General features: G+C 36.8%; 2 protein-coding genes across 2 annotated transcripts; one reads left to right on the top strand and one right to left on the bottom strand.

The window, feature by feature from the left end:
- Nucleotides 1-10,020: 10,020 nt before the first annotated feature.
- LOC121422068 (UHRF1-binding protein 1-like) lies at nt 10,021-71,099 on the top strand. Its single transcript, XM_041616877.1, is given in 22 exon segments — nt 10,021-10,136; nt 18,649-18,811; nt 36,752-36,790; nt 39,179-39,255; nt 40,557-40,665; nt 47,946-48,149; nt 49,215-49,409; nt 50,493-50,673; nt 52,411-52,428; nt 54,040-54,126; nt 54,770-55,339; nt 55,597-55,703; nt 56,407-56,493; nt 57,054-58,605; nt 59,069-59,149; nt 60,186-60,437; nt 63,202-63,321; nt 67,151-67,311; nt 68,636-68,764; nt 69,208-69,316; nt 69,801-69,919; nt 69,921-71,099. Coding segments are annotated over 22 exon segments (4,608 nt in total). The 5' UTR covers nt 10,021-10,092; the 3' UTR covers nt 70,125-71,099.
- A 15,859-nt stretch (nt 71,100-86,958) lies between these two features.
- LOC121421991 (trichohyalin-like) lies at nt 86,959-112,163 on the bottom strand. The gene is made up of 6 exons (XM_041616793.1): nt 112,045-112,163; nt 97,467-99,335; nt 96,298-96,576; nt 95,248-95,394; nt 89,686-90,382; nt 86,959-88,352 (listed from the first exon to the last, which is right to left on the bottom strand). The coding sequence occupies exons 2-6, from the start codon at nt 99,237-99,239 to the stop codon at nt 88,255-88,257; spliced, it is 2,994 nt and encodes a 997-aa protein (XP_041472727.1). The 5' UTR covers nt 99,240-99,335; nt 112,045-112,163; the 3' UTR covers nt 86,959-88,254.
- Nucleotides 112,164-113,740: the final 1,577 nt, after the last annotated feature.

A 113,740-nucleotide genomic window follows, 5' to 3' on the forward strand; every position in this document is an offset into this window, starting at 1 on the left:
CCAGGATCTGATGACCGGGGTAATGATAATTTCAATGTAAAGCGCTTAGAAACAAAGTGTAATAAGCGCTATGTATTAAAACAGGGACAATCCTCATTTTCAGACTTACGGTTGTCGAGTTAGGCGTCATAAGAGAGCCTTGCATGTAAACTTTAACGTTGACCTAAAAATGACCTTTGACCTTACCACGTGACCTCCGACTGCAGCATAAGATGCAGGTCCCCCAAGTCCATCTACCAGCCAAGTTTGGTTGAAAAGCGACTTACGGTTGTAAAGTTATGTGTCATTACAGGTTTGTGACGGACGGATGCCGGACGGACGACATTTGGATCCCTAATACCCCTTTCATAAACCAAATTATGCAGCTAATAGCAGCATAATTTGGTCATAAAATAGGAGGACCAGAGTTATCCGCATTGTTTTGATGCTGCAATTATCCGCATAATAGCAGCATTTTGACTTTCAGAACGCATTTCGAAAGTAATGCGGATAATTGTCATGGAGCGGTCTCAAGGTCACCCTTTCCAACGTCCACGCAACCGCATCGGAGGGGGTGTGTGCGGTTGCTATGACGATTATCCTCCTTTTTCAGGACAGGCGCTCGTAAAAATGGTGCAGATTATTTTCGAAGTTTATGAACGCAATTGTTATTGAATTATCCACATTACTCTTAGGTGGCTAATTGGAGGATAGGTTTATGAAAGGGGTATAAGTCTCGCCTTCACCTCTAGTAGGCGAGTTATCCGCATTGTTTTGATGCTGCAATTATCCGCATAATAGCAGCATTTTGACTTTCAGAACGCATTTCGAAAGTAATGCGGATAATTGTCATGGAGCGGTCTCAAGGTCACCCTTTCCAACGTCCACGCAACCGCATCGGAGGGGGTGTGTGCGGTTGCTATGACGATTATCCTCCTTTTTCAGGACAGGCGCTCGTAAAAATGGTGCAGATTATTTTCGAAGTTTATGAACGCAATTGTTATTGAATTATCCACATTACTCTTAGGTGGCTAATTGGAGGATAGGTTTATGAAAGGGGTATAAGTCTCGCCTTCACCTCCAGTAGGCGAGACAAAACGTTAAACAAAAATATTGAACAATTTGAAGAAAAAAAAACATTTCAAATTCTGCCACATATTTTACTTGGCAGCTTACTGTAACTGTTAAAAGGTGAAAATAAACAGAGCAATTAAAAATAGGCAAATATATTATATTAACATTTATATATTTCATTTTATGGAAGACAACTTAGAACCACTCCTAGTACCAATGAGGTCCAAACATTAACATGTATGGACCTCATAGGCGACATTACCCAAAAATATGGGTTAGACAATGCTGTTCTGATTTCCAACCCAAGACTTTGGTAAATGTACGCCTTAATACAAATTGGAGTTAAGTGATATGACTTTCATTTGGTGGGGAGACATTAAAAGTATTAATTAAGTAGTTCAAATTAAAATAGATTATCATTAAACTTACATTTCAGGCCCTTTTTGTTGATTTTCGGTGAGCGTTCCACACAGCTGCGACGAGTGATCAACTCCGAAGTGAAACGCGAACTGGTCAGCTGATCGGTCAGGTGATCGGTAGATTATCTTTTTGTCAGACGTTCATAATTTATGTAAAGCGTATCAATCTTCAGTATCTTTGATTCCAAAGTATCAGTATTGCAGATAAATGTCATTATTGATTGGAATCAGTGGCGGATCGGGGGGGTGGGGGTGGGGGTGAACATTTCTGGCGGATCGGGGGTGAGCATTTCTTCCCGATCCCCCTATTGAGATTTGTAGTAAATATTTTGGAATTAAATACGTTGTTCATACTAGTTATGCGACCCCTCCCTTATGATGATCACAGCATTATTTGTAATGGGGATATTTCGTTCATAATTATTCTTGTCTCTTCTTTCTCTTTTTTAGCGTTTTTTTGCTTGTTAAAACCTTTTTTCCTTTTTTTTTTGGGGGGGGGCTCGCCAAATTTTACGTGGGTCAAAATTACCTTCATTTTTTTAGTGACAATCTTTTTTTCATTTGTCCAGTTCTACGCGAGACAAAATTACCTTCGATCATTATTATAGTTAAAAACTTTTTTTTATTTTTTATTTATTTATTTTTTTTTTTTTTATATCACGCGAACGTTTTTCAGCTTTTACTTTTTTATTCGACTTATAATCAAATATTAAATGGGGCTTACCACAGTTTTTTTAAAGTCAATTCATAAGAATATTCCTCCTCGGGATTTGAGCTTTCTTTCATGAAATATCAATTTTTTTCATGATTACCAAAAATACTTAAAATTTTTTATCGGTGTATGCCTATAAAGCTTTAGCTCATGCGTTGCGCCTGCCATATTTTAATGCTGATCAACTTTATGCTTTTAATGAATTCCTAAAAACAATAAATTCTCAGATCATCAATTTTGTCGCAATCGAATAATTCGATTGCGTCTCTCTATCAGTTTTGAATATTCATAAAAAATATCAGCTCGTGCTTTTTGCTCATAATATTTTGATTAGTAAATTCTTCTCTTATATAATCGAGTCGGATAGATAGATAGATAACTAGAGAGAGAGAGTTGGGGGGGGGGTCCCTCAGCTACTTGTCCTCGCTTATTTGTTATTATTTGTTATTATGCTCATGTTGTGAGAGCTTTGTGTTTTCACATTTTTTTCTTTTTCAACCTTTTTATTGTCTCGGAGCTTCCCTCTATTTCTTTACACTATATAATGTAGTCCTTTTTACCTCATTGTTTCAATCATTGGCGGCGGAAGCCCCAAATTTTAGGAGGGGACAACCTAAAAAATTTTGACAAGCAAAAAAAAAAGGCTCTCAACCCAAACATTTTAGGGGGGACGTAGGAAAATAAATTGACAAGCAAAAAAAAAAAAAAAAGGTCAACAACAAATTTAGGGGGGAACGTCCCCGCTTCCGCCGCCTATGGTTTCAATTCTTTTTTGTTCTCATTTCAATGAAAACATCATTATTAAACTGACGTAGAAGACTTTATTACGAAATTTTGACATTGTTTTGTTTCATTTGTTTGGCTTTCTTTTTTTCTTCTCCTCATCTTCTTTTTCTTCTTACTTTTTCCCTTCCTTATTTTCTCTTCAGTATTTCATTCAGGTATCCGCCAATTTATACAACACCAAGCATATAGAGGCGGATAATCAGTGAGGGAGCATGACGGTGTGCCGCTCTAAAAAAAAGGAGGAATATTGGAAGAAAAAAAAAAGAAGGGATGGGGAAAAAATAAAGAAAAAAAAAAGATGATGATGGCAATGACGATGATGAAAATTATCTTGGTGATGATGATGGTTGTGGTGACGGTTGTGGTGATGATGATGGTGATGCTAATGATAGTGGTGATGATGATGATGACGAGATGTAATTTTGTTATTTTGTCTTTGAAAAAATTAAGTAGTGCAAAGTTGAATTCATTTAAAGTTTATTATGAAAATAGCAGAAAAAAAATTGGTATGCGTTCGAGGAAAATCCATCCCCCACCAATCTTTTTCAAAGGTAAGATTTTTTTTTTGCCCGGGGGGGGGCCACTTCCATTCACGAGTGGATACCATGCGCGACCATGGGGTCTCGAAAAGCACCCTAAACACGTAATTTCCATATTCTGAAAATGCACCCCTTAACAAGTATTGGCGTGTGAAACCCTACCCTTAACAAGTATTGGAAACAAAACGATACTCTTGGCAAATATTCCCTGAAATGAACCCCTAAACAAGTACAGGAATGTTTTATTGTTACGGGTCCTTCGGTCGTCGGCTTTACCTTATTTGGTTTAGTACGACCCCACCTTCTACACCTCGCGCAAATCGGACTCTAAACACGAAGTGTTGGAGCAAAAAGGACATCCTTTATAAAACATTTTGATTTTGTTTTATCATCCCCGCAAATTAGACCCTAAACAGGACGGTTTTCCTAGCGAATTAATAGATACCCTTTTTTCGTTATTTTTGTGTTTTTGACACCCTTATCACGTTACGTAGGTAACGTGCCCTATCGTGAAAAGGACATCCTTTTTATGTTTTTTTTTGGTCGCGCATGGTATCCACTCGTCAATGTAAGTGGCCCCCCCCCCCCCGGGTTTTTTGTGACGGCGTAGGCCTTTGCAAGCAGCTATTATTATGGTAAAAAAGTAAATGAAATGTCAAGAAATACATGATGATTTTTATGGTACATTTTAGTAGGCCTATATCAATTCATACTTGTTATCAAAAAGAAAAAAGTGGGTCGTTACGGACCATTAAAAATGGGAAATTTGGGCATTTTATATTTAGGATAGAGCAACTGCTCGTTATAGACGTCACAATAAATCAAGCATTCTAAATTCTATCAACTCCATTTTTTGTCAAATAACACCTTCATCGATATTTTGAAATGATTTTTCTCATATTTTCATCATCTTTTTATCAGGGTGAAATTCCCCTTTAATTTACAAAACAGATTCGCAAACAATATCAAGAGTAGTGGGAGGCAAGGGTGGAAATCTAAGGTAGGGGACCAGGGGCTGGAAAACAGGCAAAAAAAAAAAAAAAACTAACAAAAAAAAAAAAAGGAAGGTTTATCACCCCCAAAAGAAGGTCATCTCGTCCAAAATACATGTTTTACTTCGATTTAAATGATGTAGGCCTATTTCTTTCCATCATATATAAAAGAACAAAAATAGTAGGGGGACATTTGATAATGTGCCCCTACTATTTTGGGTTAGGGGGAAGTGTCCCCCTGGGATTTGCGCCCATGTGGGTGGGGGGTGTTGCACCTCCTTTCGGAATCATTATGGAACAGTGTGAATAGTCGCTGTGATTTCGATCTCATACCTATAAAAAATATAGAACAGAAGAACGCCTTGACCACAGGCCAAAATGCCTAACAATTTTTCCGCGGCATTAGCGACTCTCGTAAGGGGCGCTCCATTTATAAATAAAGTTGCATGTGTAGCTGTCTATGGCAACAGAATCTATCGCAGAATTGAAGCCAGAAGCGTGGGAATTTTCAAGAAAATTCAAGAAAAGAACCGGTGAGTACCGATTTAACAGTACTAATCTAATTAGTTACATGTATTGAATTATAAGAATATTCAATTTTTCGTGAAACAAAGCTTAGTTCTAAGCTAGGGCGGCCCAAATGCGCGTGAGTGGAGTCCCAGGGCCCGTTTCTCAACACCGTCATAAGTCTAACTTCTTGACTAAATCGGAGATAGTGAGCTACTTGTCCGCTAACCGTTTCACGAAGCCCTCTTTACCAAGATCGGGTACAACAACTTCACTAAATATTTATGACATCTCCGAACCTGTCACAACTTCTTTCTTAATGACGTAGTGGCATCATGTGGGTAGACTATGACATGCAAAAGTGCCTAGAAATGAGAAAATTATAATCTTACGTAATCAATCAAAGATGTTGAAATTACATCAAAAAACAAGTTGGATAATGCATTCTATGATCATTGTAATACAAAGAATCTACAAAAACTGTTGGTAATACTCCACACAACCATTCATTTTGAAATAGTAAAATTATTTATTTGATAAAGATTCTACACGTCAGGCCATCCATAAACGGACTCGTATTTGTTGTTTTCAGACCCCTATTAACATTTTGATAAATTCTATCTCTAATTTATGCATAGAATTTGTCAAATAGTAAGTTTCAGTATCTAAGATTTAAAAGAAAATTGTTAAACTATATTTTGATGATGTTTGGAATCGTAAAATACCGTATAATTATCATCATTTTACAACGAAAACCGTTATGGTTTTACTTTCGTAAACTATTGAAACTGGATATCCCGGGGGTCCCCATCTCAACGTCCACATGTGATTTTTTAGTCACGAGATCAATTATTCATAATTCCATTTTCTCAGCAATTGAATGCTCAAGTCTTCATGGTCTAAGTATGTATGGTGTATAATATACCTGTGCTATTATTCTTAAAAGATGAAATTCCCATTTCATCACAATATTTGCAATTTTGTTATAATTTTTCTTTTTGAAAATTATGCTATTTTGTGACTAAGGCTACGTCTCGTCTGCTCTTTTTACCGATAATATCGATATCAAGGTATTTTACTTTTTAGTTAGGAAGCCTTTCGAGAAACGGGTTTAGTAAGATTGGAACTAACTCCGTGGTTGGTGGATAAAGATATGACTAACTTGTCCAGGTGTTGAGAAACGGGCCCCCAGTTTCTTAACACGGGTAAGTATTGCGTTGTCGCCTAGAGTGTTTAGAACAAAAAATTATTGGAGAAAATGTTAACGTGTCGAATTGTGGGCAGGTTACTGTATTTGCAAACAGCTTTTCGAATGGATGGGACTGTGACAAAAAAAAACAGAGCGTAATTATCCCAAATTAAGGCGAAAAACATTATTCATAAATCACTTTCACATTAAAAAGACTATGCTTTATCCAAAATACCAAATACGTTCTTTTGAGAGAGGATTCAAATCCGATTTACCGTTAGAAATGCTGATATTATCTGAATTGGCGTCCGCGGCCACAGGGCACAGGCACAGCTTCTTCTTCCACACATAGTTCTACGGTGTCACCAAGAGGTTCAAAACTATAAAGAAAAAATTAGAGTGACAATTAATATGACGAGGAAGGTATCATATAAAGTTTTATTTGATATATAGGCAGATCAATGGAGATAAGGATCAAACACATTTGCCAGTACAAAAATCCAATCCTCCAAAGAAGAAAAAAAGTCAAATCAATATTTATTTTCCTCGGCTGTCAATGTTGGGAACATAATAGAAATCAAATTTCGCACTACATTTTAATACTATACAGTGCGTATCAAAAAAACGGGACAGTTTTGAAAAGTCTATAAAAAATGTGTTTCAAATTATTATATCTATATTTTGATGTTAATAGATGCTCTAAGATCTTATCTTTGATATGCCATTTAAAACAATAAATTTTGTTCATGCTTGAGCGAACACGGGACGTTTTTGTCGGGGGTTCAAAAAGAGGCTTGCGCCAGAATGGCAGAAATGAGAAATTTGATGATTAGACTTTTGGCTAATCAGCAGATTTCCTCTAAATCTTTTCATTATCTTTGCCATAATTTTCGAATTATGCTGTCAAATTTCATTTACAAATTTATTTATTTACCTTAATTATATTGTTTTTCAATTAAACTTCTTTTACCCTTGAATTTTCCTTCATAAGTAAGAAAAGAATAGACTTTTGTCAACCCAAGTAAAAAGATTTCCATTAATTGGGAAAATTTGTAATTATTCAAATCCTTTTATTATGTGAAACAGAATATGTTATGGTACCTTTAATAATTATTTGGTGAAACAAATTATGCTATGGTACCTAGAAAAGACATGAATCCTATTTTCAAGGGGTTACGGTATTGAATCCTTCACCAAGTTTAATTATGTGCTTGACAGGACAAACAGGAAAGGATTCATGTCTTTCAATGGCAATGGTGCATTGAGTCAATTTTGAAGGAGCAAGATATGGCAGATCGGGTAAAATGTATTAAAAAGTTGCGAAGCGAGCAAGCAAAAATTTTCACTTTTTTATTAAAATATCCAATCTTGTGATTTTGACATAATATTCATAAAATGATATCATACTTCACTTTCTATGTTTTCTGTTATTTGCCTTTCCCATTTTTTCCTTGGTAATATTTTTTTATTTGGGGGGGGGGTGGAGCACCCCGAGCCCCCACCCTCAGTATGCCACTGTTCAAAGGCACCATAACCTTTGTAGCACATAATGAAAGGATTTGAAAAAAAATCACGCTCTCCCATACTTTGGTTTATAAAAAAATGTTCTTGCCTAAAGAAGGAATATTCAAAGCTAAAAGAGAACAGATTAAAAAGGAACAACAGAACTATTTCAAGCAAATAAGTAGATTTGGAAATGAATTTTGACCGCATAATTCGAAAATTATGGCAAAGATAATGAAAAGGTTAAGAGGAAGTCTGCTGATTAGCAAGAAGTCCGACCACCATATTTATCATTTTATGCCATTTTGGCGCAAGCCTCCTTTTTTAACCCAGACAAAAACATTCCGTGTTCGCTCAAGCATGAACGAATTTAAATTATTTTAATGGCATTTGAAGAATAAGACTCCAGAGCACGTATTGACACCAAAATATAGAGATCATAATATGAAACAAAAATTTTATAGACTTTTCAAATCTGTCCCGTTTTTTTATACGCACTGTATAGCAGTTTGAAGCCATGAAAATGAAAAAAAGTTCAGTTTTTAAATGATTTAGTCCTTGCATGTGTGAACAAGTTTGTGGGAATACAAGACCATTATTATAATATCGGGTACGTACAACGTACGTACCCCCAGATCGAATCAACAATCCTACCAGCCTCCCGCCAAAGGCCCTACCTAAAATAAAATTTGCAAGAAACAAGAAATGATAATTTAGTGTTATTTTACACCCGAGTTAAGTTTAAGGTGACTTTACTTGAACTCGGACACTCGGTGGCATCAGTGTGATTTTCCGCACCTTAACATCAATATGAGAAGCCTAACTGATCCCTATACCTCCATCAAAGCAAATGTAAATGTGGATCTATATATTGGCATTCCTCTAGATTTTATTTTAATCTAGGCCTATATATGTACTCGGTTGTATGTTTTATCTCTTTTTTTATTTGCGTATATTGTTGTTGTTTGTATATATCCAATTAAGGAACTGCCAGTGCTGCTTGCAGGGCAGGCGCCATGAGCGTGTGTGTGCTAGCTCTCATATCACAATTAATTAAAAACCTTTTTTCTGATTTAGTGCCCCGATACGCGCCTCCAAAGTTTTGGGTCGATGCCCGTAATAAGATAATTAAATATGAAAAAATTAAGATAAGATAATGTTAATTTGCGCCCCTGTTTTATTTAAGATTCAAGCTTTTAATCAACATGGTGCCCTGTTGAGTTTGAAATACCCCCATGCATGCCTACATATTAATTTGGTGCCCCAATTTCATCAACAATTTGGCGCAGCGCGGCTCTCCCCTTGATTCTAATTACTATTTTTTTTTCCTTTCTTCTTCTCATTTATCATCCCTTTTCTCTCTTTTTTTTCTCGTATTTTTATTTTGTCTTTCATTTTCTTCTCTCGCTCGCCTTCATCTACCTTTTCCCTATTAGCCCCTTCCGCCTTCGATCTCTCTCTGATCACACATTTTTTTCTTCCTTCCCCCCCCCCCACCTCTCTCTCACCCGGTTTACTGTTGCTCCCTTTCGCCGAGTCCCCGCAGGGCATGCGCCCCCCCCCCGAGTAGGGCATTCTTCACATTAAAAAGAAGATCTTCATTTTTTTCTGTAATAATAGCAACTGCTGTGAAAATCACAAGTCTGCCTTCACACAACACTTGTCTGTTGCCCCTTGTGCACTTGTGGAAGGAAAAAGAACATCTTATTATAACTTATTGTCTTTATATCACCCAACGAATCAATAATAATGACAAAAAGGGTCCATAACAATACCCCGGGAATCTTCACAATTTATAATTTTCATTTATACAAAGTTCTCTTTTCATGAATTTATAATTTGTAATTTTTGCCCCTTTTGCAATGATTGTGCCTCCTCATTTTTGGGGAAGACTCTTCTCGATGCAATTTGATTTTGAACAAATTTTTTTCTTTGCACTTTGATTTTGAACAAAATATAATTTTAGAGACCGAAAATGAAATCTGGTGTAGCGCCATCTACGCCAGCAATTCTGAATTAATGTTAGACGTTGCGGTTCGAAATAAATAATAACTGCTTTATTATATCAAATATATCAAGGTGATCTTTACTCCTTGTAGAATAATTTAAGCTTTCAATTTAATTTAATAGATTATAAAATTATGTGTATTAATTAAATTAATTGTATGATCATCTTTTTAAACAATATGATTAAATATTTTAAAAATAGTCCTGGTATAACGCCTAGGTAATATCGATCGTGTGACGCCCGCGATCGAAAGGGCTATCGATCATGAAGGATAACAAATTTCGTTTCGTGGACAGCAAAACGAAAATGTCATCACAATTTGCCATCCTAGCTAGAAGTTTAACACCTTTCTTCTATTTTTAGCGGTAGAATACAGAGAGAATCATGACGTCGATTATTAAGAATCAGATCATCAAACACTTGTCGAAGTAAGTAAAAGAAAATCTCTTTAACATTATTTTGCGCTTGCCTTTCAAATCCGATTCCGAGTTGCTGTTGTCGATGTCGATGATGTGGTCAAGTTGATTGTGGGTTCTGTTGCATGTTGTTATGAATCTGACTGTATCTCTGTGTCTGTGAGCTGTGTGAGTTTTTGATTGAGTTGACTGTCTTGACTGTAAATACTACAGTCGTAACGTTAGAGTAGCTGAGCTGTGCTGTATGGGGTCAGTCAGTGACAGTGTGACTGTGTGAGTGACGATTGTGATCCCGTTACGTAGACCCAGGCCAGGGGCCCGTTTCTCAACACCTGGACAAGTTAGTCATATCTTTATCCACAAACCACGGAGTTAGTTCCAATCTTACTAAACCTGTTTCACGAAAGGCTTCCTAACTAAAATACCTTGATATCGATACTATCGGTAAAAAGAGCAGACGAGACGTAGCCTTAGTCACAAAATAGCATAATTTTCAAAAAGAAAAATTATGACAAAATTGCAAATTTTGTGATGAATTGGGAATTAAATCTTTTATAAATAATAGCACAGGTAAATTATGCATCATACATACTTAGACCATGAAGACTAGGGCATTCAATTGCTGAAAAATGGAATTATGAATAATTTATTTCATGACTAAAAAATCACATGTGGACGTTGAGATGGGTACCCCCGGGATATCCAATCTTAATAGTTTACGAAAGTAAAACCATAACGGTTTTATTTGTAAAATTATGATAATTATACAATGTTTTACGATTCCAAACATCATCAAAATATAGTTTAACATTTTTTTTTATAAATCTTTGATACCGAAACTTACGATTTGACAAATTATATGCATAAATTAGAGATTAGAATTTATCCAAATGTCAGTTGGGTCTGAAAACGACAAATACAACTCCAGTTATGGATGGCCTGGCGTGGTAGAATTTCTATCGATTAAAATATTTTACTATTTCAAAATGAATGGTTTTGTGGCGTTTTACCAACAGTTTTCATAGTCACTTTGTATTACAATGATCATTGAATGCATTATCCCACTTGTTTTGGGATGTAATTTCAACCTCTATGATTGATTACGTAAGATTATAATTTTCAGATTTCTCGGCACTTTTGCATGTCATAGTCTACCCACGTGATGCCACTACGTCATTAGGAAAGAAGTTATGACAGGTACGGAGGTGTCATAAATATTTAGTGAGGTTGTTGTACCCGATCTTGGTAAAGAGGGCTTCGTGAAACGGTTAGCGGACAAGTAGCTCACTATCTCCGATTTAGTCAAGAAGTTAGACTTATGACGGTGTTGAGAAACAGGCCCCTGTTTTTCAACCGTGACAGTCAGATGGGGGGTCGGGTGTCCAGACACTTTAATTTTTGTATTTGTGAAGCCTTCTTTTTTGCCTTTGGATTACCCTAAAAATATGGATGTAGGCCTAATCATGTTCTATTTTGTTCTCTATATATCTCCTAATGTTTTGTACTAGGCCTAATAATTGATGAAACTTTGCTTGTAAATTTTTCCAAATTTATGACTTTCTCAAATTGATCATCCAGACACACAACAACTGGCTATACCCAGGGCAGTAGGCTAGGCCTATTAATTAGTTCCCAGGAGGACCCTGTATTATCCATGACTGTGCTGTGCCTGTGGTCAGTTCGTTATTCCCAGGGAGCTACGGCCCGTGTAATACAGGCAGACATAGGGTCTATAGGATGGGGGATCGGGTGACCGGACACTTAATATTTTTGAAGCCTTCTATTTTGTCTTTGGATTACACTAAAAATATGGATTCAATAGGCCTAGTTGAAATCACTTCTATTTTGTTCTCTATAATATTTCCTAACATTTTTTACTAAACATGAAACTTCACTTGTTAATTCTTTGAAATGACTTTCTAAAATCGATCGTCCGGACACACAACCTATCCAGACACACAACCTATCCGGACACACAACAACTGGGTGATACAATACAAAGGACTCTGGTGGAGACTTTGGTATGAACGTATATACAGGTTTATTATACAGGCCAGCTAGGCAGGTCAATCAACAGGCATGGTATCCATGTTGCGGGAGGTGTATGGAGTGCTTAGATATCCATACTGATATCGTAACATCCCCCTTCTTCTGATAAGATTGAGAATTTCAAATTTCAAGGATATTGTTTTCAAACAATACTTTTGGTAGTCTGCAAATTTTGGTAATTTGGCTTAGTTATGATTTATCATATAATAATATAGAAATTGTTTGGTTTGTGAGAATAATATCAATTTGTGATAAACTGTATGCATCTTCAATTTTACATAACTTCAATCTTGTGCAAAACTGAAAATAATTTGGATAACCGGATTGATCCTGAAATCAATATTTCCAAACAATAAGTTTTGGTTATAGTGTCTTTTTAATAATTTCGTGAACACTATCTTGACATACCAAAAATAATGTACAATGTTTATACATGCATATAATAAACTTAAAACTACACTAATGTCTTCAGTGTTGTCTTCTTTCTTCTCTTTCTCTTCTTTGTTTGAGAGTTTAGAGTGTTCATAATGTTCAATCTTCAAACATGAATCTCTCTGGTTTGCGAATAGTGCGTCCAGACCTCGTGGTTTGTGAGTGTGTCTGTTGAGATTGATTAGAGTTGGACATTGGTGTTCGTTGGACGTTGTCTTCCTCTGGTTGAGTTTCTGTGGAATGGTTTTCTTCGTCGAACCTCACACGCTTCGGAGTTGGGTTGGTGGATGGAATTTCCCTCAAGTGAGATCTATTTCTCCTCAAGATTCCTCCGTTCGGCGTTGAAACTTCATAGGATCGAGGTTCTTCACAGATTTTGGATACTTTGGCTGGTATCCAAGTGTTGTCTCTTGGATGCAGAACTCTCACAGGCTGTCCTACATGCAGTGGTGGCAGATCAGAACTTGCATGTCGATCATGCACTTCCTTCATTTTGTCTTGCCTATTCAAGAGAAACTCGGTAGCAGAATCTCTCGAAAGATAGTGACTTGGCAATGTGGTTCGGATGGGTCTTCCAAACAACATCTCTGCTGGTGATCTCAAGTTATTGTCAACCGGTGTTGCTCGCAGGTGCATCATGGCTAGTTGGCTGTCTTGGCTAGTTTGAGAACACTTTGTCAACAGATTCTTGATTGTACGAACCATTCTCTCAGCTAATCCGTTGGATCTTGGATAGTGCGGTGAAGAAGTGATGTGCTTGATATTCCACTTCTTGCACATGTCTTGGAATGGTTTCCCGACAAATTGTGGACCGTTGTCGGACACAATCTCTTCTGGTGGACCGAACAGACTGAAGATTCCCGTCATCTGTCTTGCTATAGCTGCACTGGATGTGTCGGTTAGCTTAGCAATGATCGGATACTTGGAATAGTAATCAGTAACGAGAAGATACTCTTGTCTATTGAGCATGAACAAGTCGGTTCCCAGTCTGGTCCATGGTGCTGGTGGTACATCATGGGGATGCAGTGGCTCTTTCTGCTGTCTTACTTGGTGTTTCTGGCATGTTTCACACTGCTTTATCAACTGATCAATGTCCTTGTTGATGTTTGGCCAGAACACTGTCTCACGAGCAAGTCGCCTCGTGCTTTCGATTCCCATGTGTCCTAGATGAAGCTGTCTAAGGATGTCATTCCTTAGTGTCTTCGGTATGATGACTTGACTTCCCTTGAAGAGTACTCCGTGTGATACTCCAATTTCATCTCTGTAAGACCAAAATTGACGAAGGGATGTCGGCAATTCTTGGATGGTCTCAGGCCATCCCTGAGTGACTATTTGCCATAGTGATCTGAGAACAGGATCATTAGCTGTTTCTCTCTGAAGCTCTGTTCTCTTGTGTTGTCCGAAGTATATCAAGTCAATCTGGTGCGAATCTTCGGCTTCAGAGCAGATGGATTCCACTCTGACATCTAGCGGAACATCGCGTGCTTCCTTGGGATTAGGAAGTCGGCTCAAGGTATCGGAAAGAATCATGTCTTTTCCTGGTCTATACTTGACTTGACATCGGTATCCTTGGACTTTGATAAGCAATCTCTGTAGACGTGGTGGTGCACTTCTAAGAGGTTTCTTCCATATCATTTCCAATGGTCTGTGATCTGTTATGACGGTGAATTCCTTCCCGAACAGATATGTATGGAAGCGGTTGATACCAAACACTAGGGCTAAGGTTTCCCTCTCTATGTTGGAATAGTTGGACTGTGCAGTGGAAAGACTTTTGGATGCAAATGCAACTGGTTTGCCTTGCTGGAGCAGGCATGCTCCTAGCCCTTTCATCGATGCATCTACCTCAAGAGTTGTCTCTTTCTTTGGGTCATAGAATTGTAGACATGCACCTGATAATACTGCACTTTTCAGGCTGTTCAAGGAATGTTCATGATCATCGTCCCAGATGAATGGTACTTCCTTGTGTAGAAGTTCTCGAAGTGGCGCTGACTTCTCTGAGAAGTTAGGAATGTATGCTGCTAGGTATGTGAATAATCCTAAGCATCTCTGAACATCTTCTTTGTCCTTGGGTGATGGCATTGATGTGATAGCTTCTACCTTGCTCGGATCTGGGTAGATACCTGATCTAGTGTACTTGGAACCGAAGAAGTTGATGGCTTCCTTCTTGATAGTACATTTGGAGCTGTTGAACACTAAGCCTTCTTGCTTTGCCGTCTCCATGAGTAAGTAGAGATTCCTATCGTGTTCCTCCTCCGTTCTTCCTACGATCGCTATGTCATCTGCGATGCATATGCAGCCTGGCACATTTTGGACAATCCTATCCATATGCTGCTGGAAGATATCCTGACTAGTACATAACCCAAATGGTAGTCTTTGGAAGCAGTACCTTCCAAATGGTGTACGGAATGTGGTGAGATCCTGGCACTCCTCTGCTAGGTGAACCGACCAGTAACCAGCCTTCGCGTCTAACTTAGAGAAGTACTGAGCTCCTGCGAAGACAGGTTGGACCTCTTCCAAGGTTGGTACCTTGTGCGGGCATCTCTTCAAGGCATCATTTAACCTCCTGGGGTCAAGACAAATCCTGATGGATCCATCTTTCTTCACAACAGTGGTCATGGAGCTGCACCAATCGGTGTGGTACTCGATTTTTCTGATGACTCCTTGCTGCTCCATTTTGTCCAGTTCTGCCTTGATTTTGTCTTTCAAGTGTATGCTGCACTTGCGGGGTGCGTCTATGGTAGGTTTAGCATCATCCTTGACATGAAGCATTGCCTTCCCTTGGAAACTACCAATAGCATCAAACTGATTTGGATATGCTTGTTTGAGATCCCTTACACTTGTGATAGGTGTTTGTTTAGGTTTAGGATTGGTTGTAGGTGTTTTGTTGTCCATTGAGTGAATTGTGATAATTCCAAGGTCAGTGCAACCTAACAACCCTAGGATCGCTGGACCCTTGACATCTGCTACATAGAATGTATGTGTTGACCATTTTGTACTCTTGTATCTACACTTTATGTCTAGTGTACCCTTACATGGAATTTGTGTCTCTCCGTAAGCTATAAGTTTTATTGTTGTTTGTTTCACTACTGATTCCCACTTTGGACCGTATATTGCTTTGGCGGTACGTACTGTGATAGTGTTAGCACTTGCCCCCGAGTCCACTTTTAGGTAAAGCTTATGTTGACCTACTCTTTGTGGGCATATTATGTCAATGTTAGCAAATGCTACAGTACCTTCTGGATTTACAACTGTGTGTGGTCCATTAGTGTGTATGGTGTCAAATTGTGCTACGTTGAATGGACTATCTGTAGATTGATAATGATCATGATCTGTGGTAGTATCATGTGTTATGTCCATTTCGCTTATTGGTTTACTCTTTCGACTTTTCGACTTTGATCGTGTTTTGTTTTGTTTTGGTTTACGATCATCAGATACCGTGTCGGATCTTCGGTCATCTGATCTACGATTCTGTTTACGACTACGATCATTTTTCGATTTACGACAGAATTTGGCCCAATGGCCCTTGGTGCCACAGGCACGGCACTCATCGTCATATGCAGGGCACTGACGAGGTTTGTGGAAACGTCCGCAGTTACCACATGCTTTTCGTCCCTGGTTACGCTTGAACGAATCGATATTCTGTTTAGGGTCTAGTGTCTCAAGACATTGTCGGCTCGCAGCAACTGCCTCGTATTTACGACCTTCTGCCAAAATTTGTTCGACCTTGTAACCTTTCGGTTGATCTAGCAATGACTTTTGGAATTCGAGACTTGGAGTTGACGCAATCACTAGCTCCATGATTCGCTCATTTAACTCAGCTTCCTCGAAATCGCAATTTTTGGCTTTGTCCCTACACCTGGTAACGAATTCATCGATCGTTTCATCTGGTTTCTGCCTGTACCGCATTAGCTCTAAGCGGTGTATGCGAAAATTGATATTGACCTTTAACTGTGCCTCTAATAGTCTCCATAGCTCTTGCGGTTTTTCTTTATCGGTCTCTGATAGCCCCGATGCATTGATTCGACGCAAGCCTTCATTGCCTACAGCAATCTTGATTTTTATAGCTACTTTTCTCTGATCAGTTATGTCTTGGTCTGCTAGAATCAGCTCCATTCTTTGTCTGAAAAGCTGGAACTCTTCTGGTAGGTCTGTTGCCTCCCAGTTCATTTCTGGATATTTTCCACTACTCATTGTGTATGTTCGCTGTACGTATTAGGTATTTAAATGAATGAGTGTAGATATTAATGTCTGATTATATCCACGTGTGAACGCTCCTTACAGTCACAGGTCGACTGGTGATGATACCTGTAACGCACTCACAGCCCTGTGTGAATGTCATTAGGTGTTTCATGCAGTGAAAATGCTGGTCACTCCCACTCACTTCTCACACTCCAGATTTACAATTAATATTAGGAAAATATTAATTCATTGTTCACACTCTAGTCCAGAAAATTAAGTAATTTAGGTTTTATCAACTTTTAGTGTATGTTGATCTTATGATGCAGACCTCTGTGCCAGTGATTGAACACAGTTATAACTTATTCAGGCTATATTTGATTGTTTACAGTTACCGTTAGCATCTCGCTCCTTCTCACAACACTGTGATTTGCTGTGACAGTGCATTGGGTATGCACAGTACGGTACGGTACAGGAGCGAGGCGATAGCCGGGGCTAGCGGGCGAGCGGCTCGCGGGCGCCCGTTGGGTTAGTAGGTTATGAAGCATGCGAATTTCGGTAAAAAGACATGCAGTTTACTTCCCAACAATACAGTATCTGGTTACTTGATCCCTGTCATTTCAAAGGCGATCACTGGTTTCAGCTGCCACCATGATCCAATACAAAGGACTCTGGTGGAGACTTTGGTATGAACGTATATACAGGTTTATTATACAGGCCAGCTAGGCAGGTCAATCAACAGGCATGGTATCCATGTTGCGGGAGGTGTATGGAGTGCTTAGATATCCATACTGATATCGTAACACACCCCATCACAGATGATGTGTGTATACCATATTACTATCCGAAATGGGGTCTCAATATAAGGGAATTCGGTGAAAATGTCACTTTAAGAATTTGTATCTGTCTGTGCATCCATGACCATGCATAAAACAAGTGTAAAGCCTTCATAAAGGAGGAAAAATCCTATAGAAACCTATACCATGTCCATGAGAAAACAATCTCGATATTTTATTGTCATACAAACCAATTGCACAAACACAATTGCTTGGCCAGTCACTAGCCAGACAATTGAAACCATGTGTTGTGTTGCTTGACCTTTGACACAGGGCATGCATATTTACATAATCTTTATTTTTTTGTGGAGGGGGTAAAAATACATTTATATTTAACTTCTGAAAGGGAATAAAGAAGGCATTGGGAATACTTTTATTTTTTTTGAAAATAAAGTCATTTATAAAATGTGATGTTCATCCTGATGATATGTAAGTTAAATAGGTTTTAGATCTTAATGAAAGATATAAGATCAGAGAATGTTATTGGTGAAGGTTTGATGAAAATCAATCATATTATAAACAGAGCTCTATGAGTAATACGAATTAAAGTATCTCAAGTTTGGATTTTGTAACATTACAAACGAGCACCTCCTACTTACAATGTACATGTATGTACATTCCCAAAATGCAATTTTCTCAAAATAGTGAAAGTGATTTTATTCACAAGACTTCCTCTTGTAAATAAAATCACTTTCACCATTTTGAGAAAATGGCATTGCAGTGAATTTATTGATCATCAGACAAATAATTTCAAAGCAACTTCTATGTGAATAGATATTTGTACATGTATTCATCATATTCCATTGAAAAATAGAATTTATTGAATAGAGGCCAAGACCTATATTACATGGCAAGCTTCTTGTAAATGACATCACAACTTTAAGACTTTGAAATATTCATCAAATCTTCTCCAATTATTTTCTCTAAATTTTAACCAACTTATCTTCAGGGTGAACTTCCCCTTTAATCCAGGGTTATAACATTCCCCTATTTGCTTAAAATTAATAAAAACAACAAACTTTTCTTTATAGATTCGTCAAGAACCTTTCGTCAGACAAGATTGGTCTGAGCACGCTTAAAGGGGAAGGTCAGCTAACCAACCTAGAATTAGATGAACAGGTTTTAATGGATGTTCTGGAACTACCATCATGGATTGTCATTTCGAAAGTCACATGCAATAGACTCTCCATAAAGGTTAGTTCATTTTTATTTATAATTGACTTTAAAGCTGAAGAGAAAGTCATGAAATATGCTTGTATCTGAAATATTGCTTCATGATTTATTTCCTTTTTTTAATGTTTACTTTACACGCTATTATAAAGAGGTTTCATCCAAGTTCCAGCTATATCGAGGCTTGAATGAATTCATAGCTACACAATGGCCATGTGGGTTATTGATCCATGAGAAGCCTTGGATTTTTTTTGCCCTTGTTTATTTTCCCCGTTTGTATTTTAGAAATGAGCCCTGTCATAGAGAAAATCGGCCTTGCCTGCAACTGAAAAAATGAAAGAATGTTATCAGCCTGTTAGTCTTTCTTAAAAAGGAGAATACTCCTATGAATTTGTTCCAAATATAGTTCCTTGGGAATTTGATATATATGTTATGATATAATAAAAGGTACTTTGCTGTACTAAATTTGATGTACACTAAATCAAAGCAGTGACAGTTGCATTGTTTCCCAAAACAATTGCGCAACAGTATTCTGTCTTGAGGTCAGCGAGTTTATATGAGGTGCTTTCATACCTTCCGAATGAAAAAAAAAATCAAATTTTAAGGAGAACTTGTTATTTTATGCTTTCACATAACAGTTCCTGAACCAGATACATTGTAAATGAAAGTGAGCCTCCAGCATGATTCATATTTTCCTTGTATTAAATTATTAGATTTCTTTATAACTGCTTTGACATTGCAAATGTTCCCATAATTTTGAAGAAATCCAGGCTGCTATTTAAAGAAAAATTCCAGTAGTTGCAGTAAACACTGATTTCATGAGAAAGTCTGTAAAACAAGGCTTAATTGTCAGTATATCATCAAGGATCTAGATCTGGTACGGTTACATAAACTGAACTTTATGAAATCTTGAAATCTTCGCTGAAAAATGTTCAGACTGAAGATCCCCAACACAGACAAGCGCACGTGGGACAGTGTATAATTATTGCTCTGAATGTCGGGCCTGATGCTCTACCCGAATCCTGTGCTTATTTGCTGATTTCTCAGCAATTACACAATTTCTTCAAGAATCCTTTGGCACATGCGTTTCATTTTAATATACAACAGACACTTTTGTGGTCATTTCATTGGAATCTGTACGAACTCATTTTGATATCGTTACCAAAACTAGCATTTACCTTTAAAGTTCTTGTGGATTTGAAAATCACATACCGGTACATGTACAGGTACATACATGTATATGCTGACATTCGGGGTATTACTTGTAATAACTTACCTATTTATAAAGTAAGATATTTTTTTGAATCAGGCAGGTGTGAAGGCTCCTAAATATTATTTTCCCTATCTTGTTGGTTCGTGGTATACATATAGTAACATGCAATATAAAATGTGTTTTCACTTTCTTCTGCCCTTGTCTATTTGACACTGTGCCATCTGCCAAAGCAATCGCTTCCCTTTGAACTATTGAGAATTTGAGACTGATACCAGGGATAGTTTCTGTTCCAAGAATATTTAGAACTGATTTCCTGTGTACATGTTTACTTGTAGGTTTATTTTAAATTCATCTAATGCCAATTCGTCCAATTGCCAACTCGTCTACTACCATTTGGTCTATCACCAGTTCGTCTACTCAACACATGATCTAATTTCATTTGGTCTATTAATGCCATTCCATCTAATAACCAGTTCAGTTGGTCCAATAGCCATTTAGTCCTTATATACCATTTGGTCTAATTAAACTACATGTATTTAAGTGTTTAATTGTGTAAAATGAATGAAAAGAAAATGGGTATTAGACCACCCGGGACCTGTTGCTGTTGCATAACTTTTGCCATAAAAAAATTAATGTGTAGTTTTCATAAACATAATTTGGTTTGCCAGAGTTTTTTTATGGCAAAAGTTTTATGCAACGGGCCCTTGGTTATTACACAAAACGGTAATTAGACGAAGTGATGATTGGACCAAATGGTTGTAATAGACAAAATGTTGATGGACTTAATATAAACTATTAGGCCAAGTAAAAAAAGAAAGTAGTTGATCGTCCGGGTTTTTTGAGAGTGGTGATGAGGGAGGTCCTTACTATTTGCTATCTTACTATTTCTTTTAAAAACAAGGAGGCATTTTCTCGGCCCGTTTTTGACATTAGTGATGAGGGAGGTCCTTACTATTTACTTTTTTTTGCTATTTTTTATTCAAATGGTTGTCAGGCCATGTCAGGCTCGAAATATGTGATCAATGCATGCTCAATATTAATAATAAATGAGTAGAAATGTATATATATATATATATATATATATATATATATATATATATATATATATAAAATACATATATGGGCAAGTCCAAGAATTCGCGCGCGTTACGTATGGGACATTTCAGAGGCTTTAATGACCTGAAAAATAGTGTTAAATGACGTTGATTAGATTGAATACCCTCATGATGGTAGACATCTAGGAGAAGAATAATCATGCAAAAAATTGTGACATATGACCTTGATCTTGACCTTTTAGAGCGAAAAGATGCCCCGTTACGTATGGGACGCAGAGAAAAGACAATTTTTAATACATTAGTTTCAAGTTGAGAATTCTCTGAAAGTATTTCACTTGACAACTTGAAACTTAGTGTGATAGAAGTCTCAATACTATAGTACATTTATGGCAAGTTTCATGTCATAAGCCAATTCCCTCTAATTACAGACTCTAATTAAACAAATTAATGACATGTTACGTATGGGACAGTTACGTATGGGACATTTTGTCCCCATAGAGAACGTACACAATTTTCCCCATAATTCAAAAATTGAAATAATTTAAAATATGGAAATAACAAAAGAGTTTCTTTCTTTTTAAATGTTCTACTGAGACATATTTGATATCACTGAAGGGGAAATTAGCCATTTCAACCTTTTTACTCCTTGTTTTTCATGGTTTTATGAATTTCTTATGTATTTCTATTGTTTTTATTTTTTCATATTTTTCCATTTTCACATTTTTTGGGGCTTCATTTGTATTCATTAATCAGTATTCATAACAAATCAGTGTTTAAAAACTAAAGAAAAGGTAAATATTCAGTTTTTAGAGCACTCTTCAAATTTGTTTTTCTCCATTCACTTTGTACACAAATCTCCCCATTGACATTGTGTGTAAATGTCCCATACGTAACATGTTGTCCCATACATGTACGTAACAATTTTTTAATTAACTTTTAATTAAAAAGTAAACTCCATTTTTGAAACTTTTTGTGGTATAACATTTTCATACTTAATAAATTAGAACTTCCCAGAGATGCAACAATACAAGTATTGTATTATGAGAAATAACTTAAAAAGACATCCTCAAAATGTTACGTATGGGACATTCCATCCTTGGACAAGACCTAATTTGCATAATTAATTAGATGACACCACTTTTTTCTGCCAAAAGTAATAAGATGTAAGGGGGTCCATGTCCCACCTATGACTGAATCTCAGAAGTTTTGTTTTCATTTTCTATGAGTTTTTATAATTGTCCCATACGTAACGCCCATTTTACTGATTATGCAAATTAGGTGCCCCAAATTAGCATAAATATGCATATTATGAAATTTTTCTTAATGAAATTTTAAAATTCCACATTTGGGCTTTCTTACCCCACCAAAGATAACTTCTTAAATTAAAGATTAAATTTTGCCTTCCAGGGTGACCTTTTCTTGGACTTGCCCCTATGTACATGTATATGCATAAATATATATACATACAATTGATTGGAAATCTATGGAAAATGTATTATGCAATAAAAATCTATCGATGTATTTATACTGATGTATACCGGTACTGTATTGTAAAACAAAACGTTCATGTCAAGTGAATGATTTAAACCTTATTCTATATTAATATTTATATTAATTATATATATATTGTAAAGGTAAAAAATGCATGGGGGTGGGGTCATTTTTATTACCATGGAGCCATGTTTAGTTTTCCAGAGCCAATCTCTTTTTTAGCTCTGGGCATGGTTTCGCATCACAGTTTTCCAGCTGCTTGTATATTTATAACATCTTGTTTAATACTGTTCAATTTTTATTCATTTTTTAATTGATATCAAATGTTAAATGATGATTGAATTAATTGTTAATTGTTCACATAATGTTTATTATTTCATGTTTGTAACTGTGTTAGATATATTTACTAACTATAATTTTTACAATTTTCCATCAAATTGAATAGCTCAAGGAAGAATAAGGTTGATCAAATTTGAACAGAAATGGCACTTCTAAGAATCCCATTAATGATTTTCAATCTTCATAAAGAATAACCCACTTGAAATTATTTTTTTTGAATATTCAGTGCACTGCCTGCTGACGTTAGAAAACTAAATTGATTTCACAAATTCACATGTTGCGCCAGCACAGTCAATAACATTAATTATCACCCGTATCAGACATCTGAGCTGGTCAAGATACAAAACCGTATTGCCCTACATTTTCTCAATATCGTGAAGGGTAGGTATATTGTTTGTATTTTCCTCGGTCTCAATGCGCGTATTTACTTTGCATGCAGAGACGAAGCAAAATATACCGTTGTATTTTCCCTGGTCTCACATCCGGGCATTTGTGGATGCGTATAAAGAGATACGCTTCATAAGGATCCGCCCACCAACAATATACGTCATAATAAAGACAACGCTGAATCCGAGCGCTTGCAAGTACGTCATAATGGTTAAGAGCAGAGCCTAGACCGATATTAACATGACACAATAGAACTCTATTTTTAAAAGAAATATCCCCATTATCATGATTTTTGCTCTAGATATCTGATTTGGATGATAATAAAAATATTGACTGGCTCTTCTTTCAGGAACATCAAATATATTGCCCTTAAATGACCCATATTGCCCTAGTCTAAAGACTCGGGCCAATGTGATTCATTTGCTGGCAATACATTTGATGTTCCCCTCAAGGCCAGTCAATATTATATAATTATCCCAGCACACAAGTCATGCATTACCCAACAGAGTCACAACATGCACAGTCAATCACCGTTACACACATCGAAGTACAGGTGCTATCACTCACCAAAAAACCTGCCGAAATACAAATTTACATGTACGTCATTAAAATTGATTTTTCTGCGCCATATTTCCAAAGCAGGCGACAGATTAGTTCAGATTCAGGAAGCGGGGTCCCCGAAAATGCACTAAAAATGAAGAAATCCGTGATCTTCCCCGAGTTTGCAAACTTTATTTTCTTGCTAATTTATGATGGTATCTTCAAAATTCCAATAGAAAACCAAATCAGAATTTTTTTCTTTCCTGCAGTTACGGCGATATCGGACTTTGCAATTGTTTTTGAAGTTGCGAGAGAGATCCCAAACCACATGAGAGCAAATCGCTCGCCAATTTTGTGATTTTTTTCGCTATTCAGCAGCCATAAAAATAGTAAATATCAAGAAAATTGATGCTGCAATGAAAAAGGGAACATCAAAAAAGGAACATCCCGATTTTTTTTTTTTTTAGCCAATTTTTGAAAATAGTAAATATCAAAAATTTCCATGCGGCGGCCAAAATAGATGCGCGCGAGGACGATCAACTACTTTCTTTTTTTACTTGGCCTTAAATAATTGTACTGTACATGTGTAGAGTAGACCATGTGATGAGTGGATGAGTTGGCAGTGGACGAATTGGCAATTTATGGACATACACTGGTTGGTCTTGATTTTAGCAGTTCTTACAGTACGTAGTCAACTGTTCAGGAGCAATGGAATCGCCTCGAGATTACTTTTCATCTTAATGCAAAATTTCAACATACAACGATTATGACTTCCATATACATAGTACTGTAGTGTATTTAATTTCACAAGCATACCAATATTATGTTGAACCTTGAGCTTATACGTTTGCATTGCAGATTGTACAGTTAGGCCTACATTGCCGACCAATATTGTTTGTTAACAGAAGATAAGATCAGAATTGTTTTTATTACACATACTTGTATTGCCCTATTAAAGGGGAATGAAACGTTTGGAACAAATAGGCTTGTGTAGAAACAGAAAAATCAAAGAAAGAATAAAGAAAGTTTGAGAAAAATCGGACAAATAGTGAGAAAGTTATGAGCATTTGAATATTGCAATCACTAATGTTATGGAGATCCTCACATTGGCAATGCGACAAGGATGTGTGATGTCACTGATGAACAACTTTCCCTTTGGTGGACTATAAAATACCCTCAAAATGTCTCTTTTTGCTTTTTGTTATGATGATAAACTCTTTATCCATGATGTATTCTTAAAAAATATGTATTACATGCCCTCATGTAGACAGAACACATGATTTATGGATAGATGTGATAAAAGAGGCAATTCTAGTGAAATATATACTAAAGTAATGGGGAGAGTTGTTCACAAGTGACATCACACATCTTTGTCGCATTGCCAATTCGCTATCTCCATAGCATTAGTGATCGCAATATTCAAATGCTCATAACTTTCTCATTATTTGTCTGATTTTTCTCAAACTTTCGTTGATCTGTTTCTTTGATTTTTCTGTTTTCACACAAGCGATCTTGTTCCAAAGGTTTCATTCTCCTTTAAACCTTAGGTCTTGGGTGCGTGTTAAGGATTGTCACAAGTTATAGATTCATGGAGATGAATCACCAAATACCCCTTTCATAGTGAGAGCCGAAGTGGAGTTAGTCCGGAGTCCAGGAGGAGTTACTCCACTTTGGAGGGCAATATGAAAATTCTGAGATTAGTTCGATCCGGATTCAAAGCGGAGTACTCAACCCACTTCGAGAAGAGGCTTACAAACGGAGTTACTTCGCACCGGAAATGCGGTATGCGCTTATCGCTGTGATCTCGCGCATAACTTCCTGTCGATCGACCCGCTGCACACATCGCTATCTAGCGCAGCTGCATTTGCAAAACAAATTTCGGCGCGAATCGCTCGTTGGGGAATTCGGCCACACGTATGGCGCGAACTCGCTTGGAAACCATGGCAACGACTGCGGATACACCGCGGCGGTGCTTGCCAATAAGAAAGGGGTTTAAAGTCGGTCCGCAGTACAAGCAGATCAACTCAACCCGGAGTTACTCCGGAGTACTTCGCCTTCACTATGAAAGGGGTATAAGAGGGACTGTACTCAGAACATAGTAATACTGCAGGAGGGTACTACATGTACTTTAAATGACTTTTATTTAATCAATGACACCTAGATTTGATTGGTTGTTTGATATCGTTCATTCAGCCCATTTTGCAATGTCATCAACCGTGCAATTCTGGATCCATTCAATGTGCAACTTTGCATCCATATGATTTTGTCCATTGCACGCTCGCACCGAGACTGCAGCTGCAGGCACCAGCAGTGCTCATGACGTAACAATCAACAGACCATACTCGCACTGCATGAGCATGTTTTGCATCGAAAACTATAAATTTCATATGAAAAAATATCAATTTTTAGGTGTCATAAACCTAATAATGAGTGTTTTTCATTCATGCAATGGACAGAATACTTCATTCGGTGAAAGATAAAATAATGATCCATTCAACTCGGCTGTGCCTCGTTATTAAAATGGATCATTTCATCTTTCACCTCAAGAAGTATTCTGTCCATTGCACTCATAAACATTCATTATTTGTATGCTGATTCTCCCTCATTTTGAGACATGTCACTGATATAACTTCTTTTGTCAGGTATTCTGTACATTTAGCCTAGGTTAATCAACTGTACATTTATGTAAGTTGCATTTCTTGTCAAAAGCAGAAGAATGCTCATCACTCTTTGTCATCATGATGCAATTTATTTTTCTACTTAAAATTTTTCAATGATGAATACAAACATACATGTAGGCATCAAAATACTTTCTAAAAGTAGTTTGCCTGTAACCGGTTCGGGAAACTCCATTGGAAGATGGCTTTGCTAGCGTTCCCATTTGATCAGCTGAAAGTGGTTTACAAGCCCACTTCACATGAAGTCTTGTTGCTATGGGAACGCTCTCAGTGGAGATGACATGTTTCACTCAAAATGTGCAAAGATCGCTTCCCGAAGAATGGTTGTGTCCTCACTTGTACTAAAACCAGTTTAATAATGATATGAATATTTGTAATGCACCGGTATCCATCACAAAAAGATGCTCATGGTGCAATAAAGAAAAGAAAAGGAAAAGAAGGAAGGTAGAAAACCTACTAAAAAGAGAGGGGAAAATAACAATTACCTAAAAGTTTGTGTGAATAACCAGTTTAACAAAGCGAAGCGATCTTGAAAACTACATTGCGAGGTGGTTTGTAAGATCGCTTTCAAGACCACTTTGACCGTTCTCATTACATGTACACTAGTTTCCACTAAACTAGTTTTAAGCCGGTATTATGAGAACGGGGTCATACACATCAACATACAGTACATGTACTGTATGCTAACAAGAAAAAAAGTGAAAGGGAGGGAATGCCAACTAAAAGTATTAACAGAGCTCTAGCTTACATGTACAGTATGCGTATTGGCCTACAATGTATGTACCAGTACCTAAAAAGTAATAGTCCATAATGATGTTTAGTTGTTCGCTATAATGATTTCATTCAATTTGATTGAAAATAAATTGATAGTAAAGTGAATACACTTCTGCAGAATTCCTTTTAAAAAGGTCAACATCTTACCAGCATTTCGTATTGGATCTTGGTCCTTTTTTTGAATAAAGATTTCTTGAACTCTGTTAAAAGCTGATTGACAATTTTAATATACATGTACATGTAAGCATATTATCTTTAATGGGGAGAAAAATCATTGCTTGAAGTTGAAGATGGCCTGCACACACAGGAGTGGAGCAGAGTTTGATGGGATTCAATAATCTAATGTAAATAATAACTTGCTACAGGTGCATTGTACACAGTCCTAAAAACGGAATGATAATGCCATCATTGTTTGCTAAGCACACAAATATTTCAGGACACTTATCATAATTTTTCTCTTTATTGTGCTTGCACATGGGTACTTCTTGACTTTTAAAATTTAGATTGCTTGTAGTACATAGTCACTACCAGGGTGCTACATACATAAGCACTTGCCCGATTGCCCGGGGCAAGTAAAAGTTATAGTCGGGCGAGTGTTTTTAAGTAAAGACCAAAACTACTTGCCCAAATTGGGCAAGCAAGATTCACATGGGAGAAAGCAAAATTCTCACAGATGACCAAAATTAGGGTCGATATGATATGATATTGACCCTAAGTTTGGTCATGGCAGGCAAGATAAAATAACTTTGGAAAAAGAAATGCAATAACAAAGTAGATCAGTTCATGTCAAAAGAGAAAAATGTCAATGGTTTATAAAACCGCACAACTTTCTTTTGGATCTAGGTAAAACTTTTTTTCAATGATATTTTTGGGGGCAAGTGTATTCCAACTATTTGAAAATTTACTTGCCCAACTGGGCAAGTGCTTCTGAAAAGTTATTTCCACATTTTATTGTGCTGTAATGTAGCAAAATCTTGCTGGCGAGCCCATGAAGTTGCCCTGGAAATAGTTTGATTGAAATAACATTTTCCCCAGATCAGGGGCCCTGTTTTATACATGATTATAAATGTACAATTAAGCATAAAGTTTCAAAATTCATTGATTATTTACAATTCATGGCAAGTTTACATTCATTGTCATCATGACATTGGCCAAGGAAAAGAATTGGAGAAGAATCAGGAAGGGTATTAATGTTTGGAAGGAGAGGGGAATTGAAGAAAGAAAGAATTTAGTAAAAAGGAAAAAAAATGGGGAATAATTTTGCTTCTCAAATTTGATAAGCAGTTTAGACTGAGGAAATATTTTTTTGTTTTTGTCTCACCTGCATAGCAGAGTGAGACTATAGGCGCCGCTTTCTGACGGCGGCGGCGTCAACATCAAATCTTAACCTGAGGTTAAGTTTTTGAAATGACATAACTTAGAAAGTATATGGACCTAGCTCATGAAACTTGGCCATAAGGTTAATCAAGTATTAATGAACATCCTATTTTAGTTTCATGTCACATGACCAAGGTCAAAGGTCATTTAGGGTCAATGAACTTAGACCATGTTGGGGGAATCAACATCAAAATCTTAACCTGAGGTTAAGTTTCTGAAATGTCATCATAACTTAGGAAATATATGGACCTAGGTCATAGTAGTTTTCAAAGTCAGCACTGCTGCTATGTTGAATCGCGTGATACAGGTGAGACGGCCAGAGGCATTCCACTTGTTAAACTATCTGTGCAGTCATCTATGTCAAAACCTTAGAAAGGAGAAAATTTTGTGTGGTATTTTCAATAAGGGGGGAAAATCAATTTGCAACATTGAAATCAGGAAAATTATTCCCTGGAAAATCAAAGAAATTGTTAGATAAAAATAGGGATGCAAGAAATTTATTTTTATGAGAGAAGGAATAACATTACAAGACGACTAAGAGGAGTATTTAAGGAAAGTATTTCTAAAATAGATGAAAATACTTCAAAATGCCCTACTTATGTATGTCTGAAGCTAAAAGATGAAATCAACAGATCAGAAATTGATGGAACAACTACCTAATTGAGGAGTGCTTGGTGATGTGCATGTGTAGTAGTAGGAAAGAAATGAATGATTAATCAGAGCAAATGATAGTGAATGATTGCTTGGAGGCATCACTGCCCTTGTGAGCTAGAGTTAAAATTTTCAGACAAATAAGTGAGTCAATCCACGTCATATTTCTCATACCACCCACCCTCTATCATGCGCAGACACTCTTGTGCAATAGTTACTCATTGATCTGCATTTAGGTTTAATAGCCATGGTTCTCCACAGATGAGTATAAATATTGCACCAGTGCCCATGCATCATAGCCTACAATACGTAAACAGTGCATGTACATGTACCACAACTGTAATAATAGTGACTCATATTATTTTCAGAAAATATTAATTTTTCACTGAGCATCTCAGATTATGTGGTCAACCCCAATTAAAAAAAAAGCACCAGTGAATATGCATGTGTGTACTGTATAGTGCTTTGGTATACATGTACATGTACATGTATGAATTTTATTTTTCGGTAAATATTAATTTTTCACTGAGCATGTCAAATTATGTCCCCGGGGGGGCCACTCACATTGACGAGTGGATACCATGCGCGACCAAAAAAACACGTAAAAAGGATGTCTTTTTCACGACAGGGCACGTTACGTACGTAACGTGAAAAGGGTGTCAAAAACACAATAATAATGAAAAAAGGGTATCTAATTCGCTAGGAAGATTACGTGTTTAGGGTCGAATTTGCGGGGATGATAAAACAAAATTAAAATGTTTTATAAAGGATGTCCTTTTTGCCCCAACACTTCGTGTTAAGAGTCCGATTTGCGCGAGGTGTAGAAGGTGGGGTCGTACTAAACCAAATAAGGTAAATTAAGCCGACGACCGAAGGACCCGTAACAATAAAACATTCCTGTACTTGTTTAGGGGTTCATTTCAGGGAATATTTTCCAAGAGTATCGTTTTGTTTCCAATACTTGTTAAGGGTAGGGTTTCACACGGCAATACTTGTTAAGGGGTGCATTTTCAGAATATGGAAATTACGTGTTTAGGGTGCTTTTCGAGACCCCATGGTCGCGCATGGTATCCACTCGTGAATGGAAGTGGCCCCCCCCCCCCGGGATTATGCCATTGAATTCAGAAAATTAGTGACTACATTGTACATAGGCCTGTTTGTGTACATGTACATACATGTGTTTGCACTGAAGGCCTATCTTTCCATCAATTGATAACACTCTAGCAGAATATGTCAGTCTATTAGAATTTCAATGTTTAAATAGTGCTGGTCATTATTTTCTTTGTACGATAGTATAGATCTGTACTGTATGCTGATTGCTGCAGACTTGTTTTTCAAATGTGATAATAACTTTGCTCTAAACAGGATTCGATATTCATGTACTTGTAAATCCAATTTAATGCAATAAACCAGTGGAAAACATGTTGACAAATCCGATGTGTGTCAGAGATTTATGGAGTGGGTGGAATATTAGGAAATGGAATATATTCAAGCAAGAAGACTAGTTTATGGCATCAGTTATTGTAATAATGAAATAAGATTGTAAAAAAATAAAAATAACCTACTTTCATAAGTTGTGAAGTTGTTGGGATGACTATCAATTTCAATGTGATACGCTACTATCCCATATTAATGATATAGGATTTGTATAGCGCATGTATCCACCTTGCTACAATGTAGGTGCTCAAGGCGCTCCTTAATGTATATTACCCCGGTTAAGCTAATCTACCAATTCTGGTGCACACAGCTTTTTGAGGAATTACTTCCTGCCGGTACCCATATTTACATGTACACGCACCTCACCTGGGTCGAGTGCAGCACAGTGTGGATAAATTTCGTGCTGAAGGAAAACACGCCATGGCTAGGATTCGAGCCCACGACCCTCTGTTTAAAAGGTGAGAGTCAGAACCACTAGACCATGATGCACCCGTCGCATAGAGGTACTGTACACTGTACAGATATTTCTCATTAGTTCAAAAAAATCTTCAGTTCTTCAAATTGGCAACAATCATATTTTTACTTGAAAAGTGGATAACACAAGTCGAAATTAGAAAAAAAGAATTGATTCACTGCAATGTTGATGATCCACAGCATTTATATTGAGCCATATTTCTGTTTAAAACATCATTCAATGTTCCCATTTTCCTTTTTGAATAGCGATTTGGTTGTTTTTTAATCTTGTATAAAATTTGCCTTCTAAAAAGTCATTTGGTTCTTCTTTCTTGTTGCCAATTACCATTCTAAAATGTGATTTGGTTGTTTTTCCGTCTTGTTGCCAATTTGCCTTTTTAAACAGTAACGGTTGTTTTCATCTTGCCAATTTAGAGTGTGTACATAATTTGAACATGACATTCAAGTAAAAAAGTTTCAGTACCAGATACGTTTTTATTTTTCTTTATTTTCCATTTAATTGTAGCATTTTCGATAATGAAAAACTGAAAAATTGTATTCAGCATTACATTAGATGCTGGATAGTTGATACTTTAAATATTTTTTTCCATTTCAATATTCATGCACAGTTTATACATGTAAATATTGACCAGCAGCTGCAGCTAAAGGGGTCAGTTTACATTGTGTACATATGTACCATGCTCCTGCTAATATTCGTACTTTCAAATATATTATTATCAATATTAAACTGAATTGTTGTATTTGCTGACTGAACCAGTGACATTTCAAAATTCAATATCTGTGGATATTTCTCCCCTGGGACCTGGGTATTTTCTAATTTTATATTCCAAGAAGTGAGTGGAAAAGTTAATTTCAGTAGTGTGCAACCATTGCTGTTCTCATTGAATTTGAGCATGGGATGGAAATAATGATGAAGCTGAGAATATGTGAGAAATATGAATCAAAGAGGCTCAGTCTCATTTGGGATCGTTTTGATTTCATTTCTGACGAGAAACATTTCGGAATAATGGCAGTTTTGCTTGTTGAACTTTCCTTGCTCTCTTGTTAAAAAATAATGTGTAGAACTACATTTCTTCAGGAACAATGTGGTGCATTTTTGTTTTTGTTCAGCAAGAATAGTTCTGTGCCTGCACCCCTCACAAAAAGATCTGAAAGATAATCAAAATTGTGAAAATTGTGATTTTTAAAGTTTTGGCGACATCATGGACAGTTTCTTTATTGAAAATGAACTAAAGAAATATAAAAAGGGGAGAGGGAACTCCCCCCAAAAAATCATCATTGGGATAAAATTGTCTTTATAATACAGAATTCTGCTCTTCATATTTCAAGATGGCATTTGACAATATTAAGCTTGAACAAGCAGGCATTAAATATCCAGTTTAATATCTCATTATCAGACCACTTGCTATCCCTTGTGAAAGCTATTCATCGATAATTCATTCCTGTTAAGAATATTTTTATCGCTGGTCGAAAGGTCTGATTAGTCTCTAGGAAGAGACCCTGGAACAGAATCATGTCATTCAACTCCATAGCTTGCCTCTTTAATGAAGCCTAACTGGCTCTGTTAGAGCCTGCAGATGTTCTGCTATTACATGTACATTTTCCAATGTCTGTATACCAAGACTACATGGGCAGGATGAACCTGTACCTACCTGTAGCCTTTTGATTCAGACCCTGTATTGATATGAATCGACTCTCTAGAATCTAGGGTTTATGCATGCAAACTATACCATGCCAGTGATTATGAACATGATATCTTAATGCGCCTGTATGTGTATACTTGCGCTAGGTCCCAAGTAGAGCTGCATTTCCCGGGAGGGTTGTGAACGTGTGTCGCCAAGACTAAACCGAACGGTGTCAGAAACGATGCGGTCCTATTTTGTGAGCTCTCTCTCTCTCTCTTGCTCTGTGTTTAGTTAGAGGGCTTGTCTGGAGAATAGTGAAAAACAACAGGGGTCCTGTAACACAAAGGTTAGCGATTGATCGTGCGCTTGAATTTCACGATTGATTGTACATTTTAGTCAATAGAATCATTCGTAGAACACTGTTCTACGATCATTGCTAAGCTTTGTGTTACAGGCCCCAGGATGTTTATTTTTTCATAATGGTGTGATTGAAGAGGTTTATAGAGAGAGTATTAGAGAGAAGGAGAGAGGAAGAGAGATATTAAGGGACAGAGAGTCACAGACAAACTGAGAGAAGGAAGAATGCCAAGGAAGAAGTAGGGATTCTTGGGAATTCATTCAATAAAAGATATCTTGCATTACATTATTACATGTACATGCCCCCCCCCCAAAAAAAAAAACCTTTCCACTTCCAGTGATTTTCACTAGTTACATTTAAAAAAATACTGAAATGCATCTGTGATTGGCTGAATGCAAACTTGTAAGACATTTCATGAAATGCCCCCTGATATCTACTGAAGATGGTAACATACTGGTAGTGGATCTGGGGATTTTTAATGATGTTTAACAGCTTTCCCCTCAGCCAATCAAGTAATTATTTTTGTAGCCTGTATTAATACCGGTGAAAATGAAAATCACTCAAAAATCTGAAAAACTCCCTCTTGTGTTTCTAAAAGGAAACAAAACCTGAAAATATACATGTACATGTATCCCTATCAAGGCAGGATGTTGATTTGTTCAGATTTTTTTTTTAATTTATAGATTACTATCAACTGCCAACTTCTTAAAGGGTTTTAATTCAGGTTGTGGTTTAATTTAAGTTGAAAGACGTCAATTTCATATATACATGTCATGTTTATAATGAAGCGCACATACATGTACATGTACATGTATAAGGCGCTATCTTATACACAGTAATGCGAGTCCTCTTTATACCATGATTTTAGCAATGCGATGGTGTCTCTTTACACTAAAATAAGAAGGAAAAAAATGCCTGGTCACAATACTACAAAATTTAATGGTCTTGTTCTTGAAGAACATTTTATTAAATTGACCTTTATTTTTTCACCATTTCAAATTGACAACAGCCAAGTACAAGAAGATGTATTGTATCTGTAAACCAATAGTGACATTGGACACTATACAGTATACAATGTAATGTGGGTGCTCTAGTTATTTAAAGCTTATTATGACAGTCGTACCTGTAAGCACAGTGTATTGTTTTCATATCGCTTGAACTTTAGACAGGAATGCCAAGATTGCACTTCAAATCATAACACAATCTCTCTACATCGATCCAGGCTTGAGTTCATGAATGTTCACAAGTATACATGCATATGTACTACTAGTACTAGTATTGCGCAACTACAGTTTGCTCTCTGTTTTAGATCTGAAATCTGGGATTTTATCCTTGTTATGATTATGTAGCAAGTAGCAATTAGCAATTATCTTCGCACATTTGTGTACATTTCTGTGAAAGAGTTGTGAATTAGAAAATATTTTACCTTGTGCATGTACATGTAGATTAATATGGTAAACCACTTGAGACATACATAATATGCTGTACTAGTTAAAAATAAGTACCAATAATTTCAATGTTCTGAGAAAATGTGATTTTTCCAGCCTTGTCCTAAATCAGATACATGTAATTTATGGTATTCATTGTACTATACATGTACATGTATGTGTACTGTGTAGTAATGGAAGTGTGTGTGAGTTGATTGGATTTTGAGAAATCCCTATTATTGGAGTCAAGTGGGAAGATGCAATGTTTGGAATACATGTACATGCAGTGTTCATTGGGAAAATATGACATAAAGAGGCTCACAATAATTTTTTTTACGTACATATTAATAATCAGGAAATTATTTTTTCTGGTATCGCATTTTTTTAAAGACCGCTACTGTGCTACTTAAAAAAAAAATCATTTGCGTTACTGATTTTCACATGTACATACAGTACAATGTACATGTACATGTAGGACTGTACAATGCTTTAATAGTTGAGACAGAGCTTTTCTCACACGACCCAAAATTTGGTAAGCGAAATTATTTGAGCAAGTTTACATATTTCATTTTCTATGAATTTACATGTGGGGTTAAATATTTCAGTACACAGTAATTATGTTCATCAATCTCCTTTTTTTCCAGTTCTTTAAAACTACACATTTATGCCAAAAAGAAAATAAATTCAAATATCCATATCATATTATGCTCTGTGTAGAATTTCTCATCTAGCATGTATGCATGGGCTTGCCAGACAGTGTTGTAAAGCAATCCGATCATTTTTCGTTATCGTCAAGGATAACTCCAAAGCTTATTAGCATGCTTGATAGCTCGGGCAGACGTCTTCAGCTGATCCAATATAGTTTACACTCTAACCTGCAGGTCTAGAGATGGAATTTTATTTTTAGACCAGCTACATGTACATGTATCTACCTTTTGTTTTGTGGTCCAATAGTTGAAAAGCTCCATTAATTTCCTAGTGAAAATGATAAATTCGCGTCCATATAAATAACGCGCCACGCCAACAGTTTTTGTACAAGTAAGTTCACTATCTATACAATACTAAAATCATTTTCTTTCAATATGCTGGCAGTACTGGCTTCGCAAAGAAACAATACTTTAAAAAGTCTGGGGATTCCAGCCATTCACACCAAGCAGGACTTTTTCATCATATCATAAAAAAATACTATAAATATCATGAATTTCATAAGAACCTCTTTAATCACACAAAAAATGATTATAACATTCAACATTTAGGTAAACATTATCACCATTTACAGAATTGATTACCAGACCGACTTGAACAATTCCTTAAATTCCTTTTTTTTTGTATACAGGCATAATGTGAAGCTGGAACATGTCTACATGTTTAGGCGACCTTCAAATAAAGGTCATGTACATGTTTTACCTATTGGTGTGAATTTTCAACAGACCGAATTTGGGAAGTTTAATTTGAAGGTGTTTATGATCTGTAAAGTGCACATGTGCTTCATCTGACAAGGACACACCCCTCTCTTCTGGCCCCCTCCCCCAGCTTTATAATTGCATCACACCTTTTACATGTACAAGTATAGTATAAACTTAATATCAGGACCATAAACATCTGTTACAGATAATGTAAAGTTACTGAAAATTTTAATTCAAAGCAATTGATTTTTAAGGTTTACCAACCTCTACAATTTTTTTATTACTTGCCACTGCCTTTATCAGGCAAGTTATAGTTTTGTGTGCACCTGAGACAGAATGGTCGATTTATTTTTTTTTGCTATTGCAACTTTTATATGAAAAGGCCATGGTATTTTGCAATTTCCAGACCCTTCAACTTGCTGTGTGGCTAACATCAGATTCTCATACAAATAACAATGATAGAGGCTTTTTGGGTATTAAAGGTAGTCTTTTCAGGAACCATTTTTGTATTTCCAGAAGCAAATTTGATCTATACTAGATGCTTTTTTTTTTTTTATTGATACTTTCTTTGTCAAGAAAAATTGAATACTTAACGACAGAAAAGTGTAAAACTTTCAATTCCTTATAATGCTATTACATTTTGATATCAGTACATACTGTAGTTTTGACTTTGGGTCATTTGTATTTGTAAGAAAGTTATTAACTATCTTTGTTTTCTTTTTTCCCCTTTAGATTCCGTGGACAAAGCTAAAGACACATCCAATATGTTTGGTAGGTACCTGTAGCCTACAACACAATAATTAAATTTGAAATATCTGTTCCCATCTTTCTTTGGGGGTGTTTCTTGAAGCAAATAATGGTTTTCACTGACTAATTTGTTCTGAACCAATCAGATGCAAGTATTTCAGTGGCTTATAACAGATAGCAGTGAAAATTACTTGAAAACTACAGTGTATTTGTTTCATGAAATGTCCCCCTGTTTTGCTGAAGAGAGGGTACATGTATTGTGATGTGAAACATGTTGGGCCTACAATGTATGTCAACATGTAAATGACTACCTTGTCTGAAGATAATTGAATAGAAACATTGCCATCATGTGCTGCTGGCCTTGTAAAGTTCTTGTTATGAGTATTAAATTATGACATAAATTTGCTGTTAAGCACATGTTTAGTACCTTCATCTCTTAATTGGATTAGTTTTTAATTTCTTACCATCTCAAGATAATGGCTTAACATGATTCCCATGCGTACATTCATTGTTTTTCTCTCCATGTTATTCTTACATGATGCAATCTTGAGGCATAGAGACCAACAGTTGCTGAAAATTGTTCAATAATTGGAGAGCATCCATATTAATTTGCACAAATGTGTGATGCGTTTAATACTAGATACAGAGCTGAGAACTAGTACGAGTTTTCATTAATTCCTACTATTTTTAAAAAGAAAATGAGAACAATTTTGATGGTTTCATGCAAAATTTATTTCTAAACTTTCAGTTTTATGTGTTGTCTTATTGTAGTTTAATACCAAAATACTGATTTTCAGCTGTAGAAATACTGAAATGTTCTTGTTCATATTGCTTGTTTGGAAAAAAAATAGCTTTTTGAAATGTGGTATAGATTTGATTCCTGTGTGAAGAAATACAGGAGGAAACGTTAAGGTCACCGCACACCTTACAACTGTTCGCAGTCCTATTTTGGAACAAATCACATTTTGCTCATTTTTTGAAAATGTGAATGGAATATACATGTATCATTTTATTTGAGGTTAAAATCAATTGAAAGAATACTAATATAACCATTTTGAAAGGTTGCAAGCTTTTATTTTGAAGTAAAGGCCAAATTAGTATCAAATCGTAGCCAATCTTACGACTGATATGACGTCATTACGACTTTAAATTCGCTTTTATTTTGAGAAGGATGACAGCATAGTCACAAATTTGAAATAGGTATTCATACCATGATTTAGAACATTACACAGTAAGATATTCCAAGTCTCAATATTAGCATCAATTTCTACTACATTTTATTATGAAATCGGGTCGCAGACCAATCGTAAGGTGTGTGGTCGCCTTTAGTTACTGCACAATGTATCATTCTTCTCATCTAAATGCAAATTGAATGTGGGCAGTTTTGGGTAGTTCAAGTTGTTTATGCTCTGATGTAATTCATTCCATCTCCGGAGGGTATCTCATTGTGCCTTGAAATGGAATGATTGTTCAGAGAAAACGTTTGAGGTGATTGTACATGTAGGTTAAAAAGTCTAAGACAGAGGAGGAGAGATGGAGGGGGGAGCTGAGCTAAGGCGGGACAGGGAGAAGGGGGATGGGAAACGAGGGATATTGGTAGTGGGAGTCAGCCCTGGTGGAAATAAAAAGAATAGGTGGTTTCAAACTGCCTCGATCATAAGAATCCCTGTTAAATTATGAGAACTTTTTTAGGCTAAAAAATACCCATTAATTATTCCTGCATTCACACCGCCCCGAAACATACCCTTCGGGATAGGTTCCTGAAGTTACGAGCATGTGCAGTATGGTCTGATAAGCAGGCAAGGCGCGATATTCAAAATACTAGCCCAGCAGCCACCCAAGGCGCCCGCGCCCAACGACACGCTGTGCTAAAAGTTCCCGTAAATTGCTTTCACATTGCCAAAATACCTGCGACCTTGGAAAAATCCCCGCGAAAGTTCTCGTAATTTCACCAAGTACCTAACTAGACTATTTAGCAAGTATTTTCTTTCGGGGAAATAATGCGTAGTTTGCTTTCACATTGCCAAAATAACTGGTATTTTCTGATTGGGGTAAATTTCCCGATCAGAGAATACCTGGAACTGACGAACTTTGAGGCAGTCTGAAACGACCTTATGAGAAACTTGATTACTGCACTTTTTCAAGCAGGGGGATTTATTTCCAAGTTGAGTATAAATTGTTACGTAGTTTCTCATGAATTTCAACTTCGATAGTGTCAAAGTAAAAAGTATTAAAAAGTTCACTGAAATTAAAAATATGTGTCATATTCACAGCAGAAATAATGTTCATATGTGCAGTTCAGGAGAGAGAAATTTGATAAAAAGAAAAGATAGTGGTTTGTCCAACTTCCATTATTAAGTATAATAATTCTGGGCCAAGTATTCCTTATTGTCTTTTTATTTTTGTTCCCAGTACTTGGACCAGGTGGAGCTAGAAATGGAGACATGTCGAGATCTCAGGAAAACAGAGAATAAACAGTCTTTGCAGTCGTAAGTGCCTATCATATTAGAGTGTCAAGCCATTTTAACCCAAGTGATGTTGTTGTTAACCAACCTGGTGGGTGTTTCATAAAGCTATTCGTAAAGTTACGAACGACTTTATGCACGACTGGAACATGTTCTTAGGTCATAACTCAATTACATAGGGATATCACATAGCACAAGAAAGGATCACCAGTCGGTCGTAAAGTCATTCGTATCTTACGAACAGCTTTATGAAACACCCCCCAACAACAACATAACAACCAACTTGATATAAAACAACAACATCACTATTAAAGAAAGTGATCTTTTTTGGTGTTAGTTTTTTTGCAAGAAATAGCTTATTTAAACTTGATATTTGCAGCTGAATAGAATTCAATTAGGCTGTATGTTTATTTCATAGTGTAGTAGGTTTCACGGTACACCATGTATCTTTCTTAGGCAAGTGTTGGTCCTGAAAAGTGTGTTCTTGTCGTCCTCAGGAGAATGAGCAAAGTTTGTAAAAGCAGGCCTTATATACTCTGTCGAAGTTCCGTCTGCACAATCTGCATGTTTATTTCATGTTTTTCATTAGAGAATGTGGCAGGTTGATTTGATGTTATTCTACAGCTTGATGGTAATGTGCTTGAATTTGATAATCAACCCACTTTATCCATGGATGATTTTCATTTGTAAACAATTCAGGGTAAAGGGATTTTGCTAATGAATTTATCCTGACCACAGAACAGTTCAAAATATCTAATTAAAAGGGGGCAGAAACTTGGTTGCTCATGGCGAATCCCTCCCCCTTAAATTCCCTGAGTCCCGGAAAATGAGTCTCTGAAATTCCTATAGGGTCCAACATCTTCCAGATATCTTTGTCTTGTAAATAATCACACTGTATTATTCAGTGTTAGATTCAATGTGACAATAAAATTCATCTAAAATTTTAGTTGAAATTAGAAAAAAATCTGTGTGTAGTTACTATACGAATCACACTTTGGATCATGAAACTGTTGAGGATACTGAATTGATTTGAATTAACTTGTATTATGTGGAGCGTTGTGGCCCAGTGGATTAGTCTTCGGACTTTGAAACAGGGTCGTGGGTTCAAATCCCAGCCATGGCGTAATTTCCTTCAGCAAGAAACTGATCCACAATGTGCTGCACTCAACCCAGGTGAGGTAAATGGGTACCGGTAGTAAGTAGCTGTGTGCGCTATGAACGCCTAGCTTAGCCGGGTAATATAGGAGTTTCTTGAGCACCTACATGTAACAAGGTGGATATGTGCGCTATATAAATACCCTATATTATTATTTTATTCTCTTTAGAGCACCAAGCAAGTACGGATTCCCGGAGAGAGTTGTAGATGGAATGTATGTTCATGTTAACTCAATCATTGGGAAGTTCAAATCGGACACATTCCATGCAGATATACAGGTGGGTTCTATATTTGTAAAAAGCAGTGTAATGGTGATGATGACGTTGTTGATTGTGATGATGATATTGCTAATCATGGTGTACTGATGGTGATTGTGTGTTTAATGGTAAATGTGTCAACGATAATGATGATGGTGATGAAAAGGTGATGATTTTAGTGATGTTGGCGATGGTGCTGATGGTGGTGATGATGGTGGTTGTGATGGTGATGATAGTAATGGTGATGATGATGTTGGTGATGATGATGATGATGGTGGTGGTGATGATGATAGTAGTGATGGTGATGATGATTTGTTATGTTGGTGGTGGTGATGATGATTGATGATAATAATTTATTATTGATGGTGATGTTGGTGATGGTGATGATGATGGTGATGGTGGTGGTGATGATGATAGTAGTGATGGTGATGTTCATGGTGAGGATTTGATATGTTGGTGGTGGTGACGATGATTGATGATAATAATTTATTATTGATGATGATGATGATGATGGTGATGGTGATGATGATTGATGATGATGGTGGTGGTGGTGATGATGAAGATGATGATGATGATGATTGATGATAATAATTTATTATTGATGATGATGATGGTGATGATGATGATTGATGATGATGATGGTGATGATAGTGATCTTGCCAATGCTGCTTCTGATGATGATGGTAACGTATACCTGAAAGGTCATAATGAAACATAGCAAGAAATCTTCCCTTCTTTGATCACCTCTTCTCTTAACTCCTGCACACCATCTCGTCACCCTTCTTGCAACCATGATTATCCATCACACCGTAGGTGACATGTTTATGAAGGTGATAGCAGCTACTTAAGGTGTTTTTCCTTTTCTCACGCACTCTCGCATCTCCACCCAAGACTTCATCATGTAATTTCATACCCTCTCCCATTGATTGTAATGAGATGTGTTCATACTGGAAACCGTACTTCTCTAATTTTCCAGAATACAGTACAATGAAAAAGGTAGTAGTGTACAAGCTACCCCGTTTGCATTCATGGTCATTCTTGACCTCCATGATATCAAAGGGCAAATGTGCATCATAACAAAGGGATAAGTACCATTTAACAGTCCTTTATGATATTTATGGATTTAGTTTGTGCAATTTAGTTTAATACAGGGTGGAATACCATTATTAAGCAGCTGGACACTTGCGCAGTTGCTATAATCAGGAAAGAAAAAAAAAACTATTATGAACTTGGTTCTAGACACGCAAAATGTATTAAAGGTATGCTTTTGTTTCCGTAAAACATGTGCGTGTTCCCTATACAATGCATTTTTATCCACTCTCACTGGCCCAACCTGTCTGAAAAGCGTGTTGGACTTTGTACCATTCTACTCTCGAAGCAAGTGCAAGCACTCCGTTTTTATGGGCAAAATCATTCCAAGCATCCTCATGTAGATTGAAATGACATTAGTCACATGCCATCAGGCAAATCAGCTTACAGTAGACTCATTAGACTGTATTGAAATCGTTTGTTTTGTTGAAAAAAAAACTCCCAGATACTCAGACAATATGTTGTGCATTTTGTATTTTTGATTGAAGAGGGCTTGATTTATTGCAACTACATGTAACTGTCACACATCTCTTAATACATGGATGTGACATTGCACTCATTGAGTTGCAATCAAATGTAAACAATGTGATTTTCAACCTGGGAAAAAATAACATGGGGAATCGGGGCAATTTTGTATCATAAATACTGTACTCGTGAGATCTCTGAAAAATTAAGAAAAAGGAGATACTAAAAATTCACAATCACTGCAATGTTAAAACATATATCAGATGTTGCCTATTTTATAGGCGGTAGGTTGTGAAATTTTGCCCCTTAAAATGTGAATTAATTTTTTGGCCCGCTTCAACCAGTAATGAGCATTTATTTAGGACGTAAATGCAAACTTTTTGCAATGTGCCCCTGATTTTCTTGAGAATCTTTTGCCACTCTGAACTTCACTTCAACTCGTGTGAATGACCCCATTGTCTCCAGCATATACCGTTTCACGCAATTCCATCCCCTTCTCATCGATTCTGGTCTGCTGTGTCCACACTTTAGCCTTTGAAATGAGCCACAACCTTTGTGACAATGTCACCCCAGCAAATGCAAGGGGTAGCTTTTCACAATATCAATATAAATGTGCATGTCAGCACTCCAGTTCACCTACACAATACAACTCAAAGAAATTTGTTTATTCTGAAACGAGAATGAAGGGGGAGGGGGAGAAAATAACAAAAAAAGAGGAAATTTCTTTTGACAACTGCATACATGTTCAATACATGCATATTGCAAGGGTTTTCCTGACTCAGGCTACAATGTACATACCATGTACAGTAGCAGAATTGTCCGCTTATTAAATGTTAGAAATATACAAAAAAGAGGGGGGTGGGGGGGGGGGGGGGGGGGTGAGCAAGAATAAAAAAACAGAACTTTCTTTGAAAGCTGCATACATGTATATTTCAAGGTTTTTCCTGACTTGGACTGTGTAGCTTAAATGTCTGCTCATCATATGTTAAAAATATACATAGCAAGGAGAGTGAAACATTAAATGAGCTTGCTATTGATTTTATGCAGAATGTATTAGATAGTCTGTCAACACAGACCCTTTATGGGAATAGTATACCTACCAAGTTATAGGGGGGGGGGGGGGGGTACATACATTATTAATTGCTTGGCACATGCCTAACCAAAAAGTGCATTTTCTAAGTACTGTACAGTGGTCACATTCCTCTGATGTATTTTGATTTAGTGTCATGAAATGCGAACAATTGAAAATAATCGTTTATAAAAAATATTAAAAGTTTAAATACAATGTACAAATGATCAAGGAAAAGATTTCTGGAATTTATGAGATATTGATATTAGAGATACCTTCCATGTATCAGTCTTGATTATACATGTACAATTACATCTGGTTTAATATTAGAAATTTAGTGCATGTTATTTTTGTTAAGGATTTAACACAATTCACTTGATAGCAAACTCCTTTTCAGTTTCTTTGTGATAATCTTTTTGTAATATATAAACTGACTAATTATTTTTTGCAGCTATGTCACATACAAGAAGTAATGTTGATTATTGGAATCCCTATTATATGTAGTCGTTGTCTTTTGAGATACAGGAGAGTTTACTCATGTTTAGTTTGCTTATAAACATTGTAGGGCTATTTAGGTTTTGACAGAAAACATGAAAGTGTCGTAAAAACTAGACTAAGCAATTGATGTCAAACACATTACATGTTGAGAAATTGCAATGTATTGACAATACACTAGACATCCCTGGGAGCCTGATAATGCATTATGTGAGTCCAATGCATTGTTTCTCAGTTTCTATCCTTTGTGCTGTATGGAGAATGAAAAGATCAAATTTAAGATTTGACCTCGAAAATATATTCATACAGAGCTCTACTTCTCATGAATCATGACTCTTCACACATCTTCTTTTTCTTACATTTTTTAGTGCTCTTTAATACTTTCTCAGATTCTCCTCATTTTACATGTACATGTACATCTTCCTTATACCTGTTGCTTGCTGGGCTCAGGTACTCCCCGTCCAAAGCCTATGGGATAAAGCATTTTAATATTAAATGGGTTAAAATGTATATTCTGGAGCACTTTGTCCACTTTACCCAAGACTCACATTTTCTATGAGTCATTTGAATGCAATCTTTATTGGAATTTTGATTAAAATAAACCCTGATATTTTCCTTTTAATATCATCATTTACATTATTTGTCATCATCATCATGATCATCATCATTATCATCATCTGTGATCTCCATCACCATCACCACCACCACACCATCATCATCATCACCATCATCATCACCATCATCATCATCATCATCACCATCATCATCACCATCATCATCATCATCATCAACATCACCATCACTACTGTCATCATCACCACGACCATCATAATTCTTCTTGTCCTTTTTTCTGTCTTTTCTTCCTTCCTTTTTTTCTCCTTTTACTATCTTTCTCATCTTCTATTCATCATCACCATCATCATCATCATCATCATCATCATCATCTTCATCATCATCATCATCACCACCACCACCACCATCACCACCACCACCACTATCATTAGCATCATCATCATCAACATCATCATCATAATCATCATCATCATGATCATGAGCATCATCATCATTTTCATGTTCTTATTTCTCTTTTCTTCCTTTTTTTCTCCTTTTACTATCTTTCTCATCTTCTATTCTTCCATTTACTTTTCAGCTTTCCAATTGATGGTCCTTTCCCTCTTTTGCCTGATATTTGTCCAGTCTTTTCCACCATCTTTTTATTTATTCTTATGTCTCACTCTCTCCTCGTTACTGTCTTACGTTATCAGCCAATGTTACATACATGGATAGGTGTCCCTCTCCCCTTCAGTATTCACTCTTCCAGCCAATAATATACATGTACATGTATGTCAGGCAAGCAATAAACATACAATGCATGTCACATTATCTGGCATTATCAGAACAGACAGTGACACCGCCATCTTGTATGAGCTGCCCTTGAAAGTATATTGAAGTGGAAAGCTGAAACGCACCAACCAGGTGCCAGTCATTGGAACATGATAACACTTTAGATGTCATAGACTTCTTCATTTTGTATTAAAGGCTTGTTCAGATTTGACGGATTATTAATGTTTTATGATATCAAACACCAGGGCCCACTTGCTTGTATGAGAATTTAGTTTAGGTAATCGATCAATAGATTATTCCAAAGCTTCGGAGTATCGATGCTATTGACATGAACTGTTTCTAGCTGCTTTTTTTTTAGATTTCGTGGTCTGCTTTCAAAACCATCTAAACTCCTCAATTTTTTTTTGGACTTTGATCGATAATCCCTCCTCGGTTTCAGTAAATATCAATGAATATAGCATACAATGATACCCTACATGATATGATTATGGTTCACATGGAGGTGCAGTGCCTTGAAATGTGGGCCAAGGTCAAAATTCAAAAGTTGCAAAATGACACATTATTGAAAGTCACTGTTCTTTTCTCAGTGGTGATGAGTGAGTTTCTCAGTGGTTTCTTTTGTTTTCATGCACCTTAACATCAACTTGAACATGGAATCAAACACACGTCTGCACAAGCAAACACATAATAAACAAACAAACAAACATGCATGGGTGTTTCAAACCACGACTCAAACCATGTTATCTCACAGAACCATCACCGCAAAAGAAGGGGCTTGATTTGAATAGATTTTCATCTCTTTTTGCAAAGACAATTTAAGAATCATGTTCTGTAATGACCCTTCATGACTATTTCTGCTCGTTTTGCAGCTTTTCAATTCAGACCTCATCCAACACTTTTGAATCTTGCTGTTTTCGTGATGGCATGGTATCATTTAAAGAAAATTAAATGATCTTTTAAATGATGTAAAATATGCATTGTGTAAAATTGGGAGTTAGGAGAAATTAATGGCCAAACACAGATTTCTGCAACAGTGGATAACTGCAGACCTGCCAACCAGTACGTTTTTGCCCTATTTAGTATGTTTTTGCTACCAAAATATGGCAGTTTTCTTTTAAAAAAAAAGTAAATTTATTGAGAAAAAATTATCTCTATACAGTGCGTATCAAAATAAAGTTTACACTTTGAAAAAATCCTGTAAAATTATACATTTGTAATATCCTGAAGATTTTTCCACTTTTTAACATTGGTACAGATCCATTTAAGCAAATGACGATATAAATATCGAAAAATATTTCCGCTTGAGTGAGCACCGCTTACTTTTGAAAAGTTAGTGAAAAATGATTTGCGCAGAACTTTGAAATAGCTATGCGAATAAAACTAAACCATTATCATGAAGAACACGTAGAATTTAGCAAGTAAAATTGATTTGAAGATATCTTTGACCTCTTTTAACTTGTTTCCTTGCCCAATACACTTCGAAGAGTGCATTACGCCTCGCCCCACTCCCCCACACACCAAGGCCATCAAGACGATATTTGATTTACACTGAGCTGTTATTTACATAAAATGAATTAGGATTGATTTTCAATTTGTTAATCATTGTTAAGCTTGGGAAAAGTGTGGAGAAACAAGTATTAAATAAAAAATTAAATGTCAACCCACTTAAAATAATAAAAACTTAGTGAAAAAGTGCTGGAGATGTCTGACGTAAACTTGTGTTCAGATTCAGTTATGTCCTCAGATCCAGCTGGCACAAAAAGGGTAAAAGTTGTGCTTACTAAGTGTTGAAATTTCAATTTGGGTGGCAAATTTGTTTTAAAATGCTTGAATGTATCTGTTTTATCTTAATTGACTAAAAGTGCAAGGGAAATGTAGGGAAAATGTATCGCAGGGTAAGTTTGATTTCGCCCTTTCCCCTTGACACTGCGTGAAAACGAGCATTTCTGCGCAAACAGATTTCTGCGAGCTTTACAAAAATGGACAGTGCTCACTCAAGTGTAACATTCTGTCAAAACCTTTACTTTCATTGGATAGATGAGAACCAAACCAAAGATTATATGTGAAAAAATTACTCACATAATGTTTATTTTTTAATTCCCAGAGCTTTTTCAAAGTGTAAACTTTTTTTTGATACGCACTGTATGTCTCTATTTCATAAAACTTACACAAATATGGTTATTAGATCAATGTAATTTCAGGTAACTTGTTTTTTTTTCTTCCCAATCATTTACGTTAAAACCAGGGTGAGATATATACATGTTTAAATGCTTTTTTTTTCATCTGCAAGAGCAGTGCGCATTTCAGCTTGCATGCAGCTTGAGCGCCACTTTTATTATGAAATACACTTTTTTGGGAAAAATACATCTTTTTTTATCACAGAATACAGTTTTTCATTCCCAGAGGTTGGCAGGTCTGGATAAGCTTTCGTATTGCTGTAAATGGGGTTCTCACTTGACAATGAGGAGAAAAATAGAATATTCCCTATTTCATATAAGAAAATACAAAAGAAATAGTGAGTCCATGATGTCATCAGTCTCCTCATTTGCATATTCACCATGCGGGATGTGCATATAACTGTTTTGTGAAATTAAGCAAAACTTTAAGATGTCATTTAAACTTGACTATTTTACATCCGATTTTGATGAAATTTTCAGTGTTATGCTTGTCAAATTTTTCTCTTTTTATTCAAATCAACTTTTTGTTGGGATGGACTTGTCCTTTAGGGAGTGGTGGCATCGAAAGCAGGTCTAATCACCTTTCGAGGGTTTATTCCTAAATACATGTACATGAGAAACAATTGGCAAATTTTTTGTATTCTGATTATTTTCTGTTGTAGATTGCCCAGCTTGTTGTCCAGAGTACAACCCCAGACTGGAAGTCAGCAGACCTGAGATACTCCAGGATTAAAGACATGAATCGAGGACAGGTTCTTACCTTCAAGGCAGTGGAATGGTCCACGTTTAGACTGACAGTAGATGCGATAGAGAGAGGGTCGGGCTCTCCCACTACGCCAATTAGGTTGATCACAAATCAAGGAAAGGTAATTGAACAAAAGCATATATTCATAACTTGAAGTTTTTACCTTTAAGGCAGTGGAATGGTCCACGTTTAGACTGACAGTAGATGCGATAGAGAGAGGTCGGGCTCTCCCACTGCGCCAATTAGTTTAATCACAAATCAAGGAAAGGTAATAGAGAAAACATTTTTACCTTCAAAACAGTGGAATGATTCACGTTAAACTGACCAAAGATGCAATATTCAGAGGTTGGGCTCTCCCTTTATGCTAATACATGTAGCTTAAGCAAAAAGTAAGGAAAAGCCTTAGAAAAAAATTGCTTTCAAAGCAGTGGAGTGGTTCACTTTTAGACTGACATTAGAATGGAGATTAAACAAAACCAATAACAAAAAAGTATTACACAGCAGATACTACATTAGGAACATCCATCCTGTAACTAATAAATCTGTTTATGATGATAATAATATGCAACATTTAAATGTTTGTAAGCACTGCATACTATCACTCCAGCTTTAGCACAACTATCCTTATCAGGTGCTCAAGCATTGAATGAAAAATTTCCTCCCAGGTACCCATTTAATCTACACCTGGGTATGGAAAGGAGAATGTAGATAAACGTCTATAAATCATCTTTCCTCAGATCTGCATCACAATCAAGGAATGAGTCCTAGATTGCTCTCTAGTGACGTCCAGACTGCAAGTGCTTCTGGAAGACATCCTCTAGGTACTCACTGACTCCCATCATGTTTTATATGCACAGTCTTAATCCTGTCATACAGAAGACCAGAAAGAAGACTTATAATTCCTATGACCTTTGTAACCATTGTAATCCCAGCCATGGCGTAATTTTCCTTCAGCATGAAATTTATCCACATCGTGCTGCACTCGACCCAGGTGAGGTGAGTGGGTACCCGGCAGGATTAATTCCTTGAACGCATGAGCGCTGAAAGGCAGCTCGAGCTAAAGCCGGGGTAATGATAATGATAACAACGCACCTCGGAATAGAATATTTCTAGATAGATGGCGCTATATACATGCCTATTATTATTATGATTATTATTGACCTGTCTATAATCTTTCACTCCTCAGATCTGCATCACGATCAAGAAACGACTCAACGACTGTTCCCTGGTGACATCCAGACTACAAGTGCTTCTGGACGATATCCTCTGGGTTCTCACCGACTCCCAGATCAAGGCCGTCATGCTTCACATGCGCAGTCTCAACCCTGTTATTCAGAAGGCTGCAGCTCAGAGTAAAGTTCATGCCGAGGCAGCAGGAGAGGTATGTGTAGTCCCATCCACTTATTTTCATGTCCTCCGCAAAGAACGCCAGTCGCACCTTTACAAATTGTTTGTCCATTTTCACTTAAGTTGTTTTGACACATGCAGGAATTCACTTTGGGACTGCTTGTAGTCCGCTATTCTTTTGTCTATACTGAAATGAAAAGAGTAGAAGGTAGAAGATAATAGGATACCTGCTGCTGTTTCTTTGGCTTTTGTGAAGTTAGCTAATGATATCTTGCAGGATTTTGATTGAACATAAACTTGGATGTCAACAGTCACTTTCTAAGGGTGCTTCCATGTCTAGTCTATCGGAGGTGACTAAAAGCCGTTGTTCCCATATGAGGAAGAGCCATATGATTTACCATTAAAAAACCTACTTCTCTGTTCCAAAGAATAGGTATTTTTTTTCTCGTGAAGTAATTGACTATAATTAAATGATTCTCTGTTTACTTTATTATTCAATCCATAGATTAGGGTAAATATACCGATATTATTATTATGATTTAAAATTGCCCAAGTCAACACCGATTCCAATACAAAGTTTAAAACTACCTCTGTGAGTGTGACTTGAATGTATGCCCTTCATTGCTAAAAGTATCCTTGGCGAGAGCTGGTGTCTATGTCTATGACATGGGGTTGTTTCACAAAGATTTAAGTCTGTCTTTAGTGTCGCACTTCAATTTCAGTTGCTTGCGGTATACACGTACTTATGTATCACCGAACTGGTCAGATCATGTGCATTGGGTAATCAGACTATGGGGGTGTTGCAAGAAATATTTGCGATCAATCGCAAATATTCTGTTGCAATTTTACAATTGATTAATCACTTGTCACTGTAGCAAATTAGATTACACTCCTTGTTTCATGGAGCAGATTAGCAATCAATCGCAAATTTACAATTATTTGCATGGCATATGCTTGATTTCAAGAACGAAAACAGACTTGCAATTGATCACAAGTTTCTTGCAATGCCCCATATGTGTTTAATAACGTGTTCGTTGGTGTTTAAGCATGACTCTAAGTTACACTTTGTGGAACACCCTCCCCTTCATCTTCATTCCTGACTTGGTGTCTTATCCAGGCTGTGAGCAACCAACACCCCACGGAGGATCCCACCAACAGACCTCAGAATGTCAAAACCTCCAAGGAACTTCAACTGCTCCAGTTCTTTGAGCGCTACGACGTCCCAGAGACATCCTATCACTTCTTCACCAAGAGGGTCGACCTCCACCTCTGTGACGAAATGAATCGACCCGAGATAGGTATGTCTGTGTGAAGTATTGGAACAGTCCATTCACTAGAACGGGGTTTAGGAAGACGCCCAAAGATTTCAACTATCTTTGATAAAATATTTGTTCCTTATGCTCATGGAAGTGCGTGAATAATAAGGAATAAAATTTGACAGACAAAAGGAAAATAAGGGCTTGAATTTTCTGCTTTGCTGCAGTTGAAAAACGAAAAGCTTGATGTCCCCACTAACCAAACTTGCAAATTAATGTGGCCTTCTTTTTTTTCCAATAATTTTGCAACAAATACAGCCCTTTCCCCAATTCACTCGCTGCTGCAATAACATTGTTATGATTTATTTCATTAATTAATGTTTGGTGACATGGTCCATAAACAAGTTTAGCATAGATCTAGCACTTTGAAAGTGCTTTATAGACACAAAGATCCTCCCCTTTTTTTGTTCCTGATGGGACTATGAGGAGTATAGACCTTTATGACATAATATCATAGCGCCCTCCCTCAGACGATATAGGAATATGTGTAGACAGAGTTGTCAGAGATGCGCCAGCTGCAGATCAGCATTGCATGCAAGGCAAAGCCTTTGCCGTGAAGATGGCGGCGTAACGTCAATTTAATAAGATCTATACCAAAGAAGTGGAAGAAAAAGAAAGGACTACATGTAATGTGAGGGAATGAAAACCATTTGTTTATGGTGTAGTTTCTGCAAAAAAAGTCTAGAGTTATTTTTAATGGTTAACATGAGTCTTACTTTAAACTTTTAATATCATGCCAAAAATTTAGAAAATTGTGTGATTAGGAATGAGGCTGTTTCTAATTTGCTTTTACCTTTGATTTCAGTATTTAATCTTGTGGAAACTGTGTAACTAAAATTTCAAACATGTTGCTTTTGAATTTTTTTTATGGATCACCCTGTAATGATTGTTGTTTCAAGAAGTTATTCTTTGCAAGTTATTTTTTTGATTTCACAATATGTTATTGTGGCTGTATAGGTGGTTGGTATCAAATTGCTATCTAACATGCATCAATAGTGTTACAGTGAAAACTAAGTATGAAGAGATCATAGTCCCATCTTGTACAAAGGCTCATTTGGACCGGGCAGAACAAATTCTGGAACATCTTTAATTTTTTATATGGAAATATGTATAGCAAAAGAAAATTTTTAATTACTGTCATTGCTACAGCTGTACATGTTTAAAAAAAAAGAGAACAATATGAATGAATAAAACATGAAAATACACACTGTATTTATGCCAAAAGGCGGTGCTGCACCAGCCCAATTTTGCTCAATCTCGAGATTTTAGCCCGATCGACCCTCTTCACGACCCCATCTCCACCAGCCCAAGAAGAGCAATACGTGCTCTAGCGAGGCATCGATGCATCATGGTGTGACGCTATGAATAAATAATCCCGAGTGTGTTTGCACCTGTTAACTAGCGGGGTAATTTGTAAATAGCTTGGGGTTGCAATATTAGATCAGGATCATTTCCAGATCAGAAATAGCTGCTTATTTGAAAACTCGGGCTGGTGCAGACGGCTCTAAAATATTGGCTCGTACAATTCCCAAACTTGCTACACTTATTTTTTTTTCTGGGTAGCTCTGATGGTCTCCATATCATACTGAATTTTCACTAGTTGGTATTCATCAGTTCATTTCGTTTGGGTTTGGTGCTGGTATACATTTCTTTGTGCCACGACTTTTAAGTCCTTTTGTTTCTCATTTTGTTTTCACCATTCATTTCAACTTCATTCAGACAAGAATGCGGCAAAAGGTATTAAATCACTGCTAATATGATGCATTGTGTTGGCTGATTGTTTTTGTTCTATTTGAGTTGGTTTTGTATCCCTCTTCTTTTACTAATATAGAAATAATCTCCCACTTTCATTGTCCATTTTGAAAGTAATCACAGAAATCAATACCCTCCAAGAAACTAATTTTTGGTACACTTTATGTCAAAATATTTCCAGTTAAAGACTAGCATGGTGTGCATGAATAATAATGTCAATTTCTTTGGGGATTTTTTTAAACGTGCATCTACATGTATGTACCGATTGCGTATCTCCCTAAAGGTGCTAGATTTCAATATGAAAAGGCATTTGTCAAGAATGACTTTTGACTGAATAAATAGGAATTAGAAAGTGGATAATAAAGAACTAGAACTGAATTTAAAAAAAAATCCCAAATGAAGACACGTTCCATAGTCTGTTTTTATACTTTATGAAAGAGGAGAATACTAGAATTTCAATCCTAAATGTTTTGGTTTTATGAAACTCATTCACCATTAGGTGGAAACTTCTTGGCCCGAATTCATAAAGGTGATTTTGGACACCCATGGTTGAATCCTTGGTTTATGCAGATTTCCTATATAAATTTCGCTTAATTTAGCGCGTATCTGGCGCGTGTATAAAATCCAATGCTGATGCACTCTTGTCACAGTGCGCTAATTTGACGCCTGTTACCATGGTTAGATACGCTATTTTATTCATGAGTCCACTGTTTTGAATCAATGAGTCCACACTTTAAACAGTGGACTCATGAATAAAATAGCATACTTAACCATGGTAACAGGTGTCGATTTGGCGCACTGTGAGAAAAGCGCGCATCAGAATTGGACATTTTTTATACACGTGCCCAAGACGCGCTAAATTAAGCGTAATTCATACAGGAAATCTGCCTAAACAATGGATTCAACCGTGGGTTTTTAAAACCACCTTTGTGACTTTGGATCATTTTGTTTGGTTTTGTGTTTATTGTGCAAGTGATCATTGCTGTATGTGAACCGACCCTATGCATTCTGTAATATTTAATTGACAGTAAAGTTTTATGTGAACATACCCTCTTGCTTGAATTAAGAATATGCATTATGGATAAAATAACTGCATGCGAACTTGGTTTTAAGCAAGGATAGCATCAAAAATGGCACTAAACAAAAATAAAAAAGAGACATTGAGCACATGTACATTTAAATTGCTTGTTGCAAAACAATGTTTGCATGTTTATATCATTAACCATTCATAGTGCTCCTTCCAGAAAATGCACTGCACATCTGATCACAATCACTTCATGATTATAATTGTTTGCACAAATATGCATTTCTTTGTTTTTGCACTTTAGTCTTCTTAAAACATGTATTGTACAGTATACTGTTCTGGTAAATACTAATATGACTTGAGAAGTACTAGTATTAGAGAATAGATAAGATATATTCTACTTTAGTAAGGTATAGTTTTATTGGAAGATTGATAAAGAAAAATGATTAAATCTTTCGCTTTCTCTGCACCTGTGAATCTTGCAAGCAATGGAATTCGTCAATATTTACTATTTACTCAGTATTTCTTTTTTTTAGCTGAATAACTCTTTTATTTGTTTCATATCAATTTAGAATCATTCAAAAGGAGAATAGAGGGAGGAGCAATGCAGATCTCATTTTCTGGTGTTTCATTTGACTACTATCCCTACCATATAGCAAGTAAGTATAAAAAATATGTCACTTGATTATTTTGGATTTAGAATGCCTTCAGCTTTATCCGTGTTTTCATGATCATTATAGTTGTCATCATTATTTTAATCACCATCATCATCATTACCTTCGTCTTCATTATGATCTTCTTTTTTGTCATCCTTCTGTTCATCTTCATCATCATCATCATTGCAATTATCACCATCACTATCACCATCATTATCATCATCATCATCATCATGATCATTACCTCCACCACCATCATCGTAATCATCACTATCATCATCATCATAATCATCACTATCATCATCATCATCACCACCACCACCATCATCATCATCATCATCATCATCTTCATCATTATCATCATCATCATCATCATCATCACCATCATCATCATCATCACTATCCTGATCGTCATCATTATCATCATCATTATCACCATCGTCATCAATATATTCATCATCATCAACATCCTATTCATCATTGCTATACTGTATAAGTGTTTATAAGAACTGTCACAGTATATTTATTTTTCCAAGGATTGTGTTTGTATCCCAGAAGTGAATATCATCTCTTGTGTATTTGCCCCTTTTTCTGCTGCATCAATAGAAATTGTATTATTCCTCTATCATTCTTAATTGCCACGCAGGTAGTTCTCGGACACACTGGCAGTACTTTGATGATGCAATGAGTCTCTCAGATAAATGGATACACACCATCCTAGCCCACTTCAAGCAACAGTACGCCATGGCCCGCAACGAACTTAAGAAAAGAACTGCCCCGCCCACTCATCCGGCCACGCCCCCACCCCATGTACACACAAAACAGACCACGCCCCCTGCTCGCCCTGCCACACCCCCAAACAGGACTCAATCGCAAGTTGGCAGGGAGCGAGCCTCGAGCGCCAGCCACGGCCGTCCGCCGGGGCGCCCTGGGGGCACAGCCGCCCCACCCCAAGGTCATCCCCGATCGGGTGCTGTGTCTGGTCAGTCAATGCGGACATCGGTCAAGCTCATGTCCAGCTGCCTGGTGTTCCGAATACGAGCGTTGCAGCTGAGCAACGTGGCCACGTCGGACCGGGGTGCGAACAACGAGGAAAACCTGCGCAATAATCTTTTCTTGATGTCAGACAAGAAGACATTCCACTTGCCTCCTGAGATACCGTCCATACATGTAGAATACATGTCTTTCTACTTCCCTAATGAACTTGACTTCCCAGGTTAGTTTGACCTTTGCCCTCACTAATTCCTACATGTACAAATTACCAAGTTCACCGCAACAGAAAGTTGATTTTGATAAGTAGAGAGAAATCAAACAAGCATGACCCTAAGAATTTCACCAAAATTTAATGAACATAAGAAAGTTTTGATGTTTTAAACTTTTGCTTTCCTGTGTAGTAGGCACTAAAGAAACCAGTAATGTCACATATGATTTGTAAAAAAATTATGATATATGCTCTTTGTTTTATTTCATCAGTGCCAGCTCCTGTGATCTATGCTCAGATTAACCCTATGCAGCTCAGACTGGACAATACTACTATGCTATGGCTCAACCAGTTTGCTTTCAATGTTATGCAGACATTAGTAAGTAATATCTTATCCAGATATTAATATAAAAATAATGGCTGCTCATGAGAAGGATGATAAATTATCATTCAAGGATCCCGTCTTACAAAGAGTTACGATTGACCCAATCAATCACAACTGTACGGAAATCCATCCATACCATATTTTTTTCTACAAGAAATTCTTAATCTCATTTAGTAAACAAAGAGAATCACACTGAATCTTCAAGAGAACTATGAATATGCATCATATCTAGAAAATATGTTGAACAAACCCGTATTTTATATGTTGAAGTTGCTGGCCTTCCATAGTTTGATTGATTCAATCAATGGCAACTCTTTGTAAGATTGGGGGCCCTGAGGTGCTTTTCATGCCGGCCCCTCCTATCACTCCGAGCCTTTTCCGAAGGGTGGTAGAAGGGCGAGGTATGAGAAGCGCCAAGAAGGTGATCATTTCCATTGTCATCCGAATACAGAGCAGTCATTTGTTTTATATACCTCATCCAGAACTGCCAACCAATAGGATTTTATTTTTTGTGTGAGATTTTTGCATGAGAATAGGACAGGATTTATCTCAATTTTAACTAGGAGATGGACTAAGGTTCTTTTATTCATATACGCCATTGATCAAGGATATATACTTGCAACACCCCATAACATTAATGAATGTTATGATTGTTTCTCATTGTCTAAACACTTTACACTCCTTTTACCTCCAACAGCCTGAAATAGAGGAAATAGCTCCAGCCTCCCAGATTAGCACAGGACAGGACCACATTGATATCAGAATAGATGCTCTTATGCAGAAGGTAGACCACTTTCTGTTTTTTTTTAATAGAGTTGAATCTAGAATGTTTTAGAAACGACAGAAATTAAACTTTTATGTTCAACTGAATTTGTGGCATCGAATTCTATTATTTTGAAACTTGGTGAATGCGTAAGATTGTGAATATCCTTTAAAGTTTCATATCGCATCAAGTAATTTGTATTTCAATCTGTAGTTTAATATTTGCATGTGGGCTTAGGATCTTTTAGATTATCTAAATTTCATGAAACAATTTGTCAGTGACTTTGGCTGACTATTATTTCAAGGCAACTTGTCACGTCTCTCTGGAGGAATCCCGCTATGAAGGTATTACACATCTTTTCATTGCAGCTCCTGTGCAGCCCTAATACCTTGGTCACATTTGCTCTACAGCGGCCATACGGCGAGTCGAAAACAGCCGTTTTCACATTTTATGTACGAGCTACATAGGGGTGCTTTGTATAAAATGAATAAAACGGCCGTTTTCGACTCACTTTACGGCCGCCGTAGAGTAAATGTGACCATGGTATAACTTACGAACTGTTCTTGTCTTTTGGTATTCAGGTACTGGTTCCTGTCCCTGACCCTGTGGCCAACCAACCTGACAGGCCCAAGATCCTCCAGGTCCAAGTCTCACAAGTAACGGCAACCAACTGCCGGGTTGGGACTAACTCCTCCAGACCGGACCTGTCCAAAGTCCTGCAAAAGTTCCAGGGAGTCCAACTCTTTCATTCTTCGTCGTTCCCAGGAAAAAAGACGGATCTGGAGACCTTGCCAGCGCAGTTCTGGAAGCACGCTTATGAACCCAACTTCCTCCTGCCTCCAGAGATGCAGGAGGATAGGAAGGATGGTTCTGTTCACAAGAATGGGACACCGCCTCAGCTAAGGGACGGGTTAGAACACCCCAAACAGCTTCAGGATGTGAAGATGACGACGTATACCTTCAGACCGAATGCAGCTGATGATGTCTGGGGCATCAAGGTTGATCAGATCTGGGCGGACTTTGTTGGAGTGCCCAGCTCCCCGGACAGGCCAGTACCATTCATCCAGCCTCTGCCGCTCAGCCTATGGATGTGCTCAGCCAATAGCAATACAGCATTACAATCACATGACCATATATCTGGGAGTAGCCCATCTCTTGCCAATATGCACATGGTTGTAGACACGCCCTCGTTTGTGGACATCACCATCAACCACTATCAGCTTCTGTTCCTTCTTAGACTCCAGCAATCCTTGCAAGTCCTCTCCTCAAACATGGAACTTGACCAAAACCTTTTCGCCAAAGATGAACCTCAGGAGGCGATGCCCGCCGTCGCCAGTCGTGTGATCTCCGTAGTCTTCCCCAGTATCCATTTAACCCTGCTCGGACCCCCATCGTCGGGTACCGACAAACAGGAGGATGAGACAACGTCGGTCAGTGATGTAACCAAGGATGATGGGAAGGTAGAGGAAAGTAGTCAGGAAGCAGAAGCCGATGGTGGTGGTAGCGTAGAAGAATTGACAAATATTCAGAAGACAGAACTGTCAGATTTAGATCAGAGTAGCTCTGAGGTTGTTACAGACTCATCGTCGCCTATGTCGGACTTGGTTGATCTTGAAAGTGACGTTAAGAATGGTATATGCAATAGTGTTGTGAATGGAAATGGTGTTCATGTTATGGATCGTAGTGACATAAAGGCATTGAACCTTGGACCACCTGGTGCAGTGGTTATCACTGATGCAACACCCAATGGCAATGGTCACACGTCCTTTCTCAATAGCAATGAACCGGTAACGATCAATGTGACTTCACATCCTTTGGGCAATCCTCAAGGACAAGCACCTAGGAAGAACAACTCCGCCTCAGACCTGACCCAATCAGGGAGCGTATCCTCAGAGACAAGCGGTGGCTCTTTGTCCAACTTCTCCGGAGGCATCCCCAAGAGCAACAGCCAGAACTCCATCACCATGCAGATGAATGCGCTCATGTCGGCCAGCTCTATGGCATCATTGGACGAGCAAGGAATGGACTTTGAGACAATATCAGTGAGCAGTGATTCCAGTGAAGGGTTCACGATGGTTCCTCAAGGCTCGAGACCCGGAAGCACTGCGGATATCGAGTCAGAGAGTGGTTTAGGTGAGAGACCAGTATCACTAAGGGCATTAGTTAGGATTAAGCACATGAGGTACCTTTGGAACAGTTCCAGTAAGGGCATTTGGGCTATTTCAAAGGTGACAAGTGTGTATAATTATTCTAATGCCTGAACAAAATGATGTGTATTATATTTTTATAAGGTAGTGATGTGGATCCTTGTCATTTGATAAACCATCCTCATCTCAAAACCATGATAGGTCAATACTTGTCATAAGTACAAGTCATCAGCAATTTTTTTCTTTGAACTTGAATGACTGGTCATGTTATACATTTCAACCAATCATTTGATTAGGATCCAATTCACCATTATATGATCCCAACTATCAACCACCTGTTTGACTGATGCATATATACTGATAACTTTTTTGCAGATTTGTTCGCAGGAGAATAGCGAGTACCTATTATCTATGTCTCCAGCTTGTTTCATTTCTCATTGTTGTTCCAGGGAGCGAGTTTTCGCAGTCCTTGACAACCCAAGATGGACATCAGAGCAGCGTTCTTACCTCATCGCCTAACCCTTTACCAGGTGTGTATTATCTGGGCCCTTTTGCATCATAGTTGCTCTTATAGTAACTTATCATATCGCAATGGTAACTACCATGGTAACAATGTCAGAAGCCACTCAAAATCAAGGATTCCATGGTGGTTGCTGTTGTTGTATCTGCACCCATTTTGTCTGCTTTCCGTTTGGTCTCGTCCCACGTGGTGTAATCTTACTTTGTCTGAAAGCCATCATCTACTAACCATTTTAATGGTCTAATTGCCATTTAGCCGATTTACCATATGGCTCTCTCCATGCCCTCTAATATCTGCTTGGTCTAAAACCATTTAATCTGGATGGTTAGACGAACTGTTTATGAAGCAAAATGTCATTTGACAAATGATGGATAATAAGTAGACAGTGGAAAATACACCAAATAGGCATTAGAGTAAGCGGGTATTAGTCCAAGTGTAGAGTAGACCAAACAGCAATTAGACCAAATTGATAGTAGAAATTGTGTTTAGTCCATGTGGTATTAGACTATCTGGGAAGTGGACCAACTACTTGTAGACCAAGTGAATAGAAGCCTTAGAAATCATGTTCTTGACTGTTCCAACCTTGGATCAACCTCTACTGGTACAGTTGCAATGCAAACAGCCTTTTGAAAAAGATATTTTTAATCATTCTTCCAAGGTTCAATGACCAACTGTTAATGGTAGCACTGATGATCAAGACACTGCTTAGGACAAACCCAAGGTGGATGTGTCCATAACCTTTGTAAGGTCTCCTTGATGAGTGTTTACCTTTTCGAAACGTTGACATTGAAGGTTTCAACAGCCTATTGACGAAATATGGAATGCAAACAGTCTTAAAAATCATTATCTTGATCATCCCACCTAGGATCAACGTCCATTGTTGACAGTAGCATCGAAGATCTAGTCCCCGTTGAGGAGAAACCCAAGGTGGACGACTTTGCTGGATGCATCCATACGCTACGTCAGGTCTCAGTCATGACCTTTGACCTTTGTTTATATTTTGATACAAGGATTTAAAAAATCATTTTCTTGATCATCCCACCTAGGATCAACGTCCACTGTTGACAGTAGCACTGATGATCTAGTCCCCACCGAGGAGAAACCCAAGGTGGATGACTTTGCTGGATGCATCCATAAGCTACGTCAGGTCTCAGTCATGACCTTTGACCTTCACGGGGTCAGTGCAGTGGTTCAGATGTGCCACAAGGACATGGCGGTTAGGGCAACCGTCTTGGATATCGACAAGGAGGAAAAGGGCAACGAGAGCTTCACTAAATACATGAATAGATTAGACTCAGGTATGGTAGCTATAACGTTCTTTATGATGCATGCTTATATACAGTGATTTCATTTAGGGTGCCAACCTGTTTATAAAGACCATTTGTCCATAGCAGCAACATTTTTTCCTTGAAAATTTGAAGGTCTCAATTCCAAAGGTCCAACATCAACTTTCAATGGAATTTGAGGTATTCATTATTTAGGTGTATAAACCAGGGAGAAAAAATGATAATTATTTTTCTCTGGGGCTATTCTTTAAGATCACCAATGCAATGTTGCTACATCGTATTAGTTTACTTTGGACACTGGGGATTTTAGGGACTCTTTAATATATCCAGGGATTTTTAGGGGTTCTTGGGGGGTATATTCGCCCCATGCCTTGTGTAATTTTTGTTTCCCTAGTGTAAACGTTTGAACAAAAGTTTTTCCCTAATGTTATAGAGAGAGGAACCAATGCTTAAGTTATATCAATTGCCATAAATGCATTTACAATTCCAATGAAAATGAATTCAGTGTTTATATACAAGTGGCCTTTGTGGATAGGTTCTTATGCATGTAAATCACATTCCAAAGGGGAATACTTCTGTCCTGTGACAAAAGGTAGCAACTCTTTTGATTTTTTTAATGTTTTATTTTTATAAAACTGACCCTTTTTCTGGATTCAGGATATTTTCTGTATGTTCTACTTGATGGTAAAGGAATTGGAATCACATCGCCCCAAATTTCTGAAATTTAGATGTTTCAAAAGCAAGTAATTCTTTATATTTCCACACAAAACAAATTACAATGATCTGTTTTCCTCATTTACTAAGAAACTCATTGCACAGAGTTGCTTCCTTTGGCATAGGATGCCAGAATATTGCTCAAGGGAAGCAAAACTTACAGTCTTTTTTAGGTGGTTGTGCCATGCAGTTCTTACGAATGTGTTTGATAATTGGATTTAAACTGTTATTATCATTGTTTTTGTCATTATACTTGTCATATTTGAATTTTCCTTTCTTTTGTGTTTTCTGTTATCATCTTCCATTTTAAATGTGTGTCTGTCTCGTAGCTGTAACATCTAGTTTTACGAAAATTCACTTTTAGATTAATGTTTACGTATTGGTAAACATTGGCACTGGGGGGCTACTTTGGCCTGACTGCTATTAAAGAAACAAAAGTGCTTACTAAAGCAATCAGTGAACTGACAGTTGGAGGTCCTTTTTGAAGGACCTGGGAGCATTTCATGAAAGAAATTGTTGGACATTTAATCCTACATGTCTTTTTTTATCTGACATTTTCCATAGTAACAGTGCTTCTCGGTCGATCAAAACCCAGGAAGTTGTCAGATATATGAACTTTTTGGACAAAAAATGTTGATGAAATGCTCTCCAGGTAATGAGGAATAATGCCTTACTAAAGCGTACAAGTGGTGAAAGTGGTTGCGCTAGTAGATACCAAGGGGCAATTCCATAAAATGATCAACCTTTTTGTACGTCCGACCCCCATTTTTCTCAAGCCTTACCTCACTTCATAAACTGACCAAGTCATGGTCCCTTGAGAACAGTACAGACTGTCAAAAGAACCAGAAATCAGAGACAGAAAATTTCATGAATGCTACACATACTGTAGGAGGTCAGATGTATGGAATTGCCCAAAGATTACGTACATAGGAAGTAGTGATTATGTATTTTATGGCTGCAAGTTTATCCCGCCCCCCCCCAAAAAAAAAAAAAAAAGAAGGGATAAATAAAAATAAATGAATGAAAATAAATGAATGAGTGAATGAATGAATGAATAAATAAAACAAATTTAATGAATGAGAAAAATATGAAAAAATGTATTCTAATAATAATGATAACATCTTGGGGTTCTCTGATGTATATCATATGTAGTAAAAGCAAGTGTCAATACATTTATAAATACCCAGATATTGTTCATTTCCTTCTCAATATTGCAAATCATCTTTTTGACCATCAGTTCTGTAATCTCAGACTATCATCTCTGTAATATATTCCATATGACGTTGTTGTTTTCATGTTTCACATTGTTGTTGATATTTTGCCCACACCCCAATGCCGGATGTATTTAATACTGAGGTTTTATCGTATCTGCATAATTATACAAATGAAGTTGGCTAGATATTAATCTTTTTTTCAGGTTTCAGGATTACTATAGGTTTCATGAGGTGCAATTTTAAATCATTGTGACCTTGTTCATTCACATCTGGTACTGGCCGCACAAAAATGTTAACAGAGGACCTGTTACAACTGGTAATGTTGTGGCATTGCCTAACCTCTTATTACATCTTGGATAAAAATGTTTTTACAATGTATATTACAATCCAAAAGATGTGACAGGTCCTACTGTTTGTACTCTGTTAGTGCTAATTACGTTTTTTTTTTAAGTATTGGCCTTCAACACTTCATTAATAATGAAAACAATAAAATCTAAAGCATAATTATACACATAATTACACACATTGTTTTTAAGTGCTAGAAGCATTAACAAAATATAACTTAGTGCTGTAATCACATAATTATGTTTTCCTTCATGTAATTGCTTTTTTCTTCCAAGATGGCGGGGGGGGGGGGAGACATGTCAAAATCATCACTTCCTGCTTCTACTTTTGAAATACATGAAACATTTACAGTCTGGTGAAGGATCATCAGTCTTCCATAACTAAATATCTTGCCAAAAGTCTTTGCACCCCTAATATATATATTGTGAACCCTGTATTGTATGTTATGTATTGTGTTCACATCGTTCTTTCACCCTTTCATTTCTGCCCCTACATTTTCAAAGTCCACGCCACCCTGACTGCATGCATAACACAAGCATGCGTAGAAGAAAAACTAATGTACTTTACGTGCACGCGGGATGCTGTACGTTTTCTCTACAATTTGCCTGCTAGTACCGATAACGGTAAGCGTTCTTTAGCTACACCGTCTTTAACGCCCTTTCTTATCACCCTTTTTAAATGTCATTTCTTTAACACCTTCTTTTACAAAATGTACTAGCATTTCTCAACACTTTCTTCACTTTCTCCTAAAAATTCTTATTCCTCGTACAGCACATAATACTTTTTATTTAGTGCCAAGATTATTTGAGCATTTCAACCTTTAAGGAACACCGGTGATCTTTTTACACCCAATCAAGTAATATTTTCTTCTTTCTTTTTCTATATATGGGTTCTTTTTTGCATCGTTTAAAGGGGAAGTTCACCTTGAAAAAAACTTTGTTGTAAAAATACCAGAAAAAATAATAAAAAATATTGGTGAAGGTTTGAGGAAAATCCGTTAAAGAGTAAGAAAGTTATTGGAGTTCAAAGTTTTGGATTTGTGACGTCATAAACGAGCAGCTGCCCCATTTGTTATGTAATATAAAATGCATGAATTTCAAATTTTGTATGGTTCCTGATGATTTAATTTTTGTTTTCTATTCATGATCGGGTGTGAAATGATTTGTCTATTGATATACAAAAGGTACAGTGAAAACCATTATCAGTTTTCTGAGAAAATGACATTTCATTGATTTTTAACCATTCACTATGTAGGAATGCTGCTCGCATATGACGTCACAAATCAAATCATTGAAATTCTAATAACTTTTTAATTATTTGATGAATTTATCTCAAACCTTCGGCAATATTTTTTATTATTTTTTCTGCTATTTTTACGATAAACTTTTTGTCAGGGTGAACTTCCCCTTTAACAACATTGTATAAAAGCCTTAGGTTCATCCATGCATTCCACCCTTGGTTTGCTCAGTTTGCTTTTAGCGTCATCTTAAAAAACCCCACACATTTCTTTATCTCTCTCACACACAGCATTTCTATGCCTTTATTTTACCTGGGTAGCGTTTTATGAAATGACTTGTTCAAATGTTATCCTTTCGAGTCTGTTTTTAATCTGACTCCCGTGCTACTCAGCCAATCAAGACCAAGGAAAGATGTCAGATCTTGGGCCTGTTACAGAACGAGTTGCGTTTAAAACCTAAGTCAAAATATCAAGCACAAGTCCCGAATACGGGTGCTTCATCGGCTGAAAATCAAGTTGCGCAAGATTTTTTGAGTTGCGTTTAATCTCAACTCTCCCTGCAACGGGCCACTTGTCAATGTTCACATGTTGATAAAACACTCCCAGACCGTGTATCATTCTAGCAACATCTAGATAGACTCATAGGCCCATATTCTGAACTCAGGTTTAATGTTGTGGTTTAAGTATGGATAGCCAATTGTTACATAAATCACTGACAGCAGAGATATCATATTTCAGCTATTTGGCTTTCAAATCATTCATAATTATCTAGGAAGTATAAATAGATAATTGTCTTCACCATCGATGAATCAGGAAAGAGCACAGTAAACATAAGAAACATGAAAATTTTGACACTTTTGGCTTCCCATAATTTTAGCACATACCGGTAGTTAGACCATGGTCTAAGTTAAACCTGACTTCAGAATACGGGCCATAAATTCTGCATATTGTTGGGGGAAAGGGTCTCCACCTACTGACAACTTGGCATGGAAGTCACTAATGCTTAGAGGTGGTGATGGTAGATGTCCCCTCTCTCCTTCATGTATGGGTCATTTTTCATCAAACTAATCATTTATGCTAGAGAGCTATGACTCATCAAGGTGTGTTTCGCAAAGGGTAAAGCCTGGCCTTAAGTCATGCTTAGGTACCAACACATATATTCAACACATCGATTAATGATAAAAAATGCTGTGCAGAGCACTTTCAATGAGCACGATCTGAAGTTCTGAACAATCCTTGATGTGTTTCACTCGACTGGGAATTGAAGTGTGAATTTTAATCACACTTAATCTTTGTGAAACAGCCTTAAGATTTCAGTCCATAAGAAATCACAAGCATGGCAGGGAGGCATTTGATGAAAGATAATTTTCAGTGAATTTCACTTACTAATTTTGCTTTCAACCAATCAGATGCATGGATTAATGGTAGCTTATAACATCTGTCGCGGAAATAGCTGCCAAAGCTTTTCATGAAACACTCACTCGCCGATTTTAGCTTATTGAACCTGAGGGGTGTTTCACAAAAATTTAAGTATGACTTAGGTCGCACTTAAATGTCGACGCGTACAAGATATGCAACGCGCAATCTTATTGATCAATACGCAGTAGTGCGCGTCCTCTTGGCATGATCTGACCAATGCTGTCATGCCTTTTTTATACTGCGCGCAACTAGGCATTTAAGTGCGACTCTAAGTCATACTTAAATCTTTGTGAAACACCCCCCTGGTCTTATAATGGGACTTGCATTTGATCAAAATGTTTCTTCCAACAGGCCACCTACATCATCTAAGATCTTTCATTGCTGGTGCTCTTTTTTTAATAGATAAAACATATCATTTGTAAAGTTAGGGTGCTTATACATTTTACATAGTGGTATTCATAAAGACATGATTTGCCTGTATTACATGTAATGTCAGTTAAAGAGGCTCCTCTTGATTTTTCACTTCAGTATTTTTTCTGGAGGCGGTTGGCTTTGTAGGCTATAAAAATAAAAATGACAAATTTTCTTCAAATTTTTCAAGCTTTGTACATTTGATTTTTTTTGCATGAATTGGATGGTAATGACAAGCTAATCTGTTTAAATTTGAATGTTTTTAGCTCTATTCTTGTCATGTTTTTATTTCCACACTTTATCTGGTGCATGTGCGGGATCATTCATTTGAAATGAAATTTCCTTTAACTTTGTTAAGATGTATGTTTCGGTGCTCATTAGGTTTTGTTTATTTGTTGTTTTCCCCCTCCAGCTACACTGTATAAATGTCATTTGCCCTTTAAAAAATATTCATTTGGAGAGCATTTCATGAAAAGTGTTGTCAGTGATTTTTCACACAATGGATGTTACAAGCTACTGCAAATCCTTGCATCTGATTGGTTAAGAGCAAATTAGTCAGTGAAAGTCACCGATGAAACGTTTCATGAAATGCTTCCCATATCCTCTAATACTGATCGGTTTGTTTCTTGAAATTTGCATGTGTTATAGGTGGAGGAAGAACCAATAACTTTTAATCTCTACATTATTTTTGTCTTTAATGTAAAGTGGAAACAAGAAAGAAGAGAGAGTGAGAGATAGGTAGTCAAACAGATATAGACAGAGTGAAAGAGAAAAATGTTTTGTTCTTTTCAAAAGCTTTTACAGTATCATACTATGTAGAAAGAAAGTAGCTTAATGAAAATGTTGAAAGAGGACAATCTTATGATAAAAAAAAGAACACATGTTTCTCTTCTTCTTTGGTGACTTTTTGTGGAATATGTATACATAAAAATGGAAATGAACAATAATAATATGCAACATGCTATTGCACATAATGCAATGTTTCTAAGCACTGCATGCAAATATTATCCCCAACTTTCTCATGGCTACCTAGTCCAGATTGAACCTTGTTGTTTGGAAGTGCCCTTTCCCAAAGCTAACATAGAGGGCACATGACTCCCAATCTCTCATCAGCGTCAATCCACTGATCTTGTTGGGAGGGAATATTAGTGGATTGGCGCTGATTAGAGGTTGGGAGTCATGTGCCCTCTATGTAAGCTTTGGGAAAAGGCACTTCCAAACAACAAGGTCCAATCTGGACTAATGGCTACCCTGATTGGGTTGCTCAAGCATTCAAGGAATTCATTCCTTCCTTCTTACCAAACACCCAATTTACTACACCTGGGTGGAGAGTGGCCGATGTAGATCAAATGCCTTTCACGTTTAAAATGTTATTGTTCTTTTAGGTGACTATCAGCGAGAGAGTGTAAAGCAGAGGAAAGGAAAGGAAGAAGAGGAAGAAAAGACGGCGGTAAAACCAGCCAAGGCATTGATGCGGTTTACTTCCGGGCCTTTGGCAGAGAAGCTGTGTGAGAAAGCAGGAGAGAGGGGTTACCTGCAACTACAGGTAAAATATCAAACTGTGAGGTGACTTGTCAGAAGTTGCACCTTGTCCAGGGAAATAATTACCCAGGGACTGGAGTTGATTTAGCCCCCAAAATACCAAAAAAAAAAGATTTTTGAGTATTTTGGGGGCTAAATTAACTAAAATGGAACCCTTGAGATCCCCATTCAGTGCAATATTAAATCCTATCCATTGTTGCAGTTTTAGGCAATAAGTTGTGAAAAGTAGCCCCCAAAATTTAAAAAAAAAACATTTTTTTTTGCCTGGGCCCCTTTGCATAAAAGTTACTCTTATGGTAACTTTGCCATCCAATGGTAACTACCATGGTAACAGTGATCAACAGCCAATCAGAATCAAGGATTCTATGCAAGTTGCCATTCCTTGGCAAAGTTACCATAACTTCTATGCACCGGGACCCAGGTCTTGCCGCGTCTTGTCAAGAGCCGAGTCTTTCCCGCGGTAATCCTCCAAGCAGCATTTCATTACCAATTGTCGTATTTCATCATAGAACGATGGGAAATACAGAAAATCCACCGTGAAAAGACTCATAGTACCTTTACAGAGCTGCCAAGTAGTACGGATTTTCTGTATTTAGTACTGAAAAATGAGAAGAATACTGATGGTTTCATGAATCAGAAATCAGAATACTGATTTCTCACGTTTCAGTTTTATATGTTTTCCTATGGTATTTCTTTGAAAATACTGATTTCCTTGCCACAATACTGATTTTCAGCTTTCAAAATACTGAAATGTTCTTGTTCAGGTTGGCAGCTCTGCCTTTATAGCAGGATTTCCAGTTCAAATACACGCTGCAGACTTCTAACAAGGTAGTACCTAAATTTGCAAACAGGAGAGCAAAATAGTTGGTAGTTTTCACCAACTATTTGTTATAAGCTACCGGTATCCTTGCATCTGATTGGCTCAGAGAAAAAGTGCCCCATGTAACACAAGAACCAAACCGATTGATTTCTTTATTTGATTGTACTTAATTATCAGTGCACTTTAACATGATGATGATGATGGTAATGATGATTACAACGATGAAGATGATTATGGTGATGATGATGATTATGATGAGGATGATGAGGACGATGATGCTGACAATGATGACGGCAATGATGATGATAATGATCTAATGATAAATGGCAACATAATTGTAGCAATGAAGTTAGTAACATAATATAATATTTCATTTAATACTGATGTATTGTAACATTTTAAAAAAATCTTCATCATCATCATCCTCAACATAATACCCATGTGCTAAAACTCAAATACTTTTCATTAAGGTGAATCGTCATATACATTTTTTTTTACTAATTTGCAGTTGAGTGATGTAGATCTGAATTTCCTCAAGTCATCGCTGACCAACCTGAGCTCCCTGGTCCAAGATGAGCTGGACTCTCAGCCCATGCCACTGGACATCACAGTATTCAACACAGCTGTTACATTACAGGTTAGTTCACTCTGCTTGCTTACCCCGCCTTTAGGCCAGCGGCACCATGACATTCTGATCAAACAAATTGGTTGGTTCACCCCTCCTGACATTTGTCTGATCAGAAAATTCTAGGACCAATCCTCTAGATACAGCTGGCTGTATGTCTTCTGTAGATTTGCTTTTTAGAACTCCACACACAAATTGGTGAATGGATCGCTAACACCTTGTCTTACAAAGAGATGCTATAGATTTAAATCTAAATTTCACATTTGTACAGTTGAGAGATGAATTTTACAACTATCACATTTTGAGTTTTGAATCTATTGCAACTCTTTTGGCTCTGGAGTAAGATTGAAACTCATTCTTTTGTTTGAAAGTTTATATTTGTATGGATTTGTACCAAAATTGTTTGCAGAAAGTCACTTTTGATAAAAGAAAGATTTTCATGATTATTTTTTCAGGACGATTCACCTCTGGTCTACCCTGATACTGTTTCAAGCCCTCCTCTTCAACTGAGAATACCATCAGTCAGAGTACATCGGTCTCCAGATGGCGCTTTCCATGTCAAAGGTAACAATTTCATTGTTCACGACCAAAGTGTGTCTGCATATTCAACACAGTAAGACACCTTTTGTCCCAAGACATGTTCATATATATATTTCTTCCTGGATATGTGATTTTCATGTTAAGATCATAATCATAGGGTTGTTAGTCAAGGTGGGCAGCTCTTGCTACAAGGAAAATTATAAAAATCAACTATGATTTCATTCTGACTCGCCTTGTAATCAGAGGGTCGTGTGTTCGAATCCCACCATGGCCTAGCGCCCTTTAGCAAAGCGTCAATCCACACTTTGCCACTCTCACCCAGGTGCTAATTGGGTATCGGTAAGAAACAACCGTCATTGTGGTTGGTTTAGCAAGTTTGCGCCTAACAGGCTGCTTGGAATGCTATGAATCCAGTGACTGGGTAATAATTGTTAAGAGCTTTGAACAGTCGTAGATTGATATTAAGCGCTTTATAAATGCCAATGAATTATTATTCTCTTTCTATCAGGTATCCATCCCCAAGGCATCAGCTTGAAAGCAACAGAAGACAACGGCCCCACGCCACCAACCACACACCAAGACATAGACACCAACACACCCACACCGTCACAAGACACAGCTGCCATGGCAGACGCTCAACGACGAGAACACCATCCTCCGCAGCCAGATGGCTCATATGAAGGATGCCCTTGCAGTGCTTGAGAGGGAGAGGACGTCGTTGCTGTCAACGCTCGAGCACTTGCAGGAAGAACTGTTGACGGCGGATAGGGAGAGGGATAAACTGAAGGAACATGTGGTGGAGCTTAGTCGGAGAGTCAACCTGGGAAGATGAGAATCCCAGCGGTATTCTTGAGTTCTGGTGAGGTATCTGTGTGTTGATGTGGATCGAGGTGTTCACCAGGGATGCTTTCTACCGTCTACGCACTTCACTATTGGGAGCTGCTGTAGGGAGGGCGGCAGGTTTGAGAATGGTGAGAAAATGGCATCACTTTCCATCAAGTCTTCACTAGGCACTTGTTACAACTGTCCATCCAACGTATAAGTCCGAAACCCCCTGACTGATTCGACGATTCCTGGTCCAAGACCGAGTGAAATTTATATGTTGTGTGTTTGCTATGGAAAAGATAGTTATCGGCAGCATAATCTAGGACCCTGTCGTACAAAGAGTTGTGAATGATATGATCAACCACGACTATGGATGGCCAGCAACGTCACCATCTAAAATGCAAATTTGTTTACAACATTTTCTAGATATGATATACATTCATTCATTCATCGTTCTCTCAAAGATTTGGTGTGTGATTCTCTTTGTTAACTAAGGAGATTGTGCGAATTTCTGGTAGGAAAAATCATAGTATGGAAATTGATTGGATCATTCGTAACTTTTTGTAAGACAGGCCTCGGTGGGTGGGCATAGCCATGTTGTTTCTTTAGAACAAATTGACAGCGCCCACTGTTTGACCGTATGTATTTGAAAGAAATGATTTGCCATGATTTTGGATGGAATTACTTCACCAGAAATCAAGATTACCTATGTGTACTTTGCTATCGATAACCAAAGCAATAAAAACTATGGTAGGGGTGATGAGATAAATTATCATGTACTTTTAGAACAAAATCAAAGATTTTGAGAGATAAATACTATTTATTTAGGCCCTTACAAGTGGGTTTCAAAGCATCTGTTAAGAATGTTTCATCATTAACAGGAATGATGAATAAGCTTTTAGCGCAATAAAGTACTTATTCATATGATCAGTATGTGTATTAAAGTAGAATGAAACGCTGGGAACATTCATAGCTTGTGTGAAAACGGACAAATGAATGAAATTTTGAGAAAAATTGAACAAATAATAAAGTTATGAGCATTACCATTGATGTGAACATCCTCCCATTGGCAAGGGGATGAACATGTGTGATTATTACACTCGTACAACTTCCAAATTGCTTTTCTACATATTTCACTGATATCGTCCAATATACAGTGTATCAAACAATTATTTGTACACCTTTCAAATTGTTACTTCAAAGCAAATTAAATAAAAAGTACTGAAAATTAGACCCAAAAAAGTGACTGCATTGTAGAATATACATGTACCTTTTGAACCTAAGTGAATTTTCCCATAATTATTTCATAATTATACCTTTTTTCATAAAAATATTAATTTTCACCCCCAAACAATTATTTGTACACTTTCCATTTAGAGCCCATTTTCCCTGTTTACAGATCTTAAATTCTAATAAAAGAATGGTTTATCATACAAAGGGGATTAATCTGCCTATTGTTAGAGAGCAGGAATGTCTCCTGGGGTTCCTCGCACATCAAAAGGTCGAAAACTCTTGTATTTTACCATTCAACCCTGGTTAATCCTTATTGATACAGAAACATGCCTGAAATAGCAACATCTTTTGAAGTTATTGTGTACAACTGATTTTCTTTTCCATGGCAGTCCTTTCTATTCCCTCCTGTAGTATCTGTGACCATTTACTACAGTCATTATAAGGGTCAGTTGTAGTTTTTGAACATGGCTAAGACCTGTGAAGTACCAAGAGCCTTGAGGGAAAGGGTTGTGAAATTCCACAAAGATGGAGTTTCTGTACGTAAGATAGCAAGAAGACTTGATATGAAGCATACAACAGTGCAGTATATCATCCAAAAATTCAAGAAGACAGGTAGTGTTGAAAATAAGAAGGGAAGAGGAAGAAAGAGAGCGACATCTTCAAGGACGGACAGGTACATCAAAGAGGTTGTGATGAGAGACCGGAAGTTGTCTGCCAAGCAACTTGTCAAGCAGGTGGAAGCAAGTACAGGCACCAAGGTTTCCACCCAAACAATCAGGAACAGACTGAAAGAACGTGGACTGCATGGCAGGATTCCTCGTAAGAAGCCATTCATCAGTCAGAAGAACAAGATGAAACGCCTGAACTTCGCCAGGGAGCATATTGACAAGCCTGCTAGATTCTGGAAAACGGTGCTTTGGTCTGACGAGTCCAAGTTTAATATGTTCGGTTCAGATGGTCGTCAGCGAGTTTGGCGTACTTCGAAGGAGGCATACAGCCCTAAGTGCTTGAAACCAACTGTCAAGCATGGAGGTGGAAACGTGTTGGTGTGGGGTTGTATGGCTTCTGCTGGCGTAGGCAACCTCTACTTCATTGAGGGAATCATGAATGCTGACCTGTATAAGAGCATCCTTTCACAACAGATGATGCCATCTGCTGCCAAACTGCTTGGACGCCATTTTATTTTCCAACATGATAATGATCCTAAGCACACGGCGAAAGTTGTGACAGCATTTCTGGCCAAGAAGGTATCTGTGCTCAAATGGCCAGCGCAGAGTCCGGATTTGAATCCAATAGAGCATCTCTGGGATGAAATGGAGAGAAATCGCCCATCGACTCCCCCCAGCAACAAAGAAGACCTGAAAGCCACGCTTCAGCAAGCATGGAGCAGCCTGGATCCTGCCGTATGTGAGAAACTGGTTGATAGTATGCCCAGGAGACTGCGTGCCGTTATTGACGCCAAAGGAGGACCCACTAAGTACTAGAAAGAGACTTTAAGTAGAAAAGAACTCAAAGTGTACAAATAATTGTTTTTCCTTAAAAAAATCACATTTTGGGGAAAAATTCTAAAAGTAATAAGAATTGTATGTTTTTACTTTGCTTTGAACAAAGAGGATACATCATTTGTCAAATGTTATCAGTTAATAAATTTATGTTTTCAGTGAAAACTATTTTATCCTTGTTTGAATCGTTGTTTTATGGGTGTACAAATAATTGTTTGATACACTGTACATGTATCTATCTATTTAAACCAAGTTTTGGTAAATTGCCGATTTGTCTATTGCCAACTCATCCACTCATCACATGGTTTAACTTCATTTATGCCATTCCGTCCATCAACATTAAGTCTAACAACCATTTGGTCCAATCATCACTTCGTCTTAATTCTCTTTCATTTTACAAAATTAACACTTAGTCAAATTAGCCCAAATGGTATATAAACTAAATGGCTATTGGACCAACTGGTCATTAGATGAAATAGTGAGTGGACAAAATAGCTATTAGACCGTGTGGATAGTGGAGGAACTGATGGTAGACCAAATGATAAGAGACAAGTTGGTAATTGGACCAGTTGGCATTAGACCAATTGACCATTTTTTCATGGGACGACATGCAATAGTGGTGTCATAAGATTCATCAGCGACAGGGTCTTTGTACTATTATATTTATTAGAACCTGAAAATTTGATGTATTTGGGGTATATTATCAGTGTATGAAGGGGAGAGTTGTAGATGTTGGACATCACAAATCTTGGCTGCATTGCCAAAGGAAGGATCTCCATAGCATATTTTGTGATTTCGACTTTCGAATGCTCGTAACTTTCTTCTGTTTTTGCCATGCCAATTTCACTCAAACTGTCATTGATCGTATTCTATGATCTTTCTGTTTTCATACAAGCCAACTTGTTCCAAGGGTTTTATTCTCCTTTAAAGTTAAATATATATGTGTTGTTATAATTTATGAAGAAATTTCAGTTGAGTGTGCAGACTTGATGGTCACATACATGGCAGTGCTTTGACTCAATTGATGAAGTCAATCTGCATTGGCCAAAACACAAGCTGTAGAAACTAGACAATGGAAGTCTTGTGCTCGATGTACTGCAGCTATGTAGCTGCAAAATTAATGTGATTTTTGTAGTCGTTTTCTTTTTGTTTTGCACAATAACACTGATTTGAAGATAATTACATGGAAGTCCTTTTTGCCAGTTCCATGACATTTTCTCCGGCGACAAATGCTCTGCTGTAAATTCCACACACTAGTAGAATGTCCAACTTCAACCCAGGATTGAACACTCTACCCTATCATAAACCTATCCCTGTTTTTATAACATACATGTATAAACCTGATTGGAACCCTAATCCTAGTATATATATATATATATATATATATATATCTATACACAAAAATTTAAAGCCCAGAGTGATTGTCGCAGGAGGAAATGTTGTGTCACCCTATTTACCACCTTACCAAGAAGAAAGTGCCCCTTTCATTAAGGAATCCAATGGGTGGCACAACATTTTCTCTTGCGACATTTGCTCTAATCATGATATCTCAGAGGGCACAAGCAGGGTTTTAGTTAGGATTGGAGTTTTTCGTTCAGAATGTACGATCCAATAAATGTTGTGTTATTGGACAGAACATAATAGCTGTGGTCAATTTTTGTTTGTTTGGCGGTATTACTATGTGTTGCTTTCAGGTGCGATTTTATGTTTACGAAAATACTTGGCCTTATTTTGTTACTTTGCATACAGCTGCAGTTCAAAAGCAATAACTTTTGAAGAAAGCTCTTTCATTTGCCATAAAAAATCAAGCATAGATTCATTTTTTTAATTAGATTAGATCGAAATATTTCTTTTTTTGCTCAACCTTTTGAAATATTCCACATTACTTAACATATTTATATCCTTTTCATCAATTGTTATCAGCTACATTGTTTTTTTTTAAATCATAATTCGAAAGGGACTTCCCAATACATTAGGGAATAATATTCAAATGTTTGAGTTATTTGATTGGAAATAAAATACCCCTTTGTCCACTTTTGAAATATTCATCCTACAGAGATTGAAAATTTCATTTTAAAGTATAATATAACAAAAGGTAAATTGAAATTCAAGCCTCCAAAAATGCAATATATCACATTAAATGTGTCACACGAATCTTACATGTAGTAATATGTTACTTGAAATATTTTGGGGGACATTTCAGTTGTAACCACTCATAACTTCTGTCGCAAGATAGGGCATTGCCATTGCATTTTTACAGCTTCATAGCAAGAACAATAAAAGTATCAAATTATTTAAATATTTTTTGCCATATTTATTATGAATTAATTTCCCAGGTCTGAGTAACAGGCAATCAAAAAAAAAATCAGAAGTCTCTCTGAATCAGAATGATATCACATTATGTGTTTTGAGAAATATAAGAGAGGCATTGTTGCCAATTTGTTATTGAGATCCACTATATTTTGATACTTGTGTTTTTGCCAATTTGAGGAATATTCAGTTTGATTTTATATTGCACCTTATCACATCATGTACGAAATATATGTATATCTGCTCATGAAATTATTGATAATATATGTTTATTTTCAATTATGGAAGTTCTTACGAAAAAAAAATCATTTTGGGGATTGGTTTGAATCTCTTTTTTTTTAAATCAAGTATTTACTTTGAGAATCTAAGCACTGCCACTTAAATTACTTGAAATTTGTTTCACAACCTTTTTTTTTTTTGGGGGGGGGCAATCCTTATCTTTACTCAGTTTTACTATCTGTTTTTTTTCTCTGCATTTAAAAAAAACACATACATGTATATGAAGAATATAATTTTTTGTTTGCTTGTTTTGTGCTTTTGAGTACGTACATGTGAATATTTGTATCCCAATAAAGAGGAGATGTTTCAATGATATCTGGTGATTTGGTAAAGGACATATACACAATATTATGAAACGGTCTCTAGCTAAAAACGAGTGCACAATCTTCATTGTGTATGTATGGATTGCATGTTTGCATGTACATGTACGACTTAATGTTAAATGTATATTAACTTCTTTTTGATAGAATGTTTGTGTACTTCTTTATTTTGTTGTGTTGTTGCAAGAACACCCTTAGGACCACACGTACGTGCATTGCGTGCATGCAGAAACGCCCTTAGTAGCGCACATGAGGGCCTTTCTGCACCGATGAGGTGCAAGGAAGTGTGGTGCGAAGGGCGTTCCTGCACCGACTCAACGATTTATTTGTTTGTTTTTAATTCATGAGCACAACTATATGTCAGACAAAAATTATTTTGTATTTTCTTAAATGACTTTGTGTGATGTACATGTAAGAAAGTATGATTATTTGAGCTTTTGCTATGATGTATCTCAAAGGTATGATTTTGAGTGTCAAATCCAATATTAAAGGTAAATGCTAGTTTTGGTAATGATATCAAAATGAGTTCATACAGAATCCAATGAAATGACCACCAAAGTGTCTGGTTGTATTTATAAATCAAACGCATGTGCCGAAGGATTCTTTAAGAAATTGTGTAATTGCTGAGAAATCAGCAAATAAGCACAGGATTCGGGTATAGCGTCGAGCCCGACGCTCTAAGCAATAATTATACATTGTCCCACGTGCGCTTTTCTGTGTTGGGGATCTTCGGTGTGAACATTTTTCTGCGTAGATTTCAAGATTCACAAAGTTCAGTTAATGTAACTGTACCAGGGGAGCGTTTCATGAAAGGACTTGTCAGACGTTTTATCTGACAAGTCCCATTTTATCCGACAGTTACCATAGTAATAATACCTCTCAGCCAATCAACATCAGAGAAAGATGTCAGATCTGACAACTTGTCTGATGAAAATGTTGATGAAACACTCCCCAGATCTACATGTAGATCCTCGATGATATACTGACAATTAAGCCTTGTTTTACAGACTTTCTCGTGAAATCAGTGTTTATATACTGCAACTACTGGCATTTCTCTTTAATATTTTGCAGGATGCTATTGATTATACTTCTGTCAAGCCATCCCACATGTGTTGATATGTTTAATTTTGCTGCTCTTGCAATGTAACAATGAATAGTTATGCCAGTAAATGTGTAATAAGATTATAACAAATATATTCAATATATTGTAAAATCTAGGGTTGTAATCCTTGGTTCAAAATTTGAAAGTGCAATAGAATTGTCAAAGCAACTCCCATCTAGAAATATTATAACAATATGAGTTTATATCAGTATTTCATGCTTTATTATCAAATCAAATGTGTTTATGTTATCTCCTGTGTACAAATGGGGACAAATAGATATATTAAGTATGATGTACAATCATAAATGACTACTGTGATTTGATTTTTTATTATGATTTGAATGGAATTGAATGTATTACATGGTTTGTATCAACTGTGCAAGAAGAAATATAATTACATGGTAAAGTCTGAAGCTTTATTCAGCATTTTTCTGCAAAACTGAGATGGATTTGGGCTCTTGTTTGGGGCTACATTAGCCATTGCAATTTGTTTATGTTTGTTTATATGTTCTTTTAATGGGTATACTGCAGTACAGCGAGAGCTGTATATTCTTCTATATCGAAATTTAATTGATGAATTGTTTTCAAAGTATCTGTTGGTTTATTTTTGTACTGGACGTTTGTTTTAGTTGGTCTATTTCCTCCTAGCTACAATTAAATTACACGTTTGTGGGGGCGTCGTGGTCGAGTGGTTACCATATATCACAAATTCAGTGTACATGTAGTCGTTTGATAATTTTCTGTGGTAAACATTTGATATTCTATATCCGACTCCTAAATCAGGCTGCAAAGACAGCAAATGTAGGAATATTCTTTTGTGCTTTATTACTGAAGGTTTTTGTATTTTTGTGCCAAAAGGATTCCAGTCTTCCCATGGCATTTTTGCAACTTTATCTTATCCATCCATGAATGAACCCTATGGTCCGTATTCTGAAGTCGGGTTTAACTTAAACCCAGGTTTAAAGTTGTGGTTTAAGTATGGAAAGCCAATTGATGCATTAAATCACTAACGGTAGAGGTATCATATTTCAGCTCAATTTGGCTCTTAATCATTCATAACTGTCTAGGAAGTATAAATAGATGATTGTCTTCACCTTCGATGAATCAGGAAAGAGCACAGCAAACATAAGAAACATACAACTTAATAAAAATTTTGACACTTTTGGCTTCCCATAATTTTAGCACAGAGTTAGTCCGTGGTCTAAGTTAAATCTGACTTCAGAATACGGGCCTATATTTACAATAAACCCCTTTTCCCTTATTTTAGGTTGTTGTTTTTTCTCAACAATATTTTCATGATATTTTCAATCTTTGTGTGAGGGGGGGGGGCAGATGATGATGATTATAATAGATATATGTGGCAGATCAGTGGAAACTAAGTGTTTGTAAAAAAGAAAGAAAAAAAAGAGACTTCCTAATGTCAAAATATGGAAATGAGTATTGTTAACAATTTCAGGAACATATGCATATCGACCTCGGTGTTATGAAACCCAGTTTTCTCTGTGGAATTTGGGAAGTTTGGAAGTTTGGATAAGTGAATTGGTAAACCTTTGTGAAAAGCGTCAACATGGACCATTGATATTTAATTTCAATTACCAGGAATATACACTATCAAAAACCTGTCTATAATGCTGTCACCTTAAATGTACGATGAATGAAGTCTAGAAAAGTAGTTGTATTTATGAGCAGGTATTCTTTGTGGATAGATTCTTTTAATGTCCCTGGGGAGAGTTTCATGAAAGGACTTGTCGGATTAAACGTCCGACAAGTCCTGTTTTATCTGACAGTTACCATGGTAACAGTGCTTCTCAGCCATTCAAAATCAATTAAAGTTGTCAGAGCTGATAACTCACGAAACCTCACAAAACCCTGAAATTGGGGTCCAAGGACCTGACTACATGGGTAAAATACGGGGTCTTGGGAACTACATTTACACCGGACGGTGTGAAAACCAGGGTCTACGGAACAGGATCGCGGTACTGTAGGTGCGGTGCACTTGCGGTGCATGGAGCTGCTAACGGAGGGACTAGTGAAGCCGTGCGTGCAGCTCTCGCATGCCGTGATAGCGCTTGACAATTTTGGCAGGGCTAGGGAACCGAGATGTTTCGCAACGGGGGGTCTTGCAAGCGGTTGGGGTGGCTTCTGAATGGAACTTTTGTCATTCAGAGTATCTAGAGAACTGAAAATTATGTCTGAAAAAGGGGTCATGAAGGTGGCATGTCCTTGTACCACCAATAAATGTGAGTGCCCCCCCCCCCCCCGAGGTGATCCTCATATGGAGCGTTGTGGCCCAGATGAACGCCTTGTGCACCTTCATGTAACTGACTATTGACTACTAGTATTTACGATTGTAGCTATGTACATGTAATAAAATTTTTGGAGTAGTTATATCGATTCCCTGAAATATTTTGTTTGTAACTTACATAACCCAATTATTTTTTTAAAAATAAACTTTTGTATATGATGTTCAGAGTAATTATTCCAAGTACTAGAAAATTAGCACACATTCTGAGCAGGGTAAATACTGTGGATCATTTTTGTCAGATATTACAAGTTAATTTCAAATTTGATGATAAGGAACTACCCATGAGAAAGCATTATATGTATCACAGGTTTTAATGAAACCTTATTAGAGAATTTGTAGACTTGGCCATCATTGCAGTCTTTGAAATATTATTTGTGTATTTCTTAGCGATTTTCATGGACTCTTCCATTTCAGTATTTCATTTCAGCATTTGAAAATGTGAATTTGATTATTTTCAGCTTAGGTCTTTTTTTGTTGGACTCTCTAGTTTTTACCATCTCCACAAATGATCACTTTTTAGACATCACATCCTTCTCTATTCATATGCACATTTTTCTTTTATCAAATAATTTTTCCCTGTGAATGTCTCTTTTTTGCTTTTTCACAATGAATTTTACCCTGTGCTAAAATGGTGATCATAAAAAAAATGTTAATTCGTTTTTGTGATTTAAGCCCAGTGTAATGAATACACGTATTACTTTGCTTAACAAAACCCAACTGCTCGATGGAAGTCGTGCGCAAAAGAATGATTTCATCTGTGAAAATAGAGATTATTCATGTAATGATTCCAGACAAATCTTTGTTTCATTAAAAGTTATTGGGATGATGATTGGTTGTTATAGCTTATATGGCGCGTATCATCCAGTAGTGAATATTTGCGCCACATCCAATATACAAGGGGCTGGTAGTCTCTCAACCAGGCTTTATTATACTCTTTTTATAACCTGTCATCTGATTTTGTGACGAGCTTGTGTCCAATCTTGGTATGATTGTATTACTACTATACTCTTCATTATGTTCAGTACTGTGTATGACCATGTGAAATTGGATGTACAGTAGAAGAGAGAGATGATGGAAATTATTAAATTTATGTACCAAAATGAGCCAAAATGTGTTACTCGTTTCTTTCTCGCCGGTGTCTGTCTCTCCATTTATGTGCTGTTTTATCCCTTTTCTCTCTTTTACTGTACCTTTCTCTCTCTTTTCACTACCTACATCTCCCCTTTGTCACTTCATGTTATCTTTCTACATGTATATATCCACCACTCTCTTCCGACATTCTGTGTTGCGCTAGTCTGCAGGCGCAGACTCATATTTGACACTTTAACCAGTACCAGGTATAGAGTGAAGACTAGACTTCAAACTGTCTGTGTTAAAGCCAGCCACATTACATAGTGAATCTAGTCTCGCTCATTCAGACTCTGTATTATGCACTATTTGAATTGCAAAAGTAAGGGTCTGTGCCTGCAGACTAGTGTTGCTCTCTCACTTGATCTCTCTCTCTCTTTATGGCACTTTCCTCTTAATATCCCCAAACTTCCCTTTCCCTCTTTCTGTCTCTCTCACACACACGCACACACATTCTTGCTAAATTTCTGTCCAAGTCTCTCTCTCTTTATATTTTATCCATCCGTCTTTGATCTGTCGCTCTCTCGCGTTCTTCATTCTCTCTTCTTTTCTCTTCATTCGACTATACATTTGTCCTCTTCCTTACATCCAAGATTGCTGTTTTGTTTAATCTCTCTCCCTCTCTCTGATTTCTTGAGCCTCTCCATGCTTTTATCGTCCAGTACCGGCCACACAACATTGCGCTAACAGAGGCTCCTGTTACAACAGTATAGTTGCTGTGATGCCCACGTCAGAACAACACATGTATATTTCGCACCACGTTTGATATCAAATGTGTGACTAGGCCTTCTGTTAGCTCTAACAATGTTTCTGTGCGGACGAGTCAGACCTCTACCAACCCATAACCGCAAATGAAAACTCCAAATTCATTACCATTATAAATCTAATATAAACTGAGCAAAGATATATATTTCATAATACTTCTTGTGTAATATAAACAATATGAGTATGCGATGAATACAAAATATAAATGCAGTATATAAACTATAAATGCAACATAAAATTGAGGCTTATACACACATCCCACAGAATCTATAGAGTTTCTGTAAAATGACGTACAATATGAGAAGTACACATGATATCTGATCAAAGAATAAACTTGCCCTTTCTTTCACACATTACAGTCACACCTATGAAACCGACTACAAACAATCCAATGATATCCCAGTCAAAATAACATAATAGCTTTTGAGTAGTATGGGGTCTGTTTCACGAGTGTGACAGTAACATAGGATTTTCAAATAGAGTACTAGTAGATCAGAGTACAACGAACTACTAATCTGTAAAAAGCCTTCATTAAGCCAAATATTGTAACTAAACAAAATGCAACATCTATGCTCAAACATAATTCATAAGAAAATTGAAACCAAATATGACCTTTGCGTGTTTGAAATAAAGTACATCAGAGTCCAACGAACTACATGTACTGTGTGAAAAGCCTTGATTAAGCATAATTTAACTAAACAAAAATAGAAGTCTATGCTTGCACATAATCTTTAAGAAAGATGAAAAGAAATATTATCTTTGCATGTTTCAAATAAAGTAAACCAGAATTCAATGAACTACTGATGTGTGAAAAGCCTTATGCCATGGTCACATTTGTTCTACGGCGGCCGTACGGCGAGTCGAAAACAGCCGTTTTAACATTTTTTGTCCAACTACATATAGGTGGTTTGAATCAAAATTGATAAAACGGCTGTTTTCGACTCGCCGTACGGCCGCCGTAGAACAAATGTGACCATGGTATTAATTAAGCAAATAACTGAACAAAAATAAATCTGCTTGTACATTCTTTATAATAGAGAAGAAAATATAACATTTGTGTGTTGGGGTCTGTTGCAGAATGAGTTGCGTTTAAACGCAAGTCAAAAGATCAATTGCAAGTCCCGAATGCGCGCTGTTGATTGGTTGAAAATCAAGTTGCGTGCGATTTTTAGAGTTGCGATTGATTGCAACTCTTTCTGCAACGGGCCCCTGCTGCTCGGTAACATGAAATACAGTCTAATCAAATTCAAATGCATTACTTCATGCACTGTCCCTGTCACCATAAAACAATATTCATAAGGTGAATTTCTGCTTCTAAGTTTGTGACAAAACTGTATGAATTAACACTTGGTAATACCCCGGTCACATTTGCTCTACGGCAGCTGTAAGGCGAGTCGATAACAGCCGTTTTATTCATCTTAATTCAAACCACCTATAAGCAGCTTTTACAAAAAATGTTATAACGGCAGTTTTCGACTCGCTGTACGGCCGCCGTAGATCAAATGTGACCCAGGTATAAATCTTTGTACAAGTACAGGTCTATGTACCATTTGGAAGTAGACAAAAATATTTGGTCTGTTGCATAAGGGGATGTTGCAAGAAACTCATTACAATCAATTGCACATATCATTTGCGATTGATTGCTTTAAACTAAGAAAATCAATTGATTTTAACTACAGTGAATACAATGTCTGTTGCAGGCCTGTTAGCAATTAATTGTAAGATTAATGACAAGAGTCACTGATATTTTGATTTAAAAAATGGTTTGCAATTGATAGCAAGTTAGTTGCAAAGCCCCCTTATTAAACTGTACTGTGATGTAAAGCAAGGTGAATTTGAATTCAGTCCGAAAGTGACCTGAGAGTTATGGTAGCTTTAATATAACAAATGGGGAATACACAACTTCCCCAGAACATGATACATGTACCTCTACAGCTTGTAACCAATTACTGAATTTGCACAGATGAATAATGAAGACAGAATATTTGAATATGGGAAGAAGAGAATAAATCTTTTAAAGCACAAAAAGTAATAGCAAAAATTCATCAAAATCTGAATAAGATCGCCTATCCATCATCGCATTTAAGTAAACATGCATCCAAAATAGTTTGGAACGAAAATCTAACGACACATATCCAATACATTGTTGCAAATCTAAATCAATACAAACATATGACAGGATACAGCACTAAGTGAATACGACGACAAGTACTGAACGGCATTTCGAGCTTACTAATTTTACAAATACAAGACACAAAGTACAGTACACATAATAGAATACAGGTTCAGACAAATCCTAGTCAAGTTAACAATAAAATTCTTCACAATATAGAGCTTTGTAACAGAGACAAATCCTTCCTGATTGAGAATATTGAAAATATTAGCAAGCATCAACAGATAATAAATGGAATTGAGAATGACAACATTTTTTCATGGGTAATTCACAATAAAATATTGAACTGCCTGTCCCTAAAGAGTGATGATATGCGATATTAATCATGTTGAAATGTCAAGTTTGGGCGATACTTTTCAGGACCAAAATACAGTGGTGCCAGAAAGCTAGTGAACCCTCCAGGCAATGGACTCCTTCATGCTGTGTGTTGAATGGAGATATCAACACTACAATGATCAGTATTCCCAGAGAAACAAACTTTATTGAATATAATATTTCATCACCTGACTTCACAATTAAGTACCTAAAAGATGGCAGAACCCGAACACTTGAAATATGTTCATTTTCCGGAGAGGTTCACCAGGTTTTTAGCACCACTGTGCATGTATGTCCATTAAAGAATACATGGTGTACCGTGAAACCACTACACTCATCTTCTTCGCCATGGAGACCTTCAGAAGCTACCAACAATGAGACCGAGTGTAGCGGTTTCACAGAACACCATTCCTCCTGAAGACAAGAACACGCTAGTCGACATGTCCATTTTGAGAGGACCAATCAGGCCAAAGAATACATGTTGTACCGTGAATTCACTACACTCTTCCTTCTTCGCCACGGAAACCGTAAGAAAATACAACAATGAGATGGTTGGATCAAGATTTCTGAATACAGCTGGAAGACACAGTGAAATATATTCAGGTGGTCAGAACATAGAAAAGGCAAATAGGCCCCTGTATCAATAAAGAATGCAATTTGAATCAATCCCAAATATGGAAAGCAAGCCATGCCATAAGCCCATAATGTAGAGGATACATGTATATACATGTACCAGTGCCGGCTGCACAGAAACGTTGTTAGTCTAACAGTTTGCTAACAGTAAGCCCAGTCACATCTTTGGGATTGTGAAGTCAAAACATTTATTTCAATGTGTAAGTCATGCATTGTTGAATCATAAAGCATCGATGGCACATTACTGGATGCAACATGGCCTCTGTTAGCCTATATAGTGCTAACAACGTTTCTGTGCGGTCAGTACTGGTCGGTACAGATCACTATGCCTCTACAGTGATAAGAAACATACTTATGTGTGCAACAAGGCAGGTATTCCATTCAAAACTTGGATCCTAGCCAAAAAATATTTACCAAGTAATGGGCTTGGCTTGTACTTTGTATTCAGTTCAATACAAGGTAAAAGACTTAGCCAAATTCAACAATCGAATACCGAAATTGGCTGAGTATTCCATCAGAGTAAAATTCTAAGTTGAATACTTTTTTTTTACTGAAGTATTGCACCAAATATCGGTCCAGGACTTCAATCAAGTTAAATGCTTTTTTTTTAAATGAAGTGCCACAATTTGCTTTTCACCCAAGCCTCCAAGATAAGATTATGTCACAGCTGGCTTTCCATAGTTGAGAATAATTTGAATTTGCAACACTTTGATGAGGGGGGCCCTGGAATACTCAAGTGTTGGACGCAAGCGAGTTTGTATAAAAGATTTGTGCAAAAATGGAAACAAGTGTGTAATTAAAGCTTCAATTCAAATATAATAATCATTATGTGCCTACATGTACATGCATTCTACAAGTGTAAAGCAATGTGTATCTTCTTGTCAAAAACAACATAGTAATATTCAGGGTTTTTTTCTTAAATGAAATAAGTATGTTGTGTCAAACTCTTATTCCTAAGAAATTCTGTCTCTTAGTAAAGTATATGTATTTACTAAACAAAACGAGTTGCATTAAAACAAAAGCCTTCTTTTAAGGTATAAAGATTCTCTCTACATATAACTATGGTATATACACTTTATCATAGGGTATCTGAGCAAACAAAAAAGATTTGATCTTACTTTACAAGCACACCATATGGTAAAGTAAATTGGTCCATCATTTGAAATAAGTGTAGTTGTGTACACGTACGTGTGCCTCTTAGAAGTGATCCTTTCCACAATGAAACAAATTATTGAATAGTCATAAGACTGAATTAATATTCTAAAGTATGTCATACATATAGATACTTGAATAATAGTAATATGTGTAACCCTTTTTTTACTCTATATTAAATACCACATACAATTGTAACAAGACCAAATGGCCACTAGTGCCTGGAGTTGATTTGATAAGGCTTCTGGGGCCCCGTCTCACAAAGAGTTACGATTGATCCATTCAATCGGAACTCCATGGAAATCCATCAGTGTCATAATTTTTTTCTATAGGAAATTTGCACAATGTCCTTTGTAAACAAAGAGTAACACAGTGAATTGTCAAGATAACAATGAATGCATGAATATACATCAAAGTTAGAACATATTTAGAACCATGAATAATAGATGTTGACGTTGCTGGCCGTCCATAGTTGCGATTGATTGGATCAATTGTAACATTTGTAAGATGGGGCCCTGATGCTTGTTAAACCCAATAACCAATTCTTATCTGATTTTGTTCACTGGATGATTTCAAGTTCAGTGTTGACCTTTTGGTGTTGGTGTTAGGTCAATTTTTAAATGATTATAACACTGAACATATAATGAAGATGACAGTTTACATTGGGTGATTTCAAGTTCAGTGTTGACCTTTTGGTGTTGGTGTTAGGTCAATTTTTACACAATTATAACACCAAACATAAAATGAGGATGGTCCCGAAAAGTCACTCACTAGTTGTAGAGATGTCAATAATGTGATCTGGATCAGTTTTACAAGCTCTGAATAGGTTTTGGAGCTAGGGAAAGCAACCAAAATTTCAACACTAACACCAACACCAAGGCCAACACCGAACTTGAAATCACCCAATCTGTTTTGTATTTAATTCTTTTTATGAGGATCACTTCCAGAAGACCATTTCTTCCGAGAGCCTTCAACTTAATATGTACACTGTATTAAACATATGCATTGTGCATGTACATATATCTTAAATCTTTATGTGGACATCTGCTAATGAAATTAAATATTATCATTATTGTTATAAATTGAAAAGAGACTAATTTTGCCAACTTAAAAGCATAACATATTATTATTATTATGAATTAAAAGAAGCATTAATTTGCCAACTTCATCTTAGCACAATGAATTCATTTTGAAAAATCTAATAGTTACTTACTGAACATATGTTTGTTTTCCTTAACCCTAACTAGGCTGGGCTTTTTTGGCTCTTCTGTGGCGGGGGGGGGGGGGGTTGATTGAACCCCCCCCGGCCTGTTTAGGGTTAACAGCAAAATAACAACACAATAGTCACCCATGAACCAATATCTAATGATAATTCTGAAAACTATGAAATTTATAAGTCTTGGGGCCCGTAACACAAAGGTTAGCAATTATTTGCTAAATCAAGGGGCCTATCAAGATCATTGTTGCATGCGCATTTCGCTCTGTAGAATGACTAGGAACCAATCAGAATTGTTCATTCAAATTAGCGATTAATCGCTAACCTTTGTGTTATGCACCCCTCGGCAATTCCATGAAATATTCAACCCTTTTGAATACAAGTCCAACCCCCCTTTTTCACTCTTACATCACTTCATAAAGTGCCCAAGTCAACAGAAAACAGAAAAATTAATTTCACGAAAGACCCACACATCGGGGTTCATTGGACATAATTATGTTATGGAATTGACCAATGGCATATTTACACAATATGTATGACGCATTTAAAGAGATGAACATCCAATAAATCTATTAAAAAAAAAAAAAAATCTATAAGTAATAAAGTCAACTAACCACACTCCTGTAGCATTTGTTAAACACTTTTGAGAAAAGAAAAGAAAAATTGGCAAGATTAAACTTGATCCTCTGAGTTCTATTATATCAAGACAAACATGCCGGGAGCCTTTCATAAACATCTTGCCATTGATATCTGTTATAAGCTACTAAAATACTTACATCTGATTGGCTGAGAGCGATTTTGTCAGTGAAAATTACTTTTAAGCCACTTAATGAAACATTGTCTAATAAGAAACCCAACACTTACAATCTGACCCATAGCAATGCAAAACTTCCTTCTGGGTCAAAGTTCAAACCTTTGTCAGCATTTGGTGTGTCATAAGGTCGCCTGCTGAAACTTATTGGTCCCTTTAAAAACCTATACGAATTGCAGAATTCATATCAGCGAACAGATGAATATTATTTTCATTTCATGCTACAGGTAGTTCCCTGGCATTAAGGTTTGTTTTTTACAAATATATAAGGAAACCAAACTTAAAACATAATTAATTCTTCAAATCTAACCCATGGCCCACATTTTCAATATGAATGATCTATCTACTCAAAGACTATAAGGAGGGGTGGGGTAGTGTTCAGAATAGTACAAATTTATGACGTAACCTTTGACACAAGGATCCATTCCATCACAACAGAGGAGCCAGATGGACCATTCCACTCATACTACAGGGGTGTTTAAACAAGGATGCCCTCAGCATTGTCAGGACTTGGAAATGTTAAAGAGCTGGAAACTATACAGCAGCCAGATCATTCTATTCTTTACAGCAGAGGTGTTTAAACAAGATTGTTTGAAGAGATCTATGGGACTTTCAGCATCTTACATGAAAGATTGGATCATTCCATTCTCAGTGCAGGGGTGTTTAAAAAAAAGATGCACTCATGGTTGTCTAAGCAGGTGGATCATCCCATTCTTACGGCAGGGATGTTTAAACAAACACGCCTTTCGGGTTATCTGAGCTTGGAGCTTGTTTGAAGATATCTCTGGGACTGCTAGATGGAACATTCCATTTTGAAAAGCAGGGATGTTTAAACAAATACGCCTTGAGAGTTGCCTAAGCAGGTGGATCATCCCATTATTACGCAGGGGTGTTTAAACGAAGACGCCTTCCGGGTTATCCGAGCTTGGAGCTTGTTTGAAGAGATCTCTGGGACTTCTTAGCATCTTCCGGGGAGGAGCGTTTCCTGGTGCTGTGAGGAAAAAAGATTCAAGAACAAAAAAAAAAGAAAATTAAATAAATTCCTTTACCACTCAATCTCTCATTGTCTACAATTTGCATAGTTTCCAGCCCCATGGCAGCCTAATAATACTATCAACAATATCCAAGGTGCACAAGTGAAGGGGGGAGGAAACAAAATTACATAGGAACACAGAATTAACTTGTATTATTGATAAAAAAATTATAAAGGTAAGTTTTTAATTTAATCAATGTCACGGCAGACTGGCTATCACGATCTCATGTGGAAAGGAACTCCATAGCAAGGCCCTGCATTAACGAAAGCCCTCCCTAATTCCCCAGATTTGTTTTACATTTAGGAAGTGAGAGAAGAACATAGTCACAAGAGAAGCGCGAGTGTTGACGAGTAATGTTATATTCGAGGGGTAACGCGATGAACCGAGCGATATACCTGTACCAGCAAAAGGATTTCAAATATGAGATATTCACTCATTGTATATACATGTATATGACTTTCATACCTCTATTATATTGGACATTCACCCCAAAAAAACTTCACAATTCATAATATAACACAAAACATCACCCCCACACCCATAAAAATAATAATATATCTAGACAACAGCAAAAGACTTGCTTCTCACTACATCAAGTTTCATGACTAGGGCAGTGGTCTGGTGGCCAGGGGCAACCAAAAATGAGAGTAGGGCCACCAAAATTCTGCAAAAGCCCACACTTGGTGGTCCAGTTGGGCTACCAAAGTTCTAATAAATTTTAATGTTTTATATTGTTTTAGGGCCACCAAATTTGCTTTGCGGGCCACCAAGAAAGTGAAATTGATAATTTCGGTGAACCATTCGGGCCACCAAGAAAATAAAGTTAGTTTGGATCCTTGATTAGGGACTCCCCAACCAAAGTAGTTTTAGTTTATAATGAGTGTGTTCATATGAATATTGACATCAACAAATGAGCTAGCAGGTTTAATATAGCCAATGCTTTGCTGAACATCAAGCACAGATGCAATGCATACATGTAGCCATTCATCCATGTTAATGCCTCACATAATGTCATGGAAAAGGATTACCGGTATTCGATAGAGGGCACAAGCGGAAAGAAGGTTAAGATTTTATTAATGACTCTGAACATGTATTTTAGGAACAGATCTTCAACAATTTTATACTACAAGTAGGTAGGCATTTTAATGAGAATTTCACTTCTTAATTTCTGTAATTATTTAATTTATTACCATGCCACACAAACCAAAGTGCCTTGCGATGAAATCATGTACAATTATGTACTCCTAAAGCTACAGGCTGCTAGAACAGTAATACATGTAAGAAACTTACTTGGATTGTTGATCAGTTCTCCTTGTTTGGGCAGCAGAGCTGGTTTCTTCTTCTCTCCATCTTTCTGCTGATCCTCTTTCTCCTTCTGAATATCCTTCTCTTCCGCTACCTTGTTCTCCTCTTCCTTCCTCTTATCCTCCTTCTCCGCTCGCTTTCTCTCTTCTTCCGCCCTCTTCATTTCTTCCTTCTTTCGCTCTTCCTCCATTCTTTTCTCCTCTTCCAACTTCCTCCTCTCTTCTTCTGTCTTCCTTTGTTGTTCTTCCACCTGCCGTCTCTCCTCTTCAACTCTTATCCTTTCTTCCTCTGCTTGTTTTCTCTCTTCTTCCGCTCTTCTGCTCTCTTCTTCCGCTTTCTTCCTCTCTTCTACGGCTCTCCTTCTCTCCGCTGCCGCTCTCCTCCTCTCTTCTTCGACTCTTTTCCTCTCTGCCTCTTCTTTCCTCCTTTCTTCCTCTAGCTCTTTATACCTCTCTTCTTCTTCGACTCTCTTCCTTTCTTCCTCTTCTTCCTCCTGCCTCCGTCGCTCTTCTTCCTCGATCTCCCTGTCCGCCTTCTCCACGTCTCCCTCCAACTTCTTGATCTCTTTCTCCTTCTTCTCCAGGAGCCGCTCCACCTCTTGGATCTCCTTGTTGACCCCTCGAAGGCTCTCTGCGTATTCTTCCAGCTCCTTGTCAAAGACTGTCAGCTGGACCTGGATTGCCTGAAAGAAATGATGAAAACAGAACATTTTCAATTTCCATTTGGTTGGTATAATCAACAAAGAATTTTTGAAGTGATGAATTTCTAAATGTTAAATTATTGGTGGATCAAATGCCAGTAGAATAATGAGCCAAAACTTTTGAGGGGCCAGATATAGCACATTTATTAAAAGCAATATTTCTAAACATCTGCAAGTGAGAACAATTTGACTGTTTTCATTACAAAAGTCTACTAATTTTGTGATAGATTTTGATATAATATTCAGGAAAAATATAATAATAAAAATATTTTACCCCTTTTCCTTTTATTCTTTTCATTTCTTGATAATCAATTTTTCAATTATTTTTTTTATTATTATTCATTTTGTTTATTTTTTTATTTATTTATTATTATTATTATTATTTTATTTATTTATTTATTTATTTTTTTTGGGGGGAGGAACCATTGCCCCCAAGCCCATCATCTCTACACCAGAGCCAAATGCCATACTGTAGATGTGCCTATATCTTAGTAGCTTATAACAAAGGAAGTTGTACATTTGTTATCCACAGCAAGTAACATGAACTTCAACACTTGAAATTCATATACACTTTTATGTGTACATTAATACTTTTCTTCTTCACATGTTTACATACATTCGTAAAAACACACACATGTTCAATAATATTTGCAATATCAACAACATCATGCAGTTTTAGTCTAACATCCACTTCCTCTATAAATGTACATGTACACTGTATCGACTAGTCAAAATGAAATACCTCTCTCACACAAAAGAGAACCACTATTTCCTCTTACCTTTCTCCTCAAAGAATTCAAAAGATCTGATCTTAGAAAGGAATTGTTGCAGACTTTCATACAGTACAATCCAAAAGCCCCTTGAAATAATAATTGTTTTAATCCCTGTAGAGATTAATCCCTCAAGAACACCAATAGAGGTGAAATTTTACACTTTGTGTATGAAATACAGGAATCACAAGGGAATAGTGATATTATGATTGATGGTTTCTCGTAAAATTGACCTTTATCTTCACCTTTTACACTTTCTTCAAATTTTCTTCTTAATATGTTTTCTTTCCCCACACTTGTTTTCCCCTCTTTTTATTATTACTTTTACCTGCACATTTTTTTTGTCTTCCTTTGTTTTCCTCTGTCCGGTATTTTTCTGATTTACCACCTCTTTCTACTTATAATATAACTTTGGAAGAGCTTTATGCAGCGGCATACCTGACACAACTTGTAAGATGGGGCAAGTAACTTGGCACCCAATTATTTTGCACCCCCCCCCAATAAAAAAAGCACATCCCCCAAAAATATCCCATTTGGAAGCACATATACTTTTAAATCCAAACTTTTTTGAAAAGCAAAATTTATCTTAAACAAAAATCATAACCACCACATTTGGGGACTCATCCTTTTATTTCAGTACATTCAAATTATGTTGGAAAATCATTGCCCCCCCCCCAGCACACTGTGACATTATCACACACAACTCAGAATATTCCTGATTAAAGGAAATACGGCTTTTGAGGGTTTCATGAATCTGTTGCTATAAAGTTAAGAGTGAATTTTTGAAAGACTGGTGACCTTTTTTAACGAGCTAAATCAACACCAATGAAATTTTGATGTACATCAAGTATAAAGCAAAAAAGGGTCACAAGTTGCAAATATAGTCAATTGCAACTAATTAACAGCTTTATGAAATGTAAAGCTACATGTAAGCTACTGTCCGTGTATTGTCTCATTTCCTTCTTAACTTGGAGACCCGTTTCACAATGCTGTAGAATAATGTTACACATGACTTTATAAACAATTGAAATATGACTTGGCTTCACCATTTTTATTGGCTGAAATTGATTCATGACGATTTTGATTTATTTTTCTATGATCTAATAAATGAAAATTGTAGGCCTACAGCACAAAGTTGAACGCCTCTGGCAGTCTCACCTGCACTACACAGTTCCTGTAATACTTTGTTAAAAAATGCTAAAATTCAAGATGAAATCAATTTCCAGTCGCTAACAAAGTCATTTGTTACTTTACAAGTTGAGATTTATGAAAAAGGGTAAAATCGTCCCCCAAAAAGAAAAAAGTCTTCTACTACAAATAAACGATTTCGTGTTCGAAAAAAAGAAAAAAAAAGTCCTCAACAGGATATAAAGGACATTTCACAGCAGAAAAAAAAAAAAAAAGGTCTTCAACTTCTCGTCAAGGGGGGGGGGCAGGGATAGGTCCCTTGCATGGGTTGTGACTTGTCAGGGGGCGAGTGCCCTGGTGTATGATGTTTCTTGATAAAACAAAAATTATTTATTGTCCCTGGGACCCTGTTTTCTTGAGTTTTCCTTGCCAAGGCAACCTTTCCACAGGAGGATTCTCATAAAACTATGATTTATCTCTCATAAATTTGGTCATAAACAAGCATTTAATATCAAACATGATTTGAAAACAGTAGGCCAAGTAGAGGGCTACCTGTAGAGTTATTATCAACAAGGGGGAGAGAAAACAATTTGGAGAAGGTTTATGATTCAAGTTTTATTGCCAAAGATTGATAGGGGAGATCGGGGTTAGTTGGATTGTAGGGTAAGTTGAAACATTGTAATTTTCTTTAACGCCTGTAAAATAAATTAATAAATTGAGGGCAGCATTGCATAAATTTATTTTACAATTAAAAACATTGTAATTTTCTTTAATGATGTAAAATAAATTAATAAATTGAGGGCAGTATTGCATAAATTTATTTCACAGTTGAAACATTGTAATTTGCTTTAATGCCTGTAAAATAAATAAATAAATTGAGGGCAGTATTGCATAATTTTATTTTACAGGCGTTAAAGAAAACTTACCCCGTGTTCCAACTAACTCCGATCTCCCCTACTTATATTCATGCATACTGGACTATTACCACCCCTCAACTACAGTGTACAGTGCCCTTCAGATGCTTGCCTTGGTCCTAGATGTACAATGATGCATGCACTTCGAAACACTTTGTATGTGAGAAGTCAATATAATTTGGTAAGATGCAAATGAAAATATTCATTAAAAAATGCAGTTAGAAATAGATGAATTTATTCAGAGACCCATGATACTCATCCCCTATAAAACACACCCAAAGGCCCAATGTAACAAAAAATACCCCCTTCTCCTATCAATTTTTCCTATTATTAAAACTGTTATACTGTAGTATACCCAGTTGTTGTGTGTCCGGACGATTAATTTTAGAAAGTCATTTGGAAAATTTTACAATTAAAGTTTCAGAAATTTTCAGTACAAAATGTTAGAAAATAAAACAGAGAACTATTGAATTCTTATCTTTAGTGTAATCCAAAGACAAAACGAAGACTTCAAAAATATAAAGTGTCTGGAAACCCGACCCCCATCCTTTTCTATGTCTGTCTCACTCAAAGAGAAAGAGAGAAAAAGCGAGGGGAGTGGAAGGAAGAAAAATTGAAGGGGGGGGGGGGGGGGGGGGTAGACAGACATGAGCAATGGAAACCATGATCATTTCAATAGCAGAGACAAGGGGGTGGGAGGGAAGGGGGAGGGCAAGTCAGGCATGTCAAAACTACAATCATTACAATACCAGATATAGAGGGGGGGGGGGGGGGGGGGAAGGTGAAGTCAAGTAAAGTTAAATTGAAAAGAACACAAAATAGTTAACCATGAACCTAATGACCCAAAGCATTGAAACATATACCAATGAACTTTTTACCCTCTTCTGAAATCACACACTTGTGTCTCTAAAGCTTGAAGGTCAAAGGTCACATCACAAAAGTTCAGCTGACCTTGAAAGCTACGGCGCTTGACATAAAACAACAGAATGACAGATAGGTGTAGATGTCATAAACTCTCCCCGTCAAAGACCCCTTTCTCACTAAGCAAAAGTCACCAGGGTAAACTCTCCAGTCTGAAAGATCTTGCTAATACCTTTCACATTGAGTAAGAGCTAACGGGGCACAATCTGGGGCCCATTTCATAAAGAATTACAACAGTTGTAACTTGTCATTATGACAACTACCATGGTAACCTTCATTTTGATTGGCTGCTGAGCCCTGTTGCCATGGTAAATGCCATAATGGCAAAGTTGCAACTGTTGTAACTCATTATGAAACCGGCCCAAGGTCAAGGTCTATTACTAAGGTAAATGTTGAAACAATTGAATTTAATTTTTCAGTGCTTACAACTTGAATGAAACAGTCCTGAAGATCACCAGTAGCATTTAAAGAGAAATGCCAGCAGTTGCATTAAACACCGTTTTTATGAAAGTCTGTAAAACCAGGCTTAATTGTCGAGGATCTAGATCTAGTACAGTTGTACATGAACTGAACTTTGTGAAATCTTGAAATCTACGCTGAAAAATGTTCACACTGAAGATCACCAACACAGATAAGTGCACGTGGGACAGTGTATTATTATTGCTTTGAATGTCTGCCCGACGCTTGACCCGAATCCTGTTCTTATTTGCTAATTTCTCAGCAATTACACAATTTCTTCCAGAATCCTTTGGCACGATTTTATTTATACAAACAGAAACTTTGGTGGTCATTTCATTGGATTCTGTACGAACTCATATTTATATTGTTACCACAACTGGCATTTACCTATAAAGTTGTGTATAAACATAAAAGTACATACAGCACAAATATGCAATGATATGTTTCTAAGCGCTGCATATTATTAACCAAACCTAAAAGCAAAACTGCCTTTACTGGCATTTCAAGGAAGAAGAAGAAAAAACTCCATTGCCAAAGGATGCCGAGGTGGGAATTGAACCCTGAACCTTGTGGTCTATGGACCCGAGACATATCCACAAGACCAAGCCACCTCTATGATTGAGAGACGGATGGAATGAAAGATCAAGGTACTCACAAGAAGGTCTTTCTTTGCTTGCTCGTCCCCTTCCTTTTGTATCTTCTCCTCTTCATTCCGCATCCTCTCGTCGATCCTCCGGATCTCCACCTGCTTTTCCTCCGTCTGTCTCTGGCATTCTTCTACCTTCGCTTTCAGTGCTTTCACCTACAAAAAACACAATCATGAAACATTGGCTTGATATTGAAGCAAGAGAAGATAGAAAACTCATGCATTACTAGGGGAGTCCTAGGCTGTTCTTTCACCAGTCGCTTGAGCCCCACATTCTGAAGCCAAGCTTAACTTTAATAGGCCACTCTGGCCTGTATTCTGAAGTCGGGTTTTACTTAAACTCAGGTTTAAAGTTGTGGTTCAAGTATGGATAGCCAATTGTTACATAAATCACTAGCAGAAGAGATATCACATTTCAGCTCATTTGGCTCCCAAATCAGTCATAATTGTCCAGCAAGTATAAATAGATGATTGACTTCAGCATCGATGAATCAGGAAAGAGCACAGTAAACATAAGAAAAATAAATGTACAACTTAATAAAAATTTTGACACATTTGGCTTCCCATGATTTTAGAAGAGAGTTAGTCTGTGGTCTAAGTTAAACCTGACTTCAGAATACGGGCCTCTGTGTTAAAATTATTGTAAGCCCAAAATTTCAAAATTACATTTACATGGCTTCCGTTACTCATTATCTTTCTTTCTTCATTGCAAGGCAATTTTCTTTTTCTTTTCTTTTATAATTTATTCTTCAATCTATTCATTGATCATCATGATCATGATCATCACCATCATCATCACGATCATCATCATCATAAACATCGTTGTCATCATCATCATCATCATCCTCCTCCTCCTCATCATCATCATCATTACCATCATCTTCATAATTCATTATCATTGTTGTATTTTTTTCTTCTTATTGTTTATTATTATTATTATAATGGGGTGGGGGGCCATTTCTAATATTTTTTATACAACACACACAACTGAAAATTTAAGAGCAATTCAAAGTCAGAGTTCAATCCCCAAGTTAAAGAGTCTAAAGACATTATTCTCACCTCCTTATTGAGTCTGTCACACAGCTGTAGCTCAATCTCCAGCTCGTTCTCCCAGAATTCCATCTCCTTGAGGGCGCTCTTGTTCTTCTTAATGGCTTGCTCGAACTCGATGATCTTATCCTCGATTTGGTCCAGCTCGGGGTCCATCTCAAACATCTGGAGGGATAGGATAGCATCCTCGATGCTGGTGAGTTGTGATTTTTGCGTCTCGATCCGCTCCTGCTGAACGCTGACGATCTGGTTCAGCTCGTTGATTTTTTCCTTCTCCTTCTGTCGTTTCTGAGAGAAAAGAAATGAGTAGATAAAGTTTAAACATCATAGGCTTGTATTCTGAATTCAAGTTTAATCAACTCTGAATTGGGGTGCATTTCATTGTTTCATTTTTGTATATGTGGCATATGGCTGTGTAAAGGCCACTGCACACCTTACGACTGTTCACGATCCGATTTTGGAACGAATAGCATTTTGCTCATTTCCTGAAAATGTGAATGGAACATATCATCTTATTTGAGGTTAAAATTAATTGAAAGAATACTAATATAACCATTTTGAAACATTGCAAGTCTTATTTTGGAGCAAAGGTCAAATTAGTTTCAAATCGTAGTCAATCGTACAACTGCTATGATGTCATTACGACGAGATATTAAATTTGCTTTTATTCTAAGAAGGATGATAGCATAGTCACAGATTTGAACAGAGGTATTCGTACGATGATTTCGAACATTACGCAGTAAGATATTCCAAGTCTCAATATTAGCATCAAATTCTACTACGTTTTATTCCAAAATTGAGTCGCAGACCAATCGTAAGGTGTGCGGTCGCCTTAAGAAAATTTTAATGAGCAAAATATAAAGCAAGGCATTTCTAAAATTGTCAGGGATTTTCCAAGCAATGAAACTACACTGTTCTATATATGTGCTTACCTGTGTTGGTGATCTTCAGTGAAATTGTTTTTCGGCTGAGATTTCAGGATTTCACAGAGTTCGATTAAACTCTGTCCTGGTTTTTACAGACTTCCTCATGAAATCAGTGAAAAACTAACTACATGTATTTTAAATCTCTAACCAAATTTCAGTACAGAAAGAGTTTGGTTAACATTTTTACTTCAGCCTTTATATCAAAATTGCTTTTTAATAGAACATGAAAAGAGGGATCACTTTTGTTCTTACTTGATCTTCATCCTTTTTCCTGGCAGCTTCTTTCTGTCTTCTGGCCTCCAGGATTTTGACCTTCTCCATCTCGATCCGCTCCCTCCTTGCCTTTTCTTTCTTCTCCGCCTCCTCTGCCCGCAGCTTCTCTAATTCCTTCTGTCTCTCGATCTCCTTCTGTCGCTCCTCCTCCGTCCTCTTTGCAATTTCTGCCAGCTTCGCTTTCTCAAGCTCCAATTCCTTAAGCTTTTCGCCCTCTCTCTGCTTAACTTCCTCTTCAATTCTCTTTTTCTCCTTTGCTATCTCTTCCTGCTTCTGCTGTTCCTTTTCTCGCTCTTCCTTTCGTCGCTGTTGTTCGTTCTGTCGCTCCCTCTCAGCTATCCTGACTTTCTCCCATTCCATTTCCTGGAGCCTCAATTTATCTCTTTTGAGTTCTTCATCTTTTTGCCTCTGAAGGGCTTTTTGATGTTCAATTTCTTTTTTCCGCAATTCCTCCTCGATCAGCTTCTTCTCTCTTGCGATTTCCCTCTGCTTCTGTATTTCAATCTGACGTGCCACTTCCATCTCCGCTATCCGCTCTTCTTCCCTTTCTTCTGCCTCTCTCTGGACCCTTTCAATTTCCAGTTGCCGTTCCTCTTCCTTCTCCGCTTCTCGAAGCTGGTCCTCCTCTCGTTGCTTTTCAAGAATCTTTCTCTTGATCTCCTCCCTCTTCTTCTGTTCTTCGAATTCCTTGGCTTCCCTCTGTAACCTATCCCTCTCTGCTTGCCATTCCCGCTCTCGCTGCACGGCCGCTATCCTTTCCGCTTCCTTTTTCAATTCAGTCTCTATCCTTCTCTCCTCTTCTTTCTTACGTGCCAATTCCTTCTTCTTTGCCTCTTCTTTCAATCTCGCTATCTCTTCCTCCTTAATCCTCTGCTCTTCCCTCTGCTTCTCCTGCAATCTCTCCAGTTCATTCTTCTTCTCGTCTTCCTTCTGCCGTTCCTTCTCTCGCACCATCTCTTCCAACTCTCGAATTTTACGTTCCTTTTCTTCCTGTTCTTTCAGGTACTGCTGCCTCTGCTGTTCAAGTTCTTTTTGTTTCTCTTGTTCTTTCAAAAGTTCAATTTTCTTTATCTTTGCCGCCTCTTCCGCCTCTCTAGCCTGTGCTTCCTCCTTCCATCTCTCCCTCTTCCTCTGTTGTTCCTTCTCGATCGCTAACGCATGCTGTCGTTCCATCTCTCTCCTTTGGTCTATAAATCTCTCCCTTTCAATCTCCTTGATTTTCTCAACGGCCTGATCTCTCTGAAAGTCTTTTGTTCTCTCCATCTTCTGGATCCGACGTTCTTCCTCCTCCTTCATCAGCTGAGTATGTCTCTCTAGCTCAAGTCTCTGCAGCGCACCCTGCTTCCCGCTGCCGTACATTGATGCCTGATACGCGGCCGCTCTCAAATCCTCATCCTCACCATCCACTCCGAAATCCGCTAAGAAGCGATCATCGGGACTCGAAAGGTTCAGGCTCGTCACGGAAGACGGCCTGCTGCTGTGTGGTGTCCGACTATACGGTGTTGTTCCCTTCCGCCTGAGGAAGTAGCGGACATTCTTCGACATGGGACCCCATTTCTCTAAGGCACGGTATGGACTCTCCTGGGGGTGCAGGATACGCTCCATCTTTGGTGATTTCTCCATCAGGTTGAAGCGTCCGACCTGACCCGTTGACTGGGCCAGAGCAACGACGACTTCCTGGCAGGTCGTGAGTTCGGTGATCCCGCACACCACCCGCGGGACCCCGTCCACCCATACTTTCAACTCCACCATGGCTGGTAGACGTCTAGCTATGATGTCATTGTGATGTCATCGTGATGTCATCTGAGCAGGTCCATTGTGATGAGCAGCTTCCCTGCAAGACAGCGTCTGAAAGATAAAAACAAAGAAACATTTAATAAAATTATTAAAACAGTTGAAAGAGAAAATTTTGCAATACTTGTATGCAGAATGTCTAGAATTTTAATGTACATGTATAATCATAGCAAATTTACATGTACTGTGCATTCCCGAAGTTTCTAAACAATAGTGGGATAAAATACAGAATCTCTATATGCATTGAAACAGAGGCATACATATGTACAGCACTCTTTGAAACCTGAAAATGCTATATACCCTTCCATGTTTGCGAAACATTAGATCTGTATAAAAAGACAAAAGTACATGTAAACATACTTTTTGCAAAATACAGTACATGTATTGTAAATGCATACCCCAAAAGAATAAGGAGTCATTAGACGGCACTGGAATTTTAAAGACTGGGCTGCAAAGACTACCGGTAATCGTAGAGTAAAATGCCGGGTAGAACACATCTAGAGAGATGTGCTCAGTGGCCAACTGTTCTTGGGGGTAAACACAATTTCACGAAGGTGAAATTGATTGAGCACCAACAATAGCAACAGCGACAGCTGCTGCTGCTTATTCTCTAATATTTCATACATGAATGATTTAATATCATATATCATCTGAAATCTGTTGTAGCACTTCCAAAGGAGTTCCAAAGAACGTTGTTTGCATTGGGCCCTATCATATACACGTATGTAATGAAATTTACAAGATAATAAATGAGAACCAAGAAAAAAACATCCATAAACAAATAATAACCAAGAAAAAACTTCCATGCAGGGCAAATTCCTGACATGCCTGTTATAGCACACTTTGTACACACAGCCACAAAAATTGTTTCCGTTTTAAACTTGAAAGCTTGATTCAATTTCTATGCAGTACATTTTTGTACAGTGTAGATAAGAATTTAAAGAAGTTATAACACTGCAGAAGGTTCATTCTGTAGGCCGCCTACATACAGTACATTTCATGTAAACACAAATTGTGTACAGTATGATACATGTATACACATGGTGTCTATAGGAAATTATAAAAGTATTACTGTAAATTACACTTACATAATATAAGACGAATGCAGCACAAGCAAGTATTTTCCCCAAAAATATATCCAGGAATTGTAAGAAATGACTGAAACAAGTTCTGAAACGGTATCACATTTCAGCTATATGTACATGTACATGTCAAGCACGTACTCTAGCTACTGACTATTGAATTATTTAGTACATGTAGTAGACTCTAGTACTACTAAATACCAGACATTCGCTTTTAGAGAGTACACGCTGGCTATTAAAAGCAACAAACCACGACACGCCCCCAGGCTATTTCGTGAGAGCAAAAGAACAATAAAGAGTTTACTCTCAAACATTCCATTCATTCATTAGACGTCTCAATGGGCTATCTACTTGAATGGATCAAAAGGACGAGTGTCAAACGTAAATATATCTAGGACAATTTAGCCTCATCTCAAGCAAGGATTATACAACATTATTATCTTTTTTTTATCACTTTGCAGTCTGATCATTAATAAAAAAAAGAAGAAAAACCTGCTCACTGAACTCGCATGAGACTATTAGCTAATCATGTGTACATTTACAATGTACACACTTTCCATAGTCCCCACTCCAGTATGTTTAGAGTAGGCCTAAATATACATGTATTTGGGCCGAGTTTTTACCTGACTTTTTGTTTCTGACCTTGTAAAAAAAAATTCGTATCTTTAATCCCCAATCCTTTATACATGTAAATCATATTGGGGGAAAAAGAGTTCAAAATGTTTTATTTTTAACTTACATTGGGTGCTAAAATGAATTGCTAATTGCTAGTTCTTTTTTAAGAACATCTATGTGTCTTCCTATTCCTGAACAAAACTGGCCAAAACCCTACAATGATAGAATCCATTTTGAGTTGAAATCCAGAACAGAACGATAGAAATTCCAAACTGAAATCCATTATCAATTATCAGGATCTAAAGAGAAGAATTACAAGGGTCAGGGACCTATAACATCACAGCCTAATCCAAAATGAATTAGAGATTAAATTGGGATTAAAAAAAGGTGATAGAGAGATTAAATCATTACATTACAAAGGAACATGCAGCATGAAATCTGAAATAATAGGCCTTGAAGATAGCCTAGTAAAGCACTCTCAAAATCTGATTAAGTCCTCACTAGAAAGTCCCTGGCCCTGCTGAGACAGATAATCTGGACCTGGTCTATTGTTGATGTAGTTCTTGTAAAAGAAGTACTTTCTAAAGCCCCCCTCCAGATCCTCAAATAGAGATTGTAAACAGTGCTAATAATGCATGCAATCTTAACATGTCAACTCTGCTTGTCCCAGTCCTGATAAATCCCTGCTAGTTTTTCTGGTCTAAAAATAGCTTTATAGACTTGGAAGAACACGTATGGAAGACGGGGGAGGGGGGATTTTTTTCTGTGTGCAAAATAACCCCCTAAACAAGTTTTTCACGGGCTTTATTTACACATTTTGGCCCATAAACAAGTTGTCGCCAGGATATGACCCCAGGAAAAAGCTAGGGGGGAAAAATACCCAAAACACGTTTGGCAAAAAAGCTTTTGATGAAAAAACATACCTAAAATATGTTTGACCCTGCGATTGACCATTGATCAGTCTTTCAAAACTACATGTACACCCTTTTTTGAAAATCTATGTTTTTGATACCCTTAACAAGTGCACACGCACCCTGCATCAAAAACTGTAAAAAAAAAAAAGCACCCCTAAAACGTTTTTTGGTCACGCGTGTGTACAGCAATATATTTGACTGCCCCACCCCCACCCCCCGGATGGAAGATAAATGATTACTAGTGATGAAACTCGTACCTGTACAGTGAAAATCTCAATTTTATATCTATAATTTTTTGCTTATTATCATAGTTCATTATTTCTGCATTCCTATAGGCCTACTTAAATTTATAAATAGGCCTACTTGATGAAAAGACCCAACCCCGGTGGAAAAAATATATATTCTGTATTAACTTGGGGCAAATACCACTATATTCGTCCTGAACCAACCCAATCAGATGCCACCATTTCAACATTCAAAACAAGAATCAGCAATGCAGACTCTGCCTATGAAATAATGCCAACTGTAAGTGTCAAAAGTTCAGCATATTATTGGAAAGAGAAAGGGAATATTGTTGCCAATTTGAATAAATAGTGATCCATTTGTTACCCTTTAAATATTCTGTTGCATTGCCATTATAGTACATGAACTGTACACACCAACTGTAAGTGTCAAAAGTTCAGCATATTATTGGAAAAAGAAAAGGAATATTGTTGCCAATTTGAATAAATAGTGATCCATTTGTTACCCTTTAAATATTCTGTTGTATTGCCATACTAGTACATGAACTGTACACACCAACTGTAAGTGCCAAAAGTTCAGCATACATGTATCAATAATGAAAAAGAAAAGAATACTGTTGCCTATCCATTTTTCCCCCACAAATAAATCAGTCATATGACCCAAACGATTGAATTCCTAACCCAAATTTCACCCCAGGAGTATCTGTGCCACCCACATGAAAGTAATAAAGATGTCTGATGGTCATTTATAAATTATGTCTATCATTCCAGCACACCTGTGTGACCTTCAACCTGAAGCCGTTCTGCTTCAAGTATTTCCTACTAGTAGATGGATCCTAAACAAAAAAATCACCCACAAAGGGAAGAATGAAAGAGACAGAGCCACTGAAAGAAAGAGATATACCAAATAATACTGTACGTACATCAATTGTTATTGTAAGTTCATGCAAAGTCAATATCAAAGAAAAACACAAACAAACCTATATGTGTGTACAGTATCCTTCACCTAATATCATAATTGTAAAGTCAAAGATACATGTATTTCTAATCATTTGGTTGAATTAAAATTTTCAATTGTAGGCCTACATTTACATACAGTGTATGCATAGCATTCATTTAGCATCTACGGGAGACCGGGGTTAGTTGGAACATGGGGTAAGTTGAAACATTGTAATTTTCTTTAACGCCTGTAAAGTAAATTTATGCAATACTGCCCTGAATTTATTGCTGTTAATAATACAACAGTTGTAGTATCAATAACAATAAATTGAGGGCAGTATTGCATAAATTTACTTTAGAGGCATAATCAGGCATTAAAGAAAATTACAATGTTTCAACTTACCCCATGTTCCAACTAACCCCGGTCTCCCCTACAGTGTACTTTAGAGTTGGAAAATTACAGGAGTTGAGACAACTATTGTTGTTTTTGTAAAAGATGGCCTAAGAAAATTGTGACTTTTTTGTGAGAAACAAAATGTGACAATTTTTATTTGCAATTTGAATGCACGAAATGGTATCCAGGAAATTATAAATCATCATCGACAATTCAACATCAATATCATCATCAGCAGCAGCAGCAGCACCACCACAACCATCATCATTGTCATCATCACCATCATCACCACCACCAGCACCATCACGATCATCACCACTAGTCCACTACCACCATCATCATCATCATCACCACTACCACCACCATCATCATTGCCATCATCACCATCATCATTACAATTAACCTACATTATCAGTGGATGACCCCCCTTCTCTCCCTGTTATACAAATTCAAATTAAAAAGTTTATGATATGTACATGTAAAAACCCAACTTGAAGGATCATCATCAAAACGAAGATACAATCATGTATTCCCATTATTTCCAGACTGTCAGTAACATACATCTACAATTATATCAACAAAATATCACAGAACATTCATAACCAGTGCAGATTTCCTCAACAACTTCTGATACTTCTGAAAAGCACTGTTCATTGCAGTTCGACTCGCTATGTACATTCATTACAGCAATACACAATTGTACTAATAATACTATTACAGGAATAAATTCTTCTTCCTGGTTACAAAATTATTCAAATACCAAGCCATTGAATATAACTGCTACAGTCTGACAAATATTTGCTAAGCTACAGGAAAGTCAACAGAAATCAGATTATCTGAAGAGAATCTGTCAATTTTGAACTGGACGCGGAAATGAGCCGCACCTCACATTTAGGGGTATAGAAATACATGCCAATCTCAGTCATTATATCAAGACCTATAATCTTGAAGGATTAAATCTGATGAACTCGATATCTCTGACAACACTGGCATTAACTTCAACAACTGCTAATTAGGCATTTGTACATGTACATGTATGTTGGCATTAAAGCCTCTCTATTATTTCAAGAGAAATATTATAATTGCAGAAATTTACAATACTCAGGACTACATAAAAAGTATATCAAACAGAATTTCAACCTAAAAAAAATGAAAAAAATTTCTCTCCTACAATGTAATATTCTTTTATAATATAACACGGTATGAAAAATTGTTTCTAACAAAACTGTATTAGCTTGCCTGAAGCTTACATCAGGAATCAACAAGCTACAATGTACAAATTGAACTCCCAGTACAATCATAATTTATAGTGATAATCAACCCATTGTCTTCTGGATGGTCAGTATTAATTGTCTATGAGAATGTCAGAATTCAGAAATCAACAGGTTTGAGTGATACAACTGGTTCTACTTGCTACAGTACAAAATCATCATCCACACAATTTGCACGATAAAAACAACTCTTAAATGTTCATCATCGCGGTGAATTCAATAGGGTAGACAAGTTCGGTTGTCCCGCGAAGCGGTTGAAACTTGTCGAGTGAGAAAAATGTTATGTTATCAAAAAGATAGAGAATTCATCTATTCACTGAAAATCTACCATCGTATAGAATTGTGCTGGTCCTCTCTGCGTGACGTCCTTTATTTACTATTTATTCTCTGCTAATTCATGGTCCCCAGCATTTAATGAAAACATTTCCATTCTCTTCTGGGGTTTTCCCACGAGAATAAAGCTTTGAAATTCACAACCGTTAAAAAGTTATGGTATTTCAAAGCTGCAATGAAATCAAATGTGTTGTCACACCATCTTCAAAAGATGCATCAAAATACAACATCAGGGTCCCAATACAAAGAGTTGCGATTTATCTGATCAACTTCAACTATAATGGATAACCATCAATGTCATTTTTTTCTAAACAGGAAATTTGCGCTATAAAGTTGTAAACAAAGAGAAGCACTCTGAATTGTCAATGTACATGTATATGTATGAGTAGGCCTACATCATCACTAGAATTTTTTTTAACAAACATGCTTGTAGGCCTATATGTTGATGTTGCTGGCTTTCCATAGTTGTCGATTGGATCAAATATAACTCAAGATTAGGCCCAGGGCAATTCGAAAAGGGTAAAGGCCATTTTTTTTAAAAGGATCGACACTTGAAGGGAAGGCATTGCTCACCTCAGGGGGCATACAAGGCCATTAGAACAGGGCACAATACTAAAATCCACCTTTCACTGGGGCACATTGGGGCCAAACAAACCAGCCGAGTTATTCAAACATTGATGACTGTGAACAGTGTGAACACAGGGTATAGTCCTACCAGTGTACCCAAAGATACCAGCCGAGTTATTATTCAAAGAAAACATTGATCATGGATGTAAGTAACAGTATGAACACTGCATGTCCCTTTTAGGAGAAACCAGTCGGGTTAATACACAGTGTGAACACAGCATAACAGTGCAAACACAATGTACATGTAGTAGGCCTACCCAAAGAGATCAGCTGAGTTTATTCAATTGATAATAAAGATTACTGTGTTCTTGCAAGAACATATGCCATGGAGATGCAATGTAGTTTATGTGTATGTATGTACAAGATTCCATAAACCAGACACAGAGACATACAGTTGAGGCCGAAAGTTTACATACACCCATGGAATTCAGTGAAATTCGTTCACTTGCCAAACATCGTTAAATTTACTATATCTTCAGAAATATAAATACTACCATTAAGAACTTGGTATCAAATGAAAGAGCATATTAAGCTCTTCCACATGATTGGAATACCGTTGAGATCAAAGTATATTTCAGGTGGAATTTTCTTTGAAGAAAAAAGGTAATATTAATGCCATTGTATTCTATTGTTAGTTTTTAATATTTTCAAACATCGTTTCATAAAATTATATAAATGTCAAATCTATGATTTATATTACATTTTCTATCATGATATGTCACCACTGAACAAAAATGTGTAATCTGAAATGTTTGTTTTGAGAAGTAACTAGCACAAATATGAAATGTTTTTGTCAAGTTTTTATTTTTAATTCGTCTAAAATATGAAGATTTTTGGGGAAAAATTTTCACCTAAATATTTTTCAGCTCCTGGTGACAAAGCAATGCGATGAAGGGGCATGACATACTCATTAATTTCATATCAAATTTGTCATGATAGCACAAATATTTTATAAGATACAGTAAATTCTATGACGTTTGACAAATGTCAGCTTTTCTTTGAATTTCCTGGGTGTATGTAAACTTCTGGCCTCAACTGTACATGTACATCAAAGATTGTACATCGTACAAATAAACAAGGGAAGAATAGCAAACGGTTTATCATCCAAGTATGTATATGGTCATGGGCTCATGGCCATGTGAGATACAGTGCACAAGTGTTTATCCGCATGTCCATACAATGTCAAAAGATAGTTTCCTGTACAATGAAAAGTTGGGCTTAATTATTAAAAAGCAGAATAGAAAAAAACTGTTTTGGTGAAGGTTTGATTAAAATCCATCTTAGAAATTTAAGAATGATTTTTTTTTAGTTTTTAATTTGTGATGTCATATTTATACTGTATGCAAGCAGCTCCCCCATAATACACTGTAATGTACTATTAACATATTTCTCTGTAAATTCTTTTTTTTTTTAATCTAAAACTGTTCAATTGAAACATTTTTTTTAAAAAAAAGATAAAAGAGATATAAATGTGACTGGTGTTATATCCCCCCAAACAAAATAATATTACATCATTTTAATTCTTTTGAGAAAATTGCATTAAATTTATATCACATGCCATATGAAGGAGATGATCATTTGTAATGTCACAAAATAAAAACTTAAAAATCAAAACTTTTTTTTTAAATCATAACTTCGTTATTTTATGAAAGATTTTCACAAACGTTCACCAATATTTCATTCTAATTTTTCTCAACTTATTTTGAGAGCGAACTTCCCCTTTTTTCCAAACTTGAACTAAATTTAATTGTCAAAAATTCATTAGAAGATAGACCACGAGACAGGGATGCATCAAGTATTTCAGAATGGCCGAAGTCCCAGAAAGCCGGTGAGAAAAAATTGTTTAATAGAAGAACAAAACAAAAACTTATCACTTAAAGAATCTCTTACTTTTTATCTCCAAACATTACACCACAGGCATACCCCATGCTTGACTGGATACAAAATATGTTCAATGCAAATATTTTTAAAGCCATTTGTTTATGAAATCCAAACTGATTCCACGCCCACGGGTGAATCATTATATAAAGAGTTTAAGTGCAATTTCACACAAGTCGGGGCACATATCTTTGTGAAAATCAGCATTTGATGAGGATGGAAATTTGAGGGCGCGCAAGCTGGATTCACTGCACCAGTTGTTTTGTTCATGTACATGTACAAGTAGACTACACATGTATGTTAATAAAATTAAACAATTTTTAATTAATTACGGCTGCACTAGGAGACAGTGAACCTACATGTACATGGACCATATTCTCAAGTGGTTTTATTTTACACGTACCATGGTAGGATGGGGGTCGGGTGTCCGGACAATTTACGTTTTTGAAGCCTTCTTTTTTGTCTTTGTCTAAAAATTCGAATTCAATAGTTGTCATCTTCTATTTTGTTCTCTACAATATTTACTAACATTTTGTACCAAACATTAATGAAACTTCGCTTGTAAATTTTTCCAAATGGCTTTCTAAAACTGATCGTCCGGACACACAACAACTGGGTATACAAAATTTGTACCATGGTAAAATAAACTACAAAAGCCATGAACTTTGAAAATGTGTGCAATAATTGTTTTATGAGTTTCATTGCATACACTATGAAGTTTAATGAAAAATGCACACTTTGGGCACAGGGTACCTAATTAAAGCACAATAATATGCTAGATATAAATTCAGCAGAAACCATGGTGAAATATATACAGGCCTATAAAAATTGAGGTTACATTAATTCCAAATCTTACAATCATAATACTGTAAGGCGAGATGACCGATTTGAACACATGTACGTCATCGGCACAGAATGTCAATGTCAGATCGGTAGAAGGCCAATCATAATCAGACTAAAAAGCATTCCCATGGGAGCGAAAAGTATTTGAGTGGTAGTAACCCCAATGACCTCGTCTAACTCTACAGGGTACATTCCATTACAAGTTTGAGTCTACTGTTTCTATCCATTCCAGATGATTGGCTTCATTTATTAAAGGGGTGGTCTGGGCTGAAAATATTTATATCTTTAATACATTGAGTAGAATTCACTGAGCAAAATCTCGAAAATTTCATCAAAATCGGATAACAAATAATGAAGTTTCAGTTTAGCAATATCTTGTGAAAACGGTCGTCATGAACATTCATTAGGTGGGCTGATGATATCAAAACATCCCCACTTTCCGTTTTCTTATGCTATTATACATAAAATCAGATTTTTTTCCTTATTTCATACTTGTGTGAATAAAATGTCTCCCTTATAATGAAATAAGTTGCAGCAATAAATATCTAATGCACTATATCAGTTGTCAATCCAGTTTTTATAGTTCTTGGAGGAAAAAAATTTTAATTAACATCATCAGCCCACCTAATGAATATTCATGACGACTGTTTTAGAGTATTTGGACCAAGAATGGACTGATATTTCATCTTTTTAAAGTAACTGATTGACCAGATTAAAGATTTTCAGAAAATAGGGACTTTCTAAAACATTTCATATTCTTTGGAATGTGAATTTTACCAGTATATTAACAGTTGAGTGGAGGTTGTTTGTCTACTGTTTCAACATTCCCGTTCAACACTTTCCAATCGGAGAAGCTGCGTTTGCAATGACATTGTAATCGATCATGATCATACATGTACATGTAGCTACATGAAATAATCATTAAAAAAAATACTCTTATCTTGTGTAATTCTGTTTCTGTCCTGATTCTCTCAATATCAATATTTTTTTCTTTTGATTTTTTTTATTTCATTTTAAAAATGAAAGTAGAAATGACTCTTATTTTTGTTTAAAGACTGAAATAAAAAAAAGTTATGCAACAATTTTCATAACTATTCTTTTTAGAAACAAAATTTATTACAAATATATGACAGATCTTTCTTGAGATTTTATGTTCGAGGGTTGGCGATAATTTAATTTGGCATTTATTGCCGAACCCCGAACTGAACCAAAGTTTGGAAAAAAAATTGCTGAACCCTGCCGAACCGAACCCGAACATGCCGCCTGACTTGCAGCACTAACAAAAACACAAGTTTGCGAACCATGTGGGATGTTTTTAATGATCAGTCTCATTTTGTTTATACAGTCATAAATTCATAACTGTACAAAAAAAGTAAGTAAAACCTTCATTTTTTTCTTCTGATTTACCATCTAAAGATCTAGAGCTTTTAAATGAATAAATGTCAAATGATCATAATATATATCAAAGTTTGTGCTTTGTTTTCATTATAACATTGTGTGCTATTCCATCTAAATGATTATGCTTGAAAGTTGAAATGGGAAAAACTTTTCACAAGTTTGCCATCTTGTAATGCTTAGCCAGACATATGAAAACTGATACAACAAACAACACTACACACATGACAGATCGATAGTGAAGAAAGCTGGAGTCAAACAGCTAAACAACTTAAGTCACAGACACTGACAACCATGCAAACAAATTGTCATCATAGATTCATGCATGCTCGCCGCCTCGTTATCTCAACTCAAGCTCAGTCTCCTTGATCCTCAGATAAGATTCTCAAATAAATTCTTGCATGTTTTACCGAAAAATTACGGTACGGACAATTTTTAGTTTTACAATTAACAAACCCACTCTCCCCCCTCTCAAAGTCACTGTATGTAAATTATATGTTTATTCAGACATGAAACTAAAGTAAACAATTTTGCATTTCTCCCCAACATTAACCCTGCAAGTGCCAGGCAGGCAGGGACAGTTCGCTCGGCGAGGTCAATGAACGGGAGCCTGGGGCTGATTGCACGAAAGGGTCTTTGCAAGAATCATCTCTCATGTCGCCCATTTATTATGATGTGCAATGTGAAATGCATTTTAAATAAATTACCTGCAAACATATTTATTACGGTAATCCGTTATTGTAAACAAAATATTTGTGTATGAAATGTGATATATTCATGATTGAAATTGTATACAAATTGATGTAAATGCTAGCTAACAAATTTTATTTGTGTATCATACATTTCAGAAATATCCCGCATACAGCGCATCTAAAAAGATGGGGCCCGTTTCTCAACACCGTCATAAGTCTAACTTCTTGACTAAATCGGAGATAGTGAGCTACTTGTCCGCTAACCGTTTCACGAAGCCCTCTTTACCAAGATCGGGTACAACAACCTCACTAAATATTTATGACATCTCCGAACCTGTCACAACTTCTTTCTTAATGACGTAGTGGCATCACGTGGGTAGACTATGACATGCAAAAGTGCCTAGAAATTAGAAAATTATAATCTTACGTAATCAATCAAAGATGTTGAAATTACATCAAAAAACAAGTTGGATAATGCATTCTATGATCATTGTAATACAAAGAATCTACAAAAACTGTTGGTAATACTCCACACAACCATTCATTTTGAAATAGTAAAATAATTTATTTGATAAAGATTCTACCACGTCAGGCCATCCATAAATGGACTCGTATTTGTTGTTTTCAGACCCCTATTAACATTTTGATAAATTCTATCTCTAATTTATGCATAGAATTTGTCAAATAGTAAGTTTCAGTATCTAAGATTTAAAAGAAAATTGTTAAACTATATTTTGATGATGTTTGGAATCGTAAAATACCGTATAATTATCATCATTTTACAACGAAAACCGTTATGGTTTTACTTTCGTAAACTATTGAAACTGGATATCCCGGGGGTCCCCATCTCAACGTCCACATGTGATTTTTTAGTCACAAGATCAATTATTCATAATTCCATTTTCTCAGCAATTGAATGCTCAAGTCTTCATGGTCTAAGTATGTATGGTGTATAATATACCTGTGCTATTATTCTTAAAAGATGAAATTCCCATTTCATCACAATATTTGCAATTTTGTTATAATTTTTCTTTTTGAAAATTATGCTATTTTGTGACTAAGGCTACGTCTCGTCTGCTCTTTTTACCGATAATATCGATATCAAGGTATTTTAGTTAGGAAGCCTTTCGAGAAACGGGTTTAGTAAGATTGGAACTAACTCCGTGGTTGGTGGATAAAGATATGACTAACTTGTCCAGGTGTTGAGAAACGGGCCCCTGGGCGACACGAAAGACGGTCCTTGGAAAGACCCTTTCCTTCGTGCAATCGGCCCCGGCCCTGGCTTTGCTGCACGACGAAGCTCCAGGGAAAAGATCGGAGCCTGCTCCAGCTGCACCGAACGCCGTTCCCTGTCTGTGGCCGGCCACACGTATAATTGTATGGCTTCAACCCGAGTAGAGAGCGAAGGATGAACACCCACTCCGATCCGAAAGACATGCACACACAAAATTTAGTTCTACAACAAAGTTGACTTCATTTTGAGAAATAAAATGACATAGTCACCATTGAAATTAATTCATTTGATAGTCTGTACTTACGATTTAGGTGATTTCGATTCGAAAATAGCAAATAATTGAGTAGTTTGCCACACCTGATTCGGAGTCAGTTCCCAAGACTTGTTGTTTACGACGAAATGTACTTTAACATGCGAATAACCTTTTTCAAGGCACTTTATTATTTTACAACTTGTGATTTGTTGGTAAGCCTGCTACATGTATTATTAAAGAAGAACGTGAAGAAAGAAAATTAACCTTTATAGTAATGAAGCCTTTTGGTGAATGCATAAAAACTATACTGAGTTATGACTTCATATTCTCTCTCTCCCCCTCCCCTTTCTTTCTCTCAATTAATTCTTTCTTTCTTTCTTATACTTTGTTTCTTTTTATACTTATTTTTTTCTGTCTTGAGACAGGGGCGCAGTCCGGGATTTTCCAAAAGAGCTGGGGGGGGGGGCTTGTCAAATTTTCCTTGGGAAAATGTGCCCCCCGGCTCTTTTGGAAAACAAAAAAAAGGTATCAAATCTAAGGTGATTTTGTCTGCTTTTGTCTGCAGAAAATTTTGAAAAGCAAATATAAAAATGGTCCTCACTTTCAAAGGGGGAGGGGGGGTGGCACACTTGTGTTAGAACAGCGTATTTACATTAAAAAATGTTTAATTATGACTCTCGAAGGGGCGAGGGGCGGACCGGATGTGCCCCCTGTATCCGCAAGAGTTAGTGGTGTAAGATGCTGTAAGGTTCAAATTCATAAAAAAATAAAAAAAAATCTTAATCCAGTATTTTACAATCAAATTAAAAAAAAGTGGAAAAAGATCACTTCTTTTAAAACCACCCCATCAGATGAAATTCCTCATCTATTGTGATGGGGGACCAAGCTAAATCTCAAACTTTTCTTTCGATCCGATTTTAGATGCTGCTCTCACAAACCGTACAAAATTTAAAAACATGGCTGAGTAACATTCATCGAGTTCAGGCAGGGATGGATCTAGCACTTTACCATGAAGGAGGTTCGACCGAGAAATGACCACCCCCCCAAAAAAAAAGAAGGGGGGGCTTCACTGCAAAATGAAGGTAATTCTGTTACCGAGAAAAAAAAGGTTCACTTTGAAATGAACATAATTTAGGGTGGCTCCAAAACGTAGGTCATTACTTTTTTTAAACTTGCCATGCAGTCCAATGGGAGGGAGGGGTGTTAAACCCCCTAAAACCCCACCCCCCATAGATCTGCCACTGTCAGGGGCACCCTTTCCGACTCAAACCCAAAACCCCACAGAGAAACAGGAACATGTCATGATGGACAAAAAATAACATGTATGAGCCTATCCATATTTCTTTGGTCCCAACCTGTGATTTTGACAGAGCGCCATCTATTGATAAAAACTTTACATTGAAGAAAGTCAATCAATCAAAAAAAAAAAAACTCCACAGTGCACCGGTCCACGTTAAGTAGCGCTGATTAAAGTTCGACTCAGCCCAGAAATAAAAATGTTGATGAGAATCAATAAAGAAAAATAAAGCAAGTATAACACTGAAAATTTCATCAAAATCGGATGTTAAAAACGAATCGATCCCAACAAAAATTTGATTTGAATGAAAGGAGCAAAATCCATCACTAAAGTTTTCATTATTGTCAATTGATTTTTGTAAAAATTGAAATATTGTTTAATCAACAATAAAAAAAAGAAGAAAAATTATGATTGACATGCATCGACTCTCCCATTTGCATACTTTTTTTT

This window comes from Lytechinus variegatus, chromosome 9, assembly GCF_018143015.1.
Source record: "Lytechinus variegatus isolate NC3 chromosome 9, Lvar_3.0, whole genome shotgun sequence".
In the NCBI taxonomy this organism is placed as follows: Eukaryota; Metazoa; Echinodermata; class Echinoidea; order Temnopleuroida; family Toxopneustidae; genus Lytechinus; species Lytechinus variegatus.

Excerpts from the sequence above, each read along its gene's own strand:
- LOC121421991 (XM_041616793.1), bottom strand. The coding sequence starts at position 99,239 with ATGGTGGAGTTGAAAGTATGGGTGGACGGGGTCCCGCGGGTGGTGTGC. Across the intron at positions 96,577-97,466 it reads GGAAAAAGGATGAAGATCAA|AAACGACAGAAGGAGAAGGA; the intron begins GTAAGAACAAAA and ends CTTTTCTCTCAG. Across the intron at positions 95,395-96,297 it reads GTGACAGACTCAATAAGGAG|GTGAAAGCACTGAAAGCGAA; the intron begins GTGAGAATAATG and ends TGTTTTTTGTAG.